The 125,902-nt window shown below is 34.3% G+C and overlaps 6 protein-coding genes and 5 long non-coding RNA genes across 20 annotated transcripts; 7 read left to right on the forward strand and 4 right to left on the reverse strand.

Moving 5' to 3' along the window:
* Positions 1-2,681: 2,681 nt before the first annotated feature.
* On the forward strand, positions 2,682-3,229 carry LOC146923985 (uncharacterized). The gene is made up of 3 exons (XM_085709058.1): positions 2,682-2,805; positions 2,884-3,004; positions 3,094-3,229. The coding sequence occupies exons 1-3, from the start codon at positions 2,699-2,701 to the stop codon at positions 3,196-3,198; spliced, it is 333 nt and encodes a 110-aa protein (XP_085565184.1). The 5' UTR covers positions 2,682-2,698; the 3' UTR covers positions 3,199-3,229.
* A 43-nt stretch (positions 3,230-3,272) lies between these two features.
* On the forward strand, positions 3,273-4,065 carry LOC146923986 (uncharacterized). The gene is made up of 2 exons (XM_085709056.1): positions 3,273-3,406; positions 3,493-4,065. Exons 1-2 carry the CDS (start codon positions 3,347-3,349, stop codon positions 4,063-4,065), a joined length of 633 nt encoding a protein of 210 aa, XP_085565182.1. The 5' UTR covers positions 3,273-3,346.
* Positions 4,066-4,382: 317 nt separating this feature from the next.
* LOC146923987 (uncharacterized) lies at positions 4,383-5,894 on the forward strand. Its single transcript, XR_015009941.1, has 3 exons — positions 4,383-4,750; positions 4,840-5,218; positions 5,305-5,894. It is a non-coding gene; the product is annotated as an uncharacterized LOC146923987 (long non-coding RNA).
* Positions 5,895-10,149: 4,255 nt separating this feature from the next.
* On the reverse strand, positions 10,150-11,334 carry LOC146923988 (putative glycosyltransferase At5g20260). The gene has a single exon (XM_085709063.1). It carries the CDS (start codon positions 11,158-11,160, stop codon positions 10,225-10,227), a length of 936 nt encoding a protein of 311 aa, XP_085565189.1. The 5' UTR covers positions 11,161-11,334; the 3' UTR covers positions 10,150-10,224.
* Positions 11,335-16,171: 4,837 nt separating this feature from the next.
* LOC146923989 (uncharacterized) lies at positions 16,172-17,291 on the forward strand. Its single transcript, XR_015010949.1, has 3 exons — positions 16,172-16,745; positions 16,841-16,971; positions 17,113-17,291. It is a non-coding gene; the product is annotated as an uncharacterized LOC146923989 (long non-coding RNA).
* A 42,049-nt stretch (positions 17,292-59,340) lies between these two features.
* LOC146923990 (uncharacterized) lies at positions 59,341-70,759 on the reverse strand. Of its 6 annotated transcripts, none has more exons than XR_015009944.1 (6): positions 70,677-70,729; positions 70,405-70,518; positions 68,325-68,533; positions 68,148-68,239; positions 67,862-67,968; positions 59,341-59,622 (listed from the first exon to the last, which is right to left on the reverse strand). It is a non-coding gene; the product is annotated as an uncharacterized LOC146923990 (long non-coding RNA). The 6 variants fall into 6 exon arrangements; XR_015009943.1 differs by lacking the exon at positions 70,677-70,729 and adding an exon at positions 69,700-70,166 and having other exon boundaries at positions 70,405-70,670; XR_015009945.1 differs by lacking the exon at positions 70,677-70,729 and adding an exon at positions 69,700-70,166 and having other exon boundaries at positions 66,304-67,968; positions 70,405-70,670.
* On the forward strand, positions 60,673-65,600 carry LOC146923991 (uncharacterized). The gene has a single exon (XM_085709064.1). The coding sequence runs from the start codon at positions 60,673-60,675 to the stop codon at positions 61,984-61,986; it is 1,314 nt and encodes a 437-aa protein (XP_085565190.1). The 3' UTR covers positions 61,987-65,600.
* Positions 70,760-71,874: 1,115 nt separating the features above from the next.
* LOC146923992 (uncharacterized) lies at positions 71,875-72,432 on the reverse strand. The gene has a single exon (XM_085711803.1). It carries the CDS (start codon positions 72,430-72,432, stop codon positions 71,875-71,877), a length of 558 nt encoding a protein of 185 aa, XP_085567929.1.
* Positions 72,433-85,277: 12,845 nt separating this feature from the next.
* LOC146923993 (uncharacterized) lies at positions 85,278-98,182 on the forward strand. The gene is made up of 4 exons (XR_015010950.1): positions 85,278-85,472; positions 85,583-85,677; positions 86,562-86,628; positions 97,859-98,182. It is a non-coding gene; the product is annotated as an uncharacterized LOC146923993 (long non-coding RNA).
* Positions 89,612-95,033, reverse strand: LOC146923994 (uncharacterized). Of its 5 annotated transcripts, XR_015009952.1 has the most exons (8): positions 94,707-95,019; positions 94,186-94,318; positions 93,095-93,139; positions 92,861-92,990; positions 92,546-92,718; positions 91,548-91,578; positions 90,395-90,607; positions 89,612-90,165 (listed from the first exon to the last, which is right to left on the reverse strand). It is a non-coding gene; the product is annotated as an uncharacterized LOC146923994 (long non-coding RNA). The 5 variants fall into 5 exon arrangements; XR_015009950.1 differs by having other exon boundaries at positions 89,612-90,607; positions 92,801-92,990; positions 94,707-95,033; XR_015009951.1 differs by having other exon boundaries at positions 89,612-90,607; positions 92,861-93,004; positions 94,707-95,031.
* An 882-nt stretch (positions 98,183-99,064) lies between the features above and the next one.
* LOC146923995 (cucumisin-like) lies at positions 99,065-115,158 on the forward strand. Its single transcript, XM_085709066.1, has 10 exons — positions 99,065-99,160; positions 99,278-99,366; positions 99,981-100,075; positions 100,163-100,403; positions 100,493-101,018; positions 101,261-101,364; positions 101,483-101,701; positions 101,788-101,902; positions 101,989-102,202; positions 114,470-115,158. The coding sequence occupies exons 1-10, from the start codon at positions 99,065-99,067 to the stop codon at positions 115,123-115,125; spliced, it is 2,355 nt and encodes a 784-aa protein (XP_085565192.1). The 3' UTR covers positions 115,126-115,158.
* The last annotated feature ends 10,744 nt before the right edge of the window (positions 115,159-125,902 follow it).

The raw sequence follows: 125,902 nt of genomic DNA on the forward strand, positions 1-125,902 counted from the left end.
ACTATTTACTCCCTCCGTCCCTTAATGTAACCCCCTTTGCATTTTTCACATTTCTTAAGAAAAATTGTCAGTGTAATTAATGTGTCTGTTTTGTGTATTAGTATTACCAAATTGTCCTTTGTTTGTATGTGTATTAAATTTGACTATTCATATTTCAAGACAAATTAGTAGTATTAATTAGGGGTATGTTTAGGAAAAAAGTAATAAATGCATCTAGTAATTTGAAAAGGGAGTTACATTTAGGGATAAAAATAAAATCAAATGAGTGGTTGCATTAAGGGACGAAGGGAGTAGTTCATTCATTTTCTTCGTAATCGTCATCATCATTAACTCACACAACACAAGAAGAAGCTCTAACAAGGTTTTCTCAAAAACTGTGAGATTCTTTGAGGTATACTCCCTCCGTACCCAATTTTAAGTGGATTTACTCATAGACTCTCCCAAAAAATTAATCCATCGTATGAACCAAGAAATTATTTCCCATGACTATTTGGTCTCTAATCCATCGTGTGAACAAACCAATTAATTGGACTCTCTAACTTGCTTATAAAAATGGCAAATTTATAATTAAAAAATTTATTTTCAATCTCTCTTAATATAAGAAGGGAAGATGTTGTGGAAAATCTCTTCTTGCCCCAAGCTGGTTTATTGACAAATCACCAAAGTAAGGGTAAAAGCTGTCTTTAATTTACTTTATTGAACTAAATGACCACAATAACATAACATGATGTCATGTAACTAAAAAATTGGCTTGGTTCAGTTTATTTGCACCATAAAATTAAAAAGTCACATGACATTCTAACAAAACCTAACCGTGTAGTTTGAGAGGGAAAAGTGAAAATCAAGTTTTGGTTCAAATCTTCTTTATGTCAGATAACACTATTCCCAAACTTTGTACTATAACCTTACATTTCTATCTCTCTACAACTCTAACTTTCTCCCAACAAAGAACTTTTCAAGGAACTCAATCTCTCTGTATACCATGGCTGGTAAATACTCTCTCTTGCTCAATATTTCATTCACACACTACCCTCACCTCAGATTTATGTGACTATAGATCTCATGTTTCGCATAAAGTCATGACAAACTGTTATATTTTTCGTCATAATCACTTTCATATGTAATCTTTGTATGGAGTTTTTGACCTTTTTTATCAGATGTTGTTGTACAGTATCTTACTTTTCAACAGTTTTATTTCTAATGTGTTCATATTCTTTTTATTACTTTCACTGTTTTTGTAAAAAGTTCTTTTTTGTAAAAAGTTCATCTTTTTTGTATTACATTCATTTCTGATTATCTTGGTCAATTTTTATATAATGGCTTCTTACTTATAAAATGTTCTTAATATTTGATTCTTACTTACAAATTCATTGTTTGTCTTATTCATTTATCTTATATTATCATGTTTGTATAGAGATCCAGACTGACTCAATGTTTTGTTTCATAGGAGCATCTGTTCTGGAAATACCACTTGAGTTCATTGGAGACATTACAAACAAAAAGGACTTTTGGAAACTAGCTGTTTAGATCAAAGACAAGTGGTCTGTTGTTAAGGATGGGAAGGAGCACTTGGAGATGCTCATTGTTGATTCCAAGGTTTATTTCCTCTTTTGTTTCATTATGTTGGTGATAAGATATTCAAATCTAAATCCTAACACCCTAAATTGTTTTATTTTTTTCATAGGGGAATGATATACAATGACTATTATGGAGACCAGATCTCTTATACCGTGAGTTACATTATGTGTATGCTTTGATTTTTTATGTGTACTAGTTTATACTTTCAATGGCCTTAAATTGGTTGTATGAATTGTGTAGACGTTATTGGAGTTGTTCAAGACATGGGCTACTGTCAACTAAATGACACTACTGGGAAAAAGTTGCAGGTTAACTTTACTATGAAAGATCTGAGGTATGAACCAGAATTACATTTTAAATTCTAAGCTTTGGTTATGTGCTAACTTGTGTTGAGATTCTGTGTTAAAATGTTAACTCAACCTTACTTCATTTGTAGTGACATTTCTCTTAACTGCACTCTTTGAGAGGATTATGCTGGAAAATTTATTGAATATAACAGTCAAAGGAAAGAAACTGGACCTGTGATCGTTTTGCTCAAGTATGGAAAGATCAAAGAAGAAGGTACAATTCCTATTTGTCAATATGTTTTAGCTTTTTCGCATTTTTTACACTTCGTATTAAACAATCTTCACATTTAAATAGGTCGTTTCCCTCTAAGTGTTTCCAACACTTATTCTTTCACAAAGTTGCTTATCGATGAAGACGTTGCTGAAATTCTTGAGTTATGGGAAGGTTTGTTTTATTTTTTCAATTCTTTTTGATGAGTTTGAGAATTATTTATTTATCAACTATGAATGTTATAAACTATGTTTTGAAGTTTTATATGTTTTGTCTTAGTTTATCCAAGGAAGATCAAGTTTACTCCCACAGCCAGTTGGTTTGTACTCAGTCACAGAGTGGTTCCCAGTTTAATTCTCAAGAGGACTTGCTCTTTAATCCTCTAATATTTCCTCTGTCTCTGATTGTAGGACTTGACCAGGTTATATCATACATATTCAAACTTTTCCTATCTTAATTTATTACCTTTTCTCATAAATTTCATTACAATACTTAATTATTTCTGTCTAGATTTCCTACTGTGTCACTAGTGCCAGAATTGACAAGGTTAATTCAACTAAACATGGATGGTACTACCTTGCTTGCCACTAATTGTCCCAAAATTGCTAAAGGTGACAAACCTCCTCACACATGTGAATCTGGCCATAACACAGAGACTGAGATCGTTAGGTAACTCTCTTTTAATAACAACTCTCTATAACTAATTTGTATTTCAGGACATATATAACTCATTACTTTCACTAACAGGTACAAGCTGGAGGTGGAAGTTTCTTATGAATACACCAAAACTACTTTTGTGCTGTGGGATGATGAAGTTAATAAGTTGCTGGGAATTAGTGCTGCTCAACTTCGTATTAACATGATGAATGTGCATATCTAACTCTATTAGTTGTATATTTTCTTTACCTATACGCCTAATACATAACTTCGTCTTAACCATTTTGTCTATTCAAACAGGCTGGTATTACCAACCGTTTGGAGTATCCTCTAATGATGGATACCATTGCTGACAAGACTGTGGTTGCTAAGATTAAATGGCAGCCTAAGTGGAAAACATGTTGAGTCATATATCTTAAAAAAGGAGCAGCTTTTGTTGAACAAGTCCAAGCCAAATTCCCAAATTATGAGGTTTTCCACCATATTCTTAAATTTGTAGTTCAAAGCTTGTGTACCTTTATTATTATTTATAAACACCCAGATTGCTGCACCCATGCATGTTGAAGAGGCACCTGATAACATTGTTGACAGTGAAGATGTCACCAACTCTGTGGTAAGTTTTTTGCCAAATTAGTCACAACTTAATGACTGAATCATATATTCGGATGATATTAATTTTTATTTATATTTACCTTTCAGGTTGACTTGTCTGCAACTTCTGAATATGACCCGCATCATGACTGCAAAATTGCCAGCTCTAATGAAAATGCAGTTGATTTTTTGAATAACAAGAGAAGACTGCAAACTTCCAAAATCTATAGTCTAACACCAAAACATTCTGATATAACTTCATCCACAATCAACCAGATTCCTACACCAATACATCACAAAAATCTATCATATAATGCTAAGTCAAATGTTCCCAACCAAATCCCATCATCAAACTTGCAAAATTTGATGCACACATCTAATTACAATGCAAGTAACCACATATGTGGAACAGCTAATCCCTCATGTTCCCAAGTTGCAACAAACCTGATTGGTAAATATCATGCTAATAACACAGATTGGGTAAACAACAGCAAAATTCTCCCAAATTCCAACATCGCTCATGGAACACCAAATCAGAATCCAACTTCAAATGTTAATCACAATCTTGGTTCTCAAACTTTTTCTTCCAATCATACTCAGTATTTAGACATAGATTCTTATCAACAACCAAAAGAGAATTCAAGAAGACGTATCAGGGTTAAATCTGCTACAAAAATTTGATGCCACTATCAAAAAACCTGAAACCAATGCTTCTTCTCCTACAATAGGAACCAAAAGGAACACTGACTCCAATCCTTCTCAAACCAATGCCAAAAAGAACAAGACAACAGTCCAGACATCATACATTGAATCTATGTCACAACCTATATCTAAGAAGAAAACTACACCCTCCGGTCACTATTATAAGCAAAAATCAACATTTTAGATTCATTCATTAAATGATGTATGTGGTCTACAATAAAGACCACATACATCATTTAATGAATGTATCTAAAATGTTGATTTTTGCTTATAATAGTGACCGGAGGGTGTACAATGCCTGGACCAAAATTTGGTAAAGAAACAATTCCCAATACAAGTTCTCAATCATATCTCAGATTTATACCTCAATCATCAAATAACCTGAATAACCCCCAACCATTTACACAAGGTGAATCCAGCAAACCATTTACACAAGGTGAATCCAGCAATGTTCAATCTCCTCAAGTCACTACCACACGCAGATATATTAATAATGATGCTGATTATTATGCTGCTAAAGGAAAAGGTATAGCGTAGATGCAACCAACTAATTCAAATGCTGATGGATTATCAACTGACTCAGATTCTGATCAAACTGATCACACCAAATCAGATAGTGGCAGTGGAGAAGATATATCAGACATAGATGAGAACTTCTTGCAAGGTGCTATAATTTTACAATTTTTCCATTCACTACCCTCTAACCAATAATTTCATGAATTTGAATTTTATTTTCCATTTGTTTCTCTACAGTCTACTGTGATATAGGCGATCCAATATGGGAGTGTCAGAAATGTGAAGCATTATTATGGTATCAAGAAAGAAAAGACAAGTTAATGAATACTGTGCCTAAATTTCAATTATGTTGTGGTAGTGGAAAAGTGCAACTCCCTCTATTAGAACAGCCTCCCCAATATTTGCATCATCTCTTACATGATCATCAAAGCAGAGACAGCAAAAATTATCAAGCTAATACTAGAACTTACAATGCTATGTTCTCATTCACTTCTCCAGACATGAATATGGATACCACAAGATCGTCCTGATATCATTGCAAGAGTATTCAAGATCAAGTTTGATGAGCTTATGAGGGATTTAACAAAGAGACATATACTTGGGAAGGTTTTGGCATGTAAGCAATTTTATATCTTATTTCGACAAATGTATTCACAGTATTAACTATTTACTACCTAATTACATTATATTTAAACTTAACAGATATGTACACCATAGAGTTCTAAAAAAGAGGTTTACCACATGCACACTTCTCATTTTCCTCCATCCATCAAGCAAGTATCCAACAGCAGCAGATATTGATCAGATCAAATCAGCAAGTGGTAAAAATAAATAGGTTGACCACATGCAACCTATTTATAATAGTATTATCTAATTCTTTGTCAAGTTGCAGATATTAACTTCTACCAACTACATCTTTTGTAATCAATCCTCATTATATGAATTTTAGATTAACAGTTTTCATTTTATCCGATTGTTTTTTTCTTCTACTCTTTAAAACCTGTAATTGATACATAAACATTAGCCTGATTTATATCACAATCAACTATTATAATATTATATTATCTTTTATCCTATTTTGGTTGTCAACATTTTAGAACATATAAACATTATTTTATGAAAACAGCTACATTCTAAATTTTTAAACATACCTGGAAAGAAGAAGACATGTTACTCGATTATGGAAAGAACAAAGCAGACCAAGCACAATTCAGCTATAATCTCCTCTTATATTATAATACTAAGGTAACATATGAGATACCATAAATACTACACAACTGCAAAGCCAGAAACAGCTCTATCCATTTCAAGCTAATTTAATGCTTATCGATTATGAAATATGAAATCAATGCATGTGAATAACAGCTACAATATGAATACAATACCACAATAATTAATACATAAGGTAAATTAATATTTTTCATTGGGTTAAGTACAAGATGGGATTGATAATGCAGAACCAAACAAAAAAATAGTAAAGTTATGCATGTGCCACATTCAGTTGTTTTTTGAAAAGAGGAAATTGATAGATCGAATCATTTTAACTTTAATGATTTGGTAAATTGTAAAATAGTCCGTGAATGTAGGAAATGAGTCATCATTTTAGTCCCTGAATGCAGATAAATTGTAAAATAGTCCCTGAATGTAGACTATGTTAGTCAATTTAGTCCCTGAACGCAGACTTCGTTAGTCAATTTAGTCCCTGAATGTAGACTTTGTTAGTCACTTTAGTCTCTGAAATTGACCAACAAGGTCTACGTTCACGGACTGTTTTGAAATTTCTTTGCATTCATGGACTAAAATGACTACTCATTTTTCAATCAGGGACTAAAATAATTAATTCCCATCTATCTTTAGCAAACAAACAAAAGTAGTGCAGTAGGTAACGTGCTGCACTGATATAATAAAGCAACTTCGTTTTTTTTATACTACAAACATAGATAATAGAGATATACCCATCAGTAGCTGGGCCGCCCAATTTCTATAAAGCCCTGTTCATATTTTGCTATCTACACCACTTCTATATTATACTTTTACTATCTATTATTATGTCTACATAAATTCTGGTTTTATGTTTTTTTAATCAAATGAAATCACCCACACATCTAAACTGCATACTAATTATTTCTAACTCAAACTTAATATTACAAAATTTAAATTTATGTGTTACTATTTAATTATATATTAAATTTAAAACAACTATATCAATTATTAAAAATTTTACAATTACATAATCAAATTTTCATATAACTCTTATTTATATCAATCATTTCATTATCATTTTAACTAATGTTTATATTTTATTCATCGTTTTTTGTTATTAGACATAAGTTATACATTACCAACATTATAATTTATTTATAATTTGTCTACATTTCAAATGATAATTACTATGTAATGTCAAGTTCATAAAAATAAAATTCGCCCCGATCAACCAGTACCCGTGCGGATGCACAAGTTGTCACTGTTAACTTTAAAAATTATTATTATACACGGGCAAAACTGTCGCTGATAAAATCTACTAACATCTACTTCTACTAACAATACATCTACTAATAATATATAAAAATTGAAGTCTAGCAAAATTTCATAATCGTTCTTATTGAAACTCATGATCTCCTTAATTTCATGTGCATAATGGTCATTTTGCAAAAAAAAAAAATTAAAATTAATTACGGATAATGGTCAGAACAAGTGCAACCAATTTAAAAATTATTATTACACACGAAACAAGTTGTCACTGTTAACTTTAAAAATTATCATTATACACGGGCGATGTCGTCCCTGATACAAATCTACTAACATCTACTTCTACTAACAATATATAAAAATCAAAGTCTAGCAAAATAAATAAATTAGTTCTATAGGTATCCGTGAAAATTAGTCACACCTGACCATTAGCCGTAATTAGTTTTTTAAAAAACAAATAAATTTTTTATCAGGTTGCATTGTCAGATTTAAATTTCCGATCAATAATTGTTATGTTTTGGGTTTATGTAATATTAGTCTATTTTATGACAATGTTGTACCGATATGCATTAGCATTACCTCAATTCTATTTTCTCCATTATAATTGGAGTTAAGCGTTTTCTACTTATTCTACTTATTCACAGAAGTATAAATTTTACAATCAATGCAATTTTACTTTATTATAGTATCAAACATATAATACATAAATAATTTTGAAAACATATAAGAAATATTTACTTAAACTAATCATTAAATTACATCAAAACTCTTATAAATATGTAATGATCTTTTACAAATAACAAACGTTTACTGTACCCGTGCGTCAGCACGGGTATGTTACTAGTTGAGTTTAAAAAAAATTTGATAACCGAAGCATGCCATTTACTCCAATTTTGAGCTTAAGAGAAGTTGAAAAATTTAGTATTGACATGCCATTTTGAATAACGAAGCAAAAATAATGTCATTTACTAGTACTCCAAAATGGTATTGATATTGCCATTTGATTGACTTTAATTAATTTTGGCATTGGTATTGGGAGTAATTATGAGATGGAGTAAATAAATGTAAAATGGAGGAAATCAAAGAGAAGGGTATAATAGGAACTTTTGTATCAAACTAACTTGTCCTTGATTATTTTGAAACCGAGGGAGTACTATTTTTCACTCATTCCTAGTTTATTTTTAACGGATTAATTAATGTGGTTTTGTTTTGGAATAGGTTTTCTCCCACACAATGAATGAAAGAATGAATGAATATGTGGTTTTGATGCTTAAATGTGAACGTTCCACTTTTGATGTGTTTTTGATAATAAATGTTTGATATTTTGCTTGTTTGCATATTAAAAATTAGGAAAATGCTAACAAGTGCCCTTAGGGCATTGTTTAAGCATTCAAAAGTAGTAACTTTTCCATTGGAAATTGTGTAGTTAAGACTTTTATACTTGTTTGACTTGTATTTTCAAGACAATATTTCCTTTTGTGGGTTCCTTAAACAATGCACTTAGGGCACTTGTTAGCAAGACCCTAAAAATTAACACAATCCTAGACAAAAAAAACCGGTTATTGAGAAAGATGTTGAAAAGTTCCAAGATTAAATAATACTCCTTGTTTTAGTTTTGTAAAAACTGATTTCGAAAGAATTATATTAGGATCCGGGGGGAAATTGAAAATTAGGGTTCCATTTTGCTTGTCTTATACTCCCTCCGTTTCAAAATGAGTGTCGCTTTAGTCAAAAAAATTTGTTTCAAAATGAGTGTCGCTTTCAGTTTCCAATGCAATAATAACTTTTTCTTTTCAATTGTACCCTCTAATTAATACTCTCCACACTACTTCCAAAATATTACTTTTAAAACTAACCAATAGTTAATAAGGATAATTTAGTAAAATAACCATTCTCTTTCTCTTAATCATTGCATTTCTTAATATGTGTGTAAACACCTAAAACAACACTCATTTTGAAACGGAGGGAGTACCTTGTTCTCGCGAGAAGAAGCCTCACGATTTCCTAGCGAATGGTTTTTATTGGTTGGTCAAACTTCAACCACCGCCCACACTCCCCATGTTTTCTTAGAACAGTGGAACTTTAAGCCTTCTCTTCCTTTAAAAATTGACCACGTGGCATTCGTTGGATTTCACGAAGCAATGCTTCACTGTGAATAGCACTACAATCACTATTATAAATTTTAAAAAGGCTTAATTGCAGCTTTAGCCACATAACTTTCTCAAAGTTGCGATTTTAGCCCCCTAAGAAAAAAACTACAAAACCGCCCCCTATGTTTTGTAACTGTGGCAGTTTTGGCCCCCAAGGCCAATTTTGACTCGGTCTACGCTGACGTGGCACCCTAAGTGAGGTGCCACATGTCTTTTTTTTGCCTTGGGGTCAAAACTGCTACAGTTCCAAAACATAGGGGGCGATTTTGTAGTTTTTTTTTATAGGGGGCCAAAATCGCATCTTTTAAAAAGTTAGGGGACTAAAACTGCAATTAAGCCTTTTAAAAATCATTGATCTTATATATACTACTCAAGTTTATATGGTCCACGGTTGTAGGTAGATACATTAGAACGTTACTAGTAAATGCACATAATAAAAAAATGGGTAGTGTTAACTTGTGCCCTCATGGCACATATTAAGAATCTAAAAATGGAATTAAATAATAAATTTTGTCTTGAAAAAATAAGATTTCAAATTTCTAGAATATTGAATGCACAATTTCCAACAAAATATTTCTATCTTTAACTTCTTAACTTGTGCCTTGAGGGCACAAGATAACATTTCAATTAAAAAATTGAATAGAGACTAAATTGTCATTTTATTGCAGTTTTAGAGACCAATTTGAAGGTCAACATAGCAAATAAGTACCACATAACAAGCATCTAAGTTATCATTTTGTAACATAATCAAAATTTTGGATGAACTTTAGGCCGAGAGTTCATCATGCACTAAATCGACTTGTATAGTCGAAAAAACAAATGTGACTATTTTTTCCAATTTACTAGGGTTTCATTTTCCTATGAGTTGAAGATTAACGCACAATATAGAAAATTGATCTTTGACAAACCTCAAATTTACAAGTAAAACTAAGCCAAAAATAAACATTATTCAATTGCTTGTGTACATGTAAACATCCAAGATATGCAGCAATATACATAATAATCAACTTGATTGAACACTTTCATATCTAACAGTATGGCGTCTAAGCCACAACTGATACATAACAGTATTAAACGCATCAAACGGCTGAGCAGGTCGATTCCACCGTAAGTGCTTACTCCCCACCACACCCAATCTTCTCATATTTTCCTTCTTTTCCCTCCACGTGTCGGTTTCAATCTTCACACCACTTTTCATAAACGCAGCCATTTCCCTCCACCTCAGCACATCCATTAACGGCATGTCGTTTACAGCTTCTTCCGTAACAACGACACGAACACACCCTAAACGCAACGCTTCACCGACCGACAAAACGTCGTCGTTTTGATAATCAACAACGCAAAACTCACTACCACCAAATTTCACCGGCGCGTGGGGATTTGTAATCGATGGTAGAGTAATATCCTTGTGAGGGATGAAGCTACGATGGCGCGTGGGGAAGCACGCGATCTGAACAGCGTTTTTCTTCAGCTCAACTATATTCCGGTCGTTTACGTGAGAAATTCCATCGCAGGAAAGGTAAAAGTGATCGGCACCAAGAGAACGGTTCCAATAAGGAAAGTCGTTACGGATACGTGAGATGTGACGCGCTAACGAGCGCGTGGAGGTGTTTGAGGAGAAAGGTAGGAAGAAGAGGTGTGCTTGTTCAGGGTGTTGGGTAAGGTAAGAACTGTTTTGTAGAGAAGAATAGAACAGAGATTCTTGTTCTGTTTTGAAGCCGAATTGTGTTGTGTTTGTGTTTACGTTTATGTTTATGTTTGGTTGATACATAAACACTTTGAAATTTTGAACCATTTTTTGATAATTTTGAAGGAAGAGTGTTGTGGATGTTAGATAAGGATTAGGAGAAGAATTGTTTTGAGGTAGTGATGATAACACAAACGAAGAGGAGCATAATAATTGTAAGAAAACGATGAGGATTGTTCTGAAAAACGACATTTTACACTTTGTGAATGATTAAACTAATGAGCTTTGGTTTGTGAAGTTTTGGAGGTTGAAATGAATATGAATAGATAAGGTAGCGTCAAACCTTAACAATTTCCGAATTTGTAGTATATTCAATATTGAGTTGCATGTGCAAACATGCGTTTTTGTTAATTTCCTTTCTTGACCTTTTGGTGTTGCTTGTTCGATCACGCCACTAGAATGAGAGGGAGTATATATATTTTTTTTTGAAAATTAAATAAATTTCTTGATAGTTCGTTGTAAAGTCTAGTTCAGATGATAATATCGATATTTTTTAATTGAACACTTTCATCTGAGTTTGAATTCATAAATGTATGTGTGAGGGAGTTTCGGATGGTGCATGTTACTTCATTTATAGATAAAAATTAGATTAAGTCGGTTTAATGCATAAGTACTAAATTGAAAATAGACTTAGGAGGTTAAATTTCTTTGCGATTCTTTAAGCTTGATGTTTATAATAATAAGTTAGTCAACTAAGTATTATCCGTAAAAGGTTACATGAATGCTATTTGGACACACAAAATAGACAATACACGCCGGTGATATATGTCCTTTTTACCGGATAAATATGATGAACAATGTTTTTTTTGCTAAATTTTTGTTTTTTAAAAAAATTATATTATAAAAGATGATTTTTGAAACAAAAATTTAGTTTTGTGATTAACCCTAATTCTCTAATTCATTAACCATAAAAATGTATGTTGTTATCCATATTTATAATCTATTTATTTGTCATTTTCTGAAATTACGTGAAATAATTGGTTAACAACATTTGTTGTTAATTACGTAGTAAAAGTAGTTAATGAAATTTATGTTTTCAAAAGTGGTTTGTTCAATTGTGAAATTGGTTAATAATACAACTCAGTTTTTGAGTTATAAAAATTATCTTCTATAAAAAGAATTTTGTCCAAAAAATATTGTTCACAATGCAGATGTCACCCTATTTTGTCTATTTTGTGTGAGCAAATAACATTTTTGAAAATATATAAATGTATAATTTTTTTTTGGTTACATATAAATGTATAATTGGTGACACTTAGAAGTAAAAAGCGGATACTAAAATACATAATGAATCGTGAGACCATTTAAAATTCTAAAAGGTTTCACAATTAAAATGTAGGGTCGTTCCTATGAAACTGGAGGTTCAACTCTCATAAAAATAGGTTTCTAATAAAAAAAAACGTACAATTTTTTTAAAAGATTAATCTTATATTTAAATTGAAAATAACACTGGTAAATGATTATTAGCCACCGAAATCAAAATTAGCAATTATTTTTACTAATGACGTGTTTTTTAACATAGAAATAGAAACATGAAACATGATTTTTTACTTAGAAATTGAAACATGAAACATGTTTATTATTCTTTTTTGAGTGGGGTTGAGATATTAAGCAATACTTTTTTTCTTGAGGCTCATCACTTTGATAGGCCCAGCTCGATTGAGCTCTTTGCACTCTCCGGTATGACTCTATTGCTTATAAAAATGATTTCGTAAGATAGACATCACTTAAACATATGCATAATAATTATATGCTGTATTTTTCTTAAAAAATAAATTATATACAGTATTTTATAAACTTATTTATAACATGATCATTTAAGTTAATATTTTTTTAGGCTAAATTGATCATCCTGTCCTTCAACTTAATTTTTTATTTTAAAGTGGTCTTGTAACTATTAAAGTTTTAATTCGGTCTTTTATCTATATTTCCGTCAATCAAATTAGTTATCTCCATCAATTTTTTTTTTGTTTTTTTTTTTGTAAAAATTGTTTGCCCCTATCCACGTATCATTTATGATTGGTGGTAAAAGGTTGAATTTGAAAAGCACACGAGTATACAATAGATTCACAACATATGATTATTTAAAATCACCAACAATGTTCACCAAAACAAAACAAAAAAAATCACTGACAATCTTCATCTTCTTCCCTCTTATCTCCCAACTTCATACCCAAAAATAAACCAACAACACAAAAATTCATACCCAAAACTCAAACCGAAACAACAATAAAATTTATCATCCTTTTTACTCCAAATTATTCCAACAACATATTCAAGATGTTAAGCAAATCCTCTCTTTTCAAGAACAACAAACAACAATTTCTTCTTGAGTAAATAGGCAATTACTCCCCTGAAATTGTAAGTTTCGTCAATTACCCCTCCTGAAATTAACAAAACGTCAATTACCCCCTGAAATTGCACAACGTTAATCAATTTACCCCGTCCGTCAAATTTTTCTGTTAGTCAACATGACGTTTTGCAAATACCCCCCCTGAAGTTTTGCACTTATGTGCAAATAGCCCCATAAACTTAAAAATTTATATGTTTTTTTTTCTTATCCTCGACTCAAAAGATGTTAAAGACAAACAATTAACAATTATCTTTAATATTTAAGGTTACAATAATAATATATCCTATAAAAATAATGCAAAATTAATAACTTCATATTACTTTAGCAAAATGCATGTTTAGTTCAATTTTTAAGATAGAATAATTTTATTCAAACTTATCTTAAGAAACTGCTAGAATTAATTATTCATGAGGAATGAGTGTCGTTAGCTTACTTTGTTGTGAATTGGTGTGTCTCTGTTTAAATAAGTCATAAGTTATGGAGAATTGAACGATCAAATGACATAACAGAAACAAAATAAAATAACAGACCCTTTTAAGAATGAAAGAGCAATGTAAAGTATTAAAGTTAACTGTTAATTGTTTGTCTTTAATATCTTTTGAGTCAAGGATAAGAAAAAAAAATATAAATTTTCAAGTTCGGGGGGCATTTTGCACATAAGTGCAAAACTTCAGGGGGTATTTGCAAAACCTCATGTTGACTAACAGAAAAATTTGATGGAGGGGGTAAATTGATTAACGTTGTGAAATTTCAGGGGGGTAATTAACGAAACTTACAATTTTAGAGGGGTAATTGCCTATTTACTCATTTCTTCTTTACACAAACATTCAATTTCAACAACAACAACTCTATCAACAATAGCAGCGTCTTCTACAACAGCATCTACAACAACCTCAACAACAAAATCTTCATCATCGCTAGCTTCTCACTTCTTTATGACGTTTTTTGCTTCAAAAATTATTTATTTTTTCTTCAATTTTTTGTCTATTTTTTTACTAGCATCAGTTGAGGGGCTGAAGTAAATAAAAAAATTAACCATTTTTTTTTTATAAACTTAAAGTCCAGAAAAGTGATTTAGAGGTCAATTTTTTTTTGATGATTTTTTCTATGCATGTTTAGGTGTTAAAATAAGCCATCCCACATAAAATTAGAATTTTTCAACAAAAGAAAAATTAATTATGAATTTTTAAAGCATAAAAAGCTGAAAAACTAAAATAACAGAGACCTCGAGCTAGAAATTAAATTTTGAGTTGAATTTTTAAAACATTTTTTGATTGCATGTCACTCTCTCTTTCACCTCACCTCAACCATCACCACTTCCCTTTCACCTCACCTCAACCATCACCACCGTATTCTGTCACTACCACCATCGTTGTCGTTCATTCATCATCACTCTCTCTTTTTTGTGTCTTGGATTTTCATTTTCATTTTTCTTAGAAGCAACATCGGATGCCACATGCACTGGAGTGTTATTTTGTTAATTTTGCTGAGCAACCTCAATTTGAGTTGTGATTCCAGTAGGAATTTTATCTTTATTTTCTTCAACATGAGAGAGTCACTCGTTCTGTTGTGGGTGTAGGTTGAAGATATTTGCGATGTATACAAGTTGATTGTTCAAATTAGGGACACCGAAGAGTGGTTCTGAAGCTGAAAGAATTGCACCCAATTATCCTGACCTTCGTCGTTCTAATGGACAATAGACGACAATTTTGGAACGAGAACGAGTTCCGACCATCGGAAAAACGACAGAAAACAGTTATAGTAATTAATTTGTTGAGATTTGAAGAAACCGATGAAGTAATTCTCCTCCTTCTAGCGCCAATGATTTGGTGTAAACAAGATCAATGTTTACAAGGTTTTTTTTTTCCCGATGGGACAAAGATTAAAAGGAGGTTACATAGAGGAGTCGATAATAGAGTCAGTGGAAAGTGGTGTAGTGTGTGTGTTGTCTCATTGTGGCGCGAAACCGTCTTTATATAGGGGTGTCCTAATATTTTCGCAAAACTCGACGGGGAAAACGAGAGTTTGTTACTAATGACATCAATGATCCTGATTGACAGGGTCGAGCTCTTGTATGGTTGAGTGCACCAAGGGATGGCTTTTGATGTTTGGGAAAATAGAGGGAGGTCAGGTGCATTTAGATAGAACTCAGAGGAGGTTTGTTATATTTTTCCCTATAATTTAAATAAGTCTAGCAATATTCATTTATGATCTTTTGGACTTTTAAAGTTTAGTATAGAAATTTGATGATATCCAATCAAGACTTTTTACAAGTGCTGGGTGGTATTAAAAATTAAAAAATATTTTAATTTCGATGGATACTATAAAAAAATAATTTAATAGATTTTGATGGACATTTTAATGAGATTTTAACTTTAAAATAGTATTTTTCTTTGATAAAAAGCCTTAAAAAAATCTGAGTTTTTTTAATAACGAATCAAATACAAACTCAGAAGGTCGATCCCAACACAAGATGTGACCTAACGAGCACCAAGAACAAGACAAGAAAAAGAAATTCCCAAAGGGCAATTCAAGCCCACCCTCCTCCTCCTCCTCCTCCTCCTCCTCCTCCTCCTCCTCCTCCTCCTCCTCCTCCTCCTCCTCCAAATTGTTTTTCTCTCTAGCAGAACACATCACACAATATAAATAAAGTACTTGTCTCGCTCAGACCTAGAATATTCACTCACAATTCCTCCATCTTTTTTTATCACTATTAGCCTACTCCCAACACCCAGAACTACATAGAAGAATGTAATTTTCCAAAACACTAATTCTTAACAATAATCACTCCCTTCCCTCTTCACTTCGTGTGAGACAATTATATATGTCTAACCTTTAATTTAGGCTTAATACATGCTTTGGTCCCTTAACTTATTTTTGGATTTCATTTTGGTCCCCTAAGTATAAAGTGTTTCAATTTGGTCCTTTATCTTTACTTCCGTCAATCAAATTAGTCATCTCCGTTAATTTTTTGCAAAATCTGTTAAACACTTTCCACATATCATTTAGAATTTGTGATCAATGGCTGAATTTAAAAAACACACATGGTATACAATGGAGACACAAACATATGATAACTTCTTATTGTCTTTCCATATTTTTTTAATTTCCTAAAAATAAAAATTAAAAATTACAACAATCTTCATCCTGCACACATACCCTGCTGCATCTTCTTCATTGGCAGCCATAGTCCACCACCACAACAACGAATCTTTCTCCCCAATCGCAGCCATAACCAACATGTCCTTGTTTCCTTCATTACACTCTTATTCACTTGGTGCTACTTTCAGATTCAACAATCTTCTTTCGGGACAATTCCTCTAAGTATTACATTAATAACCGTTCAAGTAACTTCACTGAAGTTACCAAGAAATTAAAGGGGAAAGGTGTTGACCTTGACAATAATAGGTTTCTGATCCTTCAGGTTGGTTATTTCATATACGATGCTTTTAATTTATATTTTTTTGCAGGTGGTCGGTCCTATATATCTCTATTGATGCTTGAACTGTTTCTTATCAGGGTGAAGTTGAGCAGATTTCACTTATGAAACCAAAATCTCAAGGTCCTCATGATGAAGGCTTTCTAGAATATTTGGAAGATATCATCGGGACAAACAAATATGTTGAAAAAATTGACGAGTCATATAAACAGTGAGCACTCTTTCTCCATTTCAATTCTGTAATGCAAACCTCTGAATGAACATTAAAAAAATTCATTTGGGGATTTATGGGTTTTTGAAAAAAAGAATTTGAAGTTTTAATTTTTTTGATTTTCTGGGTATGATGAGGCAGAGGCATGAAGGTGGATGAAGAGGATAAGAGATAAAGAAGGAATAGAGCCACAAAAGCTGCGGGATGAAGATTGTTGTAATTTTTAATTTTTATTTTTAGGAAATTTAAAAAATATGGAAAGACAATAAGAAGTTATTATATATTTGTGTATCCATTGAATACCATGTGTGTTTTTTAAATCCAGCCATTGATCACAAATCATAAATGACATGTGGATAGTGTTTAACAGATTTTGCAAAAAATTAACGGAGAGGACTAATTTGATTGACGGAAGTAAAAATAAGGGACCAAATTGAGACACTTTATACTTAGGGGACAAAAATGAAATCCAAAAATAAGTTAAGGGACCAAAGCATGTATTAAGCCTTTAATTTAATTGCCCGTTTGTTTCTAACTAAACTTTCAATTGTTTTTTTTATTTAAATTTGTTCTGAGTATGTATGGCTTTAGAGATCGAACAAATTTTTGTTGTTGAAAGAAGATCAAACCAATTAAAAAGTTAAAAAACTAATTAAAAAACTGTACATGCATATATATTATTATAAAGTTAAAATAAATTTCGAGAGTAGTAAATTGATTGCAGTGATAAAAAACTTCATGTTACATTTAACTTGACAAAATCATGTGTGTGTGAGCGCGCGTACACGTATATATACATGGGAGGAATGTATTGATTCAAAGAGTAAGTGTTTAAATTACTCCAAATCTTAACTTTTAATTAAATTATGATCAATGGCTAAGATTATACTCATGTGATCCCATTTTATATCGGAAGGAATCATGAAGTTACCATCTTGTGAACAAGTTGGTATGTGTGGTCAAATGATTACGATCTCCTATAGTGCGAACTTCAATTCTATATGCACTCAAGATATAACTAGATATGCATAAAACTGTGTTATGCAAGACCAGGACCAAAGGAATTTAATTGTTCCGTGTATGATAGTTTTACATGTCATTATTCGATAGCTCTATTTTTCTAATTAAGAACTTAACTTATAATATGTGATAGTATTGCAACTATGTAAAAAAGTACTCAAAAGTGTCATTATTCAAGCGTGCCATCCCTCTCTTACCCTCTTAGAGCATCCACAATGGTAGTTCTCTAACAAGGACTCCTTAAATGGACCCCACGTGACACATCACTTATTTATAATTTTTTAATAAAAGTACCTATTAAGGACTCAATGACTCCAATGGCAATACACTAATAAGGACTCCAATGAAAAGTACTTAAATATGTCCCACTATCTTTACATATTAAACAAAAATAATTTATCTATTACTCATTTTTACAAGTGGGACCAAGTAATACACATTTTAGTACTTCTTTATGCAAGTGGGACCAAGTAGTACATATTTTATTACTTCTTTATGCAAGTGGGACCAAGTAGTACACATTTTTATTACTTTTTAAACGTGGGACCCGTTAGTTACCCAGGAGAGAGAGGGTCCTTATATAGTTGCCCGTTCCTTAACGGAGACTCAATTTTTCTTCCTCCAATGGAGGGTCCTTAACGGGGAGTGGTCCTTGTTAAGTAAGGACCCCCCATTGGAGATGCTCTTAGTGCTTCCCTTACGTTGCTCCTAGTAAGTTAAGTAAAACATTAATCAGTGTACGAATTGAAAGGACGTGTATGAAAATAAACAATTAGAAATAGTTAGAAAATCTAAAGAATATTTAATATTTTTCTGAAGCAAATGCAAGCACGACACGAGTAAAATATTCATAACATACCAAAGAATTTAACATTCAAAGAACAACCATTATAGGTTTCCAAAATAAGTTCACTCAAATGTAAAGCGCCTTGACACTTTTTGGACACTCAATGGAATATGTACCATGCTTTGCTCATAATAAGTGCACTCTGGACTCAATGGAATATGTCAATATATGGTTAATATCGTTGACATGACACAAATGTTAATTAACCTTCTTCCAACGCTCACTATACAATAATTGGTTATTGGTGCATTTGAATAGAAACCAGATATTGGCTAACCAAATTCTTGAATAAGAAATTATAGAGCATATGGATGTATAGCCTCCATATGTTCTCAAAATGAAAAATCTAGCTCAAAAGGTTTTGGGGCTAAACACACACATCAAAATATATATCAAAGGTAGCCATACAATGAGTGAAGAAGAATATATATCAGTTCTTCACATACAAGTTATTCCTATTTTAGGTTTCTTTGCGCATCAAGATATAAAGTATGGTCATAAGCTTTTCTCAATCTCACATGTTCATTTAATTAGAAGTTAACACTTGTACAAAAGTTGAACACTACAAGTGCACCATCTAAACACAATTTCTAAGAAGCGGAAGAAGTTAACACTTATACAAAAAGCATGATATGACTAAAAAAACACAAACAATTAAACACCATGCATGTGTGGTCCTTGTCTTTTTTCCATTTGTATTGAAAACACTTATTATTTCTTCTTTTCATATCACTTAGGTCTGATATCTAAATTTGTTTACTTTTTTGGGTTGTTTCAAATTTATTTGACATGGAAAAGCTGTATGGGTTATATTGTGACCGTGTTGTTGTTGTGATGTTTTGGGTGTGCGCGCGCGCGTGCATGCAAGAGAAGGAGGGTGTGCGCGCGCGTGCATGCAAGAGAAGGAAGAGGTGCAGCATCACCGGTATTGAAACATGTAGTTAGCATATATATTATTATTAATTGAGAAATCATCCTGCTTAATATTCCAATGTCAATTTTTGTAATAAGTGTGAAATATTTGAATTTGTTTATAGTAGGTTACGGAGGGAGTATAATTTATTGTCAGATTAAAAACTATCATCGCATAAACCATGTATATAATTAAATTTGACATTTATCATATATCATTTGATATGTCAACGAGATATCCAATTAATGTCAAATTTTGTAAACAAGATCTGTGTGATGATTGCTTTCAATCGAACAATGGAATTGTAAGCAACGGTTGAGTTGAAAAAACGCAAAGCTTAAGAACCAAGAACAAACACAACACAAGTTTAACTTTGTAAGTCGGTTTTTCATAAACTTCACTTTTGGGACCAAACACACACACTATTATAGATCAAACTTGTGGCAAAAGTATGAAGTTTTCTGTTTGTGTTCTGTGGTTTAAGTTTAACCTTTAGGTTTTTCATTATTATCCATTATTTTCATAAGTAAATCATGATTTTTGAAGACAAGAAACATTATTGAAGATATAATTAGTAGTCAGTACTAATAAGAATTTAGTACTTAGCTATTAGTTTGTAGCGTTGTTTAGTGAGAGTGTTTACTCTTTGTTGTTACAAGTGAATGAGGGATTTTGGGTTTAGTAAATGAAAATAATTCCTAAGATTTTTATCATTCTTTTCTTTTCTTTCTTGCGAGGGTTTCAAAGTTCAAACGAATTGTCATGCTTTGTATCTTTTTTTCCCTAAAAAAAATGCTTTGTATCTTTTTTTATTTATTTTACTTTTTCATAAGTAAATCATTGATTGACACATGTTATTACTATTTTTAAATGTTAATTTTCAAAGTACCATCTATTGGTATTTTCCCTCGAATTTTCTTGGGCCTAGTCACTCTTTTAGTGACCATTTGTTAGACAATAGCACTTTTGGCTTTTATTGTAACTCATATCATATCATTTAAAATTATACATAAAATTGCATTTAAACGTTTTACAAAGCTAGTTGAATTACCAATTCTTGAGCTCTTAATAGGTGGAGCTGACTTCCCTTGGTCCCCAGAATATGCACTTTTGGCTTTTACTATATTTCAGAAAAAATACTGACGTGTGAAGTGGCAGAAAGTGCTAGGTGAAAGTAGTATAGTGCTTGCTTGGTGAAATGATATCTTCTATTATACCTTGAAAATTTCTTGGTAGATTTTAAAGTCTTATTGCTTGTAATGGTGTAAGGGGGACCGTATGAGGATAGTATTATTATTGCCTGTATTATTATTATATGAGGTTTGTACTTTGTGAAGGTTTTGCTATCTCGATCCTAGTGATGTTGCTCCTCCTCTCGCTCGCGCGCGCGCAAACGTAAGTTAAAAAATAAAAAAAATTATATATAATTAAATGATCGTGACTAAGTAAGTGTGGAAAGAAACGACACTTGGAAGTTGGAAGGCAATTATATATAAATAATTTTTACATTAATATAATATTTTATTATAGTATATACGAATTAATTAATGTATGATATATTGTCGCTATAAATTCTAAATGTATTAAAATAACCCACCGTTCTTTAAAAGTAATCTAGAAAAAACCAAGAAACTATGCACTAATGGATACCAATCCGTCCTTGATGATAACGGCGAAGTGCTTGCGTCAGCTATCTGGAACTGGAACCGGGGAGAAGATGCGACAGCTGCGTAGGCGATGGCACTGGGGTTGTGTTTTTTAATGGCAATTTGAAAATGTGATGAACTATAATAGGTACTCATCCCACTCAAGAGATGCTTTAACAAAAAGCAAAATTATCCCAATCTATCTAAGAATACAATCTAATGATAGTATAAACCATTCATAAACAAGGCAAGAGGGTCCATTTTTTACCCAAAACTGCATGCCATATCAACAATGCACCCTTAAACCCTAGGGCCAACTTGAACACTCCATACCAAATTGTACTTGCAAAGTCACATGGAATGAAAGTGTTATTCTGACTATTAAACAAAAATTTATAGTAATGAAGTACACATCTCAAAGTACAAGTAATAATACTTTGAGGTTGAGGATGCCAATATTTACTAGCAAAATGGATATTGTCCAAATAATACAAACATCAATACTAAAAGTCACCAACGTGCATCATATGTTGAAGAAGGTGGTGCAGCTACTGTAGCTTTCACTTTCACGTGCATCATAAACACATTCTTCCTTTGTTTTTTAGAGAAAAAAAAATAGTTTATTTCTATATTTGAAATAATTGTTGAAAAAATTGTTTATTCAGCAAGGACATACTGAAAAAATCACCTGTGACAATGTTCTGATTTCATTGTCACAATTTATATCTATCTTATTGTTTTAGAGAAAAATTGGAATATTACACTTCCTGGATTTGGTGGTGAAAGAGATTAAAATCTACAGAAAACCGGTAAGAATTATCAATCTTTGTTGCATCTTTATGGTTAAGTTTTAATTAAATTGTATATTTTTATTTGAATTTCATATTCTTGGTTTGTACTTTGCGAAGGTTTTGCTATCTCGATACTAGTGATGAATGATGATGCTCCTCCTCCTCACGCTCGCACGCGCGCGCAAACATAAGTTATAAAATAAAAAAAATTGAGGCCTAAAGGAAAAGAACTTATATTTTATACTACAATTATTATTTAGTCCAGTTACTTGAGTACTAATAAACATATTGGAATAGGTAAGGTGGTCACATGAAATCCTTTGAGGAAATTAACTTTGCCAAATAACTAGCTAAGTGAGGAAATTAACTTTGCCAAATAACTAGGTAAGTGAGGAAATTAACTTTGCCAAATAAAGAACAGGGGAGTCTTGAAGAAATTGCAAAGTCATATCAGTCTACCATAAAGTGCTAAGTTAATATTTTCTACCCTTAAACATGATTAGCCTACCCTAATACTTGATTGTGGATTTTAGTTTTTGAGATTACTAAGTGCTACTAATATTTAAGATTATTGTTTGTTTTTGGTTATGAGCTTTACTAATTAAAAACAAAAATTTATAAGCTTTACTAAGTGCCACTAATGAGTTCATGATTTCTGGATGTGTATCATCAGGTGTTTGCTGAGAAGGTGAGAGACATCATAAGGAGTTGGCCGGTTTTGGAGCTTCTTGAAGACAATATTGCTAATTTGCTATAGGAAGAAAAGGCTGATTTTTGTTTATTTACCTAGTGTTAGTTCATTTGACCTCCATGTTTTATTTATCTTTCGTCTTATTTACTTTATTTTATTGTTGCTTTATTTATTTTTCGCCTTTATATTATTGTGCTATTGTATTTTGGACTGGGTGCATAGTTGCATACACAAAAGTTAAGTACTTTGGGTTTGTTATTATGTTTTCTTTTATTTTTGTTTAAGCTATGGCAATGATTTCTTTTATTTTGTTTTAATTAATTTTTTTCTTTCTTTATTAAGCTTACCTCCTTTAATATTTTGAAACAAATTACTATTACTAGATAGTTTTGCTATCTTAATAGTAGCGATGCTGCTCCTCCTCCTCCTTCTCCTCTCGCGCGCACGCACGCGTGCACATAAGTTAAAAAAATAATAAAAAATTGAGGCATAAGGCAGAAGAACTTATATTTTATTCAACAATTATTATTTGGTACTATTTTTTATTTTTTTGGTATAGAATTTGTTAGAAATGTCTCTCGCCAACAATGGATGATTCAATCAAGCACAAATGTGAAAAGCATAATAAGAAAATTGAATGAGGAAGGAAAATGATTGGGAACAAAATCAATGATCATGCAATCTGATTTTCATCACACCATGGCTAAGCACAGAATGAATCAAATATTGATTGAAATTTGGATGGAGTTGGATTAATTGAACAATAATGTTGTGCAGAAAAGCAAAAACCTTCTTTTCATCTAAGTACTAACCATCATTCACTCGTTTTAATATTATTCCAATCTTGTCCAGAAAAAATCCACCAACACAGCGTCTAGTTCAATGGAAGTCACAAAATGCTTCATGACCTTCCAGAACCCATTTTAATATTCTTTATATGCACTTTGGTCGCTGCAAAGTCGCTCAAAGATCTACTGAACATGATGAGAACTTCCAAAGTTTTGAACATAGCATGTAACGATCAACAGGTGTTGCATTCATGTGACTTAAACGAAATCCACTTTCAGCCGATTCCGTATGATGTTGAACGAGAGAAACAAAGAGATCAGTATGTGCTCTCAAGTCAACTTTGTCTACCTAATTGAGAGCACATACTGATCAAATGATAAAAATAAAAAATAAAGGCATATTTAACTAATTACAGTAAGTTACTATGATCTGCCCACATTTAAGCTTAATTCTTTTGTGTTTTGTCAAAAAAATTATTTAGCTTACTTTTTCTGACATATTCTACTATATATTCATAGATAGAGCACATCTTCTCAGCTTTTCTCCCTCTCAGTCTCAGGTAACTTTCACACTAACTCCCCCCTTCTCACCCTTTTATAACTATTTTTGAAAATTTTATAACTATTTTGTAAAATGAATAAACTTTAAACTTGAAAATTGTTTTTTTTTGAACAAAATAAAACACGTTTGGTAACATTTTCTTTGCTTTTTTTTTTTCATCATTTTCATTCAAAAAAAAACTATTTTTTAAAATAAATAAATTTCAAAAATTGCTTTTTTTGAACAAAATAGAACATGTTTGGTAACATTTTATTCGCTTTTTCAGTCATTGTGAAACAAACATATGAACTACACTCTTCCTTGCTTAATTAGTCTAAATTTAATTAGCATTTCAGTACTCCTCATAGCATATGGTCACTACAAGCGTGACTAGACTTAAGACAACTCAAGGGGAAATTCCAATAGATGGTACTTTGAAAATCAACATTCAAAAATGGTGTTATCATAGAACATTCATACAATCACGATAAAGAAATAAAGCGTTATCAATATTAAGGTATAAATTCTCAAATTAGATGGTTTACACATCATCTATGAAGTTTGAATGTCGTACTTATTTAGACACACGCACACACGCGTTCGTGCGTACACACAACTATACATATAATCGAGTCAACATATGAATCAAGTGAGCCGAACTATAAAGATAGTTTAAGTTCAACACATTTAGTTAAAAAGCTTAATTTTTCAACTGAAGTTTCGACCGAAATTCAGATTACTACTTTGTCTACCTAATTGAGAGCACATACTGATCAAATGATAAAAATAAAAAATAAAGGCATATTTAACTAATTACAGTAAGTTACTATGATCTGCCCACATTTAAGCTTAATTCTTTTGTGTTTTGTCAAAAAAATTATTTAGCTTACTTTTTCTGACATATTCTACTATATATTCATAGATAGAGCACATCTTCTCAGCTTTTCTCCCTCTCAGTCTCAGGTAACTTTCACACTAACTCCCCCCTTCTCACCCTTTTATAACTATTTTTGAAAATTTTATAACTATTTTGTAAAATGAATAAACTTTAAACTTGAAAATTGTTTTTTTTGAACAAAATAAAACACGTTTGGTAACATTTTCTTTGCTTTTTTTTTTCATCATTTTCATTCAAAAAAAAAACTATTTTTTAAAATAAATAAATTTCAAAAATTGCTTTTTTTGAACAAAATAGAACATGTTTGGTAACATTTTATTAGCTTTTTCAGTCATTGTGAAACAAACATATGAACTACACTCTTCCTTGCTTAATTAGTCTAAATTTAATTAGCATTTCAGTACTCCTCATAGCATATGGTCACTACAAGCGTGACTAGACTTAAGACAACTCAAGGGGAAATTTCAATAGATGGTACTTTGAAAATCAACATTCAAAAATGGTGTTATCATAGAACATTCATACAATCACGATAAAGAAATAAAGCGTTATCAATATTAAGGTATAAATTCTCAAATTAGATGGTTTACACATCATCTATGAAGTTTGAATGTCGTACTTATTTAGACACACGCACACACGCGTTCGTGCGTACACACAACTATACATATAATCGAGTCAACATATGAATCAAGTGAGCCGAACTATAAAGATAGTTTAAGTTCAACACATTTAGTTAAAAAACTTAATTTTTCAACTGAAGTTTCGACCGAAATTCAGATTACTACTTTGTCTACCTAATTGAGAGCACATACTGATCAAATGATAAAAATAAAAAATAAAGGCATATTTAACTAATTACAGTAAGTTACTATGATCTGCCCACATTTAAGCTTAATTCTTTTGTGTTTTGTCAAAAAAATTATTTAGCTTACTTTTTCTGACATATTCTACTATATATTCATAGATAGAGCACATCATCTCAGCTTTTCTCCCTCTCAGTCTCAGGTAACTTTCACACTAACTCCCCCCTTCTCACCCTTTTATAACTATTTCTGAAAATTTTATAACTATTTTGTAAAATGAATAAACTTTAAACTTGAAAATTGTTTTTTTGAACAAAATAAAACACGTTTGGTAACATTTTCTTTGCTTTTTTTTTTTCATCATTTTCATTCAAAAAAAAACTATTTTTTAAAATAAATAAATTTCAAAAATTGCTTTTTTTGAACAAAATAGAACATGTTTGGTAACATTTTATTCGCTTTTTTAGTCAATTTTTTCTCCACTTGTGCCGCCCGCACCCCCCCCCCCCCCCCCCCCCCTCCTAATCTGTACTTACTTTTGCTTATTTATGAAATTCGTGTAGTTTTAGATATTTTGCTCTCTTCACACAATACACATATTTTTGCACACACTATATCGGCGAGACTCTATACCCGAGTCTGAGTGTTACCCAGGATGAGCGGAGATTGTTAGTGATGTCATTTGGGATCCACTTCCTGTATGGTTTATCGCGAGAATCTCATTTAGAGTGTGCTTTTTCATTGTATTCCACACCTAATAGTTTATCTATTGTTGTGGATAATATTATGAAAGAAACTTTACCTCTAGAAACCAAAGTGAGGGAGATACTGTAGAGCTACATTGGAGAGTTTTCACAAGATAAAAGATCCATAGACCAATAAGATAGAATTGTGTTATATTTGTATAATCATTTTAAGACACAAGAGAGCACTTTCATTATTATTATTTTATTTTTTTTGAAGAAGAGAGCACTTTCATTGTTAGCTTCTACATAGCGCATATTAATTTGTTCGTCCACATGCTTATATATATATATATATATATTTGATTGGATAAATAAAATCAAATTGATATTAAAATGGTTTAATTAATGGAAGATGAGTTTGAAAAATAAAACTACACCAAATTTTTTTACCCTATAATATGCGAATAATATAAAAATACATAAACACCCCCCCCCCCCCCCCCCCCCCCCCCCCCCCCCATCCCATCACATCAGTAACCCAAGTGAATATTCTGTTTGAAAAAGAAACATACTTTTTTTTGTAACCCTTTTTAAGGAAGAAAACCCTTTTTTTTATTATTAACTTGTACAAACATAGGCAACTTAAGTGAATGATCCAAACAACTAGCACCAGTAAATAAAGCGTTATCATCATTAAGGTATAAATTCTCAAACTAGATGATTTCCTATTATCTATGAAGTTTGAATGTCGTACTTATTTAGACACATGCACGCATTCGTTCGCACGCACACACAATTATACATATAATCAAGTCAACATATGAACTAAACGAACCGAATTATATAGATAGTTCAAAATAGCTACTTAGCTGGAATGAACTTAACTATACTTTTGTTACCACGTTTCTCAGTTTGCAAAGACCCCAAACTACCCTCATTTACCTTTTCTTTTTTTTACAATTAGCTTCCTTTACCACTTGGAAACCTTTTGTTGTTGGGGGTGTGTTTTTTAATGGCAATTTGAAAATGTGATGAACTATAATAGGTACTCATCCCACTCAAGAGATGCTTTAGGAATAAACAATATAAGCTTGCTTCATACCTGTAAATATTTTACTTGTTGATGTCCCCGGAAACACTATAATCTCGAGCTAGTGACTTTATTCCTTTTTGGCAACATTGAAAAATGACAAGGGTTGTGCTGTTGATTAGAATGCAAACTCACACTGATTAGAATGACAAGGGTTGTCGATGAGCGTTACTTAATGATTAGAACTCCGGAATTGTCACTTCTTTGTTAAAAAAAATTATGCGAATTATGGCAGTTTCACCCGCCATCATCATCGCGTTTTTGTTTAAAAAAAATATGCGAATTGCGGCAGTTTCAGCCGCCACAATTGCCACTTTTTTAATCAAGAATAGTAACACAAGATATCAAAACTCACCACAGTGATGAATTAATTTATTGCTAGGACTTTCCTTCTTGAACCTTATCACTGAACTCTCAGACTTGAAAGTCAAAAAAAAAAAAAAAAAAGCAACTCAAATCAGAATCAAATCAAACTTCACCGCAACAAAGTTATGCAAATCAGAATCAAACCATTATTATGCCTTTACACAAATGCAATCCACAGACAGTACAAACAATGAATGTAAGAAGAAAAAAAACTCTACAGAAGCTATACTTTTAGTAAACCCCAGCACTCTCATACATCAATTTTAACATAGCAACACTAAAACAGATGTTGTTTATATCTGGATAAAATGCTTTAGTAATTTACAAAAGTAATTTCTAAAAGATATTACTAAATATGTTGATTTCTATCTTACTCCCTCCGTCCCATATTACTTGACCTAGTTGACTCTGTCACGTATGCCAATGCACAATTTTAAACTTAAATTTCTTTAATAATCTAGTAGAAAAAATTACGAAAATTTGATATTTTGAAAATATTAATCGAGACGAATCTAACAACATCTTATATGCTATATTTTGTTTTTATATATTAGTAGAAAAATAGAGTCAAAACATGGTACATGAATAGTGCAAATATTCTAAATAGGTTAAGTAATATGGGACGGAGGGAGTATTTGGGAAGACCAACAACATGACTATTTGGAGAGTACTTCCCTTTGTTTCACATAAAACTCAATTGACAAGAAAATGGCATGGCTTTATTAAACTAATTTCCTTATAACATGCCGAATCCTCTAATCAAGGAATATGCAAATTGAGAAGTATTTCAAATACTGAAAATACATACCATTGATGTTGTCTACTGTGATATATGATGGTTTCCCATCATCTATATGAAGTTTGAATGTTGTACTTATTTAGATATATGCATGCACGCGCACGCACTCACGCGCACACACAACTATGCATATAATTGAGTCAACATTTGAACTAAATGAGCTGAGCTATATAGATAGTTCAAGTTCAACTCATTTAATTAAAAAACTTTATTTTCAACTCAAGTTTCGACTGAAATTCGGATTGCGAGGGCTGTCCCCTGAAAACCAAAGGGTCAACAAAAAAAAAAAAACTTTGCATCCTTCCCAGTTAAATTGTTTTTAAAATTTTAAATCTACACCGAAATTTAAACAACTAACTACAAATTTTAGTCGCTCTTACTTACCAAGCAGAATGTACATCCAAACCGATTATCACTAATCACTTCTTACTTATCCTAGGTTTCACTCAGGTCCGGGTGTAGAGCCCCACTCAAAGTGTGTGTTCAAAGTGAGTGTAGTGTGTGAAGAGATCACATAAACTACTAATTTTAAAAACCAAAATAAAATGGAATACAACCTACAACTAGAAAGTTCAAATACAATTGTATTACATGTTTTCTAGCCTAAGGTTCTAATATTATTAGAAACAAAATATATTACCTTTTCTCTAAAACTGAACTAAAGAATGAATCTGTTAAAAAAAAAAAACAATGAAGTGTTAGTTCAAAGAAGAATCTTCAAATATCAAGAGTATTTTCTGTCACTTGTATTTTAAAAATTCATGATTCATAATTTCACATATCTAAAAGACTGGGTCATGCACAGACAAAAAGAATGAGTTATATGTACAATTGCAACATAAATACATACAATATATTCTTTTAAAATCTTCATTTAATTACATCACTTTATGTGAAAACTATTGCAAACTTGAAAGTTTCAGCAACATAAACAAAAAGGCATGTAACTCAAAAGGGTGATCTACAAACAAAAAAAACAGTCCCAACCAATTGAAAATACATCAGATTGAGAAAAGTTATAGAAACTCACATGATTCTCCTTCATGAATGGAATGTTGCTGTGACTGTTTTGAATGCCGTACTTAGTTAGACATATGCACGCACGCGCTCACGTGCACACACAACTATACATATAATTGAGTCAACATATGAACCAAATGAGCTGAACTATATAGATATCTCAAGTTCAGTTCATCTAGTTAAAAAACTTAATCCTCAACTCAAGTTCCGACTGAAATTCGGATTACTAGAGCCGTCCCCTAAAAACCAAAGGGTTAACAAAAAATAAAACTTTGCATCCTTCACAGTTAAATTGTTTTATAAAATTTTAAATCTACATCAAAATTGAAGAAACTAAACAACTAACTACAAATTTTAGTCGTTATTTTTTCTAAACTAATTTTTCTTGAGCACGTAAATATCATAAAATTAATTAAAATCAATAAATTATATTAAGTCGACATGATATAAATAGAAAATGTGACATGTCCGTCTTTCTGCTAGTGTGTATATATATACACACGAAAATAATTCTTATAAATTGAATAAAGTATTTAACAATATTGGTTATAGGAAAAAAATTAAGATTACTTTTTAAAATAAATTGATGTTAATTTTTAGGAAATAGATAAAAACAGGCAGTGGAAAACATAAGGTTGTAGACAATCAATATATATAATAGACACACACCGCAAATAATTCTTACCAATAGAAGAACGTCTTTAATGATATTGGTGATAGGAAAAAAAATTAAGATTTATTTTTAAAATAATTTGATGTCAGTTTTTAAGAAATAGATAAAAGCAGGAAGTGGTCAGCATAGATTGTGGGAAATAAAAATTTGTAAAGGTAAACAGTAATTTAAATTTTATTTCACTAATTTATGGTCTACAATATTGTCCATATTAAATTTTATGGAATGAAATGATGTATATATATGTATGTATGTATATGTATATTTAACGGTTTTGTTTTATGGTGTTATAGAAATTTGTAGGAAAGAGTAATAATAAATTACCTCAGTTAACCAATTATTAAAGAAGGAATTAACGGCAAAGGGTACGTATTTCTTGCGTACTATTTTTTAACGTTGATTCTCAAAGTGACATACGTTGGCATTTTCTCTTGAATTGGGTCTAGACTTCATTAGGTCTAGTCACTCTTGTAATGTTCTAACTTCTAATAAGAGTGTACACTTATTAGAAGTCTAGTAACATATTATTTTGAATTATCTCTTTGCCTGAGTTGTACACATTGCTCTAAGATATCCACTTTACTATTCATTGCATACCAAGTTTGGTTATAACGAAAACTATACCATTATGTTCGTGAAGTTTGTGGTGATTCTTGCTGCTATTGCAGGTGCTCTAGTTGGCAATGTACAAAGTGACATATCTTGTTGCGAAAGAGGAGAAATATGCAATCCACCTCCTTATCTTAGGCGCCCATGTTGTGATCCACTATTAAGGGAAATGAAGCCATAAAACTTGGTTTCTCTTGTATTATTTTTACACCAATCATTTCGAATTTAAAAAAAGTCCTTCTCATATATAATAATATCACTAATAAGATTAATTGGTGCATATATTTTATACAGTAATATCGTAAAAATATATCTATCTTCAAATATTCTTACTTCTAAAGTGTACTTTATAATAATACTTCTTTATGATGATCATTGTACAAGACGGGCATCGGTTTTAGTTTCACTAATATGAATTGAGCTTTGCCTTTTTACATCGAAAAAGATCTTATATATTTAGTCCTTGAATAAAGATATGGTATTCTAGAAGTTTGATAAACCATATTATATTAAAGGGTTAAATATATTTTTCCCCCGCCATATTAAAGGGTTAAAAATATTAATTCTTAGTGTTTTTATGAATGAGCATAAATCGATTTAGGTTTTCAATGACTATTAACCCTAACTTTTGGGACTCTGTTTTATCTTGGTTTTCGGGTGTCAAACATTGATTACGTTTGAACCTTTTAAACCGGTGATATCTTATTTTTTCTTGGGAAGGGAAAAAGTAAGCAAAACCCTTGAGAATCGAGGTCCGGGAGTTGTTTTCGCTACGGGAAGGTGTTAGGCACCCATAACGACTATAGTAACCTATAGGAACCGTCTTTAATTTCTACGCGCGCGCTCTATTTTTAAATGCTATTTGAAAATGTTTATTTAAACCTGAGAGTTTTCTAAGTGAAGAATTGGAGGGAGAAGAATGTTTTTGAATTTTTATTTTATTTGAATTGAAGGAATTTTGTTCCTTGCCTACGTACCCGTTTAAGGGATCAAATCCACCGTAGTTCTCTCTCAAAAATGTTTTTGTTTTTGTTGGTTGATTTTAAGTTTGAAAATGGGATTTTGAAGAATGGAAAGAGGCCTCAAGGGCATGAGATTAGGAAATTGTGAGGTTTGATTAGTGATTTGCAAAAGAAGTCAAAGTTTGATTATTTTCATTGAAATTTGATTAAGAAAATGGAAAAGAAAATACAATGGGATATTGGATCCCAAGGTTTATTTGGAAAAGATTTGAGTGAAGTTGTTCACATTTGTTTGGAAAATTGGTTTTTTCTAAGTATAAATCCTAGGCATTCATCTAAACATACAATCCTAAACATACATCTAAACATGCATATTCTAACTATATCTAAAGTGGTGTGTGTGCAATGTGTCGGTGCTTGTGTCGGTGTACATTATTAGAGTCCATTGTCCTTTACATTATACCCTAGATACATTCTATGGCCTCTTTGCCAAGAAATTTAAAAAATGGCATGAAAAGAATATTACAAAATTTCCCAAGCTTTACATTCTAATCTTTGTACAAATTAAATTGCAAGAAAATAAAGAGAAAAATATAAGAAGGAGATGAAATGCTCATGGATGAATGAAAACATGAAACAAAAAGGATTAGTAGCACATGATAACATCAAGAGATAAAAGCAAGGAGATATCACTATAGCAAAAGTAAGAAAAATATCACAAAAACATGGCAAAAATAGTGCGAAATAGGCCTAAAGATTCATCAATAATGCAAGGCTTGAACAAGACCTATAATCCTCATGTTTTAACAAGTTCCCAAAGAGTTTTATTTCAGTCCCCAACACAAGAATTAGGAGGACCTATCAAGCCAAGCCTCCTAGCATATTTTTAGGCATATTTTGCACTTTATTTCCACAAACAATTATTTACATGACTTGTAAAACAAGAAATCAACAAATCAAACTCCAAAACAGTAAAGAATAGCACCAAATCAGAGGCATACACATTGTAAACTCTCACACTAAGGATCAATATACCATAGCAAGACTTTGGGATCAAGAACATGCAAAATTTTCACAAGAAATTATCAAAAAGTAACACAAAGCCACAAGAAGTCTCCCTATATATTTTTACCAATTTTCAACATACCAAACTATCATGAGAAACCAATTTCAAGCATCAAAAATAATTGCAAGAGAGTTCACAATTTTTTTTAGAAATTCTTTAACAAGATTTTTAATAAAAAAGTAGGAAAAAAAGAATTAACAAGGAGACAAATATTTCCATGTGTTTTCCATCAAGATTAACATGCAAAGTACATTAAAATCCATTGAAAACATCAAGAAAATATTGAGTAATTTTTTTGGAACTTTCGAAAGGATTTTAGTAAGAACACGGGTGTAAACAGCATTAAGTGGTGTTAAAATAGTAAAAACATTGCAAGAAAACAAAGGAGACAGATAACTTAAGCCCAGACCCAGTCTTTATGATGCCGAATGGGTTGACCCATGGGTCTGGGTCGGGTCAACGGGTTGTGCACACATATATAAAGGACTCTTGTTAGTTTTTTCTCATTTTTTACCAAAGAAACTCTCTCTAAAGCAAGAAAACCCTTCCCTTCTCTCACTAAAAAGCTGGGAAATGAAGAACAATCTTCATCTTCCCCGATGAAGTTTCCAGCACCGGCGCGGTGGCCGGCCACCCTAAGGTGGCGGCGCCGCCGCCGGAATCACTTTTTTTGCCTTTTTCAAAAAAAAACTTAGATTTCCAAGACTACCTTCTCCTCCTACACACGAATTTGGCCTTGCTTTTCACAAATACTAACTCATGAAGCCTAAATCTAGCATCAAAGATTCAAGGATTTCGTCACCTATCTTCACTCTTCGCAAACGCAAAAAAAAACCACAAGAACAGACCAAGACAGATTTCATACGATCCATTCAAAGCTTCGATTTCAACATAATCAAAGAAGGACGGATTCAAACACTACAATATGCGTCGATCTGGACATATATCAACAGTTTCGGAGGAGAAATTTAGAGAACAGCGCAAAATACACACAAGCATGGATTCAAGCAACAGATCGGAGCAATAAGAGGGAACATGATGATACCTGAAGTTTAAAATTGGAGGAAACCAACAAGAAAGGACAGCTTTCAAGGATGAGCTTCGATCCGCGCCGTTCAACTTGCTTCTGTCCGCTTGATGCTTCAAATCTGCTACTGCTAAAATCGACTTCGGACTTGAGAGTGGTGAATCCGACCTGAAGTTTCGTAATGGCTTTTTGATCCGGCGAATCTCTTCTCCGTTGCAATTCCGACCTACTTTGAAACCTGAGATTAGGTGATGAAATCTGTTTTGCGCTGAGTCTGTGGTGGCCGATTGTGTTGTTGTATGAACAGAACGAAGCAAACGGTGGCCTTTTTTGGTTAGTTGCGGTGGTTAAGTGTTAGTTAGGGTTGGTTAGGGTGGTAGAGTGGAAGAGAGAGATTCAGTTACGGTGGTGCCAGAAATTGGTTACGGCGAGGAAAAAAGGAAAAAAAGTTCTCTGATTTTTTATGATATTTTGTGATGATTTTTTTTTGGGAAAAAGTGGTAATGATTGATTCTGTTGACTTGGCTTGTGATGATTGAATTTATAGTGACAAGTGTAAGTGCTGGACGAATCAGGAGCTGCCATGTGGACTAGGACCCTTAACAACCTTTTGGACTAAATTGCAAATGACTAAAAATAAAGGACTAAAACGTAAAAGTGACAAAAAGGACTTAAAAGTAACTAATAATAAAATTGGTAAAAAACGTAATTTGGAAATAAACGTAAAGTGAAACGATTAAAATTGACAAAACGGACTAAAACGAACCAATGGCCTAAATGAGGTACTTTAAAGTAACCTCTCTCTGCCGAAATTTCGTGTGAAATGACCAAAATGCCCCTAGGGCTAAAATGACTAAAAAAAAATGACTCAGGTGAAATTTTAAAATGGATTTTTTAACAGGAAATTAAAGCAAGAACTTATACAAGACTCAGAGACAATTTTTAGAATTTAAACAGGGCTTTGACACATGAAAAGACTAAAATGCCCCTAGGAGCATAATTGACTCAAAATGACTTCAAATGCAATTTAAAAATGGATTTTGACATAGAATTGAAATGAAGACTTATTCACACTACTTGAAAGGACTCAAACAAAATTTTAAAGGATTGAAAGAAATTTTAACACAGGAAATGACTAAAATGCCCCTAGGGGCTATACTGACTAAAAAATGACTCAACTGATATTTTCTGAAATGAATTTTGACATGAGATTGAAACAAGGATTTATACGAACCAATACACAATTTTCAAAGATAAAAATGAATTGAATGCAGGAAATGACTAAAATACCCTTTTATGTGGATTTTGCAAATAACATTGAAATAAAATGCAGAGAAAGATGCAATTGATCAGAGACATATCAAATGACTTATAATGCAAGAAAAGAAGAATTGAACAAGTATTTTTAGGTCCAAAATTAGGGTATAACAGCTGCCCCTATTTAAGTTTCTTTGTCCGGGGAGTCAAGAGACGAAGTCTTAGAGTTGACGGGACGAAGATACTTAAATATTAACATTTGCACTGCTTTTGGACATAAAAATACGCTTTCAGATTTTCAAAAACACGAATGCCATGCAACATTTCATTTATGAATGCAAGACAATCGAACCGGAATCTACGGGCTGTGTCACACCACCAAGGGATTTATAGACATCAAGGTAGAAAGAACGGGCAACAAATAGACAGGTACAAGCTGTTCTTTGGATCGAACTTGCCACTTGACCGAGAGATACAAACAAGAGACGGGTACAAGCTGTTCTTTGGATCGAACTTGCCACTTGACCGAGAGATACAAACAAGAGACGGGTACAAGCTGTTCTTTGGATCGAACTTGCCACTTGACCGAGGAAATACAAACAAGAAACGGGTACAAGCTGTTCTTTGGATCAAACTTGCCACTTGACCGAGGAAATACAAACAAGAAACAGGTACAAGCTGTTCTTTGGATCGAACTTGCCACTTGACCGAGGAAATACAAACAAGAAACGGGTACAAGCTGTTCTTTGGATCGAACTTGCCACTTGACCGATATCACAACATGTAAGTTGGTGCAAACTGTTCTTTGGATCGAACTTGCCGTTTGACCGATAACAAAACATAAGCAAAGGGTACAAACTGTTCTTTGGATCGAACTTGCCGTTTGACCAGAAACATAGACATATAAGCAGGTACAAGTGGTTCTTTTTGGATTGAACCTTGCACTTGACCAGTAATCAAGATACAAATTGAAAGTCTGGTTTAACAAGATACCAATTGAGGGTAAATTGTCGTTGACTTGATTTGTAAGTAGACATGACCATTTTTGTTGGCCCAAGAGTAAATTGACATTGATTTGAGTTGAAAATTGACATCGACATTGACATTGACATTAGACATTGACATTGGCTTGGCAATTGAAATTGACATTGACATTGACATTGACATTGACATTGGCATTGACATTGGCATTTGACATTAGCATTTGACATTTGACATTTAACATTGACATTTGACATTGACATTTAACATTGACATTTGACATTTGACATTTTGATATTTGACATTGACATTGACATTGGCATTTGACATTAACATTTGACATTTGACATTTAACATTGACATTTGACATTGACATTTAACATTGACATTTGACATTTGACATTTGACATTGACATTTGACATTTGACATTTGACATTTAACATTGACATTTGACATTGAATTTGACAGTTGACAGTTGGATATTGACATTTGACATTGACATTTGACATGGACGTTGATTTTGAATTTGACAGTTGACAGTTGGATATGCAACATGTATGTATGGTATAGCAAGATTATTGGATGTATGAGCACATAAAATGCATGATTATGCATGTATGAATGCTTGAAATGCATGATTGGCTTGTAATTTGACAGAGAAAGTTTCACAGAGATAGACAAAGCATTGGAAGATTGGGCACGTAGTGGCTCGTGCTGCAACACATTCACAGGGGAAAACCTCTTTGGAGATACCGTCATTGAGACGTATCAAAACCATGGCTGAGGGCAATAAAACTTGTAAAGGAGGGAACCTTGGAAGGTTCTTGGATACAGGTCGCCGTTGCCAGGCGTGTCAGTGCTGGGTAAACATTGGATGTTCGCATCTGTGGTCAATGCTTTTTCAATTTTTCATTCTTTCATTTTTCCATTTTCAAACCCCATTTTTGCCTGAACCGCCCTTTCGGGTTTCCGATTCACCGGGGAGTAAAGATTCTTTTCATTGCCCCATTTTTGCCTGAATTGCCTTCATAGGTTGTCAATCAGCGGGGTGCTCATTTTTGCCTAAGCCGCCCTTTCGGGTTTTCAACTTAGCGAGCTTTTTATTTTCATTTTTTTATTTTTCATTTTCATTCTGTTTTTTCATTCTTGTCATTGACCACAGATCATCCCGGGGAGTAACCTGCTTGTAACTTGTATTGAAATAGACATTGACATTCATTCATTCATGCATGTTTCATTGAAATGTACCCTGTTGCTCAGGTTTGCTTTCAGAATAGACAGAAAAAGATTTTTAGTTTTCAAAAGATGTTTGTTTCAGACATTGACATTATCAAATAGAAAGAAAATATTTTGTATATAGCATTTGAAAATAGAAAGAAAATAGAGTTTCAAACAATAGCACAGGCTCAAATTGATGTAGAAGAGTGAAAGTCAGCCAAAGGCATGACTTCACGGATTTACAAAGCTTGGAAAATGGTAATTTTATTGGTTGGTGATACATTGAACACGATGACCGCTACATTTCATAGAAATTTTGAATTCACAAGTACAGAAGCCTCTGACGAAGACGATCATTGACAGTTGCAGATGCCCCAAGGGGTGATGGTGATTTGCCAGATATAGTTACTTGTCTTTTATCAATCCTCATTTTTGCATGAACCGCCCTTTCGGGTTTTCGGCTCATCGAGGCGCTCATTCTTGCCTGAGTTGCGTACAATCTCAGCGAGCTTTTTCATATTCATTTTTTTTGTCCCTAACTTTTGCCTGGATCGCCCTTTCGGGTTTTCGATCCACCGGGAAGCGCATTTTTGCCTAGGCCGCCCTTTCGGGTTTTCGACCTACCACGCTGTTCTTTTCTTTCTAGACAAAGTATTTCTTGACTATATCGGCATTAACAGGATTTGGGAGTTCAACACCATCCATGTGTGTAGGAATCAAAGCACCACCAGAGAAAGCCTTCTTGACAACATAAGGACCTTCGTAATTAGGTGTCCACTTGCCCCTTGGGTCGGGTTGCTGACTTATTCTTCTTTTCAATACAAGTTCGCCTTCCTTGAATTCTCGAGGTCGGACTTTCTTGTCAAAAGCATTCTTCATTCGCACTTGATACAACTGTCCATGAGTCATAGCATCCATATGCCTCTCTTCAATCAGATTCAATTGATCATACCGACTTTGACACCATTCAGCCTCAGTTAATTTTGCTTCCATGATTACTCGAAGAGATGGAATCTCCACTTCCAGAGGGAGAACTGCTTCCATACCATATACAAGAGAGAAAGGGGTTGCCCCGGTTGAACTGCGCACTGTAGTTCGGTAACCATGCAAGGCAAACGGTAACATTTCATGCCAGTCTTTGTAAGTGGTGACCATCTTCTGAACAATCTTCTTGATGTTCTTGTTAGCGGCCTCAACTGCACCATTCATCTGAGGTCTATAAGGAGAAGAGTTGTGATGTTCAATTTTGAATTCTTCACATAAAGCTTGCATCATACTATTGTTCAGATTGGAACCATTGTCAGTGATGATCTTGTTGGGAACACCGTATCGACAGATGATGTTATTCTTGACAAACTTGACAACCACTTGCTTGGTCACATTTGCATAGGAAGCAGCTTCAACCCACTTGGTGAAGTAATCAATTGCCACTAGGATGAAACGATGTCCATTTGAAGCTTTTGGTTCAATTCTTCCGATCATGTCAATGCCCCACATAGAGAAAGGCCATGGGGAAGAGATAACATTGAGAGCGTGCGGAGGCACATGAATCTTGTCAGCATAAATTTGACATTTGTGGCATCTTTTAGCATGCTTGTGGCAGTCACGCTCCATAGTTATCCAGTAATAGCCGGCTCTTAACAGTTTCCTTGACATGGTGTGACCCGAAGCATGGGTCCCAAAAGTACCATCATGTACATCATGCATCAATTTCTCAGCTTCTTGTTTGTCAACACATCTCAACAAGACCATGTCATAGTTCCTCTTGTATAGGATTTCTCCGTCCAGAAGGAATTTGCTAGCCCATCTTCTCAAGGTCTTTTTATCCCTGTTGGAAGCACCAGGTGGATATTCACGATTCTGCAAGAACTGCTTGATGTTGTAATACCAAGGCTTTTTATCATTCATATCTTCATCAGCCCGATCTGGCATATTTTCAATAGTAAACACATGAGCGGGTCTATCAAGACGTTGTACTTTGATTACGGGCACATCATTCCAATAATTGACACGAAACATGGAAGACAAAGTAGCGAGAGCATCAGCCATCTGATTCTCATCCCGAGGGATGTGGTGCAGCTCAACCTTTGTAAAATATGTCAACAGACGTCTTGCATAGTCACGGTAAGGGATCAGCTTCTCATGATGAGTCTCCCATTCACCCTTTATCTGATTAATAACAAGTGCAGAATCTCCATAGATGTCAAGGTGCTTAATTCTCAGATCAAGGGCTTCTTCAATGCCCAAGATGCATGCTTCATATTCGGCTATGTTGTTTGTGCATTCAAAAGTTATTCGAGCGGTGAAAGGAATGTGGTGCCCCTGTGGAGTTACAATGATGGCCCCAATTCCTTTACCATAAACATTAACAGCACCATCAAACACTAAGCCCCATTTGCTATTGGGGTCTGGCCCTTCATTGATCAGTGGTTCTTCACAGTCTTTCGCTTTCAAGTACATAATCTCTTCATCAGGGATATCAAACTTAATTGGCTGGTAATCATCAAGGGGTTGACAAGCAAGATGCTCAGCAAGGACGCTTCCTTTGATTGCTTTCTGAGCTTTGTACACAATATCATATTCAGACAACGACATTTGCCAACGTGCGATCTTTCCAGTCACAGCAGGTTTTTCAAAGATGTACTTGATTGGATCCATTCGGGATATCAACCAAGTTGTATGATTCACCATATAATGACGCAGGCGTTTGGCAGCCCAAGCTAAAGCACAACAGGTCTTTTCAAGCATCGTATACCGAGTCTCACAGTCGGTGAACTTCTTGCTCAGGTAGTAGATCGCATGCTCTTTCTTACCAGTCTCATCTTGTTGACCGAGAACACAACCCACTGAATCATCTAATACTGATAGATACATGATCAAAGGCCTTCCTTCCACTGGTGGGACAAGGATAGGTGGTTCCAACAGGTATTCTTTAATGCTATCAAAAGCTTCCTGACATTCATCATTCCATACAACAGGTTGATTCTTTCTAAGCAATTTGAAAATTGGACCACAAGTAGTAGTCATGTGAGATATGAATCTTGAGATATAGTTCAGACGTCCGAGGAAACCTCTGACTTGCTTTTCAGTTTGAGGGGCCGGCATCTCTCTGATGGCTCGGACTTTGTCAGGATCAACTTCAATGCCTCTTTGGCTGACAATGAAGCCTAGCAACTTTCCAGATCTTACACCAAATGTGCATTTATTAGGATTCAATCGCAGCTTGTACTTTCTCAATCTTTCAAACATCTTTTTCAAATACACAACATGCTGCTCTTCATCACTTGACTTCACAATCATATCATCGACATATACCTCAATCTCTTTGTGAATCATATCATGAAACAGAGTGGTCATACCCCTTTGATAGGTAGCACCAGCATTTATCAAGCCAAACGGCATCACTTTATAGCAGAACGTTCCCCACGGAGTGATGAAAGACGTCTTTTCTCTATCTTCAGGAGACATTCGTATCTGATTATAACCAGAGAAACCATCCATGAAGGAGAGCACTTTAGACTGAGGGGTACTGTCAACAAGCACATCAATATGAGGCAATGGGAAGTTATCTTTTGGACTGGCTTTGTTCAGATCTCTGTAATCAACACACATTCGAACTTTCCCATCCTTCTTTGGTACTGGTACAATGTTGGCAATCCACTCAGGATATTCAGCTGTCATGAGGAAACCTGCATCAATCTGCTTCTGAACTTCAGCCTTGATCTTAAGAGCCATGTCTGGACGAGACCTTCTCAATTTCTGTTTGACAGGAGGACATTCAGGCCTTGTCGGTATCCGATGTTCCACAATCTTGGGATCTAGACCCGGCATATCTTCATAGGACCATGCAAAGACATCTGGATAATCATGGAGAAGCTGAATGATCTTCTTTTTCACCTCTGGCTCAAGTGCAGCACCAATCTTGATCTCTCGCTTGTTCTCTTCAGTACCCAGGTTGATAAGCTCAATCTCTTCCTGGTGAGGCTGAATGGCTCTTCTTTCTTGCTCAAGCAGTCGAGTGATCTCATACGGTATCTCTTCATAATCATCATCCTCATCTTCAGCTTCATATACAGGGAATTCAAAATTTGGAGGAACCATAGGGTCACTGTGTTCAACGGGTTTATTATGGTTCAATCTGCATAATATGATTGGGATGATTTTTAGAAAAATGTTTTTCTATGCAGATTTTTAAAATTAATAAGAAAAATAACAAATGTTTTGGTTTTTTCTGGCATTACCATTATTTCCAAGAAAAAGGCACTAAAAAGTAAAAAACAAAGAGTCGTGAGAAAGACGACAACTTTTATTGATAACGGCAATGCCGAAACAAACATGCCCTTACAATGATATCACTTTCGCCTTGGGCAGAGCGAAAGGATTGTTATTTTGAAAACAAAAAACATGAGCAACAAAACACATTACATGGAAGCATGCATGACTAAAGGAACATCAATGGCTTCCCAATTTCTCACAGTGCCTCCTGGTATAACAAAGGTAGGCACGTAACCACCTCCAGCAGCATTTTCAGTAATAGCATTGATGTACCCAGCACTGTAGAAAGTTCCCTTTGAAACAGCAGATGTCGGGGAGTATCCAAGGCCCTCTTTACGCTTGTTTTCCAAGATCTGAATCACTTTGCCCCAGCCAGCAGCTTGCCCTGCTTGGACAGCCCGCTGGGCATCTTTCAGTGAGGCCATGCTAGCACCAGCCCTTCGGGGTTCTGCACCTTCGACAGTCAAGCCTTGGAATGACGTCCCTTCTGCGGACCCTGCTTCAACACAAGAGAACGATGATACTTGGCTAACCAGAAATGCCTCCTCACCATATACAGTGACAACCTTACCGTTCCTCATGAACTTGAGCTTCTGATGCAAAGTGGATGTGACTGCTCCAGCGTCATGGATCCATGGTCTTCCGAGGAGACAGCTGTATGAAGCATTGATGTCCATGACTTGGAAAGTTATTTGAAATGTCTCGGGACCAACGGTGATTGGCAAGTCCACTTCCCCGAGAACATCCTTGCGGGATCCATCAAAAGCTTTAACCAGATAGCTGCTACCCCTCAGAGAAATTCCATGATGGCTCAATTGCCTTAGTGTGGATTCAGGCATTACATTCAGAGACGATCCAGTGTCCACCAATACGTTGGATATCATATCAGACCTACAGTGCACCGAGATATGTAGAGCCAAGTTGTGGCGTTTCCCTGCTTCGGGGAGCTCATCGTCACCGAACCCCAAGTTGTTGCAGGCAGTAATATTACTCACTATCCCATCAAATTGATCCACAGAGACTTCGTGGTCAACGTAGGCTTGCTCTAGTATCTTCATCAACACTTTCCTGTGAGCTTCTGAGCTCATGAGCAAAGACAAGATGGATATCTTCGATGGGGTTTGTAGCAGCTGGTCAACAATCTTATAGTCACTTTTCTTGATAAGCCTCAGGATTTCATCCAGATTGGACTCTTCAATAGATTGGCCTGCTGGGCCGGTGCTCTTGTCAACAGGAGGAACAACGGGTGGAGTTATTGTGGCAATGGGTGTGACCACCTGCTTTTGAAACAAGGGTGGACGGACTTTCCCGCTTCTGAGAGCTGTGACTTCACTAGCAACATTATCAACTGTAGCTGGGGATACCAGAGGCACCTCCACTCCGTTCTCAATCATGGTTGCATTGTATTTGTAGGGAATTGCTTTGGTAGAGGTATAAGATACCGGACCAGGTAACCTGATCACCAAAGGTTCAACATTCTTTGCCTGGGATACACTTTCAACAGGAGAGTCATGGAACACTGGTACAATCACACATACATCACTGGTAATCAAGCGCTTGTCATCCATCAGACTCTGGATATCATTTTGCACAACACAACAGCCCGTGGGATTTTGCAGACATTCTGAACAAGAATCATGATCATGTTTGAACAGAGAAGCCTGGCAAAGTTTGACATGTAATGGCACCAAGGGAGTAACAACATTGCAGACATCCAGCACGGGATCCTCTTGAGGAACAGGGACCCTTTCAAAAGCCTCAATCATATTAACAGCAGCATGGTTTGGAAGCGGGTTGTCAAGAACATGAGGAGCACTATTCTCAAAAGTCAACCGTCCCTTTTCTATTAGGTCTTTCACAATATATTTCAGAGCAAGGCAACCCTCAACATCATGGCCCTGAGCACCCTGATGGAATGCACATGTTAGATCCTGTCGGAACCTGGGAGGCAATGGATTGGGCGGAGGCTTGCCTGGTCTAGTGACACAGTGTCCCTTGGCCAGTAGAGTTGGGAGCAGCTCACCATACCGCATTGGTATTGGTGGAAAAGAAGGTCTGGGTCGGGGACCCTGTTGTTGCTGCTGCTGTTGAGCAGGAGGCTGTTGTTGTACTTGTTGGGCAATGGCGTTAACGGGCACTGGTGGTTGACCCGGTGGCAGAGGATATTGTTGGTAGAATGGTGGGAAGAAAGGATGTTGAGAGTATTGCATGTAGTGATAGGGCAGAGGTAATTGTGTAGCAGCTGCAGATGGGTTACCAGACACCATCCCTACATCAGATTCTTTCTTCTTATGATGACCATTACCATACTTCTTTGGTGCACTGGTTGAAGATTCACCTTTCTCAAGGATAATAATGCCATCCCGGACGGCCTCCTCTAGACGTGTTCCCATTGTAACCATATCAGAGAAGTTGTTTGGGGCAGAGACTATCATTCTCTCTTTATATTCCTTCTTCAGAGTCTTCAGGAATGTCTGTGTTAACTCTTCCTCATCAAGTCGAGGAGAAACACGGGCAGCTGCCCCTCTCCATCTTTGAGCATATTCTCGGAAGGTTTCATCTGATTTCTGAGACAAGGCTTTAAGAGAGTCTCTATTTGGCCTCAGACGGGTATTGAATTCATATTGACTCTCAAAAGCAGCAGCCAGATCCTCAAAAGTATGGATGTTGTCTTTACTCAAACTAGTGTACCAATCTGCAGCATCATCTGTCAAGCTACTCTGGAAGCAGTGGATCATCAGAGCATCATTATCTGCGTAATTAGCCATCTTTCGGACATACCGGATGACATGGTTGTGTGGACAAGAAGTTCCATTGTACTTGTCAAATTCTGGCTCTTTGAATTTCTTAGGAACCTCAAATCGGGACACCAAGCATAGATCACGTGCTTTAGCAGGAGCATCATGGTTTCCTCGGCTAGCCTTGACCTCACGGAGTTCTCCAGCCAACTCCATCAACTGTCTTCTCATAGCTTCCATTGCGGGATCTTGTCCACGCGGAGTATCAACATCAATCACCTGTTGCACAGTGTGTACAATAGGGTCGGTAACAACGGGAGTCACTTGAGGCATAGAAGTACTTGCACCAGCAAAAGTTGTCATGGGAATCTGTCCTTGACCAGCAAAACCAGAGATACCAGCAGCAGTATTAGGAGAATAGAAAGGTGGGAGTCCATAAGGACGGCCGTTGGGCATAACAAACCGAGCATCAGTAGTCACAGTAGACAGTGGGATAGAGGGAATCACTTCAGCAGTAACTGGAATAGATGTGGCTGGTTGTTCTTGTGCAGCCATCATGGTGGACATAGCGTCATGAGCCTTAGCCAAGTCTTCTCTCATAGCGGCCAATTCGGCACGGAGCTGAGCATTTTCTTCTTCAAAGTTAGCCATGATTCTTCTCTTGTAAAATCTTGTTTGATGAATTCTATCCGGTTGATACACTTTGCGAGCACGAGCCACTTTTCAGACTGCGGCGGACAAAACCAGGAGGCAATGAGCACGAGAGAAGTTTTTTGTGACCAATGAATGCATATGATGCATGAAATGTGTAAATGCATGCGAAAAGATTCTTTTTATGTGTTATCGAAGGGTTTTAAACAAACTAGAAATTTGTAAACATTACTAAACAACAATTAACATAAACGGGAACAAACAACCAACATATAGTTCTACAAGACGATTCCCTTTGAAATGCTAAGCCAAGGGATGGACTTTGAAATGTAAACCAACATAAACAACTGGAAATAACGACAGGAAAAGAAATCCTCAAGCATAGGAAGTGGAAGCATCATCCTCAGACTCAGACTCATAGCTGCAGTATCGTGCATAGAAGTCACGGGCACCCCTAGCCCTCTTGGAGTCCCTCATAAGCATCTTATCTTTCTCTTCAATCTCTCTCTTAGCCTTAGCTAACTCTTTCTTCAGTGTCAAGACCTCATGAGTCTGCTGCTCACCCTTTCCATCCAAAGTCATGATCAAGTTCTCAGCCTCATAGTATCTAGCTCTCCACTGATGCTTCTCCCGACTCTCCATAGCTAGATGCTCCTGATACATCTCCTGGGTAGGTGGGAGTAGAGGCAAAGGCATGGTAGGAACAGTTGCAGACACATATCTCATAGAGGGGTAAGGCGTACCAGCCTCCTCAGCTCGGTTTATCACCCACTGTGTATAGGCCTCATGAGCAATACCGGACCTTACACCCATATGCTTCACCTCTTTCTTCCGAAGCTTAGTCCAAGCTTCCATGAAATCCTCTCTAATTCCCGTGGGAGCACTGGAGTAGTGAAAGAAGTAAGGAGCTGTAGCAAGATTGATGGGCTTATCTTTCATCGGGAAACCAAATTGTCGCAAAGCAAGCTCCGGGTTGTAGTTGATTCCACCCCGGGTACCAAGAAGAGGTACATTAAGAAACTTTCCACCGCCAAAGATAATTTCCTTAACCCTAGAAGCGGGAGTGAGCCAAACCACTTCATTAGGAGTGAGAGCCATAATCCTCTGTGAAATAGACCAATTCCTCGGATTGTCGTGGAAAGACTGCGGAAGGTGCGAAATAAACCACCTATAGAGGAGAGGCACACAACAAAGAATGTATCCACGACCTTTGTTGGAACGATCGTGAATAGCATGGTATGTGTCAGCTAGCAAAGTAGGAACCGGATTCTTGGAGTGGAAGATCATAATAGCATTCATGTCCACGAAGCCATCAAGATTCGGAAAGAGAATAAGCCCATAGATGAGAAGTGCAAGAATAGCCTCAAGAGTGTCCTGACAAGTGGTATTGAGGTTGGCTTTCCCAAGAAGATACTCTGAAGTGAACCCTCGGATGCGTGCCTTAGTGACAAGATTCTTGGAGACATCGGTGGTCTTGAGATAGAGATCCTTAGCAATAACCAAAGAAGTAGGAGGATGCTCAAGTCCCGCGAAAGGTACCCCCTTAGCAATAGATAAACCCATCAAGCAAGAATAAGCCTCTAGAGTAGGCGTCAACTGAAAATCCGGAAAAGTAAAGCACCGATACCTCTGATCATAGAATTGCACTAGAGTGTGCACAAGCTTCTCATCCACATTAGTATGGAGAATAGGAAGTAAGGCCCCGTAGCGACGTCGGAAACCAGTCGGATCCTCAATCTTGAGTGCCAAATCTCTCAAACTAGCCAAATCCACTTCCTTGAACTTGTAGGACTTAGTCATCTTCATCCCTACAATGTTTACAAATTCAACTTGTCTAAGCCCTTCGATAACAATGCATGGAAAAAGTTTATGCATGTATGCATGTATGCATGGATGCATGATTATGTTCAAGTTCGGAGAAAACATGGTGGGTTTGAAGTTTCAAAGTCGAGGAGTCACGGGTGGACACGGTGTCCGGTGAAACTAGGGCTTTAGGATAATAGTAACCGGGTTCTAAAAAGGTTCCCAAGCTGCAACCTCTCCGACGTATCTCATGGTGTCACGAGACAACACTCGCTCCATGATTATACGTGGAAGGTCTAACTTGAGTGTAGTATCGCGTGACGACTAAAACTCGAGACGACACTCGGTTTAGCCTCCACACTACGTCCTAGAAAATGGCCATGGATGGGTTCGGTTATCTACGGTTCATAGCGTCATAGAACAATTAGAAGTAAAGTGCCTAAACGCGACAACACGCGCCGACAACATCACCCCCAAAATGCCTCAGCTATGTGGGATTGATCGCATAATCCAAAACACGAGGCAACCCCCGGAATGAATTGTCGATTATATCCCTCCTAAATCCTAAGTTCACTCAGCCCGGGTGCAGGACTTTTGATATTCTCACCCCACACGTTTGCAAGAAATTAAACATTTATTCACATAGGAAAGCAAGTAAAAGAAACAAGTAAAAAGAGCGCAAGCGTGGAAATAAAGACTAGGCGTAACTCTCGAATCTCCCCAGTGAAGTCGCCAGCTGTTTTATCTTGGTTTTCGGGTGTCAAACATTGATTACGTTTGAACCTTTTAAACCGGTGATATCTTATTTTTTCTTGGGAAGGGAAAAAGTAAGCAAAACCCTTGAGAATCGAGGTCCGGGAGTTGTTTTCGCTACGGGAAGGTGTTAGGCACCCATAACGACTATAGTAACCTATAGGAACCGTCTTTAATTTCTACGCGCGCGCTCTATTTTTAAATGCTATTTGAAAATGTTTATTTAAACCTGAGAGTTTTCTAAGTGAAGAATTGGAGGGAGAAGAATGTTTTTGAATTTTTATTTTATTTGAATTGAAGGAATTTTGTTCCTTGCCTACGTACCCGTTTAAGGGATCAAATCCACCGTAGTTCTCTCTCAAAAATGTTTTTGTTTTTGTTGGTTGATTTTAAGTTTGAAAATGGGATTTTGAAGAATGGAAAGAGGCCTCAAGGGCATGAGATTAGGAAATTGTGAGGTTTGATTAGTGATTTGCAAAAGAAGTCAAAGTTTGATTATTTTCATTGAAATTTGATTAAGAAAATGGAAAAGAAAATACAATGGGATATTGGATCCCAAGGTTTATTTGGAAAAGATTTGAGTGAAGTTGTTCACATTTGTTTGGAAAATTGGTTTTTTCTAAGTATAAATCCTAGGCATTCATCTAAACATACAATCCTAAACATACATCTAAACATGCATATTCTAACTATATCTAAAGTGGTGTGTGTGCAATGTGTCGGTGCTTGTGTCGGTGTACATTATTAGAGTCCATTGTCCTTTACATTATACCCTAGATACATTCTATGGCCTCTTTGCCAAGAAATTTAAAAAATGGCATGAAAAGAATATTACAAAATTTCCCAAGCTTTACATTCTAATCTTTGTACAAATTAAATTGCAAGAAAATAAAGAGAAAAATATAAGAAGGAGATGAAATGCTCATGGATGAATGAAAACATGAAACAAAAAGGATTAGTAGCACATGATAACATCAAGAGATAAAAGCAAGGAGATATCACTATAGCAAAAGTAAGAAAAATATCACAAAAACATGGCAAAAATAGTGCGAAATAGGCCTAAAGATTCATCAATAATGCAAGGCTTGAACAAGACCTATAATCCTCATGTTTTAACAAGTTCCCAAAGAGTTTTATTTCAGTCCCCAACACAAGAATTAGGAGGACCTATCAAGCCAAGCCTCCTAGCATATTTTTAGGCATATTTTGCACTTTATTTCCACAAACAATTATTTACATGACTTGTAAAACAAGAAATCAACAAATCAAACTCCAAAACAGTAAAGAATAGCACCAAATCAGAGGCATACACATTGTAAACTCTCACACTAAGGATCAATATACCATAGCAAGACTTTGGGATCAAGAACATGCGAAATTTTCACAAGAAATTATCAAAAAGTAACACAAAGCCACAAGAAGTCTCCCTATATATTTTTACCAATTTTCAACATACCAAACTATCATGAGAAACCAATTTCAAGCATCAAAAATAATTGCAAGAGAGTTCACAATTTTTTTTAGAAATTCTTTAACAAGATTTTTAATAAAAAAGTAGGAAAAAAAGAATTAACAAGGAGACAAATATTTCCATGTGTTTTCCATCAAGATTAACATGCAAAGTACATTAAAATCCATTGAAAACATCAAGAAAATATTGAGTAATTTTTTTGGAACTTTCGAAAGGATTTTAGTAAGAACACGGGTGTAAACAGCATTAAGTGGTGTTAAAATAGTAAAAACATTGCAAGAAAACAAAGGAGACAGATAACTTAAGCCCAGGCCCAGTCTTTATGATGCCGAATGGGTTGACCCATGGGTCTGGGTCGGGTCAACGGGTTGTGCACACATATATAAAGGACTCTTGTTAGTTTTTTCTCATTTTTTACCAAAGAAACTCTCTCTAAAGCAAGAAAACCCTTCCCTTCTCTCACTAAAAAGCTGGGAAATGAAGAACAATCTTCATCTTCCCCGATGAAGTTTCCAGCACCGGCGCGGTGGCCGGCCACCCTAAGGTGGCGGCGCCGCCGCCGGAATCACTTTTTTTGCCTTTTTCAAAAAAAAAACTTAGATTTCCAAGACTACCTTCTCCTCCTACACACGAATTTGGCCTTGCTTTTCACAAATACTAACTCATGAAGCCTAAATCTAGCATCAAAGATTCAAGGATTTCGTCACCTATCTTCACTCTTCGCAAACGCAAAAAAAAACCACAAGAACAGACCAAGACAGATTTCATACGATCCATTCAAAGCTTCGATTTCAACATAATCAAAGAAGGACGGATTCAAACACTACAATATGCGTCGATCTGGACATATATCAACAGTTTCGGAGGAGAAATTTAGAGAACAGCGCAAAATACACACAAGCATGGATTCAAGCAACAGATCGGAGCAATAAGAGGGAACATGATGATACCTGAAGTTTAAAATTGGAGGAAACCAACAAGAAAGGACAGCTTTCAAGGATGAGCTTCGATCCGCGCCGTTCAACTTGCTTCTGTCCGCTTGATGCTTCAAATCTGCTACTGCTAAAATCGACTTCGGACTTGAGAGTGGTGAATCCGACCTGAAGTTTCGTAATGGCTTTTTGATCCGGCGAATCTCTTCTCCGTTGCAATTCCGACCTACTTTGAAACCTGAGATTAGGTGATGAAATCTGTTTTGCGCTGAGTCTGTGGTGGCCGATTGTGTTGTTGTATGAACAGAACGAAGCAAACGGTGGCCTTTTTTGGTTAGTTGCGGTGGTTAAGTGTTAGTTAGGGTTGGTTAGGGTGGTAGAGTGGAAGAGAGAGATTCAGTTACGGTGGTGCCAGAAATTGGTTACGGCGAGGAAAAAAGGAAAAAAAGTTCTCTGATTTTTTATGATATTTTGTGATGATTTTTTTTTGGGAAAAAGTGGTAATGATTGATTCTGTTGACTTGGCTTGTGATGATTGAATTTATAGTGACAAGTGTAAGTGCTGGACGAATCAGGAGCTGCCATGTGGACTAGGACCCTTAACAACCTTTTGGACTAAATTGCAAATGACTAAAAATAAAGGACTAAAACGTAAAAGTGACAAAAAGGACTTAAAAGTAACTAATAATAAAATTGGTAAAAAACGTAATTTGGAAATAAACGTAAAGTGAAACGATTAAAATTGACAAAACGGACTAAAACGAACCAATGACCTAAATGAGGTACTTTAAAGTAACCTCTCTCTGCCGAAATTTCGTGTGAAATGACCAAAATGCCCCTAGGGCTAAAATGACTAAAAAAAAATGACTCAGGTGAAATTTTAAAATGGATTTTTTAACAGGAAATTAAAGCAAGAACTTATACAAGACTCAGAGACAATTTTTAGAATTTAAACAGGGCTTTGACACATGAAAAGACTAAAATGCCCCTAGGAGCATAATTGACTCAAAATGACTTCAAATGCAATTTAAAAATGGATTTTGACATAGAATTGAAATGAAGACTTATTCACACTACTTGAAAGGACTCAAACAAAATTTTAAAGGATTGAAAGAAATTTTAACACAGGAAATGACTAAAATGCCCCTAGGGGCTATACTGACTAAAAAATGACTCAACTGATATTTTCTGAAATGAATTTTGACATGAGATTGAAACAAGGATTTATACGAACCAATACACAATTTTCAAAGATAAAAATGAATTGAATGCAGGAAATGACTAAAATACCCTTTTATGTGGATTTTGCAAATAACATTGAAATAAAATGCAGAGAAAGATGCAATTGATCAGAGACATATCAAATGACTTATAATGCAAGAAAAGAAGAATTGAACAAGTATTTTTAGGTCCAAAATTAGGGTATAACAGACTCGATATAATATTATTTGTGGATTAGATAATTGCTTTATACATATTCTATTACCGTCTTTGTGACATGAATTTACTGCACAATACAACCTTCCAATGGTCATAGGCTCATCTAAGACATTAGGGGGCTGTGGTCAAAGAAGTCAGGTTAAGTGCCAAGATATAAAAGGCTTGTCTATTTTGTTAGAACGTCATGAAGCTAAGTAAACAATTGTAGGTTCTGGACTCGGTTATCAAATAGCAAAAGAGAAGGGAATTGAACATGACCTAATCGCTCCTTTATCAGTTTTCACCGTTAATTGTGAGCCAAATATTGTCAAATACAACCCCCTAATTTACATATCATAATTATAATGATAGTTGTTAAGTAGCAATTTCACAATCTCAATGGAGATGAACTTATAACTATTATTGCGTGATAAGAATTTAGCACACTTACTAATTAGCAGACCATCAACTAAAAACTTGTATCAACTCGTTGAAGGAAGAACTCCAAATGGTAGAAAATAAAAATAAAAGAGAAGGTGTATTGGAAGCTATATTATTGTGGCCAAGTCTACCTTGAGTATTTGGAGTTTGAAGAATTTTGTTCCATCAAATCCGACCTTTTACGGAATGTAACATCTTCTGAAGAAGTTTGCATTGAAATAGCTGTTAGAAAAGAACAGGCTTGTGTTAGGATTCAAACCCTTTTATATTTGTAATCGTTCTAATAGATCTTTCTGTTTTGAATGTAATTAAAATGTATAATTTCAACTATTATAACTTCTAATGGACTTCTTGAGTTATCTTCTCATAAGTATCTTGGTTGTTTGAATCAACATACTTTTTTGATTGATAACAATTGCTCCTATTCTTGCAAATCGTTTCAATTCTATTAACATTTAATCCGTTCTAGTGAAGCATCTTTCTGGTTATTCGGATTTAACTTTTCATATTAGATAACTGTCACTCGAAATATAGTTTCCAAGGAATTAAGCTTATGTAATCTTGTTCGAAGTTGTCAATATCATCTACACAATAATTAGCTAAGAAATTAACAAGTATTTGACCTTTCTTTGCTCTTAATGGAACGTAAGTCAATGGAAATTCTGTTAATTAGGTTCCAACATACTTTAATCCAGTTAGTTGGTTTGGGATTTTTTTTTGCAATGCTTGCTTCTATTATTTCTTTATCTATTTCAGATTTTAAGATAGTACAAACAAAAAATGAAATATATTCAGGATTATTTTTCAAATAGCAAATTTTCCTATACCAAAAGCATACAAGTTTAGGTGCTAGAGCTAGATCTGACTTAGAAAAATCAATTTTTCGGTTCTTTTTAAAAAGTCTAGATTCTCGTTTAGTTTCTAAAATTCCTTCTACTTTCACTACTTCATCTATTCCATCCATTATTGACAAGAGTTGTTAGAGGCACAAGCACATTTATTTGTGGGCCAAAGTAAATTATTGTTCAATCCAAAATGCATAAAAATGGATATCCGACATCTTCAAATTGACCCTGCAAATTGCTAATAGATTCTAGACCTTGACTAATGGGACAAACGATAAAGATACATAACTATAAATTCTTGTTATACCGTGTGCAAGTTGCATGTCGAAAGGTGACAATCTAGAAGCATATATCGATATATACTTGTTGTCTCATAACTAGATTGGGCTGGCAAAATATCTAGTTAGGTACTCATTCAGTCTCAATTAGAAAGACGAACCAAATATTTTTTTTTAACCTAGGATCAATTCAAGATCAAAGAAATTGAAAAGCATTAAGAAAGACGAACCTATTTTCCTACATTTTTTTTTAACTATAGTTGCTACCTCAACATTCTCTCCAATGTTGTCATTTTTAATCATATCATGTCTAATTTTACCACACATCTAACGCAATATCCTCACCTTCACTACACTTAAATTATTATATTTTTTAATAAAAAATGTTATACTTATAATGATATATTCATAGACATGGATAAAATATGCATTAGGCGACGATGTTAATGAAGATTAAAAAAAAACTACCGGTAAAAACACAATTATTACTAAATATTATTGGAAATTATAATATAATAAAATAATAAGAAATTAAAGTCGGTCAACATATGCTTATAGAATAAAAACAAAGTCAATCAACATATAAAAAATTACTTAATATGATAAAAAAAATTAATGATTTCTATTCATTAACAAATTATTTTGAATTGTGATATTTTAGAGGATTCTCTCTTTGCCTATAAATAAGTACTACAAATTGCTCTAAAATATATCCACTTTACTTTTCATTGCATATTTACCAAGCTTGATTTATGATGGAAACTATACTCAAGATGTTCTTGAAGTTTGTGGTGATTCTTGCTGCTATTGTAGGGGTTCTAGTTGACAATGTACATGGTGACACATCTTGTTGTGAAAGAGGAGAAATATGCAACCCACCTCCTTGTCTTAGGCGCCCATGTTGTGATCCACCATTGAGGGAAATGAAGTCATAAAACTTGATTTCTCTTGTATTAACTTTTACACCAATCATTTTGTATTTACAAAAAGTTCTTCTCATATCTAATAATCTCATTAATAAAATTGGTGCATAAATTTTATGCAGCAATAGCGTAAAAATATATTTATCTTCAAATATTCTTACCTCTTAAGTGTACTTTATAACAATACTTCTTCTTTGTGATGATCATTGTACGTGATGGCCGATAGTTTTAGTTTTACTAATCCTAACTAAGCTTACATTTTTTTACATCGAAAAAGATCTTATATCTTTAGTCCCTAAAAAAAGATATGGTATTTTAGAAGTTTGATGAACTATATTATATTGAAGGGTTAAATATATTTTCCCCTGCCATATTAAAGGGTTAAATATATTTGATCACGGTGCTTTTATGCATTTATGAACGTCCATAAATCGATTTATGTTTTGAATGACTATTAACCTTAATTTTTGGGACTCGATCTAATACTAATTGTTGATTAGGTAATTGCTTTATACATATTCTATTACTTGTTTCGTGACAATAGTTTAATGCACAATACAACCTTTCGATGATCACGGACTCACCGAAGACATCAGGGGATTGTGGTCAGAGAAGCCAGGTTAAGTACCAAGGCATATGGTCATGAAACTAAGTAAACAATTGTAGACTCTGGACCCGACTACCAAGTAGCAAAAGAGAAGGGAATTGAGCATGACCTAATTGCTCTTTTATCAGTTTTCACCGTTAATTGTGCAACCCCCTAATTCACATGTCATAATTATAATCGTCATTGTTAAAGTAGAAATTTCATAATCCCTAGAGATGAATTTATAACTATTATTGCGCAATGAGAATTTAATAAAGTAACCGAAGAAAATGTCACCATATTGTTCAAAAGTAATCCAAAATATTTGCATGGATTTCCAATCAACACGAACTAAAACTTTTGATTAAGTAAATCATATTGAAATTTTGAAATAGATCAAGAAATAGCTAAAACTTATTTTTTAACCATCTCTATATTTTAAGGGACTAAATTGACGGTTAATTGTTCATCTCTATATTTTAAGGGACTAAATTGATGGTTTTCTGTTCATCTCTGTGTTTTAATGAACTAAGTTGATGGTTTATTGTTCATCTCTTGATATTTTAAGGGACTAAATTGGTAGGTAGCACAACAAGATTGAATTAGATATCATTACTAAAGGAAAATGTTATTGAAAATGCATATTTAAGGTATTGAATGTTGAGAGGAGTGATGGCTATTGTGAGTGTGAACCTATTGGTTGTTGATCTTGGATTTCTCTTGCTAGTGTTATGAATGGAATGAGATGACCATGTGCCATGAATGGTATCATCACAATGTGTGGTTTCTTCTTTGCAGTTGCCATTGTAGACACTTAATTCTTTAGCTCAACAATTTTCTATTGTTTTGCATTTTGAGAAGTGTGGAAAATAAAGCATATGAAAGGTTCATTACCAAGGTTCTTTTTGTATTGTCTTTTGTTGACTAGTGTGATAGGTTGCATTGTTATTATCTGTTCATTGAAATTGAAGGCATTAGATAGGTTCCATTTGTTCGGCTCCATCAACAACCAAGCATTTGTTCAGCTTCAATTGAAGAATTTGGAAACATATTAGTATCTAGAATGTAGCATGGAAATCCTTATCTAGCCCTTCATTTAAGGCAAGTTAAATCAGAATATTGTAATACAATTGAATCTGTATAGATTTATAATGAGATCAATGTTAAATTGACATTTAATTTATTTTATTTCTAATCTCAATACTATGTCTTTTTTGTTACAGATTTGAGAAGGATGCGATATGAAGTTGGTCACCGGAAGAAAAAAGAGATTATTGGGACTGAAAGAAAGTTGCTTGGAGGTTGTCCGTTAACTACGATGGAAACTTCCTTACTACTTAGAGAACTTGGTTTTCCATCACACACCAGGATTTACTTTGTAGCTGGAGAAGCATATATATGGAGGAGGAAGTATGAAATATCTCGAGGACGATTTCCCCAACATTATCACGAGGATTCAAAGGTCGCGGTCCAGTTTGTGTTTGATGCGATGTGGGTCTGCTGTTGCTTTGTGTAGGAACAAGAATTGTTGTATATATGAAATTATTTCAAAAGTTATTATTATTATTTTTATAATTATTATTATTATGATTAGCTATTAAAGAGAAGGAAAAGAAACGTGATTGTACTGTTGAATTTTTACTCCTATTTTATCTCAAGGTAAGTTACCATGTTGACCACAATTTCTCACATTTAAATTAAATTTGTTTAACAGTTAAAAATTTTTGTTACCTATTTACTAGCCACTGAGATATTACTAAGAGTCTTCCCATCATTTTAGCAACTGCTTTTGGTCAATCTCCACTTACCTAAATAATAGCACCCAATTGCATTTGAGTGAAACAAAAACGTGCTTAAGGTTTTCTCAATATGGTACTGTATAAATAAAGCAACTTTTACTTAAGATACACTACTACAAACCATTTTCTTAAAAGCTACTTCTTTCAGTGTTACAAAATACTAAGAGCCTGAGTCATTAAGTCTGTGTATTTTTCTCGTGTTCTGATAGCCTCGGTATGATTATCGCCGAGATGAACCTGTTGTACTCTGGGGGAGTTGCGCAATTCTGCGGATAATTCCTTAGTTCAGTGACATAGTCACGCCTCAGGTTTTACGTTTTATTTTCATGTTTTGCAGGTTGTGATCCTTCAGTCATCCGCATACAACAATCTAAGGAATTATCGCTGGAGACGATTATGACAATGGTAACAAGTATGATGATTTCACTTCTTCCGTAGTTATGGGCGCTCAGGCTTTGCTGTTACCGGTATGTACAAATGTGGGGGTTTACATACCATTTGTATGCTAAAGATTCAGGTAAGTCTCCTTAACTAATCTGCCTCAAGCGAATATGATTTGTGATCTAGCCTATTAAAACCTTTAAGTGAGTATTCAATTTAGCTTACTAGAAATTTGAATACATCTTATTGAAATTTACTCAATGTTTATAAAATTGTTTAGGCGTGTTCTTATTTTGAAAACTTAGGTAGATGTTTTTTTTATAATTGGAAATAAATTTGAGAAATTAAAAGAGCACCTTAAAGCAATATATAATGTCTATTTTGATTCATCTTGAATTCAAATATATTAAATTGATAGACATTGGAAAAGTTATGGATTTTATTATGAAGGTTGGTACATTCTTCTAACAATTCAACTTTTAGCATTGTCAAAATGGATATGCATCAAATTAGATGCACTTATCGAATGCACATCCAAAGAATTTTACAGGATCACATGGTGGAATGATTTTGACGGCTGAACTTAATGAATTCTCTTGCATAGGAGTATATTAATTTGGAAGATAATGCACTGCATAACTATTTCTTTATGGTGTGAAGTTTGTATACTGTGATGAAGATTTACTATACTATTTAGTGGGCATGGAAAGGCAAGCAGCCTTTACTTAGTTGAGCAAGGAGATGAGGTATGTCTTCAGCTTGCTTGTGTTTTGATGCCTACTATTTGTAGGGTCTCAACTTTAAAAGGTGAAGTGAAGGGAAACCTTACAAATTGGAAACTGCAGCTAGCGGATCCTAGCAAAGCCCCGCAGTGCAGGTGGAATGCCTAGAGAGAATTGTATAAAGGATTCTTCATTTATAGTGTTAAGGATTTAATGCACTTTAGTTGTATCATGATTGTAAAGCTGATCACTATCATGTAAAATATTAAGAAATGAAGTTACCTTATTATGAAATTCCTTGATATTCTTTCGACAGTTCTTTCTTTTGATCAACAAAATAGAGTACTAATAGAGTAATACTATAAGTTTGTAATCAAAATGTACAAAACCAACAATCAGAAAAGTCATCACATCACCTAATTTCAATGTCAATGAAATTTGCACCTAATTACAAATATCAATGAAACCATTCTTTAAACAATCTATGAAACCATTCTCTAAACAATCTCTAATCATGTTGCATCATTGTTATTCTAAATGCAAGTTAAGTGATGTATTGTGAGACAAAATTTAAGAAATTAAGCCAATCAACCATCAAATTAGTCCCTCACTATGTAAAACACTATCAAATAGGTACACGAGATTATTCCTATTTCAAATAGTTCCATGACATCTTAGTAGCAAAGACTAAGATGTCATGGACAAAACTAACGAATTTCGATAAACTTAAGAACTTAAATGGATAAACCGTCAAATGCAAGACACTCTCAAATAGGTACATAAGATTATGTATATTTCAAAAAGTTCTCTAACATCATAGAGACAAAGACTAAGAAGCTAGGGACTAAATTGATAAATTTAGATAAACGTAAGAAATTATATGATTAAACCATTAAATTAATCTCTCACTATGTAAGACACTCTGAAATAGGTACATGAGATTATTCCTATTTCAAATTAAATGAATAAACCGTTGAATTTATATAAACTTAAAAAATTAAATGAATAAACCGTTAAATTAGTCTCACTTTGTAAGACACTCAAATAGGTACATAAAATGTGTTCTCAATCAGGATTGAACTACTTGTTTTCGTATGCTAAATTAATAATTTGAATCCTTATGATAATTTATTTTGATTGCTTGTTTTTTTAGGAATATTTTAATTGCTTGTTATTTTTTATATTTTGGTCAATATTATATTACAAAGTCAAACTTATTGAGCTGAAATTCCAACTTGTTAAGGTTTTTTTTTTTTTCCGTTAACTTTTTAAACTAATATAAATAAGGAAAAAAATATTTCCATCATAATATTTTAAAATAATTAGTAAAACCAAGTTAAATCCTGGTGTGTGATAGAAAATCAAGTTCTCTAAGCAAGTAAGTTTTCCTCAGAGTTAACGGACAATCTCCAAGCAATCTTCTTTCAGTCCCATTAATCTCTTTTTCCTTCCGGTGACCAACTTCATATCGCATCCGTCTCAGTTCTTTATCTTCTTCTGCAGTCAAACTGTGACTGCAGCCAGTAATGATGTCCATTTTTCGGCACCAGAACCTTGTCAAAGAGCATGATACCCCAAATCTTTAACAGACACATAAAGTAACACATGCAGTATCAAAGAAAAACTGAAACTAGATTTTAATAACAGCGCAGCACATCCATAAAACTGGCATATCTTGACCCTAATAAATTTGATAATCAAAAGAAGGAAGATCTAAGGCTTGATACTGTAACAGCCAGAGATCTTAAAACCGAAAGTTTACTCAATAAAAATTTGATACAACGGACATAAATTGAAATATAGAGTTTGAGAATTGAAATAGAACGTTAAATACAATCAGCCACATTTTACAAAAGAGAGAATTTTAAACTACAATCGAGAATTATAGACTCTAGACACTTGTGATCCGGTATCCGATTGACTTCAAATGACTTATACCTGAAAAAGAAACAACAGAGTGGGATGAGACACTACGGTCTCAGTGAGTTCCCGAATTGGGATAAAACATACATGCCACATAAGAATAAAAATGTTATTCAATCTTAAAAGATTATGATAACAAGGACAAATTGCTTTACTTTAATAATAATAGTATAATCTACCATTTTGTTTAACAATACACAATGTATATTAGCATTACTTGCCTTAGTTGTTATACTTTAATATAACAAGACTATACTGAGCACAACTGCGTCTAACCAATCACTCAAACATGGGCAATCTTAAGTGATCGATTCTTCCAATGTAGTCTGCTATAAACTAGCCATTGTAAGTGGCGACCCACTTACCTACATACATTGTAACTGACATCTAAGGGTTCCCTCTGTGCTCGGAGGAAAGATCCTCAGCTTGACTCTACCCACACAACTTGTATATAAACCTAGTTGCATATATCGCAACTACTAGTAATATAAGTACATTGATTTGCTTAGTTGCACATCACACAACCATTAATTACTACAAGTTTATTAGCATACATTACCTTTTCTACACAATGCAAGACATCATGTTTACTTACCTCATTTAAGGTTTTATTCTAGTGTCATTAACCAGTTTCAGGTTGTTAGGACTGCTGAATCATTAGTTCATAATACAACTGTGGGTCCCAAGGTTTGGCAAGTTTATTCTAGAAGGTGTAAGAAACCTGCTAAGGGTTAGTTATAGAATTTTGGTGACGTGGAGAGCTTAGAAAGGACTAGCAATCATTTCCACTATATAAGGAGTGGGTGGGGTTGAGAGTAGGTACCTTGGATATTTTCAGTGATATAGAATGAATAGGCAGCTGTGAGCTGGCCTATAGGAGCTTAGCTCTTGTCAGATCTAGGGATTCATACATTCCCCCATTTCTGTAAATCTCCAATTTTCCATCAATAAAGTCCTATTTCATTTCATTTGTCTCTGAATATTGTATTGCTGTTCCTGTTCTTATTTGTGGTTCCTAACAATTTGGTCCGACCTACCGGATTAAAATCGTTGGAGAATCAGTGAATGCCACCGAAGAAGCTAACACTCAAGAGTATGGAAGCAAAAGTAGCATCTCTGGAAGAAGAAATCGTGGGAGTGAAGGTAACACTGGCCGCAATGGAGAAGACTCAAACAGCGCTCCTCGCGTTGCTTGAGAAGAGTTTGGGGAAGACGATCCGAACAGATGATGGGAGTGTGGTTGACGAAGGAAGCCCGAAGAAGAACACCGACGAAGGTCCGGCGAAGAACACCGGCGATTCTTCGGCGAATACGTCCGGAAAATCCGGATCGAGCAAACTCCAAGGTGAGGCGTTGGCCGATTTCCGACAATCGGTGAAGAGGGTTGAACTTCCGATGTTCGACGGCGAAGATCCGGCTGGGTGGATCTCTAGAGCAGAGGTGTATTTTCGCGTCCAGGATACGATTCCGGAGGTTAAGGTGAATCTGGCTCAGTTGTGTATGGAGGGTCCTACCATCCATTTCTTCAATTCGCTGCTCAACGAAGACGAAGAACTGACATGGGAACGTTTGAAGGATGCACTGTTAGAAAGGTATGGCGGACACGGCGAAGGTGATGTGTATGAACAGTTGACGGAGCTCCGGCAAAGAGGGAGTGTGGATGACTACATTGCAGAGTTCGAATACCTTACTGCTCAGATACCCAGATTACAAGATAAACAATTTCTGGGTTATTTTCTACATGGGTTGAAGGAGGAGATTCGAGGGAAGGTCAGGAGTCTTGCGGTGATGGGAGATCTGAAGCGTTCCAAAGTGTTGCAGATAGCCAGAGTGGTAGAAAGGGAAACGAAGGGTGATTCGGGTATGAGCTATCATAGGCAAGCAAAGTCAGGTCATGGATCAACCCGTGGAGGGATCCATGGATCCAATAGAGGAAGTAGTACTGACTGGGTGATGGTGAAGGGTAACAAGGAGCATGGGTCAACTGGTGGATCTAAAGGAACCGAGTTTGGGCCCAAAGGTGAGAAGCAAGCCCAATATGACAAGAAAAGAAGTGGGCCTCGAGACCGTGGTTTCACCCACCTATCTTACAATGAACTGATGGAAAGGAAACAAAAAGGGTTATGCTTCAAATGTGGGGGACCTTTCCACCCAATGCATCAATGTCCAGATAAACAACTAAGGGTATTGGTGTTAGAGGAGGATGAAGAAGGAGATCCAGAAGGGAAGTTGTTGGCAGTAGAGGTAGATGACGAGGAAGAAGGTGATGGGGAAATGTGCATGATGGAATTTTTCCACTTGGGTCACTCTAGACCACAATCCATTAAGCTGGTGGGCGTGATAAAAGAGGTGCCAGTAGTAGTATTGGTGGATAGCTGAGCAACCCACAACTTCATCTCTCAACAATTGGTCCAGAAAATGAATTGGGCAGTGGTTGATACACCGTGTATGAGTATTAAGCTAGGTGATGGGTCTTACTCTAAGACCAAGGGAACATGTGAAAAATTAGAAGTAGATGTGGATGATGTGCACTTGGTAGTTGATGCGCAGTTGCTCGATTTAGGGGGAGTGGATATGGTATTAGGGATTGAATGGCTTCGTACACTTGGAGACATGATTGTAAATTGGAACAAACAAACTATGAGTTTCTGGCACAACAAAAAATGGGTCACATTGAAGGGAATGGATACACAAGGGGGTGTGATAGAAACTTTACAAAGTATTATTTGTAAGTCCAGACGGAGGAGTACTGGTTGGTGGGCGTATGAAGACAAGCGTAAAGAGGATGGTAGTATCCACACCTTGGCAAGTGAGCAGTCAAGGGAGCTGGAATTGTTGCTGGAAAAATATGGTGGAGTTTTTCAAGAACCTACAGGGCTGCCACCTAAGAGAAAGAAGGAGCACGTGATCACATTGAAAGAGGGAGAAGGGGCAGTAAATGTTAGGCCCTATAGGTATCCTCACCACCACAAGAATGAAATTGAAAAGCAAGTGAGAGAAATGTTACAGGCGGAAATTATACGGCACATCACAAGTTCTTTTTCTAGTCCTGTTATTTTGGTGAAGAAAAAGGATAACTCTTGGAGGATGTGTATTGATTATAGGGCACTTAACAAAGCAACTGTACCTGATAAGTTTCCAATACCGGTGATTGAAGAATTACTTGATGAGTTACACGGAGCTAGATTTTATTCCAAACTGGACTTAAAATCTGGTTACCATCAAGTAAGGGTCAAGGAAGAAGACATTCATAAAACCGCTTTCCGAACACATGAAGGCCATTATGAGTTCCTGGTGATGCCATTTGGGTTGATGAATGCTCCTTCTACATTCCAGAGCCTTATGAATGAGGTGTTTAGACCATTATTGAGGAAGTTTGTGCTTGTATTTTTTGATGATATATTGGTTTACAGTCAAGACTGGAAAACACACCTGGAGCACGTGGAAGAGGTGCTGAGAATTATGCAAACACACGGGTTGGTGGTCAACAAGAAGAAATGTTATTTTGGGCAAGAGACTGTGGAATATTTGGGGCACTTGATCTCAAAGGAAGGTGTGGCAGTGGATCCCAGCAAGGTGGTGAGCGTTACCAAATGGCCGGTTCCAAAAAATGTAAAAGGAGTAAGAGGTTTTTTGGGTTTGACAGGTTATTATAGGAAGTTTATCAAAGATTATGGTAAAATTGCCAAGCCATTGACAGAACTTACCAAGAAAGACGCGTTTATGTGGAATGACAAGACACAAGATGCTTTTGATCAATTAAAAAGGCGTCTTACTACATCTCCAGTTTTAGCTCTTCCGGATTTTAGCAAGGAATTTGTTATAGAATGTGATGCTTCAGGTGGAGGAATTGGAGCAATACTCATGCAGGACAGGAAACCAGTAGCTTACTATAGTAAAGCGTTGGGCGTTAGGAACCTTACCAAGTCTGCTTATGAAAAAGAGTTAATGGCTGTCGTGCTAGCCATCCAACATTGGAGGCCGTATCTGTTAGGGAGGAGGTTTGTGGTGTCTACCGATCAGAAGAGCCTCAAACAGCTACTGCAACAGAGGGTAGTTACAGCTGAACAGCAAAACTGGGCTGCTAAGTTACTTGGGTATGATTTCAAAATCGTTTATAAACCCGGGAAACTTAACAGGGGAGCAGATGCACTTTCACGGGTAAGAGAAGAAGGGGAGTTATGCCAGGGAATCACTAGTGTGCAATGGAAGGATGAGAAGCTGTTGCGTGAAGAGTTGGCACAAGATTCACAATTGCAAAATATAATTAGTGATCTGCAGAGAGATGCAAGTTTAAGACCAGGGTATATGCTCAAACAAGGAGTGTTACTATATGAGGGGAGGCTGGTACTGTCCAGCAAGTCTGTCGTGATTCCTACTTTATTGGCAGAATTTCATTCCACTCCTCAAGGAGGACATTCTGGCTTTTACAGGACTTACAGGAGATTGGCTGCCAATGTATACTGGGTTGGTATGAAGAATACAGTGCAAGAGTATGTAAGGAGTTGTGATACATGTCAGCGACAGAAATACTTGGCCAGTTCACCAGGAGGATTATTGCAACCACTTCCTGTGCCTGATCGTATTTGGGAGGACCTATCTATGGATTTCATCACGGGGTTGCCTAAATCAAAGGGATATGAAGCGGTGTTAGTAGTGGTGGATAGATTGTCAAAGTACTCTCATTTCATCTTACTTAAGCATCCTTATACAGCTAAAATAATTGCAGAAGTGTTCGTTAGAGAGGTTGTCAGGCTGCATGGAATTCCATTATCCATAGTCAGTGACAGGGACCCCATTTTTATGAGTAATTTTTGGAAAGAATTGTTTAAATTGCAAGGAACACAACTGAAGATGAGTACTGCTTACCACCCGGAGACTGATGGGCAAACAGAGGTGGTGAATCGTTGTCTCGAGACTTATTTGAGATGCTTTATAGCTGATCAGCCAAAAACCTGGGCCAGTTGGATACCATGGGCAGAATATTGGTTTAATACTAGTTACCATGCTGCTACCGGTCACACACCATTTGAGATGGTGTATGGGAGATCTCCACCGGTCATGACACGTTGGGTACAAGGAGAAACCAGAGTTGAAGCCGTACAAAGGGAGTTGTTAGATAGAGATGAGGCTTTAAGACAGTTAAGAGAGCAGCTTTTGAGGGCCCAGGATAGGATGAAACAGATGGCAGACAAAAAGAGATGTGATAGAAGCTTTGAAGTTGGAGAATGGGTGTTTGTCAAGTTGAGGGCCCATAGACAACAATCAGTAGTTTCCAGGATTCATGCTAAGTTGGCAGCAAGATACTACGGACCATACCCGGTGGAAGCACGTGTTGGTGCAGTAGCCTACAAGTTGAAGCTGCCTGAGGGGTCACGTGTTCATTCTGTTTTCCATGTCTCACTGTTGAAAAAAGCTGTAGGAAATTATCATGAGGAAGAAAAGTTACCGGATTTGGAAGGAGATAAGGGAATGATCATTGAACCTGAAGTTGTACTAGCCCGTAGGACAATTCAAGTACAGGGTGAAAAGATTGATCAAGTGCTTGTACATTGGAGGGGACAAAAGGTTGAAGAGGCTACATGGGAGGACACTTTGATCATAAGGAGTCAGTTCCCAAATTTCTGCCTTGAGGACAAGGCAATGCTTTCTGGTGGGAGTATTGTTAGGACTGCTGAATCATTAGTTCATAATACAACTGTGGGTCCCAAGGTTTGGCAAGTTTATTCTAGAAGGTGTAAGAAACCTGCTAAGGGTTAGTTATAGAATTTTGGTGACGTGGAGAGCTTAGAAAGGACTAGCAATCATTTCCACTATATAAGGAGTGGGTGGGGTTGAGAGTAGGTACCTTGGATATTTTCAGTGATATAGAATGAATAGGCAGCTGTGAGCTGGCCTACAGGAGCTTAGCTCTTGTCAGATCTAGGGATTCATACATTCCCCCATTTCTGTAAATCTCCAATTTTCCATCAATAAAGTCCTATTTCATTTCATTTGTCTCTGAATATTGTATTGCTGTTCCTGTTCTTATTTGTGGTTCCTAACATAGGTTCACACCATATACCTTTCTTAAATTCTATGGCTAACTTAAATTCTATGGCTAATTCCATAATTAACCGTTTATGTCCACTTACCAATATGTCTTTTATATTGACCTGTTTCTACTTGAATGTCCCAATTAATGAACAAATCCATCAATTTGATAAGTAAACAAACACCCATACATTCATTTCTTATCTCTAATCACGAAGGATTAAAATTGATCTTTAAGTTAAATAAGTCACACAATTCACAATGTATTAATATCAACTCAAAAGTATCATGAACCAAATTATGGACAGTACTACAAAGGCACACATATTACATGGTAAAAAGAAAGAAGAATTATCATTGACCACATATAATTATGCCATGCCTATGATGTTTTGAGATCACTACAGAATGTCTTCTTAAAAATCAAAGAAATTGGCCAACATCCGTATTTAACCATAATATCATCATCATCATCATCATCATCATCATCATCATCATCAATCATACATAAAGTACTCAAAGGCATATATGCAACAACTTCATCTCACTAATACTAACATGCATGTTCTATGATTTTCAAAATTCATATTTTAAAATCCCCAAAGACCCAATTATTCAAACCCTTAATCCCAAATGAATGAGGAATGAAGGAGGGGAATCCACCTTTGTTTTCCTATGGTAGTGATGCTTTAATGAGTTCCTAATGTCTTCCTTCAACTTTGACTCCATAGAAATTCTGATTCTCCTTCAGTTCCCCTTTATCAATTTGAAACCCTAACCCCAAAATTCTTCTTCTTCCCCTTCAATCTTTACAATTTAAGTTCCTTGTAAATCTTGAAACAAGCCAAGCATTTTAAACCTTCAATTGCATGTGAATTTTGTAGGATTTTGGTTTGGAATGGTGGAGTATGGTGGTTATAGTGTTTCAGCCGAGAGCTAATGGAAGGAAGAAGAGGAAATTGTAAAAATCTAGTTTTCTCTCTCTTGGTTTGTCTATTTATAAGTGCATGCTGAATTTACAAACATGCCTACCAAAGTCAACGAAAAACCACATCTTTTCACATGGAAACGAGCTTCTAAACCAAACACAGGACTATGTCCTGCACTCTCGTGATTTTGGGCAAATTTCATCGTTTAAGGGGTCAAAATGACAGTTCTTAATTTCTATCAGAATTTCTCAAGTATTCTATGTTTCGGGATATTACAGATACAAATGTTTTCAGGTGTTGCGCTTGGCATGCCTTTAGTCAAATTTAGAATGGCTCGGCGAAGAGCTTACTTGTCATTCTCTAGTGGTTCTTTGCCTTTTGTTTGTTTCTCTGTTACTATTTTTAGCGCATGTGCCAAGATGAGTCCTCATTGCACTTGTATCATCATTATACTTAACGAAGGAGCCACTACAATTGCATTTAGCCTTTTTCTCATAACCATGAACTAGAGTGAAGTCGCTCCACACTACGAACCAACATCTCCTATCTGCATTGGATGAGGTGGTGTCTACCTTAAATGAATTCTACCTCCACTAAGAGACAAGATTTTAGAATATGCCATAGTTCATCTTCTTAAGAGTTGAATTATCCTTTTAAGAAACAAACTCATATGTAGCATAAACGTAGTTAAACAAGGAAAAATTAGTAGGTTTTGTAGAAAAGGCAACATAATACATACTGAAGAACTACGAGACATCTAAGTTACCAAGTATGATAGCAATTGATTGTATCAATATTTTATCCAACAGTAATCAGGTTCAGATCAGACATGCTATAACATGTCCCTAGATTCTATGAAAAATTAGTCTATCAAACATGCTATAACAGGTTCAGATCACAAATCAACCCATAGAACCACGACATCGCCGTCGCAGCCACACCCCTCATATTTATTTATTTTTGCCGACAATATATCCCTCGTATTTAACTCAATGAAACCAGGGAAATTTGAAAAAATTGCAGAGGATCAGACTCCAAATCAACATTACAATACATCAAAGCTTGTTCTCATGCCTACAGGATTTTGGCTCTCTGATCACAATTACCATTGGACTAGTAAAATCTAGACTACATCCACAAGCAAGAGCCACATAATCAAAACTAACACACTATAAACTGTCACATCCAAATTAAACTTGTAATAATCAGTGATTACAAGGTAAAATTCACACAGTCTAATATTTATTAAGATCAAGCCCAAAAACTACTGATATAGAAGAAACAAAACAAACCTTAAGATCACCAAGCTTCTTGACTTCATTTATGCTCTCCCTTGAAACACCTCCTTCGGGCCATCTGAATCGTGATCCACGCTTGAAATAACTGTACCCTTCTAGTACTGTGAAGCAAATATATTTAAAATATGTTACTACATAAATTTAGTGCACTCAATTATAATTTAATCACCTGCTCAATGATTCATAACATACAAGACACCAGATGAATCTCAAAAGTCAAAACAATTAATTTAATCGAAAGAGAAATGTACAGACCATGCTGAAAGTTCATTACTTATACCTTTGAACCATATGGTCTGGTAGAGGTCCCAAAAGTCTCTCCATCATTGCCCGGTGCTCCAAATTTTCGTGAGTCTGAAAAAATGCTCCTACCTGGCAAAAGTTCCACAGTTAGAATGCTAAGACCAGTTGTTCCAGATTCAAACCATGCCTACATCTTGATAGATGGAAAACCAACCGTGCATAACTCAATGAGAGCAAAAAATGATATATTTTGTTGTTGATTTTCCCAGTCTTCGGAAACTGATAATACTTGACTGTTTCGTATACCGGATTCTCCAACCGACAAGTTCCATATTGAACCATAGCTTTCTCTAATCTCGTTGGTCTTCCAATGTCAGCAGGAACTATTGACAACACCAATGCATCCACCCCTGATTGTAACACCTGAAGTTACATCACCAAACACAATTTATCATCTCATCTTGTTGTGTTGATTAAATAATTTACAACCTAAAATACCATTGAGAATCAAAATATGATCATCATAATTGACACTATAGCAAAATCCACCTTCATTTCCCAGAAAATTAAAATATGATAGGTTAAGAAATGTTACCTTTTTCACTTTATATTATAATTGAAATCTAGGAAAAAAAATGGGGACGGAAAAATTATTATTAATAATGGTAGCACTAATGACTATTTTACAACTGTCTTTTTTAAACTTTGTCCAACTAAGGTATGAAAATAGAGACAATGAAAAAGTATACAAAATCTGTTATTAAGAGTTTAAAACAACTTTAGATTTCATCAAAGAAATAGTACATGCAGCCAATGACGTGCCTACCAAAAGCACTTTCCAAAAAATTGAAAGAATAGAATTATAAATCACTATAAACACTTCTGACAGACCAATAAAATATCTATCAAATTCTGGGTTTCCACTTCCAGATATCAAGCCAAAATATATGCAGATCTATCAAAGGATATAAGAACATGTCAATCAATCTATTTTCATTACACAACATGTTCCATGTACCCTCCAATGTAAACAAAAACCAGTAAACATCGTAGAGTTTCAAAACATAAGGTACTAACATACTATAACCAACAATTTTTGAAAATTTTTCTTGTCTTCATTTTGTTCGGATTCGAATCCCAAAAAGAAAAAAAATTAAATCAGTGAGTTTCTTTGTTTGTTACGTAAATCAGTGAGTACCCACTACTAAACACTGATGCCATACTCTTGTATTACAGATTTTCAAATCTTCAAAGTATTATTTTTCAATTCTTAGTTCTCTTTAATTCTGAATGTAAATTAGGTTTTTCTGAAAAGTTATTAAGAAAAAGCCAATTGATTCTGAACGATAATTTACAGAATTATAATTCTGAATGTAAATTATGTTTTCCTGAGTTATTTAGAAAACCTTCAGAATTGGGCATAGGGGATTCAACATTCTGAATTATAATTTACATCAATACTCAAACATTCAAAATTGGGTTAGTGAAATCAAAATTGAGATATTAAACATTTCTTCAACCCATTAACAAGCATCAGCAGCAATAGATTTGAATTAGACAAACAATTGAACAAAAAGAACAAAGAAAACCTCTAGAGTATGAGATCGCCCGTCGCAGATGGAAGATTGGAGAGATCGAGTCTCAGAAAGAAATGGGTTTGCGCTTTGAAGTGATGAGGTCGCAAAGAGGGAAGTAGGGCTCCTATTGAAAGTGAAAAGCTTTCCCTCCCTCAAAAGGCAACCATCTTTCAATACTGTTACGTTACGCTGCCATTTTTCCAGTATCATTGAATAGCATGGCCTGCCTGGGGCTAAGGTCACTCAAGTGGGAGAGCCGTGCTATAGGTGACCTTATTGCACGGTTCAGAGAGCACTTGTGTACGTGATGCAAGTGAACGTGTAGGAAAAAGCTGTATATAGGGTTGTTGACCCTATCTATGTTTCTAGGATGGCCCAAGAACACACTCATTCTTCAGTCGTAAAGAGACTTATTTGTTCTGTTCGCATAAGATTGGGTGGAAGAGGAATGTTCGTGAATCGTGAGTCGTGTATGACACCTTCACAGAAGAAGATGAAAGAAACATGGTGAATTTGTGTAATGTGTTATCAACTGACCATTTCTACCTTCAGAAATCTGAACGTTTATCAATTCATTAAACATTTAACTGAGAATAAACTCACACTAATGGGTATGTATTATTCATATTTCATTCAAACCTAAAACAGTCCCAATTTCTTGGTCAATATTCCAATACTAATTCTACTGCAATTAAAGGCTATATATTAAAAACTCACAAATCCAAGTCTCATTCAGAGCATTCATTGTTCCATCATTTTTGAATGTGGAGGTTGATTTAGCTCCTATTCACTTGTAAACAAATGCATTCATGTACTTCCATAGGGTGATTGCTTACCAAAAATTCATACATGTATGTAAAAACACAACAACAAAAGGATAGTTCAATTAGTGTTTTATCTTGCATTCAATTGCATGACAATTCCACTAATTCCAAACTTTAATTTCAGTTCCTTTTGACTGAAATTGTAGCTTAAATTGAAAAACTCACCTTGTTGAGCAAGAACCCACTTTTACCACTTCTCCCCCTCCTTTGAGCAAGCTTGTTTTGTGATGTTAGGAGAGAAATTCCTTCCTTGACTTTTAACCATAATAACCCTCTTCACTTTAATTTTTTACTACTTTGTCCCAAAGGAAGCAAATGACTATTTTAACCCTTTGTATTAAGGTAATGACTGAAACACCCTTTCATTATTCTCAATTAATCAATATTCTCCTTGGTTGAATTAAATTAAGGGAAATGCTAACAGGTGCCCCTGGACACAGGTTAAGGGTGTGAAAAAGGAAATTATATAGTAGTTAATGCATTGAAATTGTGTAATTAATTTATAATAAAGTCAAAAACAGTTTCATTTTAGGGTAATAATTCCCTTTTATGGTATGATTAACCAGTGCCCCGGGGCACCGGTTAGCAGGACCCTTAAATTAATTCCAATTAATTTTCCCATTATTAGTTAGAGAAATGATATTTGAACAACCATTTTTAGCAACTTTGGTGGCAACTCACTCTCATACTCTCATTGTACTTTTATTCTCTCTCTTCCTTTTTCTCTCTCTACTGTTATTGTCCAATAAAAAAGGCGAAAAAGGTTGTCACTCAAAGTTATTTAAAATTGGTTGTCAAAATATCATTCCTAGGTTAGTTAAAAGATGGGTTGTTACATAATGGGCTTTTTTTTTTACTGTACCACTATTAAAATAATTATCTACCAAAATACCATCCTTTTTGAATTATGTACACTACTACCACTCTTTTGTTTGATTAGACCCTATTGCCACTAGAATTCGAACACGTGGCACATCACTACCACCATTATTCTTTCTTTCTTCAATCATGCGGCAGCCTTTTATATTTATATAAACTACTATTTTTATTTTTTTGAAAAAATCACTACTATTTTTATGTATTGTTATTATATTAATAAACTAGAATTAAATTCAAATTTAATTAAATAATGATATTAAAAGAATATAGAATAAATTATTAATTAAATAATTGAGTTTCAATATATTAGTTATTTAATTAATGATATTAAAGAAAAATATAAAATAAAAATGAATACTTATAATTATATTTTCGATGACATTATAAAATAAAAATGGAGGCTTATAATTATATTTTCGATGACATTAATTTGACATTCCGATGCACCATATATTAATAAATGAAATTGATACATAACAACGAGTCAATTTCTTTCAGAAACATTAGCATTGTTGGGACATTTTTTCTTGCTGTGTCCCTCGTTCCTGCAAATACTACATCTCTTTGGGTGTCTACTACTCTCCCTTAGATCCATTTCAGTATGAATTCGAGCAGATTGTGGACGACCTTTTGGATCCCTCCGCATGGCTGGATTGTGGCACAATTCAACTCCGTCGTATTCCGGCCAGTAGGATTGAAGAGGAATTGGTTGGAACTCCTCTTTGTAAGTGTTGAAAACATATTGTAATGTGTAACGGGGAGACACATACATCATGAAGTCATGGTGAATTTTTGAACAAGCAGCTATGACATGTGAACAAGGGTAATGCAATGCCTGAAATTCACCACAATCACACCATTGTTTGTCAAGGTCTACCATGAATGTTCCTGTTGGTCGGCCTCTTGGTGGACGAACCAGCTCCTGAACACTAAAAAGACTATGTCCCCGATTGTGAATGTATACTTGATGAGTATTGGATATCGCTCGTTGTTTGGCAAGATTATCCATGACTACATCTGAGTAAACTTTACCAGATGCCATCATTGCTTGGGCCTTACTCCCTCTATTTACGAAGAGTTCAGTAGATCTGTAATAGGTTGCCTGGACAATTGGCGTGACTGGAAGATTACGCACCCCTTTTAGTACATTGTGAGCGTAATCCGTGATCTGAATTTGATTGACTGAGTGAGATTTCGATAGGATAATGTTAACGTAAGCGCTTACGTCAGCATAATCCGTGATCTAAATTTGATTAGTTGATCTGAATTTGATTAGTTGAGCTTAATTGAAATATCATTAATTGAATAATTAATTGTTTTATTAAATTCTTATTTTTTTGAAGAAGCTAAATTAGTCCATCTAAATCGGCACCAGAGAGAATCGAACCTGAAACCTTGAGGAGGAGCACACTCCCAGGTCCCAAGTCAATACCACCAAGCCAACCCAAGTGGGTTGTTTTATTAAATTTTAATTAATAATTCTCAAAAAATATAAACTATTTTTATTTTTAATTAGTTAGAAAACTTAAATTAATAATTAAAAAACTTCAATTAATGATTAAATAAAATAAGAACTTTAATCATTTTTTTTAATATAACAAAACAATTAATAAAAAATTAAAAACATTCAACGGTAAAAAAGAAAATGAAATAGAAGAAAGAATAAAGAAAAAATAAAAAACAATATGAAAAAAAAGAAATACAAATCTACACAAAAGACAAAGCAAAACATTCTCTCTCACTCTCCAATAACACATGTCACTAATATATAATGGAATGATTGTCAAAGTCAAAAAAAAAGGATGGTAGCAGTATAATTTGAAAACAGTGGTACTTTGGTATATATTTTTAGTAGGCTACAGTGGTAAAAAAGCCTACATAATGCCAACCAATTAGGTGTATAAAGGTGAACTAGCGTAGCCAGCCACAGCCGCCTATATACATCAAACACGAGTGCATGATGTTAGACATCATCCGTTGACAATTGATTATAGTTTGGTGAAATTAATTGCTGAATAAAAAGACAGTGCTCTAATTCCCTGACAGGCATGGACCAACTGCAGGCACGTGCTCACTTTATGACCCCACTTCCCCAACCATGTTCATTCTTCCATCATTGCCTTCCAGATTCTTATCCTTGGATTGCATTGATAAACCAATATGAAATGTTGACAACACCCCTTAGGCTTTGTTTGCGAGTTTTGAGGGGAAGGAAAGGAAAGACTAAGGAGGGGAAGGGAAGAAAAGGGAGGGAAATGAGAAAGGAGGGAAAACTTTTCCCTTGTTTGGGAGTTAAAAAAGCAACAAGGAAAGGAGATGGAGGACTTATGTTATAATTTTACTATTTTACCCTTTTTCCTCTTAAAATCAATACATTGTGTTATACAGTACTTTGTAATTTATCTTCTAATTTATTCAAAACAGCTTATCTCATGAAAAACAAATTATTACGATCTATTTTTAAAAAACAACTTATTTATAAAAAAAAAGCTTATTACAATCACTTTTTAAAAACAACTTATTACGGTCTCTTTTTTAAAAAACAACTTATTCTAAAAAGCTTATCTCATGAAAAACACATTATTACGATCTTTTTTTTAAAAATAACTTATTCAAAACAGCTTATTTATGCAAAACAGCTTATTACGACCTCTTTTCAAAAAACAACTTATTCATAACAACTTATTTATGCAAAACAGCTTAATACGATCTCTTTTTCAAAAACAACTTATTCAGGTTTATGTATACAAAACAACTTATTACGACCTCTTTTCAAAAAACAGCTTACTCAAAACAGCTTATTCATACAAAACAACTTATTACGATCTCTTTTTCAAAAACAACTTATTCAAAACAGCTTATTCATACAAAACAGCTTAATTTGATCTCTTTTTCAAAAACCGCTTATTCAAAACAACTTATTTATACAAAACAACTTATTACGACCTCATTTTCAAAAACTGCTTATTCAAAACAACTTATTTATATAAAACAGCTTATTACGACCTCATTTTCAAAAACCGCTTATTCAAAACAGCTTATTATATAAAACAGCTTATTACGGCCTCATTTTCAAAATCCGCTTATTCAAAACAACTTATTTATACAAAATTGCTTATTACAACCTTATTTTCAAAAAACGCTTATTCAAAACAACTTATTTATACAAAACTGCTTATTACGACCTCATTTTCAAAAACCGCTTATTCAAAACAGCTTATTTATGCAAAACAGCTTATTACGACCTTATTTTCAAAAACTGCTTATTCAAAACAACTTATTTATACAAAATTTCTTATTACGACCTTATTTTCAAAAATCGCTTATTCAAAACAACTTATTTATACAAAACTGGTTATTACGACTTCATTTTCAAAAACCGCCTATTCAAAACAGCTTATTTATACAAAACTGCTTCTTACGACCTCATTTTCAAAAACAGCTTATTCAAAACAGCTTATTTATAGAAAACAGCTTATTACGACTTCATTTTCAAAAACAGCTTATTCAAAACAGCTTATTTATGCAAAACAACTTAATACGATCTCTTTTTCAAAAACAACTTATTCAAAACAGCTTATTTATCCAAAAAAAATTATTACGACCTCTTTTTCAAAAAAAACAGCTTAATCAAAACAACTTATTTATTATGCAATAATAAATAAGTGTACATAATTATTTGTTATGCAATAAAATTATGTGTACATAATTTTCACTCAATAATATTGAAAGAGTACCGTAGAATATGTGTAGCAATATAGCATAGTTTAATTAAGCTTTAAACTATGTTGGACCAGCACCTCATTGTTGAAAGTTAGTTCATCATGGACCAAAACAGATGATTCCAATTTTAAGTTCGTCAAATCAATTTCAAAAGAAATTTAAAATTAGAGCTGTTTGATCTTTGATTCGTCCACAAACTACTGAGTATATAAGTTTGTGGAAACTTTGACTACATGGTATCCAAATTGATGGACCAAAGCTACTTTGGATCATGCTGCTCAGTGACCCTGGTGTAATTTTTTGTCTTTATAAATCAAAATATATAGGTGTATATCTGAAAGAAAAAAAATATAAATTATGTATTTTGATGAGGCATAACTTGCCTAAATTGCTTTGAGGGTGATGTTAAGAATTATGACATAGCAAAGATGATTCATTTCACTTTTAAAAAGATGTTTCATTTGAGACAATATATCTTTTTTAGAATGTAGGATAACTGAGATAAACGTTGAAAATGTAAAATATATAGTTAGTGTAGTCTAAAAAAAAACAGAATGAAACTTCATAAAAAAATAAAATAAATAAATCTTAAAAAATATCATTATTATTTATGACCAACGGATGCAAGAAATGTTCAAAGAGCCATTTCCTTAACAAAGCAACAACGTGATCTTGAAGTCCTCTTGGTGATCTCAAAATAGGTTGGACACCTTTCCAACTCAAATTTAGAATTGGACATACCCGTATTCGTTTAATTAAGATTGGATGGTTTATATTTTAATGTTTTAAATCTTTTAAATAAAAATTAAGAAACACCAAATGTAATATTTGAAACTTTAAATCTCGATACTACTATAAATGTGCCGTCGAATTATTGATGGCAGGCAATCCGAGTTTTTCAAATTCAAATGAGGTTAAAAAAATGGACGCTTGTTCAGCTATTTGACACAAAGATTATTTTTTAAAAAAAAGAAAAGAAATGTTAACAATTGTCCTCGAAACACTCTTTAATTATTTTAAATGAAGATATTATTCCTTAAAAAAGTTAAACATTTTTATTTCCATGCATTGAATACACTTATTTTCATAAAAACTTACTATTTATGATTTTTAAAGAGTGCACTTGAGATATTGGTTAGCAATACCCGAAAATCATTTTATAGCTTCAAAAAGTCATTTATTTACGCTTTAAATAATTTGAAGTATTTTATAGAGAATTTTAAAAAAAAGTATGCTATTTTGTGTTTGTTTAAAGTTATCAAAAGTGTTTCTCTCTTTTCTATTAAAAATCATTTTCTTCTAAAACTAATCAAAGTAACATTTTATTTTCAACAAAAAATCATTTTTTTAACAAAATAATTCTTGAAAATAACTTACACATAAATGTACAAAATAAGTTTGTAGTAATCTCTCCTCTCAAAAAAAAAAAAAAAGTTTGTAGTAATCTTAGATAAACAAACGGATCCATTGATTTGGTTTTCTACACATCACCACCCATCTATGTCTATTGAAAAATAAAATTGAAAATTGATATTTATTAACATTAACATAATAAAATTATAATTTTTTTTTGAAAGAAAAATATTAATTATTTCTTAACACAAAAAGTATAACTATTAAATAATAATAAAGTTACTATAATAATATTTTGTATTTCTTCAAAAAATAATAATATTTTGTATCAAAATTATTTTAATATATGAAATAATATATATATAATTTTTTTTTTCATTTATGTGTGTGTTTTTCTCTCATTCACTTGTGGGTGGATGGATCTGTGTTCGGGTTCATAGACATGTTTTCGGTATCATTATTCAACACCTCTCTCTTTTTTCTTTTTCTTTTTTCGGTCAAGTTTCAACACCTCTCTCTATTCCTATATATGTGAAGCTCGGTGTCAATATTTCACTCAAAACAAAAGTAAAATTTATCTGTGAAAATCAAAACTATTTTAGACGCATTAGGGTCTCCTTTGACATGACTAGGGACCACCACCAAATTCATTGAAGGCTATATACTTGAATTAACTTTTTTTATGACAAAACTTTTTTTCTTACTCTTATATACCAAATTTAGCTTAAAGCATTTTTTTTGTTATGATTTTCAAAGCAAAGACTTCGAGGTTAAGTTAGCATATAATAAAAGAAATTCCACTTTCTTTTGTCACTGTATTGTATACAAAATTTCCATGTTCTATAACATCCCAAAAAAAAAAAAAAATCCATGTTCTATATACCCTTCTAAATCAAAACCAAAAGAAAAAAAGTGAAACAAAAGACATGATATAATAACATACCTCATCTGGTGGTATGCATGCGCATGTCTTGACTGAATTGCATTACTATCACCGGTGACAATAATTTGATCTTTAAAATTCTCATTTTGGCTTAGGCTATCCAACAATGGAGGATAACAACCACATAGACTACACTACCACCACAAAAATATTCAAGTATGTTGAGCTCTCAAGTACGGGTACTCCAAACATGATAAAGCAATCCGTATCGGATACACATATGTACTAGGTACGTGTACGGTATTCGTACTGCACATATCAAACCGTATCCATTTTAATTAAGATGATTCGTCGTAGTACATGCAGCAAAAACGTACGGACAAATCAAAAATAGCCAAAATTATTTTACTTTTTTATTGTATCTTTATTTTCTCTTCCATGAGAAAGTGGTTTTGTGATTGTGACCTGTGAGAATGGGGAAACAGGAGAGGTGATCATAAAGAAGAGGTGGGGGTGAATGAATGAAAGAAGGGATAAGTATGTGATTCGTCCCTGCAAATAGGGGTCGCTTAAAATTTCGTCCCTGCAATCGCTAATCCTTTTTTTTTGCCCCTGCAAAGTTTAATCAGTTAAAAATTCGTCCTTTGACCCAGTTAATCACTGCCACGTCAGCAATTTACCAAAAATGGCATGAGTATTGACGAAAATACTCCTGGCTTATTTTTTTTCCTTAAAAAAATTCAAAATTTTGAATTTTTTTTTTAAATTAAAAAAAATCTGAAAAAATAATTAAAAATCAAAAAATTTCGGACAAAAAAATGTTAAAATTAAAACTGAAAAAACTAAAATTTTTCGGAGAAAAAATTGTAAAAAAAAATTCGTGAAAAATCTGGAAAAAATTTTTTTTTGAAGGAAAAAAAAACAGGGGTATTTTCGTCAATTCCCATGCCATTTTTGGTAAATTGCTGATGTGGCAGTGATTAACTGGGTCAAAGGACGAATTTTTAACTGATTAAACTTTGCAGTGGCAAAAAAAAGGATTAGCGATTGCATAGACGAAATTTTAAGCGATCCCTATTTGCAGGGACGAATCACATACTTAACCCATGAAAGAATGGTGAAGGATTTGAAACTGTAATTAACCAACTTGTGTGAGAGCATAATGGTTAATGTCACTATATATTTACAGCTTTGGCAGTTGAAACAGTTAAGATAGAAATCTAGGACTACAGACTAAAAAGTTTTTGTTGTTTAGCTTAAGCCTTAAGGTAAAAATAAAGCATGCAGAGCCAATGGAGTATATGTCAATTTACATAATTCTGCTGCATGAATTTTTATTTCGAGTAAGACTCAATTTAATCTTTCATAATTTGCTCGTGACCTAATTCAGTCTCTCATAAAATGTAATATTTAAATTAATATCAGAGAGGAATTTGACTCATATTTCAGTGGTTGGTGGATATGATGGAGATTTTTTTTTCCTGCCCCTATCACCAAAAAAATTGATATGTTTGCCCCTAGCCCCTAGTCTAAAATGCCCCTGTTTTACATTTAAGTTGGCGAGCATAACCCATTTTTTCAACAATCTCTGCATACTTGCAGGCTTTTTGGTAGTGGCCGGGGTTTGAACCCCAGACCTTGTATATTTTTATGCATTGTCCAACCAACTGAGCTAAGCTCACGAGGACATACTTGCAGCTTTGTCAAATATGGAATGGCGAACAATTTTTTTTTAATTTTTTATCCTGTTCGTGGATTGAAATGGCTAGCAAGCCATTTAATTTTTTATTTTATATTTTTTGAGTTCTATGTTTACAATGGCGAGCATGCCATTGTTCTACAATATTAGGTTTTTATTTTTTTTACTTTTTTTTTGTTTCTACGTTTTTAGGTTTAAATGTAAACGTTGTATTATTATTTTTTAATGAAATTGCAATCTCATCGTTTATCCTATCGTAAATACTTTTAATTATAAAAATAAAATTATTAATAAAAAGACAACCGAAATGATAATAATAATAATTATATTAAGGTAAATTGAAAATAAAATACGTTACGAAGAAAGCTAACTACCGGTGATTAACAATTGGACAATTTCTGCGAATATCACAGGTATTGGAACACAGTCCACATTTACTCGGTGCTTTTTCCACAACATCCATTTCAGTCAAGATGCGAGTACTGTTTGGACCTTCATGTGGGGGCCAATAACTCTTGTCGTGGACTACTTCGAACCTTGTGTTGTAGATTGCGTATACACTCTCATTTGTAAATACAGCTGGTATAACGGTTGAGTCGCAACGGTTGTGGAGAATGCTCCGATGATCGGTAACGGCTTCCGGTGCAGCGGCGAAGTGTCTTTTGCGGTGGAACGAAAGGTCCATGCAGGGAGACGTGCTCTAGTGTGGCACGACGCATGCGAGTTGGCGTGCTCCTTTGAGTGCGAAGCCTTGAGGCGGCGTAATATTGTACACGTGTAGCCGTGTGAGTGGTCCAGAACAGTAACAATGTTTCATTTTAATGTATTTTTGTTAAATGCTTAATAAAAAAAATCATTTTAGGTTGTTTTTTTAAATTCAAGAAAAGTGTTTTTTTTTAATAAAAAATTTGGAAAAAATATAGGAAACATGGCATGTTCGCCATTTAAAATTAGAAATGGCATCTTTTAAAAAAAAAAAATAATGGCATGCTTGCCATTTTGTAAATAGAACACAAATAAAAAAAGTAAAAAAATGGATTGCTCGCCAATTCAAATAAGGAACAGGAAAAAAAAACATATAAAAATCAGCTCGCCAATTTAATTCAGACGGAACCTGCAAGTTGGTAGAGAATTGTTGAAAAAAGGTCATGCTCGCCAACTAAAAAGAAGAACAGGGACAATTGTATCAATAATTTTCAATAAGGGCAAACAAATCAATTTTTTTGGTCATAGGGGCAGAAAAAAAAAATCTCGGATATGATGTGTTTGATTACAGTTTTATATACGTCAGTAATGTCACCTTAAACAAAACACCAACGAATAAGTTTTAATTGGCCAAATTAGATTGTGCCATTATTTTTATTTTTATTCTTATTCTTCAAAAACTACATCCTAATCCCTAGCTAATTTGGGTCAAATAAGTTCTTCCTACCTTTTTTTTTCTTAAGAGGAAGTTCCTCCTACTTCTATTATCATTTTTTTCCCTTCAAAAACCTTAAGTTTCTAATCATTTTACCACATGAGATGAGATGAGAATGAAAGCAGAGGATAAACCCAAAGAACAGAAACCGAACCATCTATCTATGTTCTCACTGTTTTTTTTGTTGTATTTCCTTCTTATTGCTCGATTTGTCGTCCCTTTTGCGTTTTTTATTACTTGAGTTGTTGTATACCTTCATTTATAATTGCTGAGTTTCTATTGTATTTTGAGTTCAATACTATTAATTAATTTTTTTTATTAGGGGTCTCTATTTACTATAAGAACTGGGTCTCCAATTTCACAGGAGCGGCCCTGACTTTCAGCCATCTCTCAATATATAATCAATAATAACATTACTCCATATCATTATTGTATATAAATAAATAAATATTTTATAAATCAATATCAGAGCAAATTGACAGCAAATTAACTACATGTAGTCAGGTACAATATTTGTGATTTTGACTAAAACATTACTCAACTGTAATGCTAATATACAAATTGAAATTATCTAGAAGTAACAATTAATAGCAAACTAGACTGAGACCCGCGCATCGCTCGGGGTTATGTATTGCTTATTTAAGTATTGTTAGATTAAATTAATTTGGGTATAGTTTTGTATAAAATTCTAATTGAGACAATAATATGAGGTGTGAAGCACGAATAATAAAGTAGTAAAAATTTATTTGACAAGAAATTCATGTCTAAATCATGGGATGTAATAAAAGACATTGAATCTAACTTGTAAAGGTGAAATACATGTAAATTATTTAGAGTAAACATGTTGTGGAAGAAAACAAACTTAGATGCATGCCACATGTGTACTTGACTAACAACAAAGTGAAAGATTTTAATCTTGACTTATTCTAACTAAAACTACCATGACAATATCATTCAAAGACATGTTCTCAACATGTTGGTATATTCACAAAAATTGACGGAATTCATAGCAAAGGTTATGCATAACATAAGTCAACTTAAAAAAGCTCCATATAATTTAAGCAAACTGTAATTTAGCAACACGTCTAAATTATACTAGTTTGTTACTCAGGTCACCCCTTTATTCCTAATTGAAAGTCTCCTTCTTTCACGAATGTTTGTGTGTCTGTTTGATTTGGTATAATTTTCTATAGTAAGAGGAGAGTTAAAATAAGAGAATTATATAGATACAATTAAGTGATAGATCTAATAATAATTATTTAGTATATTTTAAAATATTTTTGTCCACTCACATGGCTCATGCTTTTTTGTCCATTCACGTGGTTCATGGTCGTTGTCTCCCATATATGGTTCTATTTTGTCATTGATGACAAATTAAATTAAATTTCACTGTCACACCTAAGAAGGTAAATTTGAAAGAGATATACACGATCTTGAAATATGTGGATGGTAATCTAGATACCTTTCCTCCAATTAATGTTGATCCAGTATAGTAGACAACTTAAACCTTGTAATTTTTTTTCTTCAATAAATTGGACCACTTAGTCTACCATCCTATAGAATATAAATAGAATAAATTGACCAATTGAGTCTCACAATTTTTTTACGGACCAATTCATTTTTTTGACAAAAAATAATTTCAAATTTGTTCTTGACATTTTCAAATCAAAGATAAATATCATTAGTCTCTCTAGTATAATGAGTTAAAGATAATTTAGTGACCATTTGTTAGACAATAGCACTTTTGGCTTTTATGGTAACTCATATATATCATTTAAAATTATACATAAAATTGCATTTGAACGTTTTACAAAGCTAGTTGAATTACCAATTCTTGAGCTCTTAATAGGTGGAGCTAACTTCCCTTGGTCCCCAATTTTGTGAGAATATGCACTTTTGGATTTTACTATTTCAGAAAAAATACTGACGTGTGAAGTGGCAGAAAGTACTATCTGAAAGTAGTATAGTGCTTGCTTGGTGAAATAACATATTCTAATGTACCTTGAAAATTTCTTGGTGGATTTTGAAGTCTTATTGCTTGTAATGGTGTCAGGGGGGCCATATGAGGATAGTATTATTATATGGTAATATTCAAAAGTTTGGGCATAGGGACCACACGCCAAGGACTTACTTACAATTGCTTAAAATGCTATCTACGTGAATATAAATGCATGCATGCATATATAGTAACGTACGGGGTGTAAGAATCTTTTGCATATAAATGGATAAATAAACAATTTTATTTTTTATAGCTGGGTCAGACTCCATCAACACTATTAAAGCTCATTGTGACCAACCCCATGCTCAAGCTCTAGTTTGAAAACTCTTATTTGAAATCATTAAGAAAAGCATTATAAGAAAAAATTATTTGAAATCAGGAAGTATAAATGATCATCAATACAAGGGCTGTTTAGGGATTTTGGGTTCAAGTAAATGAAAATAATTCCTAAGATTTTACGTTGCTCCTAGTATGTTAAAACATTAATCAGTACTGTAAGAATTGAAAGTGGACGTGTATCAAAATAAACAATTAGAAATAGTTAGAAACTCTAAAGAATATAATATTTTTCTGAAGCAAATGCAAGTATGATACGAGTAAAATATTCATAACCTTTTGAAATGATACCAAAGAATTTAACATTCAAAGAACAACAATTATATGTTTCCAAAAATAAGTTCACTCAAATGTAAAGCGCATTGGCCCTTGACACTTTTTGGACACTCAATGGAATATGTATCATGCTTTACTCATATCATGCACCATTAATTATAAATGCACTCTGGACTCAATGGAATAGGTTCATATATGGTTAATACTTTTCTTTTTAAGGATATATGGTTAATACTTAATATAGTTGACAATAACATGGCACAAATGTTAATTAACCTTCTTCCAAAACTCACTATACAATAATTGGTTATTGGTGCATTTGTATAGAAACCAAATATTTGAATAAGAAATTATAGAACATATGGATGTATAGCCTCCATATGTTCTCAAAATGAAAAATCTGGCTCAAAAGGTTTTGGGGCTCAACAAACACATCAAAATATATATCAAAGGTAGCCAGCCATACAATGAGAGTGATGAAGAATATAAATAAGTTCTTCACATACAAGTTATTCTTATTTTGGGTTTCTTTGCGCATCAAGATATAAATAAAGTATGGTCTCATAAGCTTTTCTGAATCTCACATGCATGTTCATTTAAGAAGTTAACACTTATACAAAAGTTGAACACTACAAGCTAAGTGCACCATCTAAACACAATTTCTATAAGAAGCGGAAGAAGTTAATAACACTTATACAAAAAGCATGATATAACTAAGAAAACACTAAAAACCACAAACAATTAAACACCATATGCATGTGTGGTCCTTATCTCTTTCCATTAATTGTATTGAGTTGGTGGTACTATTTGAACTTGTTAAGTAATGCACCAATAATGGATGGAGAGTGAGAGAGAGAGAGAGAGATTACCCATGTAAATAATCGATTATGAGTAAAAGTGATTTTAGTTACCAGATTTTGATTTGATGATATTGAACTTAGACACAGAAAAAAGCGATTCCGATTCACATTTTAGTAACATTGAAGAAAAAGCAAAAGTTAAAAAAAATACAAAAAACGGCTTGTATTAGACTACCCGCCAATTACAATGTATGCATCACAAAGAGCTATCATCACTTCTAAAAAAAGAGGAATCTGGTAAAATTACAATGTATGCAATGAGTTTTTTTTTTATGATGTTTTTGAAAACAAAAGATTATTATTAATATTGATTAAACCACATCAAAGTCATACTATCAGCCGCACAATTATATTACCTGCCATATATATATATATATATATATATATATATATATATATATATATATATATATATATATATATATATATATATATATCACAAAACTAAATTTACATCTATTGAACTTCCTGCTTTCCCAACGGTGGAAGTGGGTGCAAAATTCTTGGATCGGATACCAAGTTTAAAAAAAAAAGAGTGCTAGGGATGATTTTAGATGGAGAATATGAGATTCTCTTTTAAGGAATATGCATGGCGTGTCTTTTCAAATTAGATTGTGTTGATATTTACGTGGGTTGATTCAAGTGTGTCTTATTAGAAAAAGACACATGTATTGATAATATAATTTATGTAAAACATTCTTTAACTATTTTACAATTTGCAAGAAACAAAAAAACTACTAATGAATAAGAATGAATACTTTCATCCATCTCTCAATAATCATAATTACATTACTCCATATTATTATTGTATATAAATAAATGAACATTTTACTATAAATCAATATCATATCAATGATGTTCTGGAAGGAACAAGAGCAAATTGACAAGCAAAAAATAACTATCAATATCTTAATATTTTATGAATATAATTTATGCAAATGTACAAAGGTGGCATCGTGAACATGATCATGCAGATTATAATGTATTAAATAAAATTTCATAAAATATTTTATGAATATAATGAATCAAATACTTTTTATCAGTAAAAAATTAAAAATTATAAATAAAATCATAAAGAAAAGTATGATAAAAAATATGGTTTTTAAGTACTAAAGTATTTTCTAAAAGAAATTCCTAAAATAGACGTTGTTTATATTTGGATAAAATGCTTTAGTAGTTTACTAAAGTATTTTCTAAAAGAAATTACTAAATCTGATATTGTTTATATTTGGATAAAATGCTTTAATAATTTAGAAAAGTATTTTCTAAAAGAAATGACTAAATCAAACCTATAAGACATATCTCACTGTTGTATGCTTTGCTCTTTGATAAGCTACTCCACAACACGTACACCAACCAAACCAAAAGCACCTTCATATATCTCACTGCTGTATTTGCTCTGTCATATCTCACTGCATCACAACACCAAAACCTATCTATCTCAAAACGAAACAGGCGCAAGAAAGAAAACATAAACCATAAAAATTTATATATCTATCTCACTTCTCTTTGCTTTTGTGTGTCAACTGTCAAGTATGTTCTTTCTCTTCTGTATAAGATTCTGTCAGTTTGATTTTGTTTTCTATGTTTAACAGATTGTTCATTTTTTTTTTTATTTTTTTTTTAAACTTTTGATTTTTAAGATCAAAGACCTAGCTAGCTGGAATGGAGAAACTACCACCAGGATCCTGTTGAAATGGCTAAAATTATAGTGGAAAACTACAAGAACAGCTTTAGAGTAAGTTATTTTGTGAAAAGAAAACTTTGATAGAATGGAATTGTCATCATATATATACAGAGATACACATACATCCCATTATATCTCACCATTATGTCACTTTCTTATATTGATTCTTAAAATAGTTCAACAAATATTTATACAAGTATGATTTTTTTTTACACTAATATTGTATACTAATTAAACTCACTCATGGATTTTTTTTTTTTTTTGAGTCATATTTTTTACTACCATATTATCTATCTCAAATAAATGGCGAAAGATTGTTGTAATGAAAATGGTACTGATAGAAAAAAGACACAAAAATCAGTAAGAAATTCAAATCTTGTCTTGGAAATGGTTCAAAAGCAAAATGCCAATTTTAATTATTCTCTTGTCCAATGGATTTTATATCCAATGGAATGTATCAGCTCATAGTGTTTTCAAATCATTGGATGTCAATTACAGGTTTTGAGTTTATCTTTAGAAGATTTTTATTTCTTCTGTTAAGTGTGCTTGTTGAAGTTTTTTTTTTCTTTCTTAAGATATAGGATTTTTAATGCTTCAATCTAGCTCTCAGTGTTATACAAGTTTTCAATTTCAGTCAGGTCTTTATCTATTTAATCATGTATGTATGGGACTATTGATCATTTGTGAGCCTTTTGGTGTTGCGAGTAAATTGTATTGGGAGGTTTGATTGTGTTATTAGATTGTTGAGGCTTTGTAGATTGCTTCACGTGCTAGAGTTGTATATCTTTCTCTAATTCTTGAACAGCTTGTTCTTGGATTAGTTGTATTGATGTTAATTTAAAAGCTATATAAATATATGTTGAAGATTTATACTGTTTTTCTTTTATTACATACTTATATGTATTTTCTTGGACTCTTTGTCAATGTTTGTCTAGGTTATACATCCTACAGTTTTGTAAAGGATATATTGATCGGTTCAACAAGAGGGTTTCTAAATCTCAGGTACCTTTTTTTTGGGTATAAATCTAATAAAACATATGTTTTATAGGCATGTAGCCTATGTTGTTTACATTAGCTAACTATAAAATTTTACCATGTATGCAAATAATTATACCTTCACATTTGCATGAACTATCCAATCTGCCCTCATATTTAAACTGAAACCGTAAAACGCTTCACTTTGTTCTCTCTGTTTTTTTTATATTTTCAAAGAGCAAAGAGAAAGTAAATCGGAATTTTGTTCCCAAGAGTTTTCCGATACAAGTTTATTTCATGACAAAATATTTTAACTTTTCCGGTGTACATCATATTCTCAAAAAATTTCAGTTGTTTAGATCTATTTGCTTTGAATAATATATATATATATATATATATATATATATATATATATATATATATATATATATATATATATATATATATTCAATATTTTATCTATTCATTGGTGGCATGGTATTTTACCACTCACACTTGAATCCAACCATCTCCCCCTAAGTGTAAGTTCCCACCTCATATATATATATATACACACATACTTGATCCAATATCAGGATCTCATTCCCATTTCCAATTTCCCAACAAGTAGAATTAGGGGATTCTGATTCAACTAGTTGGGGAGTTCGGAGGAGCGTCGATACCAACAACAGATCAATGCTTCAGGACCAGAAGAGAGTGACACATCATACCCAAAAATATCAAGAAATTGGGTATGTGGGTCACCTCTCTTTTATATCCAATATTTTACCCATTCATATGTGACGTGGGATTTAACCACTCACACTTGAAACCCAACAATATATGCGTAGTTGTTTTACACATTGGGTAATTTTTTTGTTTTGCTCCCCTCACACACAACACTTACACAATTTCACACACAGAGTGGGGTCCTATAACCGGGCCTGAGTGCAACCTTAGGGAGTTAGAGTTTCGGTGATAACCTTTTCGGATGTACTTCCTATTTGGTTATGGCTAGAATCTCATCTAGAGTGCAACTTTTTCGTTGAATGCCCATATTTCGGTGTGTGGTTCATTCCGAACGAGTACCTCTAGAGACCAAATTCAAGCGAGATTGTAGAGACCACCCAAGCGAGTTCACAATAGATCCATATTTTAGAATTTCTCTGATCATAGGAAGAAAAAAAAATCTAGGACACAAGGAGCATAACTTATCTCTTAATTTCTTTATCCTCATAATTTCTAATTCTACTATGACAATGCATCCTTGCATTTTCTTCTTCTCTCAAAAATCATCATGTGAAATCCAAATCATTCATCCTAATCGAGTAAAGTGGCAGTAGTCATTTTGTTTGCAATATATAAGTACCAAGCATTTACGTTAAGAATGTTTTTTTTTTTTGAGGGAACGTTAAGAATGTTTTACTATTTTAAAAATTCTATACCCAACTTATTAAAAAAAAAATTACACTGAAAGTCATGAAAATAATAATATTGAACAATTTGTATTGTTTTCTATACAAATATTAAAGTGAAAAAAAGTTTATTTAAAAAATTAATTTTTTTTCTTCTTAATATACATATATCCCAAAAATTTGTGGAATTAGCTACATTTGCATTAGTGAACTGTTTTGAATTTGCTAATCCTCTCCAACGAAAATAGTTTTAAATTGCTGTTGTGATACACAAATCACAATAAGAAAGATGACTCAATAATAAAATATTCATCTATTAATAGTATTTCTGAAGTATTTCGTAAGTATTTACTACTTAACTAGTTACAAACCCGTGCTTCGCACGGGGGTTAGCTACTTTTTTGACAAAATATTATATCGGACGGATAGATTGCGAAATAACATATAATTATAAACCATAACACAATATTTAGAGTACTCCTGCATCACGGGTTAGAAAATGAAATGTTCAAAACGGCTTATCACGATTAACAAATGAAAACGTTAAGGACCTTTTTTGCAGAGAGAGATGCAAAGCAAGTTGCAGCGAAGACAACAATTGAGAAGGCTAAACGCGCATTGGAAAAGTAGTGGCTTTCCACAACTCAATAACTGTAAATTTAATTTAGTAGAATAATTGTGAACTGTGTACTTGATCCGATCCACCACCCCTGCATTATGCAGAGTCAATCTAACCTCGTGGGTACCCACTATACGGGTACTCGTGGGTATTCAGGTATCTATGGGTACCCATGGAGTTTTGAATTTATTTATTTTTTGGTACAAATAAAAACTTTTTTTAATTACCAAAAAACCTCAACTTTTAAACATCCATACATAATCCGTTCAAAATTTCATAAATCATACATAATCCATATGAAATTCATGATTCTTAGATAATCTATATATTTTATGATGTGAATGAAGTGGAAACGGTAAACCTAATAAGATTGAATTAAAAAAATTTAAAATAAAAATAGGTTATTATTGAGGATTTTTAGGTGGGCGGTAAAATTTTCTTCAATAATGTTACAACTTTAAGTAATAAGATATGATATATAAAGATATTTTAATAATTTACTTAATTTATTATCGGGTATGGGTACCCGTGGTTATAGATACAATCAAATTCGTGTCTGTGTTCATATTAAAATGGGTAGTCAAATACCCATTTATTATACCCGTGGATGCTCATTTAGCTACCCGCTCCATGCCCGTGACGGATTTTACCCACGGGTACCCGTGGGCAATTAGAATACTATGGTTTTAAAATTCTTTATTATATGTTTGAATAAGTTATAATTTGAAAAATCTGTTTATTACTAAAACCGATTCGTATTTGCGCTCAGGTTTCTACTCTTTTTAATAATGTTGATAAATTTATCTAAGAACATATATGTAAATGTTGCAGATTAATAACTCTAAAATGATAAACAATCAAAGTTGCACATTTATAAACTAAAAAGGATCATTACATCTACTAATGCGGGTGCGGTTCCAGAAGTGGACCTCATAAGTGGACCTCGATCCAACCGAAAAACTTTTTTGCTATAAACTTTTTAAAGTAATGAAGGAAATTTGTTCTAATGGAAAATATTATTATTCCAAAACATGGAAAATGTATTATACTTGGTATCCTTCCTTAGTATGATAGCAATTCCAATCCACATGGTATTATTCTTATAAGGTGTGGGAAGCTAGAAACTATCTACAATCTTCCACATGACTACCATGTCACATGAATGAGTATGTTCAATAACAACAAATAATTCAATTTGCCAAACACTTTCTACTGAGCTAATAATGGACAAAGTAAACTCTCTTTTGAAATATTGAATAACCAAAAGCATGGATAAAGAGAACTCATAACTTCCATGAACAATTCATAAGTTCATGTGAACCCCTCTGTGAAAAAGTATCAATCCACAAAGGTTCTTCAACTCCTTCTTCCAAAGAATATAAGCTTACGAAATCCTCTCACCACTTTTGAAGAGTTCTCCTCATCATTTATCCATTTCTTCCTGTTGTGGATTGATTCTTGCATTGCTTCGTTACTCGGCGGAGGAGTAGAGATTTGAATCTCTGAGACTTTAGATGAGGTAACATTACTTTCTTCTATTTTCTGATTCACCTTAGAATTCACAGCAGTAAATATTAATGGTTTGTTAGGTAATGCAGCTGTAGAAGTTGTGATCATGTTAGTATTATTTCGAAGTTGGTTATTATCACCACGAAGTGAAGTTGTCATTGAAATATTATACAAAATATACATGCCAGAATACAATTTCCAAAAGATTAGAATATGAGTGAAAATGCAAACTTCATATTCATAAAAAAGAATAAAAAAATAGAACATTTACATGAGATTGGAGCATTTTCTTTTGACATTGTTTTCAGCCTTCTTGTTTTCTTAACTTGGAGAACATTTTTTCTAAGAAGTCTAGCCTTTGCTGCTTTATTTTTTCTCACCCCATCTTTAAAAATCAAGTGTTCCTTTGACTTCTGATGATCCATCTTAAACGAACTTTGTCAAGAATTTTGATTCCAAAATCTTTCCCAAACCATTTTAATATCTGCAAAGATACCATAACCACAACCACTCATTGTTGAGCAACAATTGACTATAATTAATGAAAAAGCAAGCAACAACAATATAGTGACACCTAAATTTTGATTGAAACTACTTATAGTTGAAAAAATAGAACTCCAAGGAAAGCAAGAAATCAGATATGATGCACAAAAATCAAACGAAAAAGTAAGTCCCTGTTGCGATAATTGATAACTAATTATTTATGTTAATACCTGCCTTGGTTATTTTTGAACCCGTCACAAATTCCTTGTGTACGTAGAAGTTACATTCAACTAAACATTATTCATTCTAATTGTGTCATCACAAATCAAAGGCAAAATCACTTCTCATATTGTTCAGTAGGTAGATAGATACCAAAGAAGGTGGGATCATACCTAAGGTATCATATAAAGGAACACAACAAAGTCCATGAGCATTGCAGGCTTGAAATTATCTTAAAATATGTAAGAACATGTTGAGTTAAAAGGATAATAGAAGCTAGCTTAGCAACACTGAAATTGATCACCACTATTGGTGACAAAGGATGTCCAAGAGAGAACAATCACATTCAAAACAACATTTCATATTCCCTCCAAACAAAGGTTAGTTTCAAGGCGGCTGCCTAGCACTTCCACCTTATTTCATCTTCAATTGATCCACCAAGGTTGAAAACACTCATATTTAAGTATGATTTGTGCAAAATAGTGCAGAAAATTTTTCCATGCTAGAGGAGACAAAATGTGAGAGTTTAGGATCTTAAAATTATAAGTTATCTAGCATCATGGCCTACGGTTTTGTTAACTAATTATCCATATACTTGTATAATGACCTAAACCACTTGTCACTTTTGAAGTGACTCATTTTTTAGACTTATTATCAGAGCATAAATAGCTTTGTTAATACGCTTTTTTACTGCAAAAAGTGATAAAAGGTCATTTATTTACCTGCATTGTGATCCCTCTTTTTCATGCCGGCCTGAAAATTTAAGGCACTAAAATATATAATTTTGATAAAGTTGTATAGTCCATCACCAAGGATTAATGCAATGGAAATAAAAACATGCATCATGAAAATAAAGAAAAATTAAGACTTAAAATGGAAGAGAAAAAACAACTCAAATCAAAGAAGTTCTAATAGAGTGTTCCTAAGTTTTTGTTTATTCAATGACCTTATAACCATTAAGACTCTTCATGATGTTTCTTTGTCTCTGCAACATAACATACACATTGATGAGAAGATAGACATAAACTTGGAAAAACAGCTTCTCAAGCCGATTCATATAACTCAAGTTTTGGATTACCTAAAGTCAACCATGTACCTTAAAATTCTGTGACAGAACAGCTGTGTTTAAATAGCAACTGGGACATATAGGCAAATTATAAAATTATGAAATTAAACATGAAGAAACTACTGTATGTCCTCTTTCAAACGCAACTGGTCCCACTCGAAAAGGAGTTTCCAAGCTTAAGATATTAACTTTCTAAGCTGACTGATGCAACATAACTTGTAAAATCGAACAGCTCAATTCATAAAATCACTATAAATAACATAACCAATATAAAAATATAAGACTTGACAGTATTAAAGTAGTAAAAGTAAGCTTTCCAATCCAATTGGTTTCGCAACCAACAAATTCATATTTATGCGGGCATATATCAAATGTGTGTCCAATTATAGGACATAACAAATTTTAGAGAATAGAGATACATTTGAACTTATACTCTTTGAAAAATGAAAGCATGAATTATATCAGATGTATGTTACAATCATAATTTGCACTTTTATATTATCTAGTACTAATCATAATTAAGCATGCTCAACTGTTTTGCATACAAACAAAACATCATCAATTTTATCACAATCATAATTAAGCATACTCAATAATCAAACCCTTTAAGAAAAAACAAATGCCAAATGTGTAAATGTGTAAATAATAGTAAACCTCATGTGTAAATGTTCTGACAGGTATGCCAAATGCCCTAGCCAATCCAAAATCTGCAAGCCTTACTGAATTAGTGCGCCAAATATCAACAAATTATGTGGTTTCAAGTCTCAATGAAGAACTTTATGTGAATGACAATAAGCAACTCCACAGAGCATTTGATAAAGGAACATCTGCAAAAGGATTAAAGAATTCAAACTCCAAATTAACTGGCCAAGTTCACAAAAATTAGCAGCTCTATTTTTAGAAGCTCACACAAAAATTCGCATAACTTTTTTAAAAAAATATTACAGCAATCCAGATCCAACTACGAACCCAAACATTTGAACCGCTACCATGAAAAATCTCAAAATCACCGATGGATGCACTTCGTTGCTTCTATACCGCATGAGCTATATGATTTATGTCTACCTTTATCTGGCTGAAGTTCAAAACACTCATGTATCTGATAAGAAACATCTGTCAGTAGCCAAATACAACAATAAATGATAATGCAGATAGGCACCTGAGTTTATTGGGAAAATAGACACCTGAAGAGATCCAACTTACAATATCAACCCGGTTCGGATCCAAATCAAAATGACCAATCAATGACTGCAGAAGTAAGGTAAACCAAAATTATGATCATTATTGTTATAAAACAAAAACAGAAAATTATGGAATAGTCATAATACTTCAAATTGTTAAGATCTTAATAATGCCCATTGTTGATGCAGATCCTTTTTTAGTCAATGATGCTTAAAAAAAATTGTATGGAACACATAGTTAAATTCATTTTGGTTAAGAATGATTAATTAAAGCAGTATTTAGACAATATGCATACAGTGGAATACACAATAAAATTGCTATGATATAATAACAAAACCAAAATGATCAAAAAAAGAAAGAATAAAACTAATTTACTTCAACTCTTCAAGCAGTGACCTTTGACATCTCCAAAATCCACGGCTTGAAAATTTGTTCCACACATTATGAAGCCAATAATACCTAACTTCCCAGGAATCAAGTCTAATGGAACTTCTCAAGTTAAAATCTGATAGAATCATCGCTATTTAAATAATATGAAAATGTCTATTGCAGCTTAAAATCATTAAAATAATGTGATAAGATAAACTCATACAATTCTCAACAGGACACAAATCATTGATTTGAATTGAATCAACTTATACAATGCTTCTAAATTTCTCACAATGCACAATCAATGAACCACACAACACCAATTTGGGATTAACCAATTAAAATCAAAGTAATTTTGGGGCTTCAACTATCAAGATGAGAAAAAAGCTCAATTATTTTAAAAGAATGAACAAAACCCATGTTAATTAAACGATAAAGATCGAAAATTGGAAGCAGAAAAACACACTAACACAACAAATTGAAGCCAAAACTGAAATTGCAAACACAAAATTAGGGCACAAAACTAATTCCAAATCAAATTAAATTCAAATCAAACATAACCCTGATGAAATTCAACAACAATTTCACACCACAAGTGAAATATATATAAGTATATGAATTCAAATTCAACAATTCAAAATGAAACACCATAAGCCAGATCAAACAATAAACATCATAATTCATAAACATAAAATATGACCAAAAACTTGCAATAATTGAACTGTTGTGCCAGTAAAATATACCTTCAACCAAGATGGTGCTTTGAAGATCACAATATCAGACACATCCCGCTTTCTAAAGAAGAATGAAAACTGTTACGCAAGATTGAAAAGGGTCTTCAACTACAGTCACAAATTGTCCTGCTTCCTCCCTTTTCTGCGTTCACCAAACAAATACAAAACCCTCATTAAGATACCAACTCACCAAAATACACATGAAAGCATGAAAAAAAAGCCACAAACAGAAACCCAAAAAACGAAAATCATCCAAGAACAATAAAATTCTGAAAAACCTTTTTCTGAACCTAAAACAAACCAAAACCACAAAATCAAACCCTTAAAATCACAAAAACAACTTTCTGGAGACTTGCATGCAATTAGATTGATTGAATAAAAATTAGAAAGTTGAAAAATTCAATTCTCTAAAATTATTGTTTGAATTTGAATAAAAATGAAAACCCAAGGTGAAAATTGAGGGAGAGGGGTAGAGGAGAAGAAGATTGAGGCTTGATCTGTGACATGCATGCTGATGAAAGATGGAGAACCGTGGATCAGTGTGTTCGACGGCGGCGACGGCAAGATCAACGGCGAGGTTGACGGCGGTGGTGTGTTTTATTTTAGAGAGAAGGCGTTTTTTTTTTAGCATGCTGAAGAAGGAAATGGAAATGAAGCAATAGTGAGAAGGTGCCGCCGTTTTTCGCGACGGATTCCCGTTCCCCCTTTCTTCTCCCGTTCCCGTTTCTCTCTCCCTTTTCTTTTTTTTTTTCTTTCCTTTTCACATATATATATGGGGGGAGATGGATATTTACCAATTTACGAAAATACCCCCAGAGGGGCAAAATAGTAAAACGTACGGACATTCATTTTCCTATCTAGTTTAGTAGATATGACTACTGGTTAATGAATAATATATAAGTATGAAGTGACCTCTTGTAACAACGAAAGATATGAAGCCTCTCGTAGAAGAGGTGCCAAATGAAGATTGAGAAGAGCAAGCTTTGATCATGTGTACATGTTAACCCTCATATTGTTTGAACTCATTGTGTATGTTTAGTGTCACAATGAGATTATTAAAATCCACGATGTGTGTCACCATGATTTTACAAAGTCAAGATGATTCACGATAATTCTGACAAATTCATGCAATATCACACATATTTATTAGAAAAAGGGAAATTTGATTTCCTCAAACTAAATAATTAAAGGTAAATCATGTGTTTTTTTTCTTGTACTAATGCAAAATTGACCAAAAAAACTATTTATATTATATCTATTTTAGATCTATCGATCATATATGGATACTCTAAACATTTTTTCTGTTACAAGGTGCACCAAAATAAAATAACCGACTAATGTGCCTTGGATATGTTAATAAAAAATTTAATGAGGGTAAAATTGTCTCTATTTTTAATTTGTATTTAATGTTATTGCATGTGTGTAACATTCATAACCTTTAGCATAAATATATATTTAAAGGATGGTTGTCCAATACCCCTACGAGTCCACTATGAATAAATTATCGATAACCAGAAGCATCGAACTGGGAGTTTAAATATTTTATACTTATATTTGTGTTTTTGGGTTCTCAATGCATTTGGATTGCGAAATCTAGATGCGAAAAACACATTTTTTTTCGTCTTGATTGTAAAATCTGAAGAAAAAAATGCATCCAGATTTAAAATTTGAAAAGAGTGTTTTTTGAATTTTGAGGGCATGCGTGAGATGTGTTTGTGGGGTGAGATAGAGATGACAAAGTGGGCCGACCCGCTCTGTCTAGGCGAAGATTCCATTATAACTAGAAAGAATTTTGAAAGAAAGGAAAGTGAATATCTTATAGTAGGTGGTATGTTAGAGAAATTTGTACTAATTTATAGTAGAGATAATCCCCTTAGAGCTCTTATACATGCACCACAATCAACCATTTTCTGAATGAATTCATAGGCTGACAAAAGGATGGTTGTCCAATACCCCTACGAGTCCACTATGAATAAATTATCGATAACCAGAAGCATCGAACTGGGAGTTTAAATATTTTATACTTATATTTGTGTTTTTGGGTTCTCAATGCATTTGGATTGTGAAATCTAGATGCGAAAAACACATTTTTTTTCGTCTTGATTGTAAAATCTGAAGAAAAAAATGCATCCAGATTTAAAATTTGAAAAGAGTGTTTTTTGAATTTTGAGGGCATGCGTGAGATGTGTTTGTGGGGTGAGATAGAGATGACAAAGTGGGCCGGCCCGCTCTGTCTAGGCGAAGATTCCATTATAACTAGAAAGAATTTTGAAAGAAAGAAAAGTGAATATCTTATAGTAGGTGGTATGTTAGAGAAATTTGTACTAATTTATAGTAGAGATAATCCCCTTAGAGCTCTTATACATGCACCACAATCAATCATTTTCTGAATGAATTCATAGGCTGACAAAAGGATTGAGTTAGGATCCTTTTCACTAACGGAGAGATCCTTACTCAAAAGAATTATGCACTCTGCAGAAATGAATTCAAAACTCCCTGAGAATTCTTCTACCAAATTCTGCAGGTTTAGAAATTATGCAGTCTGTCACAGGTGGTTTTTAGGACACGGGGATAGTTATAATCTTTCACCCTACTTTATGTTTTTTTTAGCGAAATATTGATATCATCCAAATATTGATCAGCTTCATCATTCTTATCACCTTGATTTCCATAATCATAAAATAGATGTTAGCATGTCACATCTGCATACTACCTTGTACATTGTATCAAAACAGCTGCAGTTCTCCAAAAATTAACATGAACTTGTTCCAAGATAACCATTTAAGATAAAATTTTAATTGCGAATACCACTAAAATTCCAGATTCCATTTGGGGTGGATCTCATTAAACAGAGATTAACCTATTAAAGACTTCAATTCTAATGTAAGAAATGACAATTTCTTAAGCCTTAATTTTTACCATCAAGGAAAGCTCCCAAAGCTTTCAAGTCCAATTCCAGCACAATTTTCTTTTCTATTATCAACCTTATGAGTAGGATTTTGTGTTGTCTTCTCAGGTTCAATAAGTAGTTATGCACTGTCCTGCTGCAATTGGTAGATATATTTTCCAAATTTTTCATTGTTCTTAATGTTGTTTATATTTCAACACATCAATTCGGGAAAAAAGCAATGACATGGTTCTACTTTATCATATTATTTGAAAAGTTTTTTTCCTCAAACTCTTTATTGATGCTCTATGACTGCAAGTTAAAATTCTATGGTTATAGTTTCATTTATAGGCAAACGAGAACTGCATATTTAAGTAGATTTTGAATTTTAAATGTGTTGGTGTATGTATGTCAATCAAGACTCAATAGACTACACAAAAGACAGGTGTTTATTGGGAATTTATCTACTGGTAGTATGTCCTTGAGATATGTATGTGTGTGTATATATATATATAGGGGCATGAGAAAAGAAGAGGATGAAACAATACCCATTAAATTAGTTACACGGCTCAGATTGTATAATATATTTTAGCAAGTCACATGCTCTCTCTTGCAATATTAATCAAACACATTCTTTAGTCACTCATGCTCTCTCAATTGCCGCCTTGTTAACTCTGTGACCTTCACATATTAGGGTTCGTAAGAAGTTTTGATAACTAATAAGTAATAACAATGGAAATTTAGGATTCACATGAAATTTTGTTGACTCTGTGTATTTGAAAACAAATTGAACAGGTTATGAAATTTTGGAGCTTGATTATGAAGGGTAATTTTGGGGGGAAATTTAATAGGTTATGAAGGCCAACTTCACAAAGTGTGCATATTGGAAGAAACATTGGAGGTTGATTGTGAAGGCCAACAAGAAATTTCAATGTGGAAGAAGAAAATATTTCATTTAGAATAGGCATGTTTGTATATACTAATCAATATGTAACTTATATTTTGCATTTGTGATGAAATTCACATGTTTGTATTGTAAGAAAACAACATTTGCATTGCATCATTCTCTTGTTAATTAATCTTCTCTTAGTTTTGACGGTGTATTCACTTTGCTCCTTATCTTTTGTCTTATTTGACAAATAATCTTTTTTCAAGCAAACAAAATACGTCCAACGTGTACACCGTTTTTATCTTTAATTTTTTATGATGAATGCACAATAAATCCGACAAAGTGTGCATTTTTTTTTGTAACATTGTTCACCTTCTTCTAATGTATCAAATTCTTGTCAAATCTTAAGCTTTATGGGGTGTATTTGATTAGAATAACAAAATAAATAACTTAAATAAAATGATAAAAAGGACATAAAGGATTTGAATATAACAGAGGCAATTGAATTTAGGCCAAATTAACTAATTATACTTGAGAGCAAATTGATATGTCTTTGTCAATGGAAATGGGAGAGAAAGAATGTGTATGACTAAAGAATAAGAGCACGTAACTTGCAAAAAGTTAGAATCAAATCTGAGCTATATAACTAATCTAATAGGAATTATTTCATCATCTCATTTGAAATGCCCTCTAAAATGCGTGCTTAATTTTGTATTCATTGGTAGTATATGTCCTTTCTTAATGTCTAATTATCAAATTTATTGAAATAATGTAACTGAGTACCCCCATCCCCACCCCCGAAATACGTAAAATAGAATAAATTTTATTTGTTTTGATCCATTTTCTTTGATATACATGGCTTCACATTTAAAGTGATTGTATATATCTATTTATGATTATCAAAGTATAATTTTCTCAAATTAGTTACACTTTCAATTTTTTCTCTCAAATATTCTTTTACATTAACTTTTTCTTTTTGTCTTCCTTGATTAGTGGGAATTTCTTCCAAAACAAATATGATATAAAAGACATAAGTTTACCTAAAGGAATTTGCATGCATATATTAACACATGATATTAATCATTTTTTGTTGTGTCATTACTAGCTTGACAATGGATCATAGATATTCTCTTGGGCATTTGTTTTTCCTCCTTAGCCTTACTTATCTACTGGTGGAATGTTACTCATCGTCTAAAGATGATCTAAAGGCAAAACACTAAATCTTTAACTTTTTAAATATTCGTGGTTCTTTTTTCCGATGATTTAATTTTACTAGAATAAATGATTTTTTTTGTTTATGATAAATATGTTTTATTATATTGCAGACTTACATTGTCTACATGGGAAAAAACATTAACGATGAAACTTCTTCGTTGTTACTTTACCAAAATATGCTACAACAAGTTACGAAAAGGTTAGATTTTTTCATCAATTTTTTAGTCACTTATTATAAGAAAAGAGTCTTTGTTTGAAGATCAAAAACCTTCGATAATTTCAGAAAGACTATCAAAAAACATTTATAATGTATTATTGAAGACCCGATATCCTCTGAGAATTAGGGCGTCAAAAAATCTTATCGACATGTGTTTGTAAATTCTCATCAAGTACTTTTCTTTTCCGATGGTCATGCATGTCTATCAACAATGTTGTCGAATATATATTGGTCCATATCAAAGGTTAAAAGCTTTAGAAATGACAAAATTGTTGATAGGGTTAGGTCTGTTGCTAAGATTTTTAACCTTCTATTATTAGAAAGAAAATAAATTTAAATGGCATACTAAACTATTTTTCTTATCCCTTTTTGACATTCATAACTTTAGTAATTCAACACCGAAGTCCATACTCCACCATTATAAGCATGCCTTCGGTGGATTTGAGGCAAAATTAATAGTGGAAGAAGCCGACAAAATGGACTTAATATTAAGTTATTATTATATCAAACTTTAGTCATGTTTTTCAGTGGCTTATTGAATGTACATTATTATTTTTCTTCTTTATCTTACCAATTCTTTTTATTCATAATTTTAGCAATCAAGAACCAAAACCTATACTCCAGCATTACAAGAGGAGTTTTAATGGCTTTGTGGTCAACCTTACAAAGGAAGAAGCCAGTAAAATGGCCGGTGTGTGAGGATATTGTTTTTTTTTTTTTTTTAAAATATAAAAATAACACGTCATCTTCTTGAATATTCATGAATTTGATAATGTAGGTCTCGACGGGGTGGTGTCTGTTTTTGCCAACAAAAAGAGACACCTCCATACAACCAGATCATGGAATTTCATTGGACTTACACAATACGTGAAAAGAGAACATTCTGAAAGTGATGTTATTGTTGGGGTAATCGATTCTGGAGTTTGGCCAGAATCTGCAAGTTTCAATGATAACGGTTTCACCCAACCACCTGCCAAATGGAAGGGGACTTGCGACACTTCTAATTTTACCTGCAACAAGTAAGTTATGATGCCTTAATATATAGAGATGATCAGATGAAAGAAAGACAAAAAATAGAATGCTAATATAAATTGACATGTCCTTGCAGTAAAATTATTGGAGCTAGGTATTACTTATCAATTTTTGATGAACCATTGGACCAAAAAGATATAGAATCTCCAAGAGATTCAAGTGGACATGGAACACATACGGCTTCAACTGCAGCTGGGAACCCGGTTAACATGGCTAGCATGTTAGGCCTAGCACAAGGAACAACAAGAGGTGGAGCCCCATCTGCACGAATTGCAGTCTACAAAGTGTGCTGGACTAATGGCTGCTTTGATTCAAATATTCTTGCTGCATTCGATGATGCAATTGCAGATGGTGTGGATATATTATCGGTCTCGTTGGGATCTGATTCAAATGTTGACACTGTCTATTTTAGAGATGGAATTTCCATTGGAGCATTTCATGCTATGCGGCATGGAGTGTTGACAGTGGTGTCAGCGGGAAACTCGGGTCCAGGTCCTTCATCCCTAAATAATTTTTCACCCTGGACAATTGTTGTGGGTGCTAGCACATTAGATAGAAGGTTTGTTACCAAGGTCAAACTAGGAGACAATAGAACATATGAGGTAAATTACTCTTTTATTTCTTATGATATATGAGGCCTTAATTCATTATGTGGTTAAAGAATTTATAATTTATATCCTCGCGGTGATCTCATTTTTTGAATTCAATCTCAGATAATTCACTTTCTAAGTTCATGATATGAATCTTAGATTAAATTTTTTTATATGTACGTGTATGTGTGCCCGCATAAGTAAATAATAATAACATCGATATTAATTTTAATACATTTGTTTCGTATGTTTAGGGTGTCTCATTGAATACATTTGACCTTGAGGAGAAACTATACCCTCTTGTTTACGGTGGAGATGCTCCAAATACTATAGCAGGATTTGATCAACACGAGTCTAGGTAACTAGCCTCCATATCCTTACTTAATAATAGTATTTGCTAAAAAATGAGCATTATTTAAAACCGAGAAACTTTCGAAAATCAACGATTTGTTAATGAAACTATTCTAAAATTGCAGGTTTTGCTCACCCAACACATTGAGTGATAAGTTGGTGAAGGGCAAAATTGTTCTATGTGAAGGAAATATAGGAGCTCCAGAAGCCTTAAGAGCAGGTGCTGTTGGTGTTTTGACACAAAAACATAGTTTTCCAGATGGTGCACACCCTTATCCCTTGCCCGCATGTACCCTTCAATCAAAGGATGCTGCTGATATACGTAAATATATACGCTCTACTAGGTATCATCAAGTGCAAGATCCATACAGACTAACAATAGTTTATAGAACCACACTCATCTAATTTTATTCTATTAATCAACTTACAGGAGTCCAAGTGCCAGCATATTAAGGACCATTGAGTTATATGATGATAAATTGGCACCTATGGTTGCCTCTTTCTCATCAAGGGGTCCAAACAATTCTACATCTGAAATTCTTAAGGTAATTTCTATGAATGAACAAATTTAATATATCTATATCATTTTAACAATATTTGTAGTTAACTTTTCTTTTGTTTGATATTGTAGCCGGATTTAACTGCTCCAGGAGTAAATATTATAGCTAGTTGGCCGTCAATTGTTCCTATTTCTGAATATCCCGGTGAGAGCAGAAAAATAGAGTTTAATGTTATTTCAGGAACATCAATGTCGTGCCCGCATGTGTCTGGTGCAGCAGCGTACATCAAATCCTTTCATCCCACATGGTCACCTGCTGCTATCTGCTCAGCGCTAATGACAACAGGTATAATAAAAACGAGTATTGTTACGCCTCAATTAAAAAGTCATTGAAAAATAGAAAACTAAACTTAGCACATGCTTCTAAAAATAGTTTAGGTTTATTTGATTTGAGGTGAATATATTTTATTTTAGATATTTTTGAAGGTGAGAAAAACACAAGAAGGGGGGGTTGAATTGTGTTTTAGAAAAATTCTTCGTTTCTCCTAAAAACTGAACACACTGATCAGAAGCTAAGCAAGTCAGCTTCTGAAGTGATAATCAGAATCTAAATGCAGCGGAATAAAACAGAGAGAAAGGAGAAGAACGACACAAAGCAATTATACTGGTTCCTTCCACAATCCGGAAGTAGTCCAGTCCCCCTTGCACTTCCAAGGAGATTTCACTATGAGTAATATCTGATTACAAATGCTCAAGCACACAAGCAAGAGACTTCCTTTGCTCAAGCACACAAGCAAGAGACTTCCTTTGCTCAAGAACACAATCAAGAGACTTCCTGCTCAAGCACAACTGCAAGAGGCTTCCTAACTAAACAAAATTACACAGAAAATTGTTTAAGGTTGAACACTTGATATACAATCAGAGGTGCTCACAATACAAATCAGATACAGACTCAATGGACTTAAGAATTTCTAAGATATGACTTTGAGACACAGAAATTCTAAGTGAATGCAGAACAATTTCAGCAGAGGTTTGGTACTTGTGAAAATCTTGTGAGTCTTTCGTTCAGCGTTCTTGCATTTTCAATTCTCTAGGTCTTCATTCCTTTATATAGAGGTGTGAAAGAGACGTTGTGAAATTGCCAGCACACCAAAGAGTCGTTGTTGAAGCTTGATCTTTCACCAATGATCTTTTGCCTGATTTGGTTGCTGTCCTATGAAGAACAAATTTGAAATCCATTCCTTATCCAAGGGAACATCTATGCAGGCGAAACCGTATTCTGGAGCTGTTTTCTTGTCCTGTAGCGCGGACACAAAACAGAGTAGTGGAGAACGTGGTTGTACAATTCGTACAAAGTACAATGTCAACGCTTTCGTCCAAATTGCAAACACACGCCTTCAAACACCTTTGAAATGACCGTTGCAAACTCCACTAATCCTTTGTTTGTGTTTTCGAATCCAATAGACAGCTTTTGCATTGATAATTCTTCAATTCTTGATTCTTTGCAAATCCAGTTGATATTCAGCTTCTGGTGAAATGGCTTCTGATGAGGCAGCTTCTGATGATGCAGCTTCTGATGATGCAGCTTCTGATGAGATGACTTCTGCAGCTTCTGATGATGCAGCTTCTGATGATGTGGCTTCTGGACCTCTTGTCTTCAGGAGCACTATTCTTCAGGAGCAGCTTACTTCAGGAGCGCTATTTCTTCAGGAGCAGCTTGACTTCAGGAGCGCTTTTTCTTCAGGAGCAAGTTGCCTTCAGGAGTGTCCAAGCTTCAAATTTTTTGTTGTTTCCATAGCTCTTTATTTGCTCATTCAGAACCAATGATGATGTAACTTTATAATTATGGTCCTGTACACTTGAACAAATATTAGCTAGTCCAATTTACAATTTTTAATACCTTGTTATCATCAAAACTCTTTAAGGTTTATTGTTAAACACATTTTGTTCCAACAATCTCCCCCTTTTTGATGATGACAAACAAAAGTATTTAAAATTGATCAATTGTTGTTAATCTAATTAACAAGTTGACTTTGGGGTTCTGAGGTTTGTAAGCTCAAACTCCCCCTGAGTCTGATAGTCTTTAAGGTGAGGTTTGTAAGCTCCCCCTAAGTTCTATCCAGGTTAATTAAATTCATTTTTCGCGCAATAATATTATCAGAGCTTAAAAGCAAAATTGAATCATTGAAAGAATTAACTTATAGATAAGAAGAATGGTTCAATTAACTTTACTTGAATTTTGATACTCCTTCGTTCATTCATAGCTTATACCAATAAGGTAAAAAGATAGAAGTTTTTCAAAAATTTCAAATGCCATTAATGGGGCTCAGAGCCTTTAAATACTTGTCACATATACTCCCCCTTTTGTCATTATCAAAAAAAAGTTAAAATAAATCTAAGCACAAAAGACAAAAAGATATGAGAAAAACTCAAACGTGAGAGAGTATACTAAGCAATGAACTAAATAAATCAGAGCAAAAATCATGTATATTCAATTTTCAGAAGCAGCTAAACAGTTAGAATCAGTAAGCATTCAGAAGCAAAAGAAATAAGACAAGATGATTTCAGAAGCAGGAACTAAGAAAATAAAACAAACAACAAACAAAAAGTAAAACACAAGGGTGTGCAACTAAGGGTTGGTTTGATGTTGTTTCTTCATTTCTTCCATTTCTTCAATCTTCTTCTTCAACAGTTCTTCAAGTTGTTGTTGCCTCTGAAGAAGAGCTTGTTCCCTTTCTCTAGCTTCTTGCTGCTGTTGTGCCATCTGTTTCTTCAGAAGCTTACACAGCCTTGCTTCTCTGGTCAAGTAATCCGTTTCAAAGAAGAAAGGCTGGTTTGCCAGGAGCAGTGTAGAGCTTCTTACTCTCAGACTCTGATTCACTTGCTCCATTAGCCTTCTGACTGAAGCTTGCTTGACTCTGATGCATTTGGCCTTGATTTCTTCAATAACCCCAGCTGCCCGGTTCTGAAGAGATGCCCAGGAGTCTTCATATGCACCTGTGAGATCAATTATCCTTCTTTGATCCACCAGATTATGCATCTGACTCAAGATTGTGAGAAGCTCAGAGTTAATATATCCAGATTCCAGGATGTTTGTGGGTGGATGATCAAGGGTTTCAAGATCAGAATCACTGATTTCTAAATCTTGAATAGGGTTAGGAACTGGAATGGTAAGGAGTGTTTGTGTGTTAGAAGATGAGGGCTGGTCAGAATCAATGTGTGTGGTGGAGGTTGAGGCTTGAACATTGACTAGAGAGATGTCAACATCCATGGGAGTTGGTTCTGGGGAGAGTTCAGGTAAAGGATGAAATTCAGTTTCAGTTGGTGGTTGTTGTGGTGAAGTTGTTGTTTGATTGTTGAGTTGGGGGTCAATGATAGCTATTGGTGATTGTGGGGGTGTTGTGGGTTTATGTGGTTCAGGTGTATGTTGATGGGGGTTTTCTGAAACAACATTTTCAGAAGCAGCTGCTTCTGGAGTTGTTTCAGAGGCCTTTTCTGAAGTAGATTCAACATTTTCTGGAGGAATCATGTTGAGAGGTTGAATGTTAAGAGGTTGAGGGTGAAGGCGAAAAATAGTATCAATGACTCTTTCTCTCTGCTCAGCCAATTCAGCCAACTTTTCATTAATTATGTGACCAACTGGTTCATAAGTAGTTGACTGAGAGGGCTTATCGTTGGTTTTGGTTGATGTTGATTGGCTTTTTACTGGTTTTCGAAACAGTTGAGCTAAGGGTATATCATCATCAGAATCATCAGAATCTGATAATGATTTGGATGCGGAATCTGATGATATATTAATTACCTTTTCTGGTTCAGGATCAGAATCCTCCTTTGCAGGCTCACTGGACATCTGCAACAGTTGCTTGGCTTCTGATACTACAGATTCTTGTAGCTCAGCAGCAATTTCCAAGACTTTTTCAGCTGCTGCCTTCTTCTCTTGTAACTCCTTTAACTCCAAATCAGAAGCAGCTAGAGCTGTTAAGGTGATATGAGGGAAATCCTTGGTTTTCCTCAAGGCTGGCTTCCTCTTCCTCTTTGGTATAGCAGGTTGATCAAGGGAAATGCCAACACCCATGACCATCCTGGAATCTATGTCTTCAATGGCTTCTTCAATAGAAGGTACTGATGAACTACCAATTTTGAGCTTGTCAGAAGCAACTTTTGCCTTTTTAGCAGGTTGTTCAACCTCTAGATATTCATCTGCAGTCATTTTCCTTTTTGACTTTCTGCCTCTGGCTCGTGGCAGAGCACCACCATACATTTCCTCTGGAATATCTTCCAATCTGATTCTCTCATTGGTTGCCTCAAAATGTTCCTTGATATAGTACAACTGCACTTCAATGGGATCCTTCTTGCAGATGGGTGGAAAGTCCTTCATAAGATCAGACATAACAAGTGATTCACTTAAATCAGTTTGAAGTTTGGTGACTTCACTGATTAGCTTCATATTCAATAGAGTATGAGCATTAATGAATTTTCCAGTTTTGGTGTCAAGTAACTGATCTGTGAAGCCTTGAGATTGACTGAGACTGTCCAAGATACCTCCTTGATAGAATATCTCTGAGAGGAGTCTTCCATAAGGAACCCAGGGTTTATCCAGTAGCTGACTCTGTTTCAAACACTCTACCAAGTACTTGAACATGTATTTGGGCACATTCACCTTTTCCTTCTTGATGAAGTGCTGGAGAAGCACCTTCTGAGCTAGATTTGGCTTCACACAGTCACCACTTGGAAACAGGTTCTCATTCTGAATCTTCAGAAGCATCTTAGTTTCCATGCTCAATTCAGCATATTTCTTCTCCTTCTCAGAATTGTATATTACCAAGTTGGCTTGCTTTTTCCAAATGCGTTTTTCAGCAGCATCTGAAAGATCAATTCCAGAGTAGTATCCAGAGGCTGCAGCCTTGAGAACATACTCTATGTGCCATTGTGCAATTCTTATTGGAATACCACAGATGCTGGACCTGATTTCATCTTCAACAAATGGCGCAAGACCCATTTCTTCTCTTGTTTTCCCTTCTAATTCAGGATACATTAGCACCATCTGACTTTCCTCAGCTAAGGATGCCGCTTTGTTGTAAAATTTTGCTCTTACCCAGAAGTGTCTAACCAGAGCTTCATATGTTGGTCCATTCAACATTCTGAAATAATCCATGAGTCCTTGCTCTTCATAGTAGCTTCTGATTGAACACCTATGAAAATTCAGAGAATCAAAGTCCACTGGATTCTCTATCTGAACCTGCAAATCCCATTCTTCCAATTTCATGCTTCTTCCTCTGTAGTCATATTCAGGGACCATTCTTGAAGTAGATACTGAATCTTTTCGTTGCGAGCTTGATGATGCCATTTGATGATTGACGAAGATTTGAAGAAGATGAAGATTTTAGGGTTCTAAGTTGAGAGAATGCGCTTACTTCGCTAAAGGTTTGAGAGCAAATGTGTTTGTTGTGAGTGAGTAGTGTGTGAATTGACAAAGTGTTAAAAGTAAAACGATTGCAATTCAAAAGAGACAAACAAACATAACATTAATGACAAAATTGGGGGCGCGTGAAAAGTACTTTCAAAGCTTTAAATCATCATTGCCCTTTTTAGTTATACACCAATACATACAGGCCACGTAAGAAGTTCACAGAGTAACTACCAAGTTAGTGGGCCAGAAGTTACTTTTTAAAAGGTAACTTCCAACGTTTCCACTAATTCAACTATTCAGAAGCAACAAATCCAGCTTCTGGACTTCAGATGCTGACGTCATCATCAGAAGCGAGTTTTCCTCAGAACCTCAATAAAGAGCTTCTGATGGACTACTGCTTCTGAACTAACTTCATAACCTAAAATCCTATTCAGGAGCAAGCAAGCATTTAATGAGATACAAAGTGCATGTTCAAATTTTTCTTTATAAAATCAAATCTTTCAACAGTTAAAAGCTTAGTAAATATATCAGCCCATTGATTTTCAGTATCAATGAATTGTATATCTAAAATTCCTTTTTGAACATAATCTCTGATAAAATGGTGTTTGATTTCAATGTGCTTCGCTCTTGAATGCAAAATTGGATTTTTAGACAAACAAATAGCAGCAGTATTATCACAATAAATGGGAATACTGTTAGCAGTTATCTGATAATCTTCCAACTGATGTTTCATCCAAAGTAGTTGTGTACAACAACTTGCAGCTGAAATGTATTCTGCTTCTGCTGTAGACATAGCAATAGTTGTTTGTCTTTTGCTAGCCCAGGATATAAGATTATCACCCAGAAATTGACAATTGCCACTGGTTGACTTTCTTTCAATCCTATCACCAGCATAATCAGCATCACAGAATCCAATTAGCTTATAATCTGAGGATTTCCTATAAAGGAGTCCAAGATTAGTTGTTCCCTTCAAATACCTGAAGATTCTCTTGACAGCAGTCATATGAGATTCTCTAGGATCTGATTGGAATCTTGCACACAAGCATACACTGAATAAAATGTCTGGCCTAGATGCAGTGAGGTATAACAAAGAACCAATCATACCTCTATACAGCTTCTGATCTACTTTAGCTCCTTCATCTTCTTTGCTTAAGGTGCACGTAGGGTGCATTGGAGTGTTCATCACTTTACAATCTTCAAGTTTGAACTTCTTCAGAAGCTCCTTTGTGTACTTTGATTGATGAACATAGACTCCATCTTTGCATTGATTGATTTGAATGCCCAGGAAGAATTTCAGCTCTCCCATCATGCTCATTTCAAATTCATCCTGCATTAACTCAGAAAATTCCTTGCAAAGAGATGCATTAGTAGAACCAAATATTATATCATCAACATATATTTGCACAACAAGAATATCTTTCCCAAGGGTCCTTCTGAAGAGTGTAGTGTCAACCTGTCCTCTTTTAAAATCATTTTTGATTAAGAAATTACTTAGTCTATCATACCAAGCTCTGGGAGCTTGTTTCATGCCATATAGTGATTTCTTCAGTTTAAAAACATGGTCAGGATATTTAATATCCTCAAATCCAGGAGGTTGCTTAACATACACTTCTTCTTCTATGACACCATTGAGAAATGCACTCTTGACATCCATCTGATATAATATTATGCCATGATTAACTGCATAGGAAAGAAGTAACCTGATTGCTTCCAATCTTGCAACTGGAGCAAACGTTTCAGTGTAATCAATGCCTTCTTGTTGACTATACCCTTTTGCAACAAGCCTGGCTTTGTTTCTTGTTACTTCACCTTGCTCATTCAGCTTGTTTCTGAATACCCATTTTGTTCCAATAATGTTCTTGTGCTGAGGTTTGGGTATCAGATCCCACACATCATTTCTTTGAAATTGATTCAACTCTTCTTGCATAGCTAGGATCCATCCATCATCTGAAAGTGCTTCATCAACTATTGTAGGTTCAATCATTGAGATTAGTCCAATCATTGACTCTTCTTGTCTGAAATGTGATCTTGTTCTTCTTGGACTATCTTTGTTTCCAATGATTAGCTCTTCAGGATGTGAAGACTTGTGTTTGAATGTGTTTCTGGGAGGATCTTCTTGATGTGAGCCATCTTGTGCTTCATCAGAAGCAGTTTCATCTTGCGCTTCTGATGTGGGTTCAGCTTCTGGACTATCTTCAGACTCAGCTATCTGATCAGGTTCTGGAGTAGCTTCAGGAACCTGTATCTCTGCAAAACTTTCACCTTGCTTTGAAGTTTTATCTTCAAGCTCCTTGTCATCAAATTTAACGTGCATAGATTCTTCAACACAGAGTGTTTCTGAATTATACACTCTGTATGCCTTTGACTTTTCAGAGTAACCTAAAAAGATTCCTCTTTGGGCCTTGGCATCAAATTTCTTTAGGTAGAGCTTGTTGTTCAGAATGTAACAAGTACATCCAAATTGATGAAAGTAAGAGATATTGGGTTTTCTTCCTTTAAAGAGTTCATATGCTGTTTTCTCCAAAATAGGTCTAATATAGATCCTGTTTTGAACATAGCATGCTGTATTCACTGCTTCTGCCCAAAAATGTTTTGGTAAATTGTTTTCATGAATCATGGTTCTGGCCATTTCTTGTAAAGTTCTATTCTTTCTCTCTACAACCCCATTTTGTTGTGGTGTTCTAGGAGAAGAGAATTCATGGAAAATTCCATGTTTTTCACAAAAAGCTTCAAATGGCTCATTTTCAAATTCTCCACCATGATCACTTCTGATTTTCAAAATTTTTGATTCTTTTTCAGATTGAATTTGGGTGCAGAAGCTACTGAATACATCACACGCAACATCTTTACTCTTTATGAATTTCACCCAAGTCCATCTGCTGTAATCATCAACAATGACTAATCCATATCTACTTCCATATAAGGATGCAGTGCTCACTGGTCCAAATAAATCAATATGGAGTAGTTCTAAAGGTCTTGAGGTTGAAACAATGTCTTTGGTTTTAAAAGATGATTTCACAATTTTCCCTCTCTGACATGCACCACAGAGTGCATCTGAATGATAGTCAATGTCAGGTAGCCCTTTCACAAGTTGTAACTTACTAAGCTTAGAGATTAACCTCCAGTTAGCATGTCCCAACCTTCTGTGCCACATCCATTTCTTATCATTCACTGATAGTAGGCAAACCACCTTCTGATCAGCCAGTTCAGAAAAATTGATTTTATAGACATTGTCAACTCTCTTCCCTTTGAACACAATGGATTTGTCTTCCTTGTTGATTACTGTACAGTTGGGTTTTTCAAAAAGCACATCATAACCATTATCACAAAATTGACTAATGCTCAAAAGGTTATGTTCAAGACCATCTACCAACCATACATTATTAATTGAGGTAGAGGAATTACCAATAGTTCCTGTACCTATGATCTTGCCTGACTGGTTGCCTCCAAATTTCACATTTCCTCCCTCTTTCATTGTTAGGCTGAGGAACATGGACTTGTCTCCTGTCATGTGTCTTGAGCAACCACTGTCTAGGTACCATGATCTTTGCTTTGGCACTGCTCTTAGACATACCTGCATCATTGACATTTTTAGATTTAGGTACCCATTGTTCTATGGGTCCTGGAAGGTTAGTACTTAAGGCTTTACTCTTCACTTCTTGTACCTTCTGCTGTGAGTTGGGTTGCTTCTGATTAACCATCACCTTAGGTTTTGGTACTTCAGAAGCAGTAACTGTCTTCTTCTGAAACTTAGACTTCAGAACCCCGGATTTTGGTTTCACCAGACTCTGAGGAATAGGTTCTGATCTTTTCAGGATCCTAACCTTTGAAGTTTTGGAATCAGATTTGATCATAGCCTTTGACTTAGAGTTCTTTGGCTTTGAAGTAATCTTAGCTTTAGAACTAGAAGCTTCAGGTTCTGATTGAACAACAGTTTCCAACTCAGTCCCTTCTGGTACAAAGAATGTTTTCAGACCCTCCTTGATGCATTCACAACAAGACTTTAGATTGGTTTTCTCCAGTTTCACTTCTGGGAAACCAATTCCTCTGCCATTGTTCTTGTAAATGCTATAAATCATAGAAGCCACTCTGCTTCTGTCAATGCCAGATATAATGAAATCTTCAAGAGCAATTTCATGATTACTTAAAGGTTTTTCATTACACTTTTCTTGTAGCTTCTGACATAAGAACCTGAGCTGGTCTTCATATGTTTTACACATGAAGTCAAAGCCCCTAAGTCCTTGTTCAGAAGCTTTCAGATCCAATAGAGTTGATTTTTGCTGTTGTACCAAATCAGCATATTTTTCTTTTAAATCCTTCAACTCATTGGTTCTTACTTCAAAATGTGTAAGAAGTTCTTTAAGTGACTCAACAAGTTCATCTCTGGGAATTTTGGAATATACCTCATTTTCATCTTCTGAGTCTGAATCTGATCCAGCTTCTGAAGTTGCTGTTGCTACCAACCCAACAGCTACCTTTGCATCTTCATCAGCTTCCTCTTTATCAGATCCAGATTCACTACCCAAATCATCCCAGGTTGCCATTAAACTCTGCTTAATCTGCTTCTTGAATTTGCTTGGTTTGAATGTAGACCTATTTGATTTGTCCTTTGACTTTTCTCTTTGAAGATCAGGGCATTCAGCAATGAAGTGTCCAGGCTTCTTACAGTTGAAGCATCCCTTCTGATCTTCTTTCCTTGAGCTTCTGAAGTTACCCTTTTTGGCGAGAAACTTTCTGTTCTTCTTGGCCAGATATTGAAGTCTGTTTGAGAGCATGGCCATTTCAGCAGCATCTGGTTCAGAATCTGAACTTGACTGTTCTTCCTCTTCAGATTCAACCACTCTGAGAGCTTTTGATGACTTGCCTTTGGATGGAAGGGCTATTGATTTACTCTTCTTAGTAGACTCATGTTCATTAAGACTTAACTCATGAACTTTGAGAGAACTAACAAGATCTTCGACACTTAAAGTGTTTAAATCTTTAGCTTCCTCAATGGCAGTCACCTTCGGTCTCCATCTGGCAGGTAAGCTTCTGAGAATCTTGCTTACATGATCAGAAGCAACATAGCTCTTCTTTAGAATCTGTAGCCCAGAAACTAAGGTTTGAAACCTTGAGTACATCTCCTCAATAGTTTCATCATCCTTCATCTTGAATAACTCATACTGATGTACAAGCAGGAGAGCCTTTGCTTCTTTGACCTTCTTGCTCCCTTCATAATTTGAACAGAGAGAAGCAAACATAGCTTTAGCAGTGGATTTGTCACTCATCTTCATGTATTCTGCTTTGGGTATGGCAGTGACAAGAGCTCCTCTGATAATATGATGCTTCTTGTAAAGTTTCCTCAGTTCTGGAGTATGTTTCTTTCTATCCACAGCAGCTCCTTCTTCATCAAGGACTAAATCACCAACACCATCTTCCAGAATATCCCATAATTCTTCATCCAGGCTCATGATGTAACTGTAAAAGTTGGTCTTCCACCAAGAGAACTCTTCAGCATCTCCATTGAACTTTGGAACTTTTCCAACACTGGTTTTCTTACTATCACTATAATCATGTGAGACATGTTTATAGCTAGTATCACTAGAACCAGAACCATTAGGAGGAGGAGTAGTCATGTTTTTCTCAGATCTTTGACTGTTGCACGGTTAAGTGGTACACAACAGACCAAGGCTCTAGATACCAATTGAAGGTGAGAAAAACACAAGAAGGGGGGGTTGAATTGTGTTTTAGAAAAATTCTTCGTTTCTCCTAAAAACTGAACACACTGATCAGAAGCTAAGCAAGTCAGCTTCTGAAGTGATAATCAGAATCTAAATGCAGCGGAATAAAACAGAGAGAAAGGAGAAGAACGACACAAAGCAATTATACTGGTTCCTTCCACAATCCGGAAGTAGTCCAGTCCCCCTTGCACTTCCAAGGAGATTTCACTATGAGTAATATCTGATTACAAATGCTCAAGCACACAAGCAAGAGACTTCCTTTGCTCAAGCACACAAGCAAGAGACTTCCTTTGCTCAAGAACACAATCAAGAGACTTCCTGCTCAAGCACAACTGCAAGAGGCTTCCTAACTAAACAAAATTACACAGAAAATTGTTTAAGGTTGAACACTTGATATACAATCAGAGGTGCTCACAATACAAATCAGATACAGACTCAATGGACTTAAGAATTTCTAAGATATGACTTTGAGACACAGAAATTCTAAGTGAATGCAGAACAATTTCAGCAGAGGTTTGGTACTTGTGAAAATCTTGTGAGTCTTTCGTTCAGCGTTCTTGCATTTTCAATTCTCTAGGTCTTCATTCCTTTATATAGAGGTGTGAAAGAGACGTTGTGAAATTGCCAGCACACCAAAGAGTCGTTGTTGAAGCTTGATCTTTCACCAATGATCTTTTGCCTGATTTGGTTGCTGTCCTATGAAGAACAAATTTGAAATCCATTCCTTATCCAAGGGAACATCTATGCAGGCGAAACCGTATTCTGGAGCTGTTTTCTTGTCCTGTAGCGCGGACACAAAACAGAGTAGTGGAGAACGTGGTTGTACAATTCGTACAAAGTACAATGTCAACGCTTTCGTCCAAATTGCAAACACACGCCTTCAAACACCTTTGAAATGACCGTTGCAAACTCCACTAATCCTTTGTTTGTGTTTTCGAATCCAATAGACAGCTTTTGCATTGATAATTCTTCAATTCTTGATTCTTTGCAAATCCAGTTGATATTCAGCTTCTGGTGAAATGGCTTCTGATGAGGCAGCTTCTGATGATGCAGCTTCTGATGATGCAGCTTCTGATGAGATGACTTCTGCAGCTTCTGATGATGCAGCTTCTGATGATGTGGCTTCTGGACCTCTTGTCTTCAGGAGCACTATTCTTCAGGAGCAGCTTACTTCAGGAGCGCTATTTCTTCAGGAGCAGCTTGACTTCAGGAGCGCTTTTTCTTCAGGAGCAAGTTGCCTTCAGGAGTGTCCAAGCTTCAAATTTTTTGTTGTTTCCATAGCTCTTTATTTGCTCATTCAGAACCAATGATGATGTAACTTTATAATTATGGTCCTGTACACTTGAACAAATATTAGCTAGTCCAATTTACAATTTTTAATACCTTGTTATCATCAAAACTCTTTAAGGTTTATTGTTAAACACATTTTGTTCCAACAATTTTAAGCTAATATAAACACTTTTATGTTTTCTTTGGGTTGCAGCTAAGAAGATGAGTTCTGGAAATAATGGTGATGCTGAATTTGGCTATGGAGCTGGTGAAATCAACCCAGTCGAGGCTTTGAATCCTGGTCTAGTATATGATGCAAATGTAGATGATTATATCAGTTTTTTATGCGGACAAGGATTCAATACAACAATTTTACAATTAATAACTGGGGATGACAACACTTGCCTCAACACAACATACACATCAGCAAGAGATTTGAACTATCCCTCTTTTGCTCTAAGAGCCCCACGCCCTAAACACCATGTGAGTGGAAGTTTCACCAGGACAGTCACAAATGTCGGTTTACCTATCTCAACATACAAAGCATTTGTGACATCGCCCAAAGGGTTAAATATTACAGTAAATCCCAATGTTTTATCCTTCACTTCAATTGGAGAGAAAAAGACATTTGTTCTCACAATAGATGGAATATTGAAGAAAGCAATTGGGTCAGGTTCATTGATTTGGGATGATGGAACTTTCAAAGTCAGGAGCCCAATTGTTGTCTATGACGAAAGGGCTGAGAAAGAAGCACCGACCTCAAAGTCTTATGTTCGAGTTGCTATTGTTGTTGGATCTTCCCTTGGTGGTTTTATTATTTTGATTTTAATTTCTATTGTTATTGTTAAGAAATGTTGTAGACAAAGGTAATTTATTTCTGTTGTTATCCTTATGTTCGAGCCTGATTATTATTTTTCATGGAAGAGTAGAGAAATGTAAGGAAGTCAATTTATATTGTAGAAATTACATCTATTGTAATTTTGAAGATACTACTTTATTATATTACTATTGAATAGAATTGTATACTTTTGTCAAAAGCATGCCAAAATTGTGTAATTTTTTTCTAATGTGTGTAAAAGGAAAATAAAATCTATGGTTTTGTGAAACTGAAAAATAAATTATATACTTGTTAAAAATTGAATATATGTTTTTTTTATGTTGGAAAGGCAAAACATATTATTAAAGGATCATGACTCAACACAAGAAGTGCTAACGCTAGATAAAAAAATATCTCATATGTAATTTCACTGCTAACAAAATAGCAAATCAATAAACTCCCTTTTCAACTAAAACACAACGGCAACAACTGTCATAAGGTAAATGTAACATCTGAAGAGATATCTGATACTAGAAGCCAAGATAAACTAAATAAATAGGAATAAAAATTTAAATTGGATAAAAATTGATTCATTTTCAGATCTTTAATACACCAATTACGTAAATGCAATCAAAGCGTACAGCATTAAATAACTTCTAATCTATGACCCTCACTGTGTTCCGGTACTGAACAACACTACATTGAATTGTTGACGAGTAGTCCGAACATACTTCTCAACTTTCCAATGTCAAGCTAAACTTGAAAATATCACCTTAAACATTGTGAGCACAAAGACTCGATAACATAGAATATAAAATGTATTGTGATGTTCTCAGTATTGCCTGGTGTACTAGACATTGGAGGAAATCCCTTCATCAGTTTACTACTTAAGATCTCTTCTATCAAACATATAACCAAATCAACAATGATTTCTATATCTAATAGTCCATGTTACATATTCTAAGTATGGTTACATAACTTCAATTCATTGAAACAACATCAGAACATCACATAAGGAACACTTAAGGATGTCCGGAAACACCCCGAAAGTTCAAAACATGCAAAACAATAAGTATTGTTTAGCACTCGCTCGCCACAGTGAGGTTCCTGCTCGCCTAGCGAGCACCCAGTTCCTGGGAAGCCAAGAAAATGGGTTTCTACTCGGGAAACCCTCCCAAAAACTCCCCAAAACCCCATTTTTGATCCCTTTTGTTCCAAAATCATTTTACAAACTTCAACCAATGTTAACATAGTTTAAAAGAACATTCAAAATATTTCAAAACACGGATTCAATCTTTAAATTCATGAAATCATAGTCAATTTTCCAAAATTCACAAAAACCCACAATTTAATCCAAAACCCATTTTTAACATAATCATTTGCATATATTTCAACATACAAACATACTCAATCATATAACAAGCATGAAGAACATGGTTTGAACAATAATCATCAACAATATCATGATTATCACTCATTTAAGCTAAAACTTCAAAAACAACTTGTTATATAACTTCATACATGAACTTAAGCTAATAAACAACTTAATTTCAAAAAGTACATCATACCATAATTAACATAATTAAATAGCACGAAAATCAATTAATCATAACATCAATTTCATGAAAATCATTTAATCAAACATAACCCATAACCACTCTATCACTCATATTCACTTAATGGTAAATATAAATTTTTTCTTTTACGTAAACTTCAAAAACAACTTTAATCTTCACTCTAATATTCCTCTTGAGCTTTCCCCCAAGCTAGATCTCCCTTTCTCTTGAATTCTCATCTTCTACCTCTTCTCTCCCTTTCTCTCTCTATGCCTCATTTCTCTAAAATGTAACAAATGAGCTTTTGACCTAATTTTCACAAAGACTATTCTCTTAGTCTTATATACTCCTGGGCTTAGTCACACTCATTAATGAAATTAATAACTTTCTATCACTCACAAAATAAAAATGCTCTTTTCCCAAAAGATTTTCTCACTCTCAACCAAACTTCCAAAAATACTCCCTCGTGAGTTACGTCACGCAGCGTGACTTAAGTCACGCTGAAAATTCACACAGAACCCCAGCGTGAGTTAACTCATGCTGGTTTTCTTTCTCACTTTCACTAATATTCTAACTCACGCTATCCTTTAATGCATGATGACATGATGTCATGATTCCATCCTTTAATGATGCCACTTCTTTATATGCATGATGTCATCATTTAATGTGCACTTTCCACCTGCTCTTAGTGCGTGTCACCTACAGTTTAATGATGAAGTAGTTTTGCATCAAAAACAAGATAAGTATTTTTGTATCGTCTCCACAGGGAATAGTGCGTTATCAATGACAGTTTAACATCGATTATCATTCAAAGTATTAAGAGTGCTTGTTTGTTTGAAAAGTGATTAGCTAAACTAATTGCGAAAAGTAAAAGTTGAGAAAGATAAGGATTGAAATTTGTTAGGAGTAGCGTTCCTTAACCAAGCGTCACACGTAACCTAATTGATCCATACGAATTCTAGCTTTGTAAACAACATTAACACAATCAATTCTAAACTACCCTTCGTGTCCAAAGTGATATAATTATTTCTAAGTTATCGTTTAAACATTCGTGTCCAAATTCCTTAAACGATAACAAAGTCGATCGAATAACCTAATCGACCGTGTCCAGCCTGGTTAAGTTATACGAAAGCATTTAGCTCTTGATTATGGTGATTATCACAAGATTAACAAAGATGTCAAGTAAGTTAACCTAAGATATATTGCTATTCTAGCTCAAGATTCAAGAGTTTGTGTCCAAAGCATCTTGAATCTCATTGAAAGTATTAACACAAGAATAACAACAATATTGAATATAAATTGCTAGAAACATATTTTGCAAGATCAAAAGATTACATGTTAAGCAAAGATCAAGTACCTCTCATCCCAACAAAGGGTATTTAGCTACACATCATCATGGAAGCCTTGCAAGGATGGATTGAAAAGGAAGGATTGATTACACTTGTGATGTCTCAACAAAGTATTAAGATCCAACTTCCAAAACCAATCTCACTCTATGAAGAACTACCTTACTTCTCTCTATGAAAATATCTAAACTAAAACCTAAGAGAAGCTAAGAAAATATCAAGCTAAAATATGATAAGATATGATAAGATTCTCTCCAAAGAGTAGCAAGTGGCTATATAAAGACTTCTGCTCTGCCTGAACTCGCAGATGCGAGCTACATCACTCGCAGATGCGAGTTGCTTGCCTGGACCAATGATACTCTGCCACGTCATAACTGAAGGGATCAAACCGCCCTAACTCGCAGTTGCGAGTTAGGGAACTCGCAGTTGCGAGTTACTCGCATTTGGAACTCGCAGTTGCGAGTTTGAGTGCGAGTTCCTTCTCTCTTGGATCAGCTTCTGCCCAAATAGTACTATTTCATGATTTTGGTCTTTAAGCTCTGTCTTGAGGCTTATTTCTGCACAAATGGATAGAGTAATGATAAGTAAAGCGTAATAAGGCATTTAACGCTTATTTCTCGGCTTTTCCATCAATAACTTGTAAAACAAGTAACAAAAAGTGTATGAAATATAACATGAATTTAACACTTTTATGACATTCATCACTCTCCCCAACTTAACTCTTTGTTTGTCCTCAAACAAAAGATTGAAAATCAAACAAGTAAATGACAAGACACAAGTACACAAGGCTTTGAAAACATCTTCAGATGAATGATTTAAAAGTGAATGTGCGGGCAAGTCTAAGTTTCCAACTAATCTAAAATTCTACTACTAACATGAGATGAGTCCTAAGTACAAAGTTCATGTCAAACATTTCAAAACAATAATATATTTATTTACGAACCACACCTAACACACTTCTATGAAAGTAGATAAACAATTGACAACAAATAAGTGAGGGTTATGAACACACATCCGGAAATCAAGTTAACATTCCAATCAAGTTATGTGTCCATCCAAATATCATTTCAAAAGGCATAAAAACATGGATCAAAAGGTCTTTGAGGGTTATAACTTGGCTTGGCTACAAAAGAAATGTCATATGTGGGCAATTGAAATTAAAAAGCCTATCAAAGAGGAACATTCCTTGTATCAACTATTAAAATTCACAATCTTTCCTACCAATCATTACAAACCCTTGGTGCATAAACATGAAGCACTTTGATCTTGACAACTTATTTTCTTTTTGGATTTTTCTTTCTTTTTCTCGTTTTCTTTTTCTTTTCATGTACACATTGTTTTTCTTTTCTTTTGTATTTACAACAACATGTTGTCTTGATCAAAGATAAATTTACACCATAGTACTTGACATAAGATTTACATCTACCTTCTCTCCCCAACTTGAATCAACAAATACCCTAATTGAATGTTCCTCTACTCTAAGGCAAAAGGGACAAATAACATTGAAATTTTAGGGTTCAACAATTAAAAACATATCAGAGTCTTAAAGTGCGTCAAGAATGAACTGAATTTTGAAAAATTTAAAGGCAACTTCATCAAGCATTGTGCTTATGAATTGACAGTTCATAATTGATGACTCCGATTCATTTGGCTCAAGTGGGTTAGCAAATACTCGCTCTTCTCACAAGGTAGGCTATTTGTGGTCAAGTAAGTTTCACTCAATAAAAAAAAATGTGCCTTGATCACTTCCATGCCTTCACACAATTTAAAACAATTATTGGATTTAACATAAAACAACCGAGTTAAACAATGAAAATCGGTCTCCTTGCATATGTACAAACACTTGAGGTTTCCTCACTTTTAGGTTAGAACTAAGTGGTTCACAAACAAAAAAATTATTGTAAAGAACTAAATGAAATGAAATTTGTGCAAAGTACTCGTTCCATATTCGAGTAAAAACCTAGAAAAACTGGAAACTTGTACCTTGGCTTTGCGCTTTAATCACAACTATGAATTGTTGTCAATCATCTGAGATTTGAAATTAAGCAAGAGTGATACGCAAGAACTTCCACAATTTTTAAATTAAAACCAAATGAAGTACTCGAAACATGCTAACACATTATTATACTACAAAATAAAATTAAACCATACTAATATAAATACGAACTTAATAATACTAATTAAAACGAAATAAAAGTTACCAAACATCAATAACCGAAATACTTAACAAAGTAGCAAAATACGAGTACATGTGCTAAAATAAAAACCAACATAATATTGTTCACAAAGTAGCAAAAAGAAATAACAACTAAGGAAGACAGCAAGAATTGACTGAAAGCTTAATAAAAAAAATCATTCAAAAAGAACTAGCTTTCAAGTCTTTTCTTCCTCCTCAAGACTGCATGCCATCATCATCAGACCCATGGGGGGTTGAAGTAGCACTGTGGACCATCTCTGGATCATCCTGCTCATTATCACCACCTAGATCATCAACATGCATATCTGAAGAACCACCCCCTCCATAGACAAATGGCCTGTCCCCAGGCCAAGCACAATAAGCCTGAAAAGCCTCTGGCAAAGGAACCTGATGGTCTGCTAACTGCGGGTAACCGGCATGTAGCTGCATCCGGTACAAAGAATCATGCAATGAAGTCATCGCCCTCTTGTTAGCATCGAGGTAGTCCCATGTGTAAGTAAAGCACTGCCTCTAGGCTGGGTCCATGTGTGAGAAATCATCAGCTGATGTTGGAGCTTGAGGTTGGTGTGATGATGAGGAAGCTCCAGTACCTTTCTTACCCTTACCCTTTTTCGATTCACCCATGATGTAACGGGTAATGAAGGCATCATCAATGGAGTTTTTTATGATTTCATGATAATCAGTGGGCATCCGCATGTGGGTGTCTTTGATCAACCCCATGATTAACCCCGGAAATGAGAGACGGGTTTTTGGTTCCCCATGGCCTTGGAGCACCACCTTTCTCAGCTGCCAAGCAATAGTGCGTGCTATATCCACCTTGATGCCTTTAAGAATGTAAAAGATTAAAGGGCAGACATCAATGGTGCAATCAAGCATATGACTATTAGGCTTGACATTATGGAGGATAAATCTAAACATCAGTTTGGCTGGCGGTGTCATCTTCTTATATTGAGCAATGTGTTCTCTACCCGCACCACTCTTGTCATAGTTTTCCCCCTCTAGCATAATGAACTTTTTAATTTCTTCGTGTTGCTCGTCAAGGAGAAAATGACCTAGGTTTTGCTTGTTGTGAAAGTCATCAATCCCATTCTCAGTTTCCACATCTAGGTCAAAAGGATTTCCTAGGAATGTGTTAATGGCATCACGGTCAAACTTGATTGTCCTACCCCTCACAAAAGTTTGAAAAGTGAATGGATCGGTTTGGGGGTTTTGAGGAAGAGCATTGGCATAGAACTCACGAACCAACTCTTCGTTGATTTTGGTTATGGGGTTTAGGAGTCTAGTCCACCCTTGGTCAAGGAAAAGTTTGTGAAAGTGGCCATAAGGTCCCTCGGGTTTTATTTGAACAACTCTTTCAGTCCATAAGGACTGTTTAAGCAAGGTGTTGTACCTATTTTGGTGGTACCTAGTCCTAAATCTCTCTTGATCATAAGACTGGTTTCTAAGTGGGGGTTGGGGTTCGGATGTTTCACCTTGCTTTCGTTTACCGGAGTTAACTCTCTTAGATGCCATGCCTGCAAAATAACCAGAAAAATACCACACCACAATGGAATATACAATTAATACCAGTATGGAATAAAATTACACAAATTACAGGTTGAATCACAGAAACATGCAGCAAGTTCTGCTGCAACTCGCAGATGCGAGCAGAAGCACTCGCAGTTGCGAGCTATATGAAGATACTCGCAGATGCGAGTTGGTTTACTCGCAGATGCGAGTTGCCCAGAATTTGGCAAAAACGCATCTTTTTCAAACTCTTCTCAGTGCCATTGTTTTCTAACCCTAAGTAAGGCATTTCCGACCCTAGAATTGATAGAGAGATGAGCTAAATCATGGATTATGCTGGAAATTTGAATTGATCCACAAAGAACCCTAATTTTATTAAAACTTTTTACAAAAAGGGTTAACAAAACAAAACAAAATTTGTGGATTCAATTGAAAAGGAATACGAAAATATGAATGATTTTGACTCATCTCAAACAAGTGGGCACTATTTCACAGAATTAGAATCAACAGAAAATCTTCTAACCTAGGGTTTCATACATGCAATTAAAACGAAAGTTAAAGGCATGGAATCACAACACAAACCTTTTAGTTAGCAATGAAAGAATACAAGTGCAGAGTGGATGTTCTAACTTTAAAGCTTGATTTGAATGCAATTTGATTTTGTGCTAAGGGTTTGTTGTTCACGTAAGGCACACCAAAGTAAGAGAAAATTTTTGTGATTTGTTTTGATGAGAGAGAACCAAAACTGAAAATGAGATGATAATGGGTGGTTAAGTGAAGTAAATGAGAGTTGGTGGCCTTGGGTTTCGTAACTGCCCAAAACTGCAGCTACTCGCAGGTGCGAGCAACCTTACTCGCAGATGCGAGTGTTTTGGTAGTCAACGCAGTCAAACTATACCTGCTCGCAGTTGCGAACTGTTTTACTCGCAGTTGCGAGTACTAATGGTTCAGACTTTTGCTCTCTGTTTGGATTCTGTTTTTGGATGTTTCGATGCATGCACATGACTCTAATATTTAATTATGCATTAAAACAATAAATAGACTCACAAAATTGGGTTGCCTCCCAACAAGCGCTTGTTTAACGTCGTTAGCTCGACGCCTTTTTCGTTAGGGCGGCCAAAATGAAACGGACAATACATCATCCTTTGTACTTCTTTGCTTTGGGAGGAATTCCATGAACTTTAAAAACAGATGATGTGGAGTCCATGACCTCCTTAACATTGGTTTGAACAAGGTGCAAATTTCATCAATGATTCGATCGATTTCAACCTTGTTCATCTTCTTCCCTCTTGTTACCATTAAATCTTCCTTGATTAGTAACCGTTCCTTTTTCTCAACCACCATTGCTTCTTCAATATCAACAGTTGTAACTACCTCATTGTGAACAACAATTTCTTCAACAATCTCTCCAACTCTCTCTAACATGTTTGGATTATTTTCTTGTTCTCTAAGAGTGGATTGATTGTTGGCTTGATTATCCATGATTTGTGCTTGAATCAACCCAATTTGAAGTGATAAAGTCTTCAATCTTTGGTTGGTATCTTGCATGTTTATCATGGATTGTTGCATGAAGATATTCAAAGTATTTTCAATCACCGAATATCTCTCATCTTCATAAGAATGTTGCTGATACTGTAGATAGGATTCATACTCGGGTGGAGTATAGAAATTGAAGTAACCATGATCAGCCATGATTTTGGCTAGGTAGTGATCCTAAAATGGAAACAACTAACAAGAAACTTTTCTTTGTTTATCAACAAGGGGTTAGCACAAACAACGATCAAATAAAGAAAACTATTTACGGATTATATACAAATACTCAAAACGATAAATCAATCGTTCTATCTATGATAACTAAACACCATTCCCCGGCAACGGCGCCATTTTGATGAATGTAGTTTTGCATCAAAAACAAGATAAGTATTTTTGTATCGTCTCCACAGGGAATAGTGCGTTATCAATGACAGTTTAACATCGATTATCATTCAAAGTATTAAGAGTGCTTGTTTGTTTGAAAAGTGATTAGCTAAACTAATTGCGAAAAGTAAAAGTTGAGAAAGATAAGGATTGAAATTTGTTAGGAGTAGCGTTCCTTAACCAAGCGTCACACGTAACCTAATTGATCCATACGAATTCTAGCTTTGTAAAAAACATTATCACAATCAATTCTAAACTACCCTTCGTGTCCAAAGTACAATTATTTCTAAGTTATCGTTTAAACATTCGTGTCCAAATTCCTTAAACGATAACAAAGTCGATCGAATAACCTAATCGACCGTGTCCAGCCTGGTTAAGTTATACGAAAGCATTTAGCTCTTGATTATGGTGATTATCACAAGATTAACAAAGATGTCAAGTAAGTTAACCTAAGATATATTGCTATTCTAGCTCAAGATTCAAGAGTTTGTGTCCAAAGCATCTTGAATCTCATTGAAAGTATTAACACAAGAATAACAACAATATTGAATATAAATTGCTAGAAACATATTTTGCAAGATCAAAAGATTACATGTTAAGCAAAGATCAAGTACCTCTCATCCCAACAAAGGGTATTTAGCTACACATCATCATGGAAGCCTTGCAAGGATGGATTGAAAAGGAAGGATTGATTACACTTGTGATGTCTCAACAAAGTATTAAGATCCAACTTCCAAAACCAATCTCACTCTATGAAGAACTACCTTACTTCTCTCTATGAAAATATCTAAACTAAAACCTAAGAGAAGCTAAGAAAATATCAAGCTAAAATATGATAAGATATGATAAGATTCTCTCCAAAGAGTAGCAAGTGGCTATATAAAGACTTCTGCTCTGCCTGAACTCGCAGATGCGAGCTACATCACTCGCAGATGCGAGTTGCTTGCCTGGACCAATGATACTCTGCCACGTCATAACTGAAGGGATCAAACCGCCCTAACTCGCAGTTGCGAGTTAGGGAACTCGCAGTTGCGAGTTACTCGCATTTGGAACTCGCAGTTGCGAGTTTGAGTGCGAGTTCCTTCTCTATTGGATCAGCTTCTGCCCAAATAGTACTATTTCATGATTTTGGTCTTTAAGCTCTGTCTTGAGGCTTATTTCTGCACAAATGGATAGAGTAATGATAAGTAAAGCGTAATAAGGCATTTAACGCTTATTTCTCGGCTTTTCCATCAATAACTTGTAAAACAAGTAACAAAAAGTGTATGAAATATAACATGAATTTAACACTTTTATGACATTCATCATTTAACAAGCCAACTCTATCCTTTAATGCATGATGCCATGATGACATGATTCCATCCTTTAATGATGCCACTTGTTTATATGCATGATGTCATCCTTTAATGTGCACTTCCACATGCTCTTAGTGCGTGTCACCTAAAGTTTAACAAGCCAACTCTATCCTTTAATTCATGATGCCATGATGCCATGATTCCATCTTTTAATGGTGCCACTTGTTTATATGCATGATGCCATCCTTTAATGTGCACTTCCACCTGCTCTTAGTGCGTGTCACCTAAAGTTTAACAAGTCATTAAACAAATTTGGAATAGAGGATTTTGGAATGACTTTTCCATTCTTCCAATTATACCCATTAAACAAATTTTTCTACAATAATGTTAAATTATATGTTTGTTTCATTAAAAAAGAAAAGAACTTTACACACAGACACACAAAACAAAAAAGATATGAATTTAAATTATTCAATACTTTTCTATTCTTCTATACTAGATATCTATACTATATATAATCTATACTACATATAAAGGGAACACATGGTTTTAGGGTGATTTTTTTTTTTTTGAAGGAAGGGTGACTTTTTCACATTCAATTATACCTATAAACAAATTTGCTTATAAGAATGCTATATTCTTAGTGTCACTAAAAAATATAAGTTATATTATATTTTTTTTCAGGGAAAGTTATATTATATTTGTTATATTATTTATGTCATTGAAAAATATAAATATAGTTTGTTACAGTATAAAAGTGAAAAATATCTACAACTAAAATTTTACTCAAAATTAAAATACTTTTAATCAAAACAAAGTTATACAATTTAATAGTTATAATATTGTATTTACCGGGAGGGGAACTGTTGTGCGGACATTATGGCAGACTTGGGACATGGTCTGACTGTTGCATCTTGGTATCATAATTTGCCTGCTTCCTTGGCAGTTGATTTGCTAGAGACAAACATGGGTTGCCAAATTATAGATTTCCATAGCTTGTTTCTATCTTTTAT

Source organism: Medicago sativa, chromosome 5, assembly GCF_051527215.1.
Source record: "Medicago sativa cultivar Bolivia chromosome 5, Bolivia_mono, whole genome shotgun sequence".
Taxonomy (NCBI): domain Eukaryota; kingdom Viridiplantae; phylum Streptophyta; class Magnoliopsida; order Fabales; family Fabaceae; genus Medicago; species Medicago sativa.

What these genes read in the sequence shown, in the direction of transcription:
- LOC146923985 (XM_085709058.1), top strand. Translation starts at nt 2,699, where the DNA reads ATGGATGGTACTACCTTGCTTGCCACTAATTGTCCCAAAATTGCTAAA. An exon ending in ACAGAGACTGAGATCGTTAG is followed by an intron (nt 2,806 to 2,883) that starts GTAACTCTCTTT and finishes TTTCACTAACAG; the next exon opens with GTACAAGCTGGAGGTGGAAG. An exon ending in TTCGTATTAACATGATGAAT is followed by an intron (nt 3,005 to 3,093) that starts GTGCATATCTAA and finishes CTATTCAAACAG; the next exon opens with GCTGGTATTACCAACCGTTT.
- LOC146923986 (XM_085709056.1), top strand. Translation starts at nt 3,347, where the DNA reads ATGCATGTTGAAGAGGCACCTGATAACATTGTTGACAGTGAAGATGTC. An exon ending in AAGATGTCACCAACTCTGTG is followed by an intron (nt 3,407 to 3,492) that starts GTAAGTTTTTTG and finishes TTTACCTTTCAG; the next exon opens with GTTGACTTGTCTGCAACTTC.
- LOC146923988 (XM_085709063.1), bottom strand. Translation starts at nt 11,160, where the DNA reads ATGTCGTTTTTCAGAACAATCCTCATCGTTTTCTTACAATTATTATGC.
- LOC146923991 (XM_085709064.1), top strand. Translation starts at nt 60,673, where the DNA reads ATGCCACCGAAGAAGCTAACACTCAAGAGTATGGAAGCAAAAGTAGCA.
- LOC146923992 (XM_085711803.1), bottom strand. Translation starts at nt 72,432, where the DNA reads ATGGCATCTGGTAAAGTTTACTCAGATGTAGTCATGGATAATCTTGCC.
- LOC146923995 (XM_085709066.1), top strand. Translation starts at nt 99,065, where the DNA reads ATGGATCATAGATATTCTCTTGGGCATTTGTTTTTCCTCCTTAGCCTT. An exon ending in TCTAATTTTACCTGCAACAA is followed by an intron (nt 100,404 to 100,492) that starts GTAAGTTATGAT and finishes ATGTCCTTGCAG; the next exon opens with TAAAATTATTGGAGCTAGGT. An exon ending in TTTGATCAACACGAGTCTAG is followed by an intron (nt 101,365 to 101,482) that starts GTAACTAGCCTC and finishes CTAAAATTGCAG; the next exon opens with GTTTTGCTCACCCAACACAT.